Raw genomic sequence first — 144,179 nt, forward strand, 5'->3', positions numbered from 1 at the left:
TCCCTGGTGGAGGCTCTTTGAAAACAGTCTGGAGGTTCCTAAAAAATTAAAAACAGAACTACCCTAGGAGCCAGCAATTGCATTAGTGGGTGTTTACCCAAAGAATATAAAAATACAAATTTGAAGAGATAAATGCACCTCTATGATTATAGTACATTATTTACAGTAGCCAAGGTATGGAAGCAGCCCAAGCATTCATTGATAGATGCATGGATAAAAATATGAATTTTAGGGCACCTGGGTGGCTCAGTCATTAAGAGTCTGCCTTCTGCTCAGGGCGTGATCCCGGAGTCCTGAAATCAAACCCCACATCAGGCTCCTCCACTGGGAGCCTGCTTCTTTCTCTCCCACTCCCCCTGCCTGTGTTCCCTCTCTTGCTGGCTGTCTCTCTCTCTCTGTCAAATAAATAAATAAATAAAATCTTTAAAAAAATATGCACATTGTTCAGCTATTAAAAAGAATGAAATCTTGCCAATTGCAATGACATGGATGGAACTAGAGAGTATAATGTTAAGTACATTAATTCAGGCAGATAAAGACAAATACCATGTGATTTCATTCATATGTGATTTAAGAAACAAAACAAACAAGCAATGAAAAAAGGGAGAGAGAGAGAGAGAGAGAGAGAGAGAGAGAGAGAGAAACCTAGAAACAGACTCCTAACTATAGAGAACAAACTGATGGTTACCAGAGAGGAGGTGGGATGTGTAAAATATGTGATGGGGATTAAGGAATGCACTTGTGATGAGTACAGGGTGATACGGAACTGTTGAATCACTATATTGTAACTTGAAATTAATATAATGCTCTATGTTAACTAACTGGAATTTAAAAATACAAACTCATTTGTTGTGTACCATTACAAAAATAAGAGAAAAAAAAATCTCTGACATGTTTTGTAACTCTTTTGTGTATTGTCTCTTATTTATTTTTCTATGTTTTCATTGGAACATTGAATACATATTTTATACAATTATCTTTTAATTGCTTATACAAGAGCTAATGTAATCTCATTAATAATCTAAATTGTGTGTAAGTTAGAGATTTCTAAAGGTGAATACAAAAAAAAATGGTGAGGGTTGCTTGTTAAAATATAAATTCCTAGACCTATTAGGCAAAACTTTGAATCTAAACTCTGGGAAAGACCCCAAGAATATACATGAAAACACAGTTCCCACCAATGATTTTTTAAAAATTTTTTTCCACCAGTGATTTTTCTATGCGTTAATTTACTTTATTTATATTGCAGTATATATTGAAAATCAGAAAATTTTTAAAAAGTGCCATAAATATATTCCATTTATCATGATGATTTATGCATATAAACCAAAACCCTAAGAAGAGTTTCAAAAGAACTCTAATGTTTAAAAGCAATTGTATCCCCCACATCTGTAGGTTAGATTTTCCTATATTCAATCATGTGCTTTTGAATAATAAAGTTCTGTCAAATTTAAGATTATCATATAAATCTAACTAAACAAATTGCAACAGTAAAAATTACACATATGCACTTTGCATATATTATATGTGTCTACAGTAATTTTTTCTACAACACTAAAAATTATATATACATATATATTATATATATCATATATAAATTAAAAATTTTGCAAGGACAAATAAATCAAACAACAGAAAAAATACAAGTCAAAGAAAATTATCTGTACATAAAAAACAAAATTTTAATGTCAACATATATACATATCAATATCAAAAATCTGTATCATAAAAAACAATATATGCTAAGGATATGAATAGCATATTTATCAAAGAAAATATTTAAAACAGAAATAATCATAAGAAAAGATGATGAATATCTTTCATAATCAGAGAAATTCAAAATAAGGAATTTAAAGTAAAATTCAAATTTTATTTCTCAGGTAGCAAATGAAAGTATTGAGAAACACTGACTTGTCAAAAAATGGGTTTTCTCATACACTAATAGTTAGATTATAAATGAAATAGCTTTAAAGTTTATTAAACAGTATGAACCCTTTGCTTTAGCAATTCTACTTCTAGAAGTCTAAGCCAAAGTAGTACTAATGCGTAATTACAATGATAACATGTTCAAAGCACTTTTTTGTGATGTTGTTTGAATTATTTAAATATGAGGAAAAAAATCGTTCTATAAGGAATGCCTACATATGCATGGTTTATTCATCATATGTGATTTAATTTTTAAAAAGTAAAAATAATGAAATAGGTTCATAAGTACTAATGTGAAATGATGCTTATACTATATGGTTAGGTAAAAAAAGTAAATCATGGAAAATATAAACAAACGCTTCATGCTATTTATGAAAAAATGTATTTGTAACTACATGAGAAAAAAATTGTAGAAGCCTACACATCAAGCTAATAACATTAGTCATATCTAAAGAGCAGAACAAAAGATGAGTGGGTATTTTCACTTTTTATCTTGTATTTTTAAAGTATTAATTAGTAAATACATATTGACAATTTAAAAAAATAAAATTCAACAGAAGAGGAACGAAATAAGTCAACGATAAAATGCTTTTCCTTAAATTCTTGGTAATGCTAGAATGTGATTATCAATGAATTCAATGATCGTAGAGGTTCTTTAAGATGAAATTAGTAAAAGGCTGGACAAAAGGCTCTCTACTGCCCCCTCTGGGAAGTGCAACAAAATCTTACAAAAACATGAGAACAGGGAACAAGGAATAGTTAATTCTTTACACCAGCTTGCCTAACGGGAATTATCAGAGATTAAATAAATAAAGTTGACTTCAAAGTTTAGAGGATATCCAGGATTACAGTAGTCCCCCCTTATCCATCATTTTGTTTCCATTGGTTTCAGTTACCCGTGGTCAACTGTGGTCCTGAAGCAGATAGTCCTCTCTCTGACTTATCAGAAGATCAGTAGTAACCTAATGCTATGTCACTCTTATGTCATTCACCTCACTTCATCTCATCACATAGGCATCTTATCTCACATCATCACAAGAAGAAGAGTGAATACAATACGATAAGATATTTTGGGAGAGACCAAAAGCTAGAGACCTCTTGCACATAACTATTATTACAATATATTGTCAAAATTGTTCTATTTTATTATTGTTGTTGTTTATCTCTTATTGTGCCTAATTTATAAATTAAACTTTATCGTGGGTATGTATGTATAGGAAAATCATAGTATATAAGGGTTTGGCATTATCCATGGTTTCCTGCATCCACTGAAGTTCTTGGAATGCATCCCACACAGATGAGAGGACTACTATATATTTTTACTTTTTTTAAATTTCCCTTGTAATTTCTTACTAATAGTTGAAACCAAATATATCAGCTTCTTCTCTACTATATATATATATATATATATATATTGTTTATTATTTATCTCTACTATATATATGATAGTTTTCTAAATATTATAGATATATAGTTTTTTAAATATATATAGATATATGATTTATAGTTATATATAGATTTATATATAGATTTATAGTTTTCTAAATATATATACATATGTAGTTTTTTAAAATTTAAACTTTGCAATTTAAAAAAGAAGATTTTTAGAAAAAGGAAAAGAATTTTAGAAGTAGAAGAATTTAAAAAAGAAGAAAATATTTACTAAACATCAATTATATGCTAGTCACTCTACCAGGATTTGGGAATGTAGCAGTAAAAAAACAAACAAAAAATACAAAGCCCCTGCTCTCATAGTGCAAGGATAAATTCAATAAACAAATAAAGATGCAAACTCTAATAAGTGTCAAATGTTGATATGTGATATAAAGAAAATAAAGGAAGAGGAATAGGAGTAGCAAGTCTGGACAGTATATGTGCTATTTAAAATAGGATGATCAGAACATGCTTCACTGAGATGAGAATTTTCAGATCCAAAGGAATTGAAGGAGAAAATCTTGCTGATATTTCAGAAAAGGGCAACAATTGCAAAGACCCTAAATCAGGAATGTACTTAGCATTTTTAGGGATAACATGGAGGCAAGTATCACTGGAGGAGAGGAAGCAAGTGGGTTAAGAATGAGAAGTACATCAAATGAGCTCTGTGTGTGTGTGTGTGTGTGTGTGTGTGTGTGTGTGTTATGTGTTGTGGGAAGAGATACAATACATATAGTCCTTTTGGCCAGGGTCAGCAAACTATACCTGGGGACCAGTTATATTAGAATACAGCCATAGCCTTTTGCTTTGCATTGTGTGTGGCTGACTTCACACTATAAAACAAATTGAGTAGTTGCAGCAGAGACCATAGATCCCACAAAGTATAAAATATTACTATCAAGCCCTTTGCTGGCTCCTACTTGAGACAATTGTAAAGACTTTGGCTTTTAGTGTAAGACTGATGAGAAGGCAGATGCTTGATTCCTATTGTATCCATGTCCTGAAGGTCGTGATAACAGTTTTAAATTTACTCTATGTGTGAATAGATGTCTTTGCATATTTTTAATTAGGTCAGTTCTCAAAGAACTATTATAGCTATTTTGTGGAGAATAAATTATAAGAAAGCGGGGTTGGAAGTATAGAAAAGAATTAGATGGTCTAACAGCAATGTAAGTAAGAAATGACACAGGTTTGAAAAAAAAGATGATATTGGAAAGAAGGAAATTATAATAAATTGAAATTACTAATACATTGGGTAGGTGGTGAGAGAAAGTTAAAAACCAAGGATGACTCCTAGGTTTTTAAATTGAGCAATTGGTGATATAGGGAATATTAGGGATAATTCCAAATATTGGAAGAGAGAGAGCATATGTGGCTCTTAGGGATAAAATAACCCTGGGATAGTTCTTAGATCCCAAGTGGATGTGTAAATAAAAATGTATATAGAGATTTAAGAAGGCAGAAATCAATGGGAATATATGGGAGTCTTTCTATAGTGAGAACACAATTTGAAGAGGTTAGATGAGATATCTAGGAAGAAAATGTTGATGGAAAAATAGAGAATTTTTAGATGTGTAGCAGAGGAGCGGAATGAGAGCAAGAGGCCAGTGACTTAGTGTGACAGTCAGGGTCCCCACAGGAAAAAAGATGACAGCATTCAACTTCATGATTACATTCCTGATACTTAACAACAGATGGAATTTGATTTTAATAATATACCACAGATTCTATTCTAACAGTTAGAAAATTGATTTTAGTAATATACCATGGATTCTAAACTGTATTAGGAGGGAAATGAAGACATGATGGATATTGAGAAAGTGGTAGGGATAGTGAATTCTACATACACAAAATGAAATCTTCTCATAATAGAATGCTTATTAGCCATGGCCTAAAGAAATGTGTATTATTCATGGTTGATATTTAACTTTCCTTTATTTATCATAAGGAGAATAACTGTAAATTATTTTAATAATTCCCTGTATTTGTGTGTCATTTTACACTTTAGATGATATTTATACATGTATCAGAAAGCCCCAAAATTAATAAAATAGTAATTGAAGCACATTGATTATTGTCTTAGAGACTTAATAAATGAAAGGTAATCTACCAATAATGTGAGTACCAGCAGAACATATGTCAGATAAATCCTAAGAAGGAAAACAGAACATTTTTTCAAGTAAAAGTTGGCTTAAGTTGTGCTAAAGTTGGGCATTCCTTACTGAAAATTATACTTATTTGTTTTACATTGTAGTCACGTGAGGAAACACTGTGAATAGTGGGTAACTGTCAAAGTCAAATCACTCTTTTCTGCTAATGTAATTCTTTGGAAATTAATAATCTCTTTATAAATTATATGGATGTGATGAGGTAAGAATTGATGTATTTTCTGAAGTACAGTCCTAAGAAGACATGCACTTTTAATTCTCCTTCAAACACCTTGGGGTTTGAACACAATTACTGATCTTAAAATGTTATGTGACAGTGGACAATTTCTGCTTATAGGTAGGATCTTGCTTAAATAGATAGGCTCTGTACTTGAGTAGATATAATTCATATTTTTTAAAGAGGATTATGCATTACTACATATCCTTTACCTAAGTTATAACAAGCTATGACTGTAACAGTAGAAATGGAAATTAAACATTTATTATATTTCAAAGCTTGTCTTATAAATGTTAACACAGAATCAGCAAGTTAACCTCAAATTTAAATATGTACAATCCTGAATAAATGCTTCTCTTACACAAGCACTGGTGCTTTACAATTTACTGAGCTGGTTTGTATGACTGCACACCCAGCTGACACAGCCACTTTACACTTAACTGAGTAGATTCAGAGCCAGAGTAGAGTCACTTTTTATTTTAATGTCACCTATAGCTAAAGTTATGTCAGGGTTTCCATTATAAGCTTCTTTTCAGGGCTTAATATCTTTGTAATAGTTTTAATCATGGACTGAATCCAAATTTCTTTCTGAAGAATATCAAGCAGCATCGCATCAGAAAAAAGGAGGCCAAATATGTAGGGCTAAGGAAACATACCAATATTAGGAAGAACACAGTTTCTGTGGAGCTTATAACTATTTTAGTAATGCAGGTAAACAATAAAAGTACAATTTTTAAAAGTAATCTTTATAGCTAATGTGGGGCTCAAACTCACAATCCTAAGATCAAGAGTCACATGCTCTACCAACTGAACCAGCCAGGTGCTCCTAAAAGTATGATTAAAAAAAAAAAAAGATTTATTTATTTGAGAGAAAGAGGGAAAGAGAACACTAGTGGAAGGAGGGGCAGAGGGAAAGAATTCCAAACAGATTCCACACTAAGCGTGGAGCCCCATGCAGGGCTAGATCCCAGGACCTTGAGATCATGACCTGAGCCGAGATCAAGCGTCGGATGCTTAGCTGACTGCACCACCCAGACGCCCCCTAAAAGTACAATTTTTTGAAAGAAAAAAAAAATGAATGACACTCATAGAGATAGGCTGACAGGAGAGAAGTTTTATGGAAATTTACAGGCAGGATTAGATTCTTTGAACTGGCTCTTTCAACTTTTCAATCAAGGCTATCCATGCTATATTTGTTCAATTCCCCACCCAATGTTTGGATTAATTTGTCTACCAGGAATTGTTATTTGTATATGTCTAGTCCACATACTGAGTTCCGCTCTTGATTTTTCCTCTTTACTCACCAATTCTACACTTAAAATATTACATTTTTTTTAGTGGAAATGTTTTTTTATCAACCATGCAAACTTGCAACACTGAATTTCTCCCCACCTTAGTACTGTGCACCAGAAATGTTTCTATGGAGTATGGTGATTTCTGATGAGAAACAACAAATCCCCAAGTGAGTTTTATCCTTTGTAAGGATGCACATTGGGCACCTTTAGATCATTCACTTGAAGGCTGAGCTTTCTCACTTCTCACATAGTCATTTCTGAGGGATTTTGGTGGACACAGGTTGACTAAACATCATTTGAGTAAGTCTTGTGCATACTACAAAACATTGCTTCATATATCTTCCTGTGTATTACTATGAGAAAACCAATCTTTTTATCTTTGATTTTTCTTTGATATTATTACTTCCTATCTATGACACTATACTAGATGCTTGGAATGGAAAAATTAGATTCAGTGTTCTCTCTTTCAAAAATGGGGAGCACAAAAATCTATTTGAAAGAGTACAGCATAGTGTTTAGGATTCTAAACTTTGCTAATCTGGTTTGAATTTAGACTCTTGCATTTAAAGCTCTGAGACCCTGAGAAAAATCCACTTTCTAATCACCATTTTTCGTCAGGTAATCAGTATTAAATGACAACTATTAAATTTATAGCTCAAAATTGCAAGCATTTATTCAGTACCAGACACTGTCTAAGCATCCTTCATTTAATTCATACAACACATTGGGTGAGTTGTATTGTTATCTTAATTTTATGGTGAGTAAATAAGAATTAGAGATATTAGTTTTTTGGCAATCATGAGTATTGAGTGATGTGACTTGGATTTGTACCTAATAGTCTGGATTCCAACTTCATGCCCTTAACCTCATGCATTACAGTCACCCTTTCTGAGAATTAAGTAAACAATACCTTCAACAAACTTATCCCAATGGTTGGCACACAGGTAGTATTCAATAAATGATAGCTAGATGTAGAATCTTAAATGAATAGAACAGTAGATTATTTGAAAACTAGAAAACAGAAATATCCTATCAAAATATTTCTAAACTAAAGTCTGGACAGATTGTAACTTGGTCAATTTCAAATGAATCTATTATTCAAAATAAAAAATAAGGGAGGTAAGCTTAAAACAATTCACACATTCATTAAATTATCCATCCAAAAGTAATTATCTAGCAACATATATGGATAAGGTTGTCCCCAGATTTGATAGGCATATTAAATAAATGAGACACAGATATTTCCCTCACAAGGTAGGGCCTTAACAAAGACATTTGAGATCATTTGTCATTCTTCAGTTGGCTTATTCAGTTACCAGTCAGTAGGTTAGTCATTCAACAAGTATTTCCCGAGATCCACAAATGTGACTTTCAGATATTTTGCTAGACTCTGTGATACATTAGTGGACAACAAAATAAGATAAATTTATTCTTATGGAAGCAAGAGTCCATAAAATATTTAACCAAGGGAGGGAACTTCTGACATTGTGATTGTTGGGGAGGAAGAGCTTCCTCTACCCTGTGGTCCTTCTAACTGGACTTAGAATCAAATTGAAATGAGACAGATTAACAGAAGAAAATCAAATTTAATAGGCGTATGCACAGGGAATTTACACAGACATGAAATTTCAAAGACAATGAGGCATCATGAAGCTTATATGAGCTAAAGAGAGGGGTAGGGCCACTCTCTGTAGGAGGATACAAAGGAGAGAGAGGCCATTAGCAGGAAGGTGAAAGGAGATGTTTAGAAAAACAAAGGTTGCCATATTATGCAGATGAGTTTCTTAGGTAAAGGAGAGTCTCTGTTAGTAGTTCTTTTCCTGATACAGGCTCTCCTTTTCAATATAAGTTTAGGCAGTTGAGGGGGAGTCAGAGCTCCTTTCCTGCATCTGCTGGGTTTTACTTGTTTTTAACTCAAGATAATCTTTATGCCAAAGTGGTCCATGTTCAGGCAGCCTACCCTTGAACCCTACGTGATTGGAGCCCCAAAATGTCAAGGAGAATAACAACAGAAAAATGACTTATAGAATTGGGCAACTAGAATGTATTTGATAACTTTTGGGAAGCAGTTTCAGATTAACAAGGGGGAAAACTGGATTCCAAGTGGTGAAGAAGTAGCAAATATTAATATACAACTAATTATTCAATACACCTAAACACAAAGTGAAGTTTGTAGCTCTTTTTGGAGTAAAAAAAAAAAATAGGAAGGAATAGAGAATGTACTTGATTATGTTATAGGCCAAAGGAAATGTAATAGCAAGAGAAAATAGAAATACAGATAATGGGTTACATACTCCCATCCCTGAGTGTGTATGTGCATTTTAGTTTGTATTCTTCTAGCAGGAGAGCTTATATCAAGGATTTGAGTGCAGGTAATTTATTTGAGAAACTATCTCAAAAAGCAAAGTGAGGAAACAATAAACTGGGACCAAGAAATAGGAAGACTCAACATCAGAATCTGTTTTTGAGGTCACTTATGTGAGCAATGGAGGCTTTTGATTCTGGGAACCCCTGAGAAGTGTCAGGGATGCTTTCTAGAAATATGCATTTAAGATATGGGAGACTGGAGTATTTCTCTGTTAGATCTAATCCCTCAGTGTTTGTGGAGACTTCTAGGGAATTAACCTCCATACATGTCTTGGCTGTGCTTGCCCTAGCATAACAATTTTTCCTGGTAGGTAGAAGACCTTGAGATAGAATGAAGTTAGTTGCTAACAGTATGAGGCAAGTCTGAGTTCTCACAAGTGCATGCACTGCAGCTGTGGTTGCAATTAGAGGTGCACTGAGGGAAGTCCACAGTTAGAGAAGGCTGGAGTTCACATGAGCAAGTGCTAGCATTTGAGATGGCACTCATGGTGGGAATACATTCTATCGAAATGAAAAGTACAAAAAAGATTTGAGTGTGGAAATCAGGAGAAGCATTGTTACAAAAGGGGTTATGACTTATCAGTGTAGAAAATAAACGATGGAGAACAACAACCTGCTATATACCTAAGATGTTTGATATATTCGGTTCTTACCAACCCTTTGTGTTAGGTATTATTACTCCTATTTTATATTGAGGAAACAGAGGCTAGAGGCTCACCTAGAATGTGAATACAGATCTGCCTATACACAAAGCCTTTACTAATCCTCTTTACTATGTTAATTCCTTTGGATATAAGAATAAGTTTAGGAGCTTCTGGGTAGCTCATTTGGCTAAGCATCTGTCTTCAGCTCAGGTCATGATCTCAGGGTCCTGGGATCAAGCCCCTTGTAGGACTCTCTGCTCAGTGGGGAGTCTGTTCCTCCCTCTCCCTCTGTGCTCTCTGCCTCTGTTCTCTCTCTTGCTCTTTCTCAAATAAATAAGATCTTTTTAAAAAAAGAATAAATTTGTAATTAGGCTGCAACTATACCATTTCTGGGTAGAGAGAATTTGGTAGCATGAAGATAGCAACTGATGTGTTTTTGTTTTAGTACTAGTTCATTTGGAATGTCCAAAGGAGAAGCCAGAACTAAGAGTCACTCCTGAATGTACTTTTTGTAAGGAGGAGACTGTGAGGAGTAGGGTATGGGAGAAATATGCAGGAGGAAGAAAGAGACAGAATATCAAAAGCAAGAGCTAGGGAGACAGGCTGCAGCCAGATATGTGGGCGTGCCAGCTGGAGAAGCAAGGCAGACAGCAGTTCTTAAATATCAATATCAAGAAAAATGTTTTGAGCTACTTAGTTTCCACTGCTGTGAATTAGTCAACAAATATCATTGAGTGATATTATGTTTCTAATGGTGAACTGAATAGAACATTCCTCTCAAACATATTTTCTAGTAAGGAGGAAAAATATAAACAAGTATTTAAATAATACTGTGGTAAGTGACTTGTAGGAAATGTACAACGTGTTATGGTATTTCATGAGGGCTCTTTTCCCATGTGAAGGATTAGTGAAGTAACTCCTGGGTAAATGAATGAATGAACAACTGGGGTGAAAGCCAGGAAACAAGAGATCTAGCAACAGCTCTGGTATTTGTTACTTTTGTGACATAAGTAATCTATTTAATTCTCTCACCTTTTTCTTATCTGAAAAAGTTTTCTTATATGAAAAATTTTGGGGATTATAGTATAAATAAAATTTTAAGACCAAATTAAGAGAAAAATGACTTACAAAATAATAATGTTAAGCAAGAAAAGTTGATTTTTCCTAGCATGGAAGGAGAAATGCATTCAAATCAGCAAACTGAAGCTAAGATTTTATTAAACACAAGGCTTCTGTCAAAATCTGACAGTTATATCATGGACACCTCCTAAGGTGTCACTGGCTTACCAGTCACCCAGAGCAATCATGTCTGATAGGTTTTCTTCAATACTAAGATAGTGTTTGGAATGTTGACCTTATTAAGGAAGAGCAGAAACAGCAAGACAGAAATACAAGACCATAGAAGCAATATTAGTTGTCAGCTGTGTTGTCAGAACTGCTAAGTATAGAATGCTTTAAGATATGGAGCCAAGAACTATGGATTTTCCTTTTAGTGATTTTTAAAAGCATGAAATGCTTTGTTCTCAATCAAAAGAAATATAAAATAATAATGATACAAATTTTTAAAAAGAATAATGAAACCCTGCACATTGTAAAAGTTTTGCCTGTGAAAAAGCCCCTGGAGCATCATACAAGTCAAATGCTGCCAAATTCTATTTCAAGACCAAATTTTCTTCAGCCTCAGGGAATAGCTGTCAAATGTTTACTTGACTAACATTCAGACAAAGCCACAGAGTCGATTGATAACTTTTAACGAAAAAAGTCAGATTAATAAATGCTTGTTGACTTGAGAAAAAAAAAAACCCGGCTATGTCATTGCATTCCAATTTCATATTGTGAAAGGAAAATGGAGAAAGCAAAAGTACATAAATTAATAACAACCCATGCTTTTAGCACTCCAATATATGGCATTCATTCATATCAGGATAGCAATGGACTTAGGTGGGTAAGCTCTCTGTGTATCTTTCTGAAGAAATGAGGTATAGTAATAAATTCTTTAAAGGCAATGTAATTCTATTATTTATGAAAAAATAAGTTTTTTGTCTTTAAACAATCTCTTATGGGAAACTACTTATTTGTATTTTGTTGAGAGTGTGTACACATGTATTCTATCAAAGAATTACAGACAATTATAATACAGTGTGATGAGTAGGATGATTAGATGTATATATGCAGAAACTGTGCATCTGTGAGTCATGCACATTTTCCAAGGGCTCAGTATTAAAGTGTGAATTAATGTAATAACCAGGGAGTTATCATAGGGAACAACATGTACAAAGATTCAGTGGCTTGGGATAGCATGGCATATTTGAGGAATACTAAGTCATTCTGTATCATTGTAACAGTGGTTGCTCTTTGAAGCATTGCAGAAGATAAAGTTGTAAACAATGATAGGCAGAAAATATTAATTGCACATCACTGGAAATTAATTACTCCTAAAATAGATTAGTCTGGTGTGAGATTCTAGCTCATTCTAAGCGTAACAAAAAATGTAGTTTTTTTCCCCTTGATATCTAAATGGGATATGAAAAAAAGGCAAAATGGTTAAAGCAAAAAAAAATAGTATTTCATTCTTAGAATGAATGATGATTCATAAAAAATCATAAAAAATGATTTTTTTCTGTTTGGAGGACATTTTTTTTTTATTATGACATGTTAATCACCATACAATACATCATTAGTTTTTGATGTGGTGTTCCATGACTCATTGTTTGCATATAACACCCAGTGCTCCATGCAATGCATGCCCTCCTTAATACCCTTCACCGGGCTAGCCCATCCTCCCACCCCCGCCCCTCTAAAACCTTCAGTTTGTTTCCCGGAGTCGATAGACTCTCGTGGTTCATTTCCCCCTCTGTTTACCCCCCCTTCATTTTTCCCTTCTTTCTCCTAACGATCTCCCTGCTATTCCTTATATTCCATGATGAGTGAAACTATATGATCATTGTCTTTCTCTGCTTGACTTATTTCACTTAGCATAATCTCCAGTCCCGTCCATGTTGCTGCAAATGTTGGGTAATCATTCTTTCTGGTGGCTGAGTAATATTCCATTGTATATATGGACCACATTTTCTTATCCATTTGTCTGTGAAGGGCATCTCTCCTCTTTCCACAGTCTGGCTATTGTAGACAATGCTATAAAATGATTTTTTAAAAAAGAAAAAAATGAGATAAAGCAGAACAATTGTGAATATGGTATGACAACTCACTGGAAATGGAGGAAAAGCAATGTAATGTTTATATATTGAACATCCAAGAACAAATGACAATAACAATGGCAATCATCACGTTATTCCATATACTACAATGACACAACCGCAAAGAACTTCCCATGGACCGACAGCAAGAAATCTCCAACCTCTGAAATCCACCAGCAGTAATTTTCAAATATTCATCTACATCATTTCCAAAAGAAACCTTAAAAAATGCAGACTTCTAAGCTCCACTTCAGAATGTGTGGACCCGTGATTAAGGAACAGGAAATTTGAGAAATATAAAATAAAACAGAAATCTCTAGATTGCTCTAATGTGATGCCAGATTTGAGTACTTCAGCACTATAACTGTTGTGTTACTCAGGTATATTATTTGGTAGTTCAAATGTATTATTATTTTTATGCATATGAATCTTTGTTGAATCTATTTCATTTTGTTCTAGTAGTTTCTGAATCCATAACATTGCATAATATTATGTCTGACACCTATGAATATGTGTTGGATAAATACATTTATTTACTCAATCTGTTCAAGAATATATGTGTGCTTATAAATATATATGTCAGTGACAGATTTTTTCCTTAGCAATTATTATACTTTTCTCGCCAATATAAATGGCAGCAATATTTTATTGACTCTCCTGATATGTTCTTTTCATTATTTACTGAGTAGTTTTCCATAGCCCAGGCTTCAGAATGTCCACTGGGGTTACTCAAGTATAATAAATCTTTTACCTAGCAACTAATCACTGCCTACTAGCATATATGATCTACTGTAAGGTTCAAAGACAGGTTAATTCCATGCTATTGTTTATATCCAGATCTACATGAAGCAAGCATAACCATATTACACCAAAATGTTAGGTGAAACCAGTTTTTAACCTTCAATAATGTTTATTTATTGTGAGTTAAAGATGATAAAATTAGGCCTTTGGATTACAAAAACTAAGATTTTTTTCTCTATTACTATAATCAGAAATAACTTATCAAGAAGCAATATATTTTTCTGAATAATCCTCTTAATCAAATAAAATGTATTCCAAATTCAATTAAATGCAATGAATTGAATTTAGAAGCTCCTAAATACAAAGTATTATCTTAAATTTAGATTTATATACTTATTTAATTCAACACAACAATAACATGAGATTGATGTTAAGATTTCCATTTTATAAACTATAAAATGGATGCTATAAGAATTTAAGTATCTGGCCCATAGTCACACAGTTATTAGAGCACAGTCAGGATTGGACCTAAATTTGTCCTTTCCACTATATCAATTTCATCCCTTATGTGATACATAAATAGGCCAATCTTTAAGGGAAATCTTAAACTATTTTAAGATTAGATTGTATATGATTGTTATATGATTACATGTAATCTACCTGTAAACTCACCTGACAATATGAAACGCTGGTCTCTAAAAAATAAAGTACAACTAGTCAGACCCAACCCTGGATTTCCAAATCACTTTCCTGTCCAGTTGAGTCCAGAAAGCTGAATTGTACATTTTCCTATACCTGTCTTATACTTATCAAGCTTAGGGAATTAGAGACTGCGAGAAACTCTGGGAAACTCTGGGTTTCCCAAATGCAGTGATTAATTTCTTACTAAAATTTTATAGATTTTTGTAAGATAACTATTTGTTTAATAATACTTAAATAATAATAAAGTGTAATATATTCTTAATAATTTGTTTTCTATCATCAATGCTGGGAAGGTTTTGACTCATTGATATATATGTGTGATTGTTTTTATTCTTCAACACAGGTCAGCACAGAATAAACATTTATGTCATAGTTAAACCCTGTATATATATTTGTGCATATGTGTATATATGTGTGTGTGTGTAATTTGATATTATATTATAAAGCTGATGCCAGATAGATGTCAATATATGTTTGTTTGCCAAAATATATCCTTTGGTTTGGTTTCCTTGACACAAATTTTGATTCAATAGAAAATTCTACCTGTTCTGTCAATAATTTCTATACATGATATGAAATAAATTAAAGTTTTTCTTAATCTTAGGATTTAATATTATAATTAAAATTTCCACATAGTATTCATATAGTACCTTTACTAGCTAATTTCAAAATAATTTCATAAAATATGTTTAAGAAATATTTATTTGAATTTCTCATTTAAAATGTTGACCACCATTTTCTTTTCTTTTTTTAATAATAATTTTTTTTATGTTATGTTAGTCACTATACAGTATATCCTTAGTTTTTGTTGTAATGTTCCATGATTCATTATTTGCGTATAACACCCAGTGCACCATGCAATATGTGCCCTCCTTAATATCCATCATTTTGTATAGGCATGCTAACACAATGATTATATACCATCTTTATTAATTAAATTCACATGACTCAGAACTTTGATTTATATGAAATGTTTCAGTAAGTCTGATATGTGAGTATACATAGAATAATGCACTAAAACTTGAGCTAATAAAGTTGAGTTTTCCTGTTTGTTTATATATTCAAGAATTTTTATCTATCAAAATCAAATTAATTAAAATGTTAAAAGTCAAATTAGTTATCAGCATGAATAAAAAATGATAATTTCCTCTATATGCAATTTTTACATTCATGAAAACATCTCAAAAGCCTTTATGCTGTCTTGATGTTTTGAATTTTCCTTTATTGCAGTTTACTATGCCCTTCACAAAATTGTAATATCAAAACTCATCACAGTTAGAAGCTTAGAATCTCTACCAAAGAGAATCAGAAATATTTGGGCAGGTTTATGTCAACATTTGAAGCAGCATAGAATATTTGTCTTCATAGACCAGAGCAATGACTTTGAATGGACCTGCATATGTCATGCTTTACCCTATTAATGAGGATCATGTGAGGGGAAACTGTCAGCCATATGACATTCCTTTTCTTGTCTTAGTAACTCAAATCCCAAACTAGACACATTGACAGTTTGTTTATTAAACTGACTCTAGTCTCACTGTGCACTCAGTTGTCTGGGATTATATTTTGTTCATCTACAAAGAGTTTCAGTTTAAATTTTTTATATTGAGATGCCTATTGAAGCCTTGAATTTCCATAGTAAGAAATAAGAATTGTTAAATAAGATTCTGCATTTTAACTTCCAGTTATAAAATAAATGAGTCACAAGGATGAAAAGTACGGTATAAGGGATATAGTCAATAATATTGTAATAATGTTGTATTGTTGCAGATGGTAATTATACTTATGGTAGGCATAGCATAAGGTATACAGTTGTCAAATCATTATGCTGTACACTTGAAACTAATATAATGTATGCCAACTTAACTTCAATAAAAAGCATTTTGTAACTGTGGATTATCCATCTAAGTTTTAACTACATAAATAAATTTATGCTGTTGAATGAGTAATTATTATGTGATCAAACAACCTATGATAACCTGGAAAATAATCTTCTCCCTGACTATACAAAACTAACCAAACCTATATAATTAATTTCAAACCAAACACCTTTCTGAATCCATACATACCATTTCAGCTTATACAAATTTCTCCCTACTTTAAACTCTTAAGCATTATGGTATTATTTTATTCTTAATCAAGAAATCACAATATAATAATTTGCAGTGATGACTTTGCAGTGTGTCACATGTAGTTTATTAATGGTCTTATGTCTAGAGATTTTGAAATTTAATTGATGCAAATGATTCTCCAGAGACCATTAGGTTATCTGTAGGATATAAGATTTTAAAATTAGTTTTGTGGTAAAAAATCACAAAAAAGTTTAGTAAGTGTAATCACATGCCAAAATTGATTTTTAATCACTATTATCAGGTGGGTAAGTGTCTTGGGAATAATAGATGCAAATTCAGGATAAACAAAAAGAACACATTCAGAATAAAAAGTAAAACAGACATGTTTAAGTAAGAGCAATGAATTTCTGAAAAAAATTGTTGTAATTATGCTTTAAAGGGTATTCATACATCAATTAGGATTTGGAGAAGATGACTTTTCTTATAAATTATATTACCATATAATAAGGTATGTTCAGTTTGTCCTTTGCGTTGAGACACAGAAAGAGAGAGAGAGAGAGAAAGAGAAAGGACTGACAGACAGTAACATACACAGAGGAAGAGAGCTAGGTTTTAGTGATGTCCTGTGAGCAACGTGAGATAATTTGGAAATAAGAACAAAGCAAGAAAATGTAGTATATATAATTGTTTTGAAAAACCCATGCCCTGGCTAGGAAATAAAACAAAATTTAGTTCTTTGGTTGCAGTTTGGTGTTTATTTATTTCCTTCCTGTGCAGATTTCATCTTTCCTGACAGGATGAAGAGCAACATATTCCATGTGGAATGGGTACACCAGTTATTGCTTCTTCAAGGAGTCTGGAGTGTATATCCTGAGGGTTCTAAGATATCAATTCCTTAGGGAAATGTGCTATGCTCCTTGTTCCTGTCAATAATAGTTATTAATATCTCACATTTTGTTAAGCACCTACTATGCACTAGAAGTTTTATTGGTCATTGAAGTTGCCTAGCTCAAACTTTTGGGAACCAAAAGGCTGGCCCATCTCTGAAAACGCTGTTGATTTCCTTCTATATGGTATTGGCAACAGTGAACTGGAAAAATAGACTCTAAATAATAGTCTATTAAATAATATAAACAAATCGATAAATGTTTCTTGTTTTAAATTGGGACTAGACTACTGATGAAATGGTAGAACTTATCAGAGAATTGGGGCATTTATTAATTATATAACCAATCTAAACACTCTGAGAAATAAGCTAACATGAGCTTTAACTAAAAATGGCCAAGGGCAAATAGATAATTTTTTAAACAAAGTAAGTATGACCCTCAGTCTTTCCCTGTCCACTCTACCTGCAGAGATACAAGCACAGAGGAACAAAAGAGCCAGGTTTATACAGAGCCAATCATTCTATTGATATAAATAAAACATACTCTTCTGAGGAAAATGGAATCACAGTTGAATGTCACAGTTGTAGACAGCTAAGTATACAAATGTTATGGTTAAAATATATTTTACTGAAGAATTCACTATTAAAATGAAGAAATAACCAAAACATCAGTAGGAAATCTGAACAAAAATATAAAAAGAAAATGTCAAGTTTCTTTTTATGTATTTCTAAGCAAAAGAAGTTGCAAGGAAAGAAGTCACAGGGCATACTTTCATTGTTGAGTTCTAGCTGGGCATCTAAACCTATCATCATCTTAAAAAATGGAGACAGAAAGATCAGCTGAAACATAAGTAATTTTCTTACAAGTCAAATACAAGAGCGTAACAGCCCAGGGGTTCTGATTTGAGCTGTAGTATTTCTATTCTGAGGCTTAAGCCAATTTCCAAAATTATTTAGAAAACCAAGTCTCTGATTTCTAATTAAGAGATCTGAAACAGGATGACTAGAAGAATATTTCATTTTGGCAAGAAGTTGTGACATAATGTAATAGTATTATGCAATTTCCTAGGAGAGGTAAATTAAACATTTAAATATGTGACAATTTTATTTTGTTAGCATCCACCCAATAAATTTAATTAAATACTTCAGGTTTATAAACTCAAGAAATATACTTTGTTACATGTGGATTGGGTAAAATAAATATGTGTATATTTAGTTTTTGCTAATTAGATGGTGAATGTCACACAAAAGATTCCAAATTAGCAGTTCAAAGCTGGAGTGGAAACAGCATTTTAATAAGCCCCTGAGTAATTCTGAAGAAGTTGTGCCTAGACCACATTTAAAGAATCATCATTTTGGTGCAACTGGGTGGCTCAGTTGGTTAAGCACCCAGCTCTTGGCTTCAGCTCAGGTCATGATCTCTCAGTTATGACCTCACAGTTGTGAGACAGAGCCCAGAGTCAGGCTTCCCTCTCAGTGTGGAGTCTATCTCAGTTTCTTTCTCCCTCTGTCCCTCCTTGCTCCTGCATTCTCACCGCCTCTCTCAAATAAATAAATGAATGAATAAATAAAATATTTAAAGAATCATTATTTATAGATTTAAAGTTTTTAGACTGAAACTGTTTTTATTTTAACTTTATAAATGCAGAAGTATTTATTTTCTCTTGCAATATTTCCAATACATGCTCATCATATAATGATCAATATTTCACTTTAGATTTATTAATTATTCATTTTCCATTCATTTGTTAAGTAAATATACTTTGAGAATCTACTATATTCCAGGAACAATGATAAGCAGTGAACATTTTGGGATGAGCAAGAGGAGGGTAGTTATTCTTGCAATTGGTAAGAGTAAACAAAGACTTAAGACTAATAAGATAGGGGAAACTGACTGGCTTGGTTGCAAGAGCATGCGATTCAATCTCAGGGTTGTAAGTTTGAGCCCCATGTGGGGTGTAGAATACTTAAAACTAAATTAATTAATTAATTAAAAAAATAGAACAGTAAGATAACAAAGATTAAAATATAATAAAAATAATATCATTCTATATCTCCATTAGAAATCCATAATATTTATTTACAATAGTAAGAGTTAGAAATTAAAAACACAAAATTACTTAAAGTAGCATCAAAATATCTAGTGTCTCTGAATAAATCTAAGAAAATATATGCAAGATATCTATGCAGAAAATAATACGACTCTTTTGACAGATATACCAGCAAACCCAAATACATCGAGATAATATGCTGCTTATGATTTGGAAAACTCAAGATGTCAATTTATACTAAATGGAAACATAGATATATTGCATACCTAGTGAAAATCTCCTTAGAGTGTTTGGAAAGTGGATGAAGAAATCTAACATGCTGATTTTAAAATTAATGAAGGGATACAAAGTTTTGAGTCTGGCCCAAATACTCTGAAGAAGAATAACAAAATGGTAAGAATGCTTTACCAAATGGTAAGATTTATCATACAGTATAGCTGTTAAATAGGGCTATAGTACATCAAGATTAGACAAAACTGAGAGTTGCAATCATGTGACCTACAGGCCAGTCATCACTTTTTGTAAATAAAGTTTCATTAGAACATAGCTATTCTATGCTACACCAACTTGTCACCACAGATTGTATGGCCCGATGCCTAAAATGTTTTCCATTTGGTCTTTTAAGAAACAGTTTGCCAATCCCTGAGCAAGAACAGTGAAGCAAACTAGAAAATACAGAATTATGCACATGTGCATATTTGTACATGACAAAGATATATGTGAAGAGTAGTTGAAAATATGGAGAAAATGACCACGACTTCATGCCATAAATGCATACACACACACACACACACACACACACACACACACACACCCCTCTATATAAATGAAAAGGCATGTAAATTTGATTAAAGTCATTAACTTCAGATATATCACTAAGAAAAGGAAGCCACTTGGTAGAAGATATTTGCCACACATGTAACTGGCAAAGAGATTATTCATAATATTTTTAGAATTGAAATACATTAGTAAGAAAGGTCAGATAACCTAATACAAATTTTTGCAGGAAAAAGAAAAGAGGGAAGGAAAAGAAAAGAAAAAAGGAAAGAGAAAAGGGAAGGAGAGAGAGAGGGAGATTTCTCAAAAGGAAACTAAAAAGTTTTCAGAAAAGAGGATACAGAGTTGGCCAAATATTTTAATCAGGTGGTGAATCTAACTAGTAATTAATGAAATGCACAGTAAAGTCATGAATATATACACACTACAAATCCAAAAGACTAACATTAAAGAATACAAAGTCTAACAATCCCACGTTGGGAAGAATTTGGAGCAATTAGAGTTTACAATGGCAGTAAAAATATAAATAGCACAGAAAATTTATACTTTTATTTTTAAAGCTGAAAACAATAAGAACAGTAAGATCAAACAAGAAGTATTATTTTGTATAGCTGAGAATTCATATACTCTTCATTAGGGAGTTCTACCATAAACATTTATTCTGTGGAAAAATGCTCATTTGCACAAATATATAAGGACAACTATGTTCATAGTATTATTATTCATGACAAATAAAATGAAAGCAACTCAAAATGAAATCAAGAATAAAATGAACAAGTAATGATACATTTATACAAGGGAATATACCAGAGAAACCAAAAATTATAAACTGTACAGTAACTTAGATGAATTTTTAAATATTATACTGAGTGGAAGAAGACAGAAACAAAATTAATAAATATGGAATGATTTCATTTCTATAAAATTTGAAATCAGGTGAAACTACAGTTTAGAGTAGCTACATTGTTGCTTTTGCAAATTTTTTATGCTGCTCATCTGTATTTTTTACACATCCTTTTGGGATATATGTTATGACTTAAAATGTTTAGAAATTAAAATCTTCAGTAGAAAAAATGGCAAAAGGCATCACAGGCAATTCATGGAAGGGGAAATCTGAATGACTATTAAACATATGAAAGAATACTCAACATCAGTAATGATCTGAAAAATTCAAGTGAGAACTAGATATAGTTTTCACACCTGTCAGTTCTGCAAGATTTAAAGTCTGATAATTTATTTATTTTACCAGTGTTGAATATAATATGTGAAAAATATAACTCATTTAAATTGCTGTTGGGAGTATAAGTTGTTAAAATCACTTTGTAGAGAAATTTGACACTCTAACCAATTAAAGTTTTAACATTGTGCATGCTTGGGAGTCCAATAAGTCTGCATTCAGAAATCTACACGAGAAAAACTTTTCCACATGGCAGACAAGGGGAGAATTTTATGAATGTTTACTGAAGGCCTCTTAGCATAGTGAGCAAGTATACAGATAATGTAACCGTCTTTCAGTAGAAGTATGAAAAAATAGATACATATTTATTTATTCAGCAAAATAATGTATTTAAGCCAAAATCAATAAACAAACACCATATATATTGTTATGAATAAATTTCAAAAACCTAATGTGGAATAAAAACGATTTGCAACCTATTTATGTATGGTAGGCAAATTCACCCCTTTTAAGAGCATGGGAGGGAGATTAAATGCAAATTAGTTCCTTTATTTTCTCAATGTGTCAAGAGAGGTGAGTTCAATTCAAAATGAGAAAGGGAAGATGATAGTACTAGAGATTTGTGTATTGGAAGAATAGGTTTGAGATCATCTTCTTGAAAAGCAGAAGAATGAAATCCTTAGGGAAATTAGCGCTTTCTCCACTGGTACTGAGTTCCCATTTGAGGTTTATGGTACAATTAAATGGAACCCAGTTAGCAGGGACCTATGGTTTTCACTAACCATGTTCGGCGACTGATGTGAAGATGCAGAAGAGGTAAAATTTGTGCATTACTGGGGTTTAGAATTTTCTAGACAAGGTGCTGGTGTAGGGAGTGAGGTACAAGAGAGTAAAGAGTTTATGAACGGCATGGTTCTGGTGGGGAGGCATGAAATCTAAGCTGAAAAATAAGAAAAAGAAAACAGAAGGGGTTGACAAATGGAATAACTGGATTTGTTTATGGGACAGAAAAATAGGTACAGTGCTTGCACTCATGTAAAGGAGCAGAGAAAATATTAAATTTGGTGAAAGAATTGAATGCACGAAGTTAGGATTTCAGAGATGATGTAGTAATTGATAATGAAAATGTCTACCACATGAGAGATAAGTAAAGTGGAATTAAGAAGTAGATTATTGAAAGTGTAGATGCCAAAGACCTAGGAGGCCAGGGAATTGAATCAATCCTTAATATAAATTTAGACCATGTCAAGAATAATAACAAAAATGGTGATATAAGTGAAGATGGTAAACTAGGTGAGAGAATGAGGAAAATTCAAGAATGAAGAGGAGCAATGAGGTGACTGTGTGGCTCAGTCAGCTGAGCATCCCACTCTTGATTTCAGCTCAGGTCATGATCTCAGGGTCGTGAGACTGGGCCCTGTGTAGGGCTCAGGCACTGCGCTCAGTGTGGAGTCTGCTTGTCACTCTCCTTCTGCTTCTCTTCCTCTTCTCTCTCTCGCTCTCTCATTCTCTCTCTCTCTCTCTTTCTCTTGAATAAATAAATAAAATCTTTAAAAAAAAAGAATGACGAGGAGTGAGAAATGTTAGTAGATGCCAACGTCAAAGACAGCTAGGAGATAGTAAAGACTAATGGCATAACTTGAAAGAATTCTTGGTTTTTGAGATATAACATATAATCTGTATACTGAAATGAGATACAAGGAGGTATACCATCTTCAGACCTTGGAGTATGGAGTATGGCATACATGGAGTATGGCAGCTTACATTTTGAAGGCTGCATTGGCTGTCACATCTTCAGGAAAATAAGGCGGTAACAGGGGAGTTCAGAGAAGGGTTTGAAGCTGGGTGGGAGGTGGGGCTGCAGTTGACAAAAGGTGTTACAAGGAGAACAGTGGTAAGGTTTGGAAGTAAGGGAATGAGGAAAATTGGGTCACTAGGGAATTTACAGAGCCATCTGGGGATGAGATTCAGTGGTGAGAAATTTACCGAAGGTTTAGACTTGCTAGGAATAGGAGGTATACAGAGGTAGTTCATGATGAGATTTTCTTGAATTTTCCACAGGTAAGATAAATCATCAGTTCAAATTAAAGCTTCTCTCACATGTTCTTTTTTGATTAATACCAGTGTTATATAAAAGTTTGAGATATGAAAATATGTAATATACTTACAAAATAAAGTTGGTGGAATCAGAATACTTTTTATGTTCCTTAAAATAATTTAATATTTGTAAGAAATATAATCAAATTACAAACTGCCAATCTTCTTCTGTTTTTATGTTAAACGTAAACACTTGAATTTATAGAATTAAATTATTTTGCTTCATTTTATACACTTTTATTTTTGCTACAAAATTTAACTTTTATTTTATTTTATTATTGATTTATTTTTATTATGGTAAGAATATATAACACAAGATCTACCCTTTTAAAAAACTTTTATGGTACAATATAGTTTTGTTAACTATGGACGCAAGTTGTACAGCAGGTCTCTAAACCTTATTCGTTGTGCATAAATGAAACTTTATACCCATTGAAAAACTCTCCATATCTCCTTCCCCCCAAGCCCTGAACACCACCTTTTTAATCTGTTTCCATGAATTTGACTACTTCAGATAACTCATATAAATAGAATCATGCAACATGACTGGCTTATTCCATTTAGAATAATGTCTTTCAGGTTCATCCAGATTTTTGCATATGATAGTTTTTCCTTCTAAAATTTAAAGTTTAAGATTATTTGGTAATGTCTTAAGAGACTTTCAATTTACCCAAGACAAAATGATTATTTTCAAAGGCTATTTATCTTAAAGTCAGACTGAGATTATACTCTATGTTCTTCCATTTAATGATACAATCCTTTTAAAATTACTAAATCTGTTTTTTCATTAATAAAATGAGACCATATAATTATTAGGATTAAATGAGTCATGCAGAATCCCTGGTCCCACTTGGTGCTCAAAATGTTAGTCCATGTGAAGTTCCTGGAAGTTAAACAGGTGGTATCTAATTAGGGTAGAATAAAGAGAACCATTTAAGCTTATTTAATGTGAGAACCAGGCTTATACTATTGAAAGCAATCTCCACTTGATTCTGAAAAAATATATATGTATAGATATGTATTCATTTAGAAGTCACATTATACTTTTTCAGTTTCTACTTAATAAACTATTAAATGTCTCAGATAAGGAAAAGATTAAAGGAAATTTTAAATAATAAGTAGGACAAATGCTATATTCCTAGCAATAAATAAAGAACTCTTAGTGAAAAAAGATGCTATCCACTTCAGTGGAAAAATTCCCAAGTAGGCACACTTGATAACTCAAGGAAGCTGGCCTGTAAGTGGTTTTACCTGATTTAGATGATATAGGAGCCTAAGGGAGGGAGAAGTGTTACTAATTTTTGAAGAGTCTGAAGAAGGAGGGAGGAGATTGAGACTGCATTGTACTTCAAAAGCTTAGTAAAATGTTACCATTCTTTTCACCCTTAAACTCTTGAAGAAAGTTACAAACTCATAAAACTTTGCTGTAAAATGCCATTTTGTGAGTAAAGTAGGAAAAAGATGAGTGTATGGAGTGTATGGCAGAAAAGAATCAGTATTTGTTTTTTCTAGAGTAGAGACAAGGGTCAGAAGAATGGAAGGGAAGCTCTAAATTAAAGTAAGTTCACCCAAACCTCAAAAGGCCAGAGGTCTGATAATGGGTTGGTGGGAGTACACTAAATCCCTTTTCTGTCTCAAACAGAGAGCTCTTTGCATGATTGCGCTACCCTCCTTTCTTCTACTCAACTGTCCTTTTGAGGACTCTTACAGTTGTTATTTTTTACTTCTGTTAGTAATTGTAAACACTAATTTCCTGTAGGCATGTTTTCTCTACTGTATCAGGAGCTGACCTGTATAACCTGTCTCTAGGGAATCACTGAAGCTTGTAATTCCTTTCAATGTGTTCCTCATAATAAGACAATATCTTGCAACCATTCCTAATCCACCTGCACAGATTACCTGCCTCTGGGAGTAGCTATTTATTCATTTTTTTTAATTCACAAAAGCATTTTATAAGTTTCTTCTTATAAAGTACATAAATGATGAACTTAAAGCTGCATTCTGACCAACTTTATTGGACACTAGGGAGCTGATAAGAATTAAAATAACATATGTATGTCATGCTTTACCACCAAAATTTTTATTCATTTATTTCATCTTATTTTATTTTTGCAATAATCCTGTTGTTTAGAGATGTATTTTTATTTTCATTTTGCAGGTGAAAAGAAGAGCTTCAAGATGAAGTGGGCCTGCTCAAGATGGCAGAACTACTGAGACTGCAGAACTCCATGAGTTCTCATGTGTAGTGTTCCCAAAGCCAGAGTTCTGTATACAGTACAGTGAGTTCTCTCTCTGTACAGCAATTACCAATACGTAAAATTTGGTGATCATTTCTCTTAACTGGCCAGGCTTAATTAATCTCCTATTGTTTTACTGTTCTTTTTTTAAAGAAATAATTAATTAGAGAAATAATGCCAGAGCAAAATGATGTTTATTTTTTCTTACGTACAGAGTGTACCAGTGACTTTTTTAAAGCAATTTTAGGTTTAAAATCATCTGATTATCTGGTCCTATTCTGCATATTTGAGGAAGACAAGATGAAGATGTAAACAAACGACAATTCTAAAACAAACTCTAAAATGTGAGTATTTGACTTTTGGTTATTTTGAACAGCAATTAATTTGCAAAGGAAAATCTGTTCATGAACCAAATAGTGCTTGATTTATGAACAAAAATCCTCAAGTAAAAGATAACAGAATATAACTCTAGGAACCAAGAATTCAAAAAGAATAGTATTGTTTAGGCTTCGTTTGGCCAAACATAATATTTATTCATATTTCTATTAGGCTATAGAAAATCAATGTTTTAAACTTTGTTAAGAATACATTGTCTAATATTTTACTTATGCTAAGAGCAAATTTTTTTGGAGCAAATCTAGTAAGATGTAAACCATTTCAGGGCACCTGGTTGTTTTAGTCAGTTAAGCAACTGACTCTTGATTCTGGCTTAGGTCATGACCTCATGGTCGTGGGATTGAGCCCTGCATCGGGCTCTGCATTCAGCAAGGAGTCAGTTTGAGATTCTCTTTCTCTCTCTCCCTCTGCCCCTCCCCCCACAATCTTCCTATTTCTCTCTAAAATAAATAAGTAAAAATCTTAATAAAAAAAGATGTAAACATCTCTGAACTCCTAATTGCAAAACTTTGGATATGACACATTAATATTTCTAATTATTCTTACTTTAGACTGAAGACAATAATACTGTCTACCTTATAATATCATCATGAGTCGTGAATGAGTCAATGGATGTAGTGCTGAACACAGTGAATGTGACATGGCTTATGCTAAATAAATCCTGCTCCTTCTCCTCCTCCATCTCTCTCTTGTTTTCCTTCTTTCATAAAAAATAATTTGCATTGAACTTCCTTTCCCCTTGTGTTCAGAATCATTATTTGAAAGGATTTCTTAGCTCTCAGTTCTTTGTCTAAATAACTTTTTGAAAATAATCTTCTGAGAAGGAAAATATAACTTATCATCTCAATGTCTGTCCATCACTGAATTTATTAAAATTAAAGGGTGATATCTTTTCCACACTAACTCAAACACCAGTCAATAAAGAGGAGTACAGTGATACAGATTTCTGCCTTAAAATGCAACTTTGCGGAGACTATTCAGATGTGTCCTCACTGGAATCTGTATTTGATGATATTTCTAAAAGTAGAATTTCAAAACTGTTCACCCTGATTTTTTCATGTGAAAGTTATTATTCCATTAAAGATTTGTCATATGTGATTTTCTATCTCTTCAATATCAAAATCATTTTGCAACATTATGAAAGCTCAAAATATATTTTTCCCTAGTCAATCTGCAAATGGTATTTGTGTGCAAACAATCTTGGATATCTTGCCATCACCATCTGAGGTCTGCAACCTTAGTATTACTTAATCCTATTCTCAAATAATATGAAAATATCAATTCTATTTCTGATAAATGTATGAATAATTTAAGTCAGCATAATAAATTTCCATTTACATTTTACAATGTTGTTAAATTCTAAAAATTACAAGTTTATATATTAATTTTGATCTTTTTGACTATTAGTGTTTGCCATGCTATTCATCTTTTTTAGATAACGATAAAGTTCGTGGAAATAGCTATATTAAATCATCTGCGTGGCTTGACTATTGAAGGCATAGTTTGATTTACTGACCATATAGAAATCCAAAAACTCAGTTTTTTCTATGTTCTTAACTTAAAAATAATACATTTGTTCAGGGGCACCTGGGTGGTGCAATGATTAAGCGTCTGCCTTCGGCTCAGGGCGTGACCCCGGCATTAAGGTATCGAGCCCCACATCAGGCTCCTCCGCTATGAGCCTGCTTCTTCCTCTCCCACTCCCCCTGCTTGTGTTCCCTCTCTCGCTGGCTGTCTCTGTCAAATAAATAAATAAATAAATCTTTAAAAAAATACATTTGTTCAAATAATTTGCATGAAACAAATATCTGATATGTACCGAATTCAAATGTTTTATCCAGATGACTTAAAAACTGCATCATATGTGACTCTTACAATTGATCTTTCATCTTTATTCAATAACTAAGTTAGTGGTGTAGTTTCATTATTTTCCAAATCAAAGAACATTTTTACCTTAAAAATAACTTTTCCTTTGCAAAATTTACACTTAGAAAGTGTCATATAGTTGTTGGGTCAACCTCTTCTCCAGCAACTGTACTGTAAATCAGAAAATAATAAAGTTAATCACCTGTCACTGTTACAAATGTTTCACTTCTAAAAATGATATGTGAAATACCTTAGTAATAATAATTTTTAGTTCTTTCATTTGTTCCGAAGGCTATTTGGAGAAATTACATAGATGGAGTTAGATCTCTTTTAAAAAGCTGTCTAAGAACTTTAATTCTAAATCTTAATGAATATTTCTTTGATATGATCAGAGATATGATCAAATATTTATTCTAAGTGATAATTATGACAATGAACTTCATTTTCATAAATATTGGAAATTATATGTCAATTATATACCAACATACTAGTGACTTGTCTATTATCTAGAAAATCTAACATCACCATGCACTAAAATATCATGCAGTCTTTTTTTAAAAAGATTTTTTTTATTTATTTGAGAGAGAGAACACAGAGTGAGAGAGAGAGGGAGAAGCAGACTCTACACTGTGCAGGGAGCCCAATGTAGGGCTTGATCTCAGGACCCTGAGATCATGACCTGAGCTGAAGGCAAATGCTTAACTGACTAAGAAACTCAGGTGACCCTACCATGCAGTCTTTAAATTCATGTTTTCAAAGATAATTTGATGATATGTAAAATTTTCATGACATAGTTTAAAGTATAAAAGTAATGAAAAGATGCATATACATGCATAGATTATTATATGGCTGTGTGTGTGTGTGTGTGTGTGTGTGTGTGTGACATAAGAGAGAGAGAAAGCTGTCAAAATTAGGGTACAGAGTTACTTTCTTGGGGTTTATTAAGAGGTGCCACTTTGATTCAGTACCCCCAATATCAACTCATCCTTTTGTGGAAAACAAACACTAGATAGAGAGGGTTAAAGAATTGGTGATAAATGTAAGTGGAGACAGCAAAAATAGACAATTGGCTTCACTTTCTTTGGTTGAGCATCCTGTGAAGTACAGGAGAAAGAATAAGGGCATTATATCAGCCTAGAGAAGCTTGTTCTCCATTTTACTGGCTGAACAGGGATGAACTAAGGGTTTCCTGTGTGTTAACTGAATATCCTAAAAAGTATCTGGATTTGAACAACCTAAGCTTACCCCAGTAGCAAAGATTTATGAAATGTGGACCTATGAGCAGCTGTTAAAAGTAGTTGGAGAACGTCAGGAAGAAGCCAGATCACCCACATTAGGGAAATGTGGAGAGCAAAAGGTTTTTTCATGGCCTTCTGAAGCTAATCCTTCAGAAGGATATCTAATCATATCCTTTTAACAGTCCCTATTGATTTTGAGCCTTTCTTTGATTTCTGGCATGAAAAGAGGTTCCCAGTTCACCTTTGTAAATTTCCTGCATCGGTCTTGGAATTAGTAATTTTTTTTTCAGGAAGTCCTACTGACTTTGATCTGAACTTACTTAGAATCCAAGACCAAGAGCAAAGGTGTAAGGTATCTTAGGCTGTTCAGATTGTTATACTGAAACTACCATAGACTAAGTGGCATAAAAAGGACAGAAATTTATCTCTTATAGTTCTGGAGGCTGGGAGGTGCAAGATCAAAGTGCCAGCAGATTCTGTGTCTGGTGAGGCTCCACCAGATACAGGTTCATAGATGGCCATCATGGTTCACAGATGGCCATCTTCTCCCTGTAACCTCACATGCAGAAGGAACAAGGTGTCTCTCTGGGACCTGTTTTATATCTTACTCTTTCCAGCAAAGCTAGGCATGATTATTTATTATGTATATAAAACATATTAATTGCATTATATGTTATTATATATAAATTATGAGTTTATACTGAAACCTTAGATCCCTTTCCAGTACCACATGATTCTTCCCTTATAACCCCCTATTGCACTTTTGTATTCCCTTCTCCCACACTGGGAATTCTGGCTGCCAATGACTAATTAAAGTTTAATATTTTTTTGTAGTTCTTTTAAATTTTTATAGTCAGTGTCTATATTTACTTGGATTAGTAAAAATTATTTGGATTAACTTTACTTCTTCCTTAGTGGATATGTTAATAATGTGATATATTGCTGTATTAATATATTTCTTTTTAGAAGTCAAAAACATAAGAAAAGGTATACTTTAAAAAGTGGCACTCACTCATGTAACTGATACTACTCATCTTCTCTAGGCAACCAAATTAATGGTGTATGCTTATCTTTATTTCCTTTTTTTTTCTTTTTCTACAAAAGTAAGCAGAATTTCCCTCTTCTTCCCTAAAATATGGCATGTATCGTTTGTTTTTGTTTTTTTTTTTTTTGTTTTTTTAATAGGCTTTATTTTTTAGAGCAGCTTTAGGTTGAAAGCAAAATTGAGTGGAAAGTACAGAGTTCCTATGTGTCTTCTGGCCCCACAAATCTCCCCTACTATCAGCATCCTGGACCAGAGTGGTACATTGTTGCAGTTGATGAAACTACAGATACATCATTTTCACCTTCAATCCATAGATTACATTAGTGTTCACTCTTAATGTTACACATTCTGTGGGTTTTGACAACTATATAAAATGATATATATCCACTATTATAGTATCACAGAGTAGTTTCACTACCCTAAGAATTCTCTGTCCTCTGCCTATTATCCCTCCATCCCATTAACCCCTGAAAACTACTGATCTTTTCATTGTCCCCATAGTTTTGGCTTTGCTTCTCCAGATTGTCATCTATAGTCACATAGTAGCATTTTTAGATGGCTTCATTCACTTAGTAATAAACATTTAAGTTTTTTCCATGTTTTTTATTCTACGTATTTTTTATGGCTTGTTAGAATTTTTTTTAATCACTGAATGATATTCCATTGTCTGGACACACTACAATTTCTTTATCCATTCATCTACTGAAAGACATCTTGGTTATTTCCAAGTTTGGTAATTATGGACAAAGCTGCTATAAACCCAAGTGCATGTTTTTATGCAGATATACTTTGTCTATTATTTTAGGCAATTACCTAAGGGAATGATTGCTGGATCATATAGTAAGAGTATGTTTACTTTTGTAAGTCTTCCAAAGTGGTAGTACCATTTTGTATTCCCATCAACAATGAGTGTTTCTATTCCTCTTCATTTTGCTTTCTTACTTGGCAATATATTCTATAATCACTCCATATTAGCTTTTAGAGATTCTTTTCTTATTTATTTTTACAGGTCCATAACATTTCAGTGTATGAGTGCACATAGCTTATGTCTATTTAACCAATGTAGTGTGTGTGTTAGTGTGTTTGTGTATGTTATGTGTGTAAGTACTTCACAAAGTAGGCAAAATTAATTCCAGGGAAGTAGATAAGTGAAGATGTTTATCTTAATATAGGATGAAACTGTTCATGACTCAAATGCCACCTGAATCAAAAGTTGTTCCAAGGAAGTTTGCATATATCCATCATGCACTGACTCTCCACTACCTCTTCTCCTGATATAATATCTGTAAGACTTGATTGATATTTTTTATTCCATTTCAGTCTCCATCAGACTTTTTCATTCTAAATAACTTATAGTTTTCCATATATGGTCAAACAGTGACATGTCTGTAGATTATTCTGTTTCACTGAAATTATGTTGTTATTTTCCTTCTTGTTGTTAGTTGCAGAGACTCAGATCTTTCTACTGATTTACAGTTACTCGATGGCAAACAATCTGCCGTCCTGTACTTGTTTGCACATACTGCATTATATCTGTGACTTGGGACCCTTAGTAGTTAGGTTCATTTTTTCCCGCTTAATTTTCTCCATATCTCTCTTTTTCCTAAGTAAATGGAAGATTATTTATAATTTTAATCAGAAAAAATTTCAATTGTATTTGAGTGCTCTCTGTTACTTACAGGTACATTTATCTTTATGAACTGTTAAAGGTGAATGGAAAGGTAACTTAAATATCTTTTTTTTTTTCTGAACAAGGTTTTGTTTTGTTTTGTCTGGTCCCAATTGGTGTTGTTTCAAGTATTATGCTATGGGGAACTATGCACATGATAGCCACTGCTCTGAAGTTAAATAATGTGGAAAACAATCAACAATGTTATTTGTATGTATGGTATGTTGGGCAGGGTGAAATACCAAAATACAGAAGTCTTCCTCCCTTCTTCCCTCCCTTCCCTCCTTCTTTCCTACCTTCCCTTAGTTTTTCTGTCTCCCATATATTTATTCTTTAAGTGTTTATTCCTCAAATATATACTATTCACAAGGCACTGTGCAAGATGTCTCAATTAGGTAATTCTTTTATGGATTTTAAACATCCATGTTAGATCATATTTTCAACATCGAATGAAAGACGTTTATCGTGTTGTGTTCCTTAAATGGATTTCAACTGAGAATATAACAAATCATATTATAATATCTATCTCAATGAATTTACAGACTTGAAACTATAATGGAACTTTTATTTGGCATTATAACGTAAAAGAGTACATGAATTATTAGCCTAAATTTTTATATATACATACGTCATACAAAATATGGAAATTTTACCTGAGAGGAAATTTACTATATAATGAAAATGTATTTCCTCAAATCAAGTTTAGTGAATCAAGCCCAAGGCTTCTTGCTTCAATTTTCATTTATTTTCCTTATTGTTGCCATTCACAGCAGGAAAAAAAATGTCCCATAAGCACAGGACCATTAAGTAAAAACCATTTCATTGAAAAACCTGTCCTTAAAAAGGATTATCTGATCTACAATTTGGGATTCTGCATGTTGTTAGATAATTAAGGTCCAAATCTCAGTAAGCAACTTTTTTCTAAACGCATATAGGAATATAAAAACGTAAATAACGACGAAACAACAACAACAACAACAGAGAATATCATGATTCAGAAAAACAGTACAATGAGGACTGAATAGTCTCCTGACCAACAACATGATTGTTTTGCCAAAACATGATTGTTTTTCTCTAGGGAAAATCACTTCAAATTGTCAAAGATCTATCACCAAAAAATAAATTATTTATTTTTGCCAAACATGATTGTTTTTCTCTAGGGAAAATCACTTCAAATTGTCAAAGATCTATCACCAAAAAATAAATTATTTATTTCATGCATTTATTATTATAATATATGCATTTAATACCCAAGCTGTGCAGACTGAGTTAATTGATATGATGTGTGCATACTGGGTCCCTCTTCACAAAAACAAGTGTGATTTTTTTCTATCAATTGCCTATACGTGTAGTGCATCATCTCAGATCAAGGATAATAAATATGGCAGTAGTAGATTATTAGCCTGCAACAGTAACAGGACAATCATCAGAGTCCTCCTAAATTGCATAAGACAAAAGGATAGTGTGATGTAGTATATCAAACTGTATTTGTAACCAGACTGAATTGGGTTTAACATCTTGCTCTTCATATTACTGTCTCTCTACCCTGGGCCATCTATATAATTTCTCTCCAATCTAATTTCTTTTAAATGTAATATAGAAATAAACACATCCACATTGCAAAAATTAATTAGACAATGATTAGCGTTTCAAATTCTGGTGACACTGGTGTCATATGTTCATAGCTGCCATCACTAATCTCAGCCACCTCACCTTTCTCTATTTTCATTAATAAATACCAAACCTTTCCAATTTCTATTTATGTCCCTTTTATTTTTATAATTTGAAGTTTTTAGCCTATCTTACATATAGATTTGAAAGTGTCTCACATTCTATGTTTTTCATTTTTTTATTTATTTGTACCTATAACCTAGCTTCACTTAGGATTGAATACGAAGTGGGTATAGGTGATGATAAGTAGATCAAACCTAATTATACTTGCATACTTAATTTATCCAATAGCAAATTTCAAAAAATATATAATTTGATCCTCAAAGTGATTCTCACCATCACCGCCATGATCCACTGACACTTAATTCGCACACTAATCTAAAACTCTAATTCTAGCTGTTTTTCCTTTTGCGGAATATTCTCAACAGCATTGTAAATTTTGAGTTCCTGTACTATTCTTTCATTTGGGGTATGTCTTCAGAGATTCAGTCAGTTTGTAAATATTCCCATATAATCTTAATTTATATCAATCAAATAATCTGTGGGTAGTCCAACACTGTAAGTATATATTTGGAACTATTTCTTGCTTACCTTCAATGTATTATGTATGGTGCTGGATGATACAGTCCCTTAATGGAGATGATATGGCAAGGGCTCAATTATCAAGTCAAAATCTTAACTACATAGATTCCAGTATCTTTTAATCTGAAACATGATGCTAATAGTTAATCAAGGAAGAGAGAAAGTGGCCTAGAGATCCCCTACACTTTTGAGGAAATAGAACATTATGCAACTCTAAAAGAAGATAGAGCCCAAATTGTATTTTGTCTTCATTGCTTTCTAAGTCTTTTCAGTGTCTAATTTTAACAAAGTTATATGAGTGTATTTATGGTCAGTTATTTCTGCAAGGATTTTAATGAACAAAGCTCCTCTATTTCACTTTTTTTTGTTTTTGTTTTCCATTTCACTCTCACCAGAGGTGAATACTTTTAATGTCTTTTAGGCAATTATTTTGGTATTTACATATATGCCCCTGAAAACACAAACTTATGTTTCTTCCTTAGACTTTTTGGTTTAAGGCATGAATTACTTGCTCCTAGTATGGAACAAACATGTTTCCATAGACACACCCTTCCCCCAACCTCACTCACCACACATGCATACTTTCCCCATTCACTTATCCTTGAAACATGGTTGTGCTGTAATTTTGGCTTGACTAACATTTGTTGTTTAATTTGCTATAACTGAATTGTATTTACATCTAAGCCATTTAGTTAACTATAACTAACCTTTCTTTCTACACCACTTTTTGTTTCTTGGAAGCTAGTCATTTGTATGATTTTCATTAACTTTGTTTTCCATGTAGTTTGCATTAAAAAAAGAAGAAAGAAGAAAGAAAGAAAGAAAGAAAGAAAGAAAGAAAGAAAGAAAGAAAGAAAGAAAGAAAAGAAAGAAAGAAAGAAAAAAGAAAGAAAGAAAGAAGAAAAAGAAAGATATCAACAAAAAAATCCTCAGTTATCTAAATATGCCCTTGAAGTTTGGACATATCATGTGTCTCACCAACTAATATTCCTACGAAAGTCCTCTCTGGAGACTATAATCCCACTCCAAACAGATTTGTTGGCCTTCTCCATCTGTTGCACATGGATCCTTCTAAAGGGTTCCTTTACCCCCTCTTTGTTTTTGAGTCTCCTGTGTCTGCGTATTCTGTTTCTCTTGATTTTCTCACTTGTTGGTAAATTACATCCTCCAATAATCTTTTATTATTTTCTTGTTCTTTTTAGATATGGTATATATTAAAATGACTTTACTGTCACATATGTTTGGGCCAGAAATAGAATTTTAGTTTGTATATCTTTTCTTCAGAATTTTGAAGGAATTAACTCACAAAATTATATTTCCAATTTTGTCATGAAAATGTAGTTCTTATTACTGAGCTACTTTATGTAGGTTTGTCATATGCCCCACTTTGCTGGGTAGTCTCCTTTTATACATGTTTTTACAGCATAATTATTAATAGTACCCTACTTCATATCAAAGAGGCCTGTATCATTTAATAAATTATATGGTTACTCTGTTTATATGTAACCTTTTGTTGGTCTGCAATGTTTTAATTCTTCTCTTTATTCCATGTGTTCTGTAATTTTGTGATTATATAATCTGTTTTCATTCATAACTCCAAGTGTTATTTGGGAAAGGAAACAGGCATCAAAGTGCAGGAGGTCCAGAGAACCCCCCTCAAATCAATAAAAACAGGTCAACACCCTGGCATAAATAGTGAAACTTACAAATCTCAGAGACAAAGAGAAAGTCCTTAAATCAGCTCAGGACAAGAGGTGTGTAAAATACAAGGGTAGAAACATTAGATTGGCAGCAGACCTATCCACAGAGACTTGGCACACCAAAAAGGATTGGAATGATATATACAGAGTGCAAAATGAGAAAAATAAGCAGCCAAGAATACTTTATCTAACTAGTATGTCATTCAAAATAGAAGGAGTGATAATAAACTTCCAGGACAAACAGAAACTTAAAGAATTTGTGATCACCAAACCAGCCCTACAAAAAATATTAAAAGGGATCCTCTAAGCAAAGAGAGAGCCCAAAAGTAACATAGACCAGAAAGGAACAGAGACAATCTACAGAAACAAGGACTTTACAGGCAATACAATGGCACTGAATTCTTATCTTTCATAATTACTCTGAATGTAAATTGGCTAAATGCCCCAATCAAAGACACAAGGTATCAGATTGGATAAAAAACAAAGACCCATCAATATGCTGTCTGCAAGATACTCATTTTAGACCCAAAGACACCTCCAGATAGAAAGTGAGGGGATAGAGAACCATATATCATGCTAATGGACCTCAAAAGAAAGCTGGGGTGGCAATCCTTATATCAGACAAATTAGATTTTAAAACAAAGTCTGTAATAAGAGTTAAGGAAGGACACTGTATCATAATTAAAGGGTCTATCCAACAAGAAGATCTAACAATTGTAAATATTTATGCCCTTAACATGGAAATAGCCAAATACATAAGCCAATTAATAACAAAATCAAAGAAACACATCAATAATAATAAAATAATAGTAGGGGATTTTAACACCACCCTCACTGCAACGGATAGATCATCTAAGCAGAAGATCAACATGGAAATAAGGGCTTAGAATAACACATTGGATCTAATGGACTTCAGAGATATATACAGAACAATGCATCCTAAAGCAACAAAATACACATTCCTCTTGAGTGCACATGGAACATTCTCCAGAATAGATCACGTAGTATAGGTCACAAATCAGGTCTCAAACAGTACCAAAAGAATGGGATTATTCCCTACATATTTTTGGACCACAATGCTTTGAAACTGGAACTCAATCAAAAGAGGAAAGTTGGAAAGAACTCAAATGTATGGAAGCTAAAGAGCATCCTACTAAAGAATGAATGGGTCATTACAGAAGAATTTCATGAAGAAAAAATTCATGGAAACAAATGAAAATGAAAACACAACTGTTCAAAACCTTTGGGATGTATCAAAGGTGGTCCTAAAAGGGAAGTATACAGCACTACAAGCCTCTCTCAAAAAAACAAGAAAGTTCTCAAACACACCACCTAACCTTACACCTAAAGGAGCTGGAGAAATAATAGCAAATAAAGCTTAAACCCAGCAGAAGACAAGAAATAATAAATATTAGAGCAGAAGTCAATGTAATACAAACCAAAAGAATAGTAGAACAGATCAATGAAACTAGGATCTAGTTCCTCGAAAGAATTAATAAGATTGATAAACTCCTGGCCAGACTTATCAAGAAGAAAAGAGAGAGGACCCAAATAAATAAAATCATGAATGAAAGAAGAGAGATTATAACCAACACCAAGGAAATACAAACAATTATAAGAACATATTATGAGCAACTATATGCCAACAAATTAGGCAATCTGGAAGAAACTGATTCATTCCTAGAAACGTATGTATAAACTACCAAAACTGAAACAGGAAGAAATAGAAAACCTGAGCAGACCCATAACCAGCAAGGAAATTGAAGCAGTAATCAAAAATCTCCCAACAAACAAGAGCCCTGTGTAGCATGGCTTCCCAGGGGATTCTATCAAACATTTAAGGAAGAATTAATACCTATTCTTCTGAAGCTGTTTCAAAATATAGAAATGGATGAAAACCTTCCAAGCTCTTTCTATGAGGCCAGCATTACCTTGATCCCAAAACCAGACAAAGACCCCACCCAAAAGGAGAATTACAGACCAATATCCCTGATGAACATGGATGCTGAAATACTCACCAAGATACTAGCCAATAGGATCCAACAGTACATTAAAAGGATTATTCACCACAACCAAGTGGGATTTATTCCTGGGATGCAAGGTTGGTTCAACCTCTGCAAATCAATCAATGTGATACAATACATAAACAAAAGAAAGGACAAGAACCATATGATCCTCTCAATAGATGCAGAAAAGTATTTGACAAAGTACAGCATTCTTTCTTGATTAAAACTCTTCACAGTGTAGGGATAGAGGGAACACACCTCAATATCATAAAAACTCTCTTTGTAAAGCCCATAGCAAATATCATTCCCAATGGGGAAAACTGAAAGCTTTTCCCCTAAGGTCAGGAACATGACAGGGATGTCCATTATCACCACTGCTGTTCAACGTAGTACTAGAAGTCCTAGCCTCTGCAATCAGACAACAAAAAGAAATAAAAGGCATCTGAATCAGCAAAGAAGAAGTCAAACTCTCTCTCTTTGCAGATGACATGGTACTTTATGTGGAAAACCCAAAAGACTCCACCCCAAAATTGCTAGAACTCATAGAGGAATTCAGGAACATGGAAAGATATAAAATCAATGCACAGAAGTCAGTTGCAATGCTATACACTAACAATGAGACAGAAAAAATACAAACTAAGGAGTCAATCCCATGTACAATTGCACCCAAAACCATAAGATACCTAGGAATAAACCTGACTGAAGAGGCAAATGATCTGTATTCAGAAAACTATAGAACACTCATGAAAGAAATTGAGGAAGACACAAAGAAATGGAAAAATGTTCCATGGTAATGGATTGGGAGAACAAATATTGTTAAAAATGTCTATGCTATCTAAAACAATGTACACATTCAATGCAATCCCTATCAAAATATCATCAAACAATCCTAAAATTTGTATGGAACCAGAAAAGACCCCAAATAGCCAAAGGAATGTTGAAAAAGAAAACCAAAACTGGTAGAATCAAAATTCTTGGGCTTCAAACTCTATTACAAAGCTGTAATCATCAAGACAGCATTGTACTGGCATAAAAACAGACACATGGATCAATGGGACAGAATAGAAGACCCAGAAATGGACCCTCAACTCTATGGTCAACTAAACTTCACCAAAACAGGAAAGAATAGCCAATGGAAAAAAGACAGTCTCTTCAACAAATGGCGTTGGGAATATTGGACAGCCACATGAAGAATGAAACTGGATCATATTCTTACACCATACACCAAAATAGACTCAAAATGAATGAAAGATCTAAATGTGAGACAGGAATCCATCAAATCTTAGAGGAGAATACAGGCAGCAACCTCTGTGACCCTGGCCACAGCAACTTCTTGCTAGATACGTCTCCAAAGGCAAGGGAAACAAAGGCAAAAATGAACTACTGGGACTTCATCAAGATAAAAAGCTTTTGCATAACAAAAGAAACAGTCGACAAAACCAAAAGACAAGTGACAGAATGGGAGAAGATATTTGGAACTGACATATCAGATAAAGGTCTAATATCCAGAATCTACAAAGAACTTCTCAAACTTAGCACCCAAAAAAACAAATAATCCAGTCAAGAAATGGGCAGGAGACATGAACAGACATTTCTCCAAAGAAGACGTCCAAATGGCCAACAGACACATGAAAAAAATGCTCAACATCACTCAGCATCAGGGAAATACAAATCAAAACTCCAATGAGATATTGCCTCACACCACTCAGAGTGGGTAAAATTAACAAGTCAGGAAATGACAAATGTTGGTGAGGATGCAGAGAAAAGGGAACCCTCCTACACTGTTGGTGGGAAAACAAGCTGGTGCAGCCAGTCTGGAAAACAGTATGGAGGGTCCTCCAAAAGTTAAAAATAGAGTTACACTATGATCCAGCAATTGCACTACTGGGTATTTACCCCAAAGATTCAAACGTGGTGACCTGAAGGGATACCTGCACCCCAATGTTTATAGCAGCAATGTCCATAATAGCCAAACTATGGAAAGAGCCCAGATGTCCATGGACAAATGAATTGATAAAGAAGATGTGGTGTGTGTGTGTGTGTGTGTGTGTGTGTGTGTGTGTGTGTATAAAATGTGTGTGTGTGTGTGTATACACACATAATGCAATATTACACAGTCACCAAAAAAATAAAATCTAGCCGTTTGCAATGGCATGGATGGAACTAGAGGGTATTATGCTAAGTGAAATAAGTCAAGCAGAGAAACACAATTATCAAATGATCTCACTGTTATGTGGAATTTAAGAAACAAAACAGAAGATCATAGGGGAAGGGAGGAAAAAATAAAACAAGAGGAAACCAGAGAGGGAAATAAACCATAATAGATTCTTAACTATAGGATATAAACTTAGGTTTGCTGGGGGGGAGAGAGTGGGGAGGAATGAGGTAATTGGGTGAAGGACATTAAGGAGGGCATGTAATGTAATGAGCACTGGGTATTATATAAGACCGATGAATCATAGGACTGTACCTCTGAAATCAATAATACAATGTATGTTAAGAAATTAAATTTTTAAAAAATGTTTTAAAAGATTTAGTGTTATTTCTTATCTGAGTCTAAATTTAATCTTAAATACACATTTTAATGACAGTTAAAAATCGAATCTTCATGATTCCTAGTAAATTCAGTTAATTTAATGTTTTCTTAGTTGAAAGGTTATTACAATTCTTGTTTCCTTTCTCATCTTTGGTACATAAAGATCTGTGAATTATTACAATTGCTAGGACTCTAAACCTGGAAACTATTAGTGCCACATTTCTGGCACTATCATCTGCACAGGAGAGTGGTATACTAGTTTCACTTGCTGAAACTACATGGGTAAACCCTATATAGAACTTACAACTTACTGATTTTAACTTACGCTCATATAGGATATCGTAGAATCCCTGTATTGTTGATAAATTTCCCAGTTGTTATCTGCAAACTAAGCACAGAATTTATCTGATCTCAGATTCCCATATCTACCTGGGCTTCTAATTATTTTACTGTTGTCCAACTTCTCTAGCCCAGAATTTAAATTCCAGTTAGTCAACATAAAACACAATACTAGTTTCTGTTGTAGAATTTAATAATTCATCACTCACATACAATACCTGGTGCTCATCACAAGTGCCCTCGTTAATAGCCATCACCTATTTAACCCACCCCCCATCAACCTCCCCTCCTGTAACCATCAGTTTCTTATCTATAGTTAAGAGTCTGTTTCTTGGTTTGCCACTCTTTTCTCCCCCTCTTCTCATCTGTTTTGTTTCTTAAATTCCACATATGAATGAAATCATATGGTATTTGTCTTTAACTTATTTCACTTCACAGAATACTCTCTACCTCCATCCATGTCATTGCAAATGGCAAGATTTCATTTTTTATGGCTGAGTAATACTCCATTATGTATGCTATATATTCTATATCATTTATATATCATAGGTTAATATAATATATAATATAGTTATATTTATACATATATATGTTGTACACACACACACACACACATACGTAGATACCACAACTTCTTTATCCATTCATTGGTCAATGGATATTTGGGCTCTTTACATATTTTGGTTATTTCTGACAATGCTGCTGTAACATTGGGTGCATGTGTCCTTTCAAATCAGTATTTCTACATCTTTTGGATAAATACCTAATAGTGCAATTTCTGAATCATAGGGTAGTTCTATTTTTAACTTTTTGAGGAATCTTCATACTGTTTTCCACAGTGGCTGCTTCAATTTGCATTCCCACCAACAGTGCGAGAGGGTTCCCCTTTCTCCATGTCCTTCACAACACCTGTTATTTCCTGTGTTGTTAATTTTAGCCATTCTGACTGGTGTGAGTTGATACCTCATTGTAGTTTTGCGTTTTTATTCCCTAATAATGAGTGATATTGAGCATCTTTTCATGTGTCTGTTAGTCATCTGTATTTCTCCTTGGGAAAATATCTCTTCATCTGCCTATTTTTTAACTTGCTCTTTATCAGATATGTCATTTGCAATAACTTCTTTCATTCCATAGATTGCCTTTTAATTTTGTTGATTGTTTCCTTCACTGAGAAGAAGCTATTTATTTTTATGAAGTCCCAATAGTTTATTTTTGGTTTTGTTTCCCTTGCCTCAGGAGACATATCTAGTAAGAAGTTGCTACAGTCGATGTTAAAGAGGTTACTGCTTGCATTGTCCTCAAGGATTTTGATAGTTTCCTGTATCACATTTACATCTTTCATCCATTTTGAATATATTTTTGTTTATGGTGTAAGAAATTGGCCCAGTTTCATTCTTCTGCCAGTAGCTGTACAATTTTCCCAATACCATTTGTTGAAGAGACTGTCTTTTTTCCATTTCATATTCTTTCCTTCTTTGTTAAAGATTAATTGGCCATAGAGTTGTGGGTTCATTTCTGGGTTTTCTATACTGTTCTATTGATCTATGTGCCAGTACCATACTGTCTTGATCACTACAGGTCTGTAATATAACTTGAAACCAGAATTGTGATGCCTCCAACTTTTTTCTTTTCTTTTCTTTTCTTTTCTTTTTTCTTTCCTTTTCTTTTCTTTTCTTTTCTTTTCTTTTCTTTTCTTTTCTTTTCTTTTCTTTCTCTTCTCTTCTCTTCTCTTCTTTTCTTTTCTTTTTTCTTTTTCAGGTTGCTTTGGCTGTTTGGGTTTGTATGTGGTTCCATAGAAATTTTAGGATTGTTTGTTCTACTTCTGTCAAAAATGCTGTTGGTATTTTGATAGGCATTGCATTAAATGTGTAGATTGCTTTAGTAATGTAAACATTTTAATATTTGTTCTTCCACTCCAAGATCATGGAATATCTTTCCATTTCTTTGTGTCATTTTCAATTTCTTTCATCCGTGCTTTACAGTTTTCAGAGTAAAGGTCATTTACCTCTTTTGATAGGATTATTCCTAGGTACCTTATGATTTTTGGTACAGTTGTAAATGGGATTGATTCCTTGATTTCTCTTTCTGTTGCCTCATTATTAGTGTACAGAAATTCAACAGATTTCTGTTGATTTTGTATCCTGTGACTACTGAATTTGTATATCAGTTCTAGCAACTTTTCAGTGGAGTCTTTTGGGTTTTTATAAAGAGTTTCATGTCACCTGCAAATAGTGAAAGTTTGTCTTCTTCCTTGATGAAGTGCTATATTAAATAAGGGTGGTGAGAGCAGACATCCCTACTTTGTTCTTGACCATAGAGAAGAAGGTCTGTTTTTTGCCATTGAGGATCATATTAGCTGCGGGTTTTCCCTAGATGGCCTTTATTATGTTGGTGTATGTTCCCTCTAAACCTACTTCATTTTATCATGAATGGATATTGTACTTTGTCAAATGTTTTCCTGCATCTATTGAAAGAATTCTATTGTTCTTATCATTTTTTATTAATGTGGTGTATCACGGTGATTGATTAGTAAATATTGAACCACCCCTGAAACCCAGGCATAAATCCCACTTAATTGTGATGAATGATTTTTTTTGATGTACTGTTGGATTCAATTTTTAGTATTTTATTGAGGATTTTTGCATCCATGTTCATCAGGGATGTTGGCCTGTAATTCTCCTTTTAAGTGTGGTTTTTGGTTTTGGAATCAGGGTAATGCTGACCTCATAAAATAAGTTTAGAAGTTTTCTCCTCTTTTTATCTTGTGGAATAGTTTGAGAAAAATAGGTATTAACTTCTTATAAGCCTGGTAGAATTCCCCTGGGAAGCCATCTGGCCATGGACTCTTGTTTTTTGGGAGACTTTTAATTACTGATTCAATTTCTTTGTTGGTTATTGGTCTGTTAAGTTTTCCTGTTTCAGTTTTGGTAGTTTATATGTTTCTAGGAATTTATCCATTTCTTTCACATCGTCCAATGTGTTGGAATACAGTTTTTCATAACGTTCTTTTATAATTATATTTCTGTGGTGTTGGTTATTATGTCTCCTCTCTCATTTGTGATTTTATTTATTTGGATCCTTTCTCTTTTATTTTTGATACGTCTGGCTAGGGGTTTATCAGTTTAATATTTTTTTTTCAAAGAACTGGCTCCTGGTTTCATTGATCTGTTCTATTGTTCTTTTATTTCTATATCATTTGTTTCTACTCTAATCTTCTTTTTTTCTGCTGGCTTTAGGCTTTGTTTGTTGTTCTTTTTTCTAGCTCCTTTAGATGTAAGGTTTGGTTGTTTACTTGACTTTTTTTGCTTCTTGAAGTAGGCCTGTATTGCTAAATATCTTCCTCTTAGGACAACTTCTGCTTCATCCCAAAAGTTTTGGACCATTGTGTTTTCATTTTCATTTGTTTCCATGTATTTTTTTTTTAATTTTTCCTTGATTCCCTGGTTGATCCAATCACTGTTTAGTATCCTATTGTTTAACCTCCATTTATTTGTGGTCTTTCCAAATTTTTTTCGTGTGGTTGATTTCAAGTTTCATGGTGTTGTAGCCAGAAAATATGCTATGATCTCAGTCTTTTTGTACTTGTTGAGTCCTGATTTGTGACCTAGTATGTGATCTTCTCTGGAGAATGTCCTATGTACACTTGAAAAGAATGTGTATTCTGCTGCTTTAGGATGAAATGTTTTGAATATATCTTTTAAGTCCATCTGGTTCAGTGTGTCATTCAAAGCCATTGTTTCTTTGTTGATTTTCTGTTTAGATCATCTGTCCGTTTCTGTAAGCAGTGTTAAAATCCTCTACTATTGTATTACTATCAATGAGTTATAATGTTTGTTATTAACTGTTATATATATTTGGGTGTTCCCAAGTTGGGAGCACAAATATTTACAATTGTTAGGCCTTCTTGATGGATATACCCCTTTATTATGATGTAGTATCCTTATTCATCTCTTGTTATAGTCTTCAGCATAAATTCTAGTTTGTTTGGTATAAATATTCCTAACCCAGCTTTCTTTTGACATTTACTTGCATGGTAAATATTTCTCCAGCCTTTCATTTTCAATCTACTGATGTCTTTGGGTCTAAAATGATCTCTTATAGGCAACATATAGATGGTTCTTGTTTGTTTTTTGTTTTTGTTTTTGTTTTTTGTTTTTATCCATTTTGACATCCTATGTCTTTCGATTGGAACAATTAGTCCATTTATATTCAGAGTATTGACAGATATGCATTTAGTTCCATTTTATTACTTGTTTTGTCATTGTTTCTGGAAAATTTCTCTGATCCTTTATCTTTGTCGCTTTTGGTCTTCCCACTCAGAAAGTCTCCTTTATATTTCTTGCAAATATAACGACTGGTTTAGTCATTGTGAACTGCTTTAATTTTTGTCTATTTGGGAAACTCTTTATCTCTCCTTCTATTCTGAACGATAGTCTTTCTGGATAGAGTATTCTTGGCTGCAGATTTTTCCCATTCACCATGTTGATTATCATGCCACTCCCTTCTGGCTTGCCAAGCTTCTTTTGAGCGATCTGCCACTAGCCTTATGAGTCTTCCTTTGTAAATTAGGGACTTCTTTTGTTTGCTGTTTTTAGTATTTTTTTCTCTATTGCTATATTTTACAAATTTAATATGTCTTGATGTTGGCCTGTTTTTGTTTACTTTTTGGGAGTTCTCTGCCTCCTGCTTCTGGATGTCTGTTTTCTTCCCCAGATTGGGAAAATTTTAAGCTATCATTTCCTTAAATAAATATTCTGCCCCCTTTCTCTCTCTTCTTCTGGGACTCCTATGATACAAATGTCACTACATTTGATGGAGTCAATGAGTTCCCTAAGTCTATTCTCGTGTTCCATAATTCATCTTTCTCTCTTTTGTTTAGCTTCATTATTTTCCATAATTTTATCTTCTGTATCACTTATTTGTTCTGCTTTTTCCATCCTTATGGTCATTACATCCAGTCTATTTCAAACCTCACTTATTTTTCATTTCTAATTGTTTTTTTAACTCCTTTATCCCTGTGGTAAGGGCCTCCCTGAAGCTTTTAATTCTTTTCTCAAGCCCAGTGAGTATCCTTATGATTATTGTTTTAAATTTGTTTAAATTTAAATTTAAAAGTAACATCAGGCATGTTACATTTATCTGTTTTGATTAGATCTGTGGCTGTGACCTTTTCTTGTTGTTTCATTTGATATGAATTCCTCTATGTTGGCATTTTGTCTGTCTCTGACTTCTTCTGTGTGTTAGAAAAGCCTTGTTGTGGGGCGCCTGGGTGGCACAGCGGTTAAGCATCTGCCTTCGGCTCAGGGCGTGATCCCAGCGTTCTGGGATCGAGCCCCACATCAGGCTCCTCCGCTATGAGCCTGCTTCTTCCTCTCCCACTCCCCCTGCTTGTGTTCCCTCTCTCGCTGGCTGTCTCTATCTCTGTCAAATAAATAAATAAAATCTTTAAAAAAAAAAAAAAAGAAAAGCCTTGTTGTGTTTCCTGTTCCTGAAAGTAATGGCTTTATGTGTCCAGAACCTGGCACTTCAGGGAGTATCTCTGGTGTGTGCTGTGTGTACTCTGCTGCTGTATTTTGGCTGCTCTATCCTTCAGGCCAGTCATCTGCAGAAGCTCTCCTTGCCTGCAATGGGCAATGTTTGGACCTTGGCCAGCATGTGGTGTGTTTTAAGTAGGTATGCTCTGTTCTGCTTCTTAAATGAGACTGGATGCTGCTTCCACTAAAACTGAAGCCTTGCAGAACTCTCTTGTCAGGAGACGTGGTGTGTGGGGGGCATTTCTGCTGATCATCTGAAAGAGGGGCACACTGCACTGGGTCTGATGCACACCAGGCAGAGAAGGGCAGTAGTGGCAGAATGCAGGGGGCTGGGACTTGACGTAAGTAGGTTAGGCAGCCAGTGTTGATGCTGTGCTATTTACTGAAACAGGTTTATGCTGAGAGGTGGGGAAGGGAAATGACTCCATTCAGCTCCTTTGTCCCCAGAGAGGGTTCTCCATGCTTGCTGCTCTCAGGGAAGCACTCCCAGAAGAGTAAATAATCTCCCTGCTTGTGTTCCAGGCATTTTCAAGCTGCAGTTTTCATGTTGTCTGTCTCCAGGTTGCTTGCTTGTCAGGAGTAGTGCTTTGCACTTTGGGCTATATCCCAGCCAAGGCTGCTGACTTTGAAAACTCCAAACTTTAGGGACCTGCTGTGGGAACTGTGATTGTCTTCTAGGGGAGGGTCTTGCTGCACTGAGACTGATGCAGGTTTGCCCGAGAAGGGCAGTCATGCCACAGTTCCAGGGCATGGGACTTGGAGGCTAGGCAGCCAGTGTTCAGGCTAGCCCCTCAGCAGGTGGTTCTGCATCTACACTGAGGGGTAGGGAAGGAAATTGCATCCACCAGCTCTTTTGTCCCCCAAAAGGCATTTCTGTGAATGCTACCTCTCATAGATGTGTTCTTTTTTTTTTTTTTTTAAGATTTTATTTATTTATTTGACAGAGATAGAGACAGCCCGCGAGAGAGGGAACACAAGCAGGGGGAGTGGGAGAGGAAGAAGCAGGCTCACAGCAGAGGAGCCTGATGTGGGGCTCGATCCCATAACGCCGGGATCACGCCCTGAGCCGAAGGCAGACGCTTAACCGCTGTGCCACCCAGGCGCCCCCATAGATGTGTTCTAAGAGTGAACAATCTCTTCTCTATGAGCCTTGGGCATTTTTCAGGTCACACCATCTGCCTCCAGGTTGTTTGCATGCCTTCTATCCAGGAGTAGGACAGTACCTTCAGAGCTCTATCCCAGCCAAGTCTGACCTGTAAAACTCCAGTTGTCCAGCCACTGTGGTTTCAAAAACTCAAGAAAATCAGCCCCTCTTGTTTTCCATACCAAGGGCTTTGACAGTGTTATCCCTGTGAATTCCCTGTGTGCTCCCCTCTCTCTCACCTTTCTCCATGACCAGGGCTCCCTCCCCTCTGCAGCACCCATGATCCATTTGTCCCCCAAACCACATCTCCCCCAAACCACTTCATACTTTCCTTGATGTGGCCTCTTCTCTGTCTCTAGTTGTGGAATTATTATTTTTCTTTTTCTGTTAGTCTTCAGGTCCGTTTCTTGGATATTCAGAATGATTTGACAGTTATCTTGCTGAGTTCCAGGGATAAGACAATCCTAGGGTCTTCCTATTATGTCACCATCTTAGCTTCCTTCCCAGCCCAGACATTTTTATCTACCTAAGAAAAGATAGGAAAGAATATTAAGACAGACCCTTGACTTAGTATGCAATTTTCCTACTATATTATTTAGGTTAAAAGCCAAGTAAACTTGTTTTGTTCCAACTTCCTTCCTTCTTTCTTTAAAGATAGATATATTCATATATCCATACAAAATTATAGCCAACCATGTTTAAGTTTCACTTGTCATACCTAATCAAATAACATAGTAATATACATACAATTGATATAAATTTATTTAAATCATTTTTCACCTAATAAAATATCACTGACAAAGGTATGTCATTAATTATTTTTATTTTCTATTACCATTGGTAATATTGGTATACAAATTGTGTACAAAAATTCTTGTCTAACTTTCCAAGTATTTTGTTGGCATAAATTTCTATATGTAGAGTTACTGGGTTAAAAGTAACGAATACATATGATATTTTCTTACTGAATATAATAAAATGATTTCAAGGTCTCACTAATTTACACTATGAGCAGCTTAAGAGAGTCCCTTTTTAATTACTTCCACACAAAAATTTGTGAGAGTAAAGGAATCTATCTCAACAATTTGAATACTAACCTTATTTCAGAAAATATGTTGCTTAGTCTGGTAGAAACAAATTAAACCAAGTAGAAAGAGGTTGAAAAATATGAACAACACAGAAACCAAGTCCACATGAGTAAGGCAAAATATAGAACAAAATTCAGAACAAGCCACTCTGATCACAATATGACAAATAAATAAACAAACAAATAAATGTAGGTATAATATTTGAGGAGTATTTGCTCATGAGATTTAGGAATAAGGACAGATTTTGGAATGAAGTTGCCTATAGACAATTTGGTAAATTATATTGAATGTGTTTGGTCTAATTGATTTCAAGAAGCTTAATCTTTTCCACCTTAACAATATAATCATGGCAGATGAAATTGATTTTTAATTATCAACAATCCATCTAAATATAGTAGGAGCAGAAACTGTGATTATTTGAGATAGTTTTTAAACATAATGAGGAGATTTTGGAACAAAATGTCAGAAAAAAAGTTTTAAAGTCTCTGAGTGTGTCTTATTACTCCTATTACTTTATTGTTCATCAGTTTAATAAAGAATGATAATAGGTTCTAAGACAGCTATGTCAAAAATTAAATATAAATAGAAATTGATTCCTAAGAATGAGTGTAAACAGGAAGGATCTTATTATGATACAATCCAAAAACTTAGACCCCACAGTAGTAATAAAAATACCCCCCCAAATAATCTGTAACACTATGTACAAAGTATCATCATAAGTGCTTTATATATGATAAGGCCTTTTAATTTTCAAAATACTCTTTAAAGTGTGTGTAATTTCTATACTCATTTTATAGATAATGAAAATAGGGACAAAGAATTAAATAACTTGTCAAAATTTAAAGGTCTGATGAAAATCCCAAAGACCTAGGCTATCTGCTCAAGCAATTCTCTATGCTGACTCAGTATAATGATATTGGTAAAATATATCATTAAACACCTAATAATCTTACAGTTTTATCTATAATTTCCCTGTTAAGTTAGTACATGTATTTCTCACTAAAATAATGACATTTTCTAGTAAAATCTATTGACACAGTCATATTGGAATATGAGTGTGCACAAATATCTGATAGCCCAAACCTTTGTAAGCACATGTTATTTTAACAAATAACATCCATTTTGCCAGAAAACTGACTAAGGACCAGAGGAAATTTCTATCATATGAGTTGTGGAACTCATCTCTGGCCAACACTATGCAATTTTTATTTCATAGAAGAACTTGCAATGATTATGAGGACACATTTAGGAAACTTCACTAGTCTAAAAAAATTATATATATAAACTCTTGTACTGTTATTCAGCTTAACTCCCTTTTTACAAAGATAAACTGCAATTTGCTCATCTTACATGTTGCAAGTTACCACCAGCCAATGAAAGTTAAAGCACATTTAGTCAACTAGTCCCTAGAAATAATAAGAATCTGCAAGGATTTGGGACAAGTTTCTCTAAGATGGAAGCAGGATTGCCTTCATGTAGATTTTTAAGAATTACACTTGCGATGGTGCAGTTGGGCAAAACTTGTCCACAAAAATTTTCCAATTTGTAAACTGAAAGCACCCACAGGAAATATAAATTATATATAGAGAATATTAATATATTAATAAATATTTATTATATGATTAACCATACAAATATATATAATATAATATATATTTTATAATATATATTATACATATAATACATAAAGGAGAGAATGGCTGAAAATAAAGATAGGATTGATTCTTTCATGAAAATATTGTTAAAATACTTCCCCATTGGTCAAATTCTACTAACAAGTAGAGGATAAGATAAGGGAGCTAATAATAGAGAACCAATTTAAAATAGTATTACACTTATGTATTACTCTCTGAAGACTGATTAAGTCATTTATTATTTAGAGATAGGTGAAGAAGAAAGCAATAGTACTTAGTCGGATATTTTCTCTTAAGTTATACTGTTCTAATCAGACCCTAGATTTTCCAAAAAAAAGATCCAACTAGATTAAAAGAGTTGTGCCTGAAAATGTAGAGCTGACTTTCATAAAATAACAGAAACCATTCAGAATAACTTCTACTTCAAATTCTGCTTGGCATGAATAATGTAAGAAGTGATCAGGAGGGTAACACAAAACCAGGTTTTCTCTTCTCTGGTGCTCAAGGCGGGCTGGGTATGTGTAGTTTCAGAAGTAAAGCTATAGGACATCTCAGTAACACCCTTCTTCATACCACTGTTTTCAAAGTTAATCCCAAATACAATGTTTACAAATATTTAATATAATTGAGTTTGAAAGACAAGATTTCTCAAGTTTTGATATTGTGAAAGAAAATTAAAACAACTATGCCATTTACAGAATGTATACCTATTGGCTTTTAGAAGACAAGTCATATAGCATGATGACAATTTTGGCGGTCATATCATACCACTGTCATAAATCAAAATGCACCCTATTAAAACCATTAACAATAAAGAATTAGCCCTAATATTAGCAATTAGTGTTATTTTCATTCATAATTTATTTGCTAATAAAAGAAAAAAATTGCTAAGCATTTATTCATGTAATATATTGAACATCTAAAGTTTTGTTTGTTTGTTTTAATTTGTCTTCCTTGTTAATCAGAAACTAATGTAAGTGTATTACTCCTTGTGCCAGGCAATTTAGATACATTTCCTCACTTAATCCAGAAAACAATCTCACCTGGTAGATATTATCTACATGTTACAGTTGAGGAAAATGAAACATGGAGAGCAATGTACCAAGGGTCAAAGAGTAATAGTAGACAAAGCTATCATGCTGAGTTATAGTAATCTAAATTATAGTCTTTGGTTAAAATAACTATGTTTAATTATTCTACGTATGTGTATATGTTGTGTAAGGTCCTTATACATAAATGATTACCCTTGAATAATTTATTCTTACCCGGTTATGATGCCACAATTGTCTTGACAAATCTTATGTGATATACCTTATATTTATTTCAAATAAAATACCAGATGCTGGGAAGAAATAACTTTTAGATTATCAATTAAGTGTAAACTTCAAATAAAGGCAGGTTAAAGCATTTTTACCTTGATATAATCTTGTAATATGGTACAATCAACATAATTTCTTATTATGGTTTCACCTCAATGTTTTCATGACATGTAAATAGTTTAGCTATCACTCTATGCAGATGTTCATGAATTATTGATCTAGTCTCTGTTTACCAAAATCACTTTGCTCCACTTTTTCCTTAAATGGTATATATTATGTAAAAATACAAAGAACTCAATATTTCATGAATTAGAATGATGATTTTTAAAGTATACCAATCATCAAAAAATATACCAATATTTTTAAAAATATATTCAAGAAATGATCAGTGGCATGAACATTATTGAACTTCTAAAAATATGTATAATAGTCATATTTATTAGGCATATTTTGTGAGTTAAAACAACATAAGAACTATAGACCAAAAGAAGCCTTGCTTACCAAATTAAACAAATTATACTCCAGTTATCAGGTGTGGATTTCTCAGGCATCCCTTCCACTTAATCTTTATATAAACATCTAAGATAGAATGCAATGAATTAATATCTTGAAGATTACCATTTTTTAAAATAAAATAAGCAAGTGTTAAAATTGGACTTCTGTAAAATGTTAACTTTGAGCCTGTGCCATAAATCTATTTTGGGAAGCCAAAAATTGGTTTTCTTCTAAACTATTGTTCCACTTGAAGTGCTCCAGCATATTCAAGTACGAAGGTATGTCTCTAATTTAAAAAGGTATCTATATTTAGATGAATGTGTAATGTTTCATGCAGCTTTTCTATGTAATTCAATTCCTCAGTATGCTGCAAAGTCAGTTTGAAAACCTTTTCTTTTTTTTTTAATAATTTTTTATTATGTTATGTTAGTCACTATACAGTATATCCTTAGTGTTTGATGTAGTGTTCCATTATTCATTATTTGCATATAACACCCAGTGTACCATGCAATACATGCCCTCCTTAATACCCATCACCGGCCTATCCCAGTCCCCACCCCCTCCCTTCTGAAGCCCTCAGTTTGTTTCCCAGAGTCCATAGTCTCTCATGGTTCATTCCGCCTTCTGTTTACCACCCCCCTTCATTCTTCCCTTCCTTCTCCTATTGATCTTCCTGCTATTTCTTATGTTCCATAAACAAGTGAAACCATATGATAATTGTCTTTCTCTGTTTGACTAATTTCACTTAGCATAATCTCCTCCAGTCCCAAAAACCTTCTTTTCTTAATATAACACTAAAGTTTGTTTTCAAACTAAATCTCCTGAAAAGAGAATTTAAGTATCCAGGAGAAGAGAAGAGCACTGATTAGTTGATTGAATAAGGGATAAGTGTGACACACTGTTCTGGTTTATTATTTTTTTTTAGATGAAAAATGTTGAATATGTGATGTTTCAAAGCAATGCCATATACAATCAACAAGTTCTTACCAGCACGTACATTACTTTTCAAAAACATGATGAAGGATCAGAAGTTCCCTCCCATTCACTGAGTTCATAAAAATAACTTCTACATAATAACTCAGTTGGAAAAATCAGGAAGGATTAGGTGTGAGCCTTCAATTTGAAAATCATAAATGATTGAGAAAAGAAGGATGAGGATGCACAGTGGAGGACAAGGAGGTGGACGAAATCATGTAAGGAGAAACTAAATAATATTATAGCTAGTTCCCTTCTTTAAGGAGAGTGTTGTTGCCTTTATGAATACACTGTTTAAGGAACTATCTTTTACTGAGCACCTATTATCCACAATGTAATTTATATAAATTATCATGTTTAATCTTATAACAATGCATTTTTCATAAAGAAGAATTTATTCCAGATTATGGAAACTAAAATAAAAAAAAAACTAAGTCATGTACTCCAGATTATGAAAACCTCCAATCTTCAAAGAAGATTTTCAAAGAGATTAAAAATTATAATAGATGAAAAGATGGAAATTTAGGTCTATACAAAGGAAAAAAGAGTGATGAAAATGGCAAAAACATGAGTAATATAAAATATTTTTCTCATTTTTAATGCAAATGTAATAATGTACCTTGAGTGTAAATATATACGTGGAAATTGCATGATAAGAATTGTACAAAGAGGGGCGCCTGGGTGGCACAGTGGTTAAGCATCTGCCTTCGGCTCAGGGCGTGATCCCGGCGTTATGGGATCGAGCCCCACATCAGGCTCCTCCGCTATGAGCCTGCTTCTTCCTCTCCCACTCCCCCTGCTTGTGTTCCCTCTTTCGCTGGCTGTCTCTATCTCTGTCAAATAAATAAATAAAATCTTAAAAAAAAAAAGAATTGTACAAAGAATGGAAATGAGAAAATTAAGGTATACACTTGCAGGATTTTTACACTATAACTAAAGTAAAATATTATTTAAAAGATTAACTAATAAAGTAAATAAGTATGATGTAAATTATAGAAAAATAATTTTAAAAAGTAGAGCTAATAAAAAAATAATGGTTATAAAATGCAATCGTAATACTCAAAAGAATATAGAAAAACAGGGGAAAAAACAGAAACAGATTAAACAATTAAAAATTAAACAGCAAAATTGAAAATTTGAAAATCATATTGGTAATTATATTAATGTTAAATATTCTGGGCACTCTGATTAAAGCCAAGGATTGTTAAATGGATAGAAATGCAATTCACAGAAAATGTAGACAAAAGTCTTTATGGAAACAGGACTTGATTAATACTATTAACCAACTTAAAGTTCACATTTCTAGAGCTCTCCACCTAATAACAGCAGATTTCATACTGTATTCAAATGCACATGGAATACTCACCAAAGTCAGCTAATTTATTGGCCACAATTTAATACATTCAAATATATTGACTTCTTAAAATCTTAAAGAGGTATGTTCTTTAATCATAAAAGGACTAACTAGGGGCGCCTGGGTGGCACAGCAGTTAAGCCTCTGCCTTCAGCTCAGGGCGTGATCCCGGCGTTATGGGATCGAGCCCCACATCAGGCTCTTCCGCTATGAGCCTGCTTCTTCCTCTCCCACTCCCCCTGCTTGTGTTCCCTCTCTCGCTGGCTGTCTCTATCTCTGTCAAATAAATAAATAAAATTTTTAAAAAAATAAAAATAAAAAAAATAAAATGACTAACTTAGAAATCAATGATGAAATCAACTCCAAAATATGTGAATATTAAATAGCAAACTTAGAAAGGAATCCAAAAACAAAAACAAAAAGAACAATGAAAAGTATATATTTTCAATGTAGGAAAAATGAAAAACAATGAAAAACAATGAAAAAAAATGAAAAATTCAAAATTTATGGGATGCACCCATAAATTTATAGGATGCACCCAAAATTACAGGGCTTAGATGTAAATTACAAATTTGATGATGGAATAGGAAGTCCCAGCCTTCATTTCTTTAGGGTGAGCACTAATCTGACATGACCAATGTTCTTATAAAAAGAGGAGATTAGGAGAAAAAACATACAGACTCATCACGTGAAGACACCAGAAGATGGCCATCTGCGAGACAAGAGAAGAGGTCTTAGAAGAAACCAACCATACCAACAACTTGATCTCAGAGTTCTACTCTCCAGAATTGCTAGAAGATTAATTTCTATTGTTTAAGCCACTGGTATGTGGCAGTTTGTTACGGCAGCATTAGCAAACTAATGCACAAGTCTAAGAAAAACACTCAGCTCTAAAGACCTGATTACGTTGCTTGGCATCTTCATTTCCTTCTGCTTCTTGCTTTCTGCCAATATACCATATACACATTGTTTCTCTCAAAAATGTGGATAATTTTCCATATTGTAATTTTCTTAAATTTGCAGAAAAGATCCTGTTCTAACTACTCAAGCTTTCATTTCTAAACTTCCAAAAAGACAAATAGTTGGGCACTGGGATTAAAAAGTTATGCTGTCTGATTCAAATCTACCTTTGATAATTACACTTCTCAACTTTAGTCTTCAGCTTTTTAAATCTTTAAAATGGAGGTAAGAATAGTGCCTACCTTAAGATATTATAATAATGATTAACTGAGATAGTAATATGAGGCACATAGAACTGTGTATGAAAAAAGAGTAAGCATATAATTTATTGTCAAAGGAAGATCCTTTTCAGGTTGGTAAAAAGTGCTCTCCATAATCATGCCAATACATAGCCATAACCTGGTACTAATTGGGCAAAGGTAAACATAATAAACGTTTAGTGGATATTAGTTGCTTTTATTATTAATAACTGATAAGCAAGGATGTTAAAATAGACATAGTTAATGTCCCTATAGTTTCTATAGTTCTTGGCACAGCTGTAGGTTTCATTCACTTTCATATAATTTCATGACTCCTTTCACCCATTTTGTAACATGACCATGTTCATTTTGAGTTTTCAATAAGATTCTTAAGATCTTAAAAAGGTATGTTCTTTAACCAGAAAAGGACTAACTAACTTAGAAATCAATGATGAAATCAACTCTGAAACATGTGGATATTGAATAGCAAAGTTAGAAAGGAATCCAAACAAAAACAAAAACAAAAGAACAATGGAAAATATATATTTTCAATGTAAGAAAAATGGAAAACAAATTCAAAATGGTGCGGTGCTTTTTTTGAGTATAGCTTCTCTAAAAGTTTAAATTAAACTGCATAACAAAACTCACATGGCACAAATGAGATATAATCATATGTACAAGGATAAAAGTCTGATCTCCATGACATGATCAAAGACTTAGCAGATTCTTCTCTCTAAAGGATGTAAAATTAGGTATACACTTGTTTGGCAGTGAGTATTTGGCCTATGCAGATATGTTGATTCAGGGTTGACGTGCAAGATGAGCCTTGTGCACACAGAGGGGCTCATACATTAGTATCTGTGTCTTAGGCTGTTTTCTCAAACCTGACAATTAGCTGCATTTTACTTGAATGGTTTAACTTGTGTGATTTGCTTCATCTTTCAGCCCAAGAATTCCTAAACCAGTCAGATGAAAACTATTTTGACAATAAACAACTATTACTAGCATATACTAAGAATAGACATGTATACTGTAAAGGAAAATTTAATATCTCAACCTAGACAGGCTTAGCTACTACAATATATAAGGCTGGTTGCACATAAAACTGGCAATAAACCCTTGGTGGACCAAGTGTTCTTTGTTTGTTTCTTTGTTTCTTTTTGATATGCTACTTTAACATTTTATGCATCCCCACACAAACCTTCCCATCTTAAAAAAGAGAAGGAAGGAAGGAAGGAAGGAAGGAAGGAAGGAAGGAAGGAAGGAAGGAAGGAAGGAAGGAAGGAAGGAGAAAGAAAGAGAAAGAAAGAAAGAAAGAAAGAAAGAAAGAAAGAAAGAAAGAAAGAAAGAAAAGAAAGAAAAGAAAGAAAGAAAGAAAGAAAGAAAGGAAGGAAGGAAGGAAGGAAGGAAGGAAGGAAGAAAGAAAGAAAGAAAGAAAGAAAGAAAGAAAGAAAGAAAGAAAGAAAGAAAGAAAGAAAAAGACAGACTTTGTCAGGCTTTCCAACTAAACATAAGAAGTGATGCATCTTAAGATACTTTTAGGATTTACATAAAGGCATGATAAATGAACAAAGAATTAACAATTCACCTTACTCTGTAGTCATTACATTAATGGTTTGTGGATAAGAAAACCTTCAAATTCAAGAATACTATGCCTCAATGTTTAGACAGTTTATACTTGCCATAGCTGACATAAATGTACATAAATAATGTTTTTTGACAGATTTGAATTTGCTTCAAAATTATCTGTCAGGAGGTTGGAATAGGTCAGGTTAAAAAAATATTTATTCTTAAAACAACCACTCATACCAAAATTAGACTCTGTTGTTTTCAATGTTAGTGTCTGGAAAAAAAATGAACCTATAAGATCTTTACTATATTTGCAAGTAATAACCACACAATTTAATCTCGCTTAAGTAGCCTTACTCTTAATTTTTTTCATAGGCACAGGATGTGTCTGCTTAGAAATTGCAATCTCAGGCCTCCGAAAAACAGTATTTCATGCTGTGAGGTCTCTATTTTATGTGACTGTGTTTGACGTTTCCTAAAATTCAGATCTAGGAAAATAGTTTCAGAAACACACACACACACACACACACACACACACACACACACACACACACACACAGTTCATTTGGGAAATAGTTTACCTCTTTCAGAATATCTTTAAAAGAGCTCTTCTCTCTAGCTTTGAATGTCTATGTTAATAATTATTACCCTTATGTTGTACAATGTTTTTTATCTTTAAAACTCCAAAGCCATGTGATCATGTAATTTGTATCATTTGAATCAGTATGTTATAAAAAATCTGGTACAAATGACTTCTAATAAAAGTTGTGTATAATAATGGATGATAATAGATAGCTGATCCAAAGATTTCTGCTATCCCAACACTTCACTTGTTTCTTGCGAACTCTTCCTGGTACTTTTCTAAAACTGCCATTTGTGGTGAAGAGACATGATGATTGATGGATGGTAGTATCAGACATCTTGCTTATTCTTCATTCCTCCTTTTCAAACTGCTGACAACTAACGTAGTAATCATATACTCAGGCAGTTTGAAGATAGGGAGGTGGGTGTTTCCACTATCTTCCCAAATTTCCACTTTCCTCATTCCCCATAACTGGTGTTAGATTGTCTAACTTTAGTGAAAATTTGATGAAAATATTAACTTTAAACATATTTTAAATATTTAAAAAGTCTTCAACAACAATAGCAGTTAATTTCTCAGGAGTTCTAAAGTTCTCTGAAATCTATTATCTCCCTTATTATTTAAAAAGCCAATGTGAACACAGATCAGGTGGTGATACCAGTGTATTTTCCCAACAACCATGTCTTATTTGTATAACATCTGACTCATACTTTACCTTCTGATATCTATGTTTAAAGTGTTTAAGGGCAATCATCTCCTCACAAGTAATAATTAATCCCAGCTATCTTTTATGAGTTTAAACCACTCCGAAATAAAAAAAAAAAACCCTCCAAAGGAAATTGAAATATCAGCTTTTTTAATCTTTAAGTGCTGGGCTGCAGAGCAAACTTGAATCTACACATTCATGCTACATATTGTGAATTTAGGTACCGTATTTACAGATTTCTCACTGGTAGGAACAAATCTTACTCTGGTAATCTTCCTCTAAGCAGGAGAGAGAAGTTTGAATGTTATGGGCAGGCAGTGGCACAGAGAAAAGAAAGAGATAACAACAGCAATGTTTAATACCTTTGTTCTACTCAATAGTGAAAAGTGGGCACATGGATGATGATGAATTCTTAACACGTGATAAATCACTCCTCTTCTGGGGAGATAAAGTGTAAAAGATGGAATAGAGGGCAGAAATGTTATTCCAAGTTTGATTCCTTACAGGCATGGGAATGTCTTCATTGAAATATAAGGAATGGAGAATATAGTTACTTTAAAACTTTGCCATGTATGCTTCTAGGTGATATACCATTGGTTTCCCTTAAATGGTTCACTGATCTTGGAACCCAGACTACCTCTTACATTTGCACATTCTCTCTATTTCGCTGCCCACCATCATCATGTTATTGCCACTTCATTCCCTAACCTTAATTCCATCAAACCCATTGTGGCTGGGGCAGCTAAGTGACTCCATCAAAAGGAGAGGCCATGTGTATATTTGTTTTACTATTTTTAGCATGGACTTCAAGGTCAACTACACAATTTGCATGACCCAGTGCAAAATGGAAATGCAGGGCTCTTTGTTCAAAAAACAGAAAAATAGTGCCATTAAAGGTACTAAAACATAAAGCTTTTTCTTTCTTCTACAGTCTTTCCCTTGACCTGACATACTGTTTTTAATTTGAATTTAATATTGTTCCAAATAAAGAAAAGTTAAAATGTTAAATTATTAATATGAATTTTACCATTCATCTTTATATTGTACATTTCCAGTTTTAAATGCAAATATAAGAGTGTTCAACTAATGTGCAGAATCACCTAATGACACAATTCATATTTTGTAGCTCATCCATGCATATGTATTTTGTTCTTTCAAGAATAATGGAAATATCGCACAAACTAATTCAATTGTTTTTCTTTCACTTCTTAATATATGCATATTCTGCCAACACTTTCTACCTTTGGTTTATTAATGACTAAAGAAGAAACTAAAGGAAAGGGAGCCGTGGGTTGCTTTATCTTTCCCTTTCCTTCCAGGTCATCATTTCCAGTGTAAGTAGTTGGCTAATGAAGGGAAGTAATATGAGTGGAAAAGAATAGAAAAGCATTCCTAGGCCATTTGCATTTCTTAGAATGCTATTGTCTTCTTTCTGCATTCAAAGTAAGTTCTGGTTCAAAAAGAGAGTATGGTCCCTTGGGTTTGTCAGTGTTCGGACTTAATCAGTTATTGATTTAACACATTTACCCTGTAGTTACTTCCAGATTCATTGAACTCCCACACATTATGCAACTACTAGAATCCTGTGTTCATGTGACATGGTGAATGCTACATGCAAATGGAACATCAAGGAATGACAGATAAGCATATGATGCATATCTCTTCTGCTCACAGATAAGCTCTATTGTACCATTGGAAAACCACAAGTTCAAAGATAAAATTAAGAAATTCAAGATTGTGAAAGCACATTACTAAACCAAGTGTGGTCCTGAGTGAGGGACCCTGAGAGACTGCACAGGTGGCACAGTCATTAAAACAAGCAATGGTAGGCTTTCTGGGCTTCTTTCCATTCATTAAGTAATCCCCTTTATACTACGAATATCTTCTTGGCTTCTCAAAACTGAAGTCGCTGTCCCCTACAACAGATACCTGATTATTCCTCTGTCTTCCATGAATCCCCTTTTGTAGTCAATATGACTCCAAACTCCAGAATCACCTTCTATTTATTCCTATTTCTTCTTTGCTTTCATGCCTAACCAGTCAAGAACTGTATTTGTTGGTACACCTTTATTTCTAATATTAGCACACTGTCTCAGAGTAGCTTAAAGAAAAAATGGGATTGTTGGCTCCCGTACCTAGAAAGACATTTTGGGAACTCACAGAATCAAAAGAAAGAGATGAAGAAAACAGGGCCATATAAACTACAATTGTGGTCTTAATATCACCAAGCATCTGCTTCTCCAACTGTGTGTCTCATTTCTTCTCATCCCCACTAACAACCTAAGCCTGAATGAATTTGTATTTATAAATCACTTAGGATGTCTCACGCACAGTAAGTGTTCATTAAAAATATTGTCATTTACTTTTATTATTATCATCATTATTACATCCATGAAGAGTAAGAGGAGGCTTCTGCCATTAACCCCAGTTTGGCCTTTTTGGAAAGAAAGACTTCCATTGCTCAGGTTGGATTGAGGTTGAACACCAAGAAGAAAGAGAAAGAATTGGTATAAAGGAAGAATTTAGATTGTTTGCTTCTCAGAATCACATGGATCAAGATGAAAACACACACCAAAGAAAGAAGTTTCTTTATCCTGAAAAAGGGAGCAAATAAAAAACAACGGCTATGTCAGTTTATTATGTTCCAAATGAATGTTGCCGCAAGCACTTTGTATCTCAATTTTCTCTTCCATTTTACTAATTCAGGAATTTAATCCTTCTTGTAACGTTCTGCAATTATATTTTATTACCCAACCTTCATGATCCCCCTTACAATCCTACCAAATAAAAGTTGTTATATGAATATTCCTGTATGCAGATCTGATTTGATTTCCACATAGCGTAAAACCTAATATGTAAACTCCATACATTTCCTAGTTTTGATTCTAAAGTTTTCCTCAGCCAAAATAATTAGCCTGTAGTTTCACTAAGTCAGAAAAATCCCTTACTCCCCAAATATGCATTGTAGATCCTTGGTTTCTTATCTTTGTTCAAATTGATCTCTCAGCTTCAAGTATAGTGCTTGCAAATATATCTACTTAAATTAGACATCCATGTCATTGCAAATGTCAAGATTTCTGTTCTTTTTTATAACTGAATACTATTCCATTATACATATACCACATATTCTTTCTCCATTCATCTGTGGGTAGGAACTTGTTAAATATACACATTGTTAAAATGTCTATATTGCCCAAAGCAACCTACATGTTTAATGCAACCCCTATCAAAATACCAACACCATTTTCACAGAACAAAACAAACAATCCTGAAATTTGAATGGAACCACAAAAGTCCCCAAATAGCCAAAGTAATCTTGAAAAAGAAGAGCAAAGCTGGAGGCATCACAATTCCAGACTTTAAGTTGTATTACAAATCTGTAGAGATCAAAACAGTACAGTACTGGCACAAAAACAGACATACAGATCAACAGAACAGAATACAAAATCTGGAAAGAAACTCATAGTTATATAGGCCATTAGTCTTCAACAAAGCAAGAAAGAATATCCAATGGGAAAATGATAATCTCTTCTACAAATGATGTTGGGAAAATTAGACAGCAACTGCAAAAGAATGAAACTACACCAAACACAAAAATAAACTCAAAATGGATGGAAGACCTAAACGTGAAACCTGAAACCATAAAAATCCTTGAAGAGAATACAGATAGTGACCTCTATGACATTGGTTGTAGAGACATTTTTTCTAGATATGTCTCCAGAGGCAAGGAAAATAAAAGCAAAAATAAACTATTGGGACTTCATCAATAAAACTAAAAGGCAACCTACAGAATGGGAAAAGATATTTGCAAATAACATATCTGATAGAGGGTTAGTATCCAAAATCTATAATAAACTTATAAAGCTTGATATCCAAAAAACAAATAATACAACTAAAACATGGGCAGAAGACATCAACATTTCTCCAAAGAAGATATACAGATGGCCAAGAGACATGTGAAACACTGCTCAACAACACCCATTATCAGGGAAATGCAAATCAAAACTACCATGAGGTATCTCCTCACACCTGTCAGAATGGTTAAAATCAAAAACAGAGGAAAGAACAAAAGGTGCTGGTGAGGAGAATAAAGAATCCTCTCACACTGTTGGTGGGGATTCAAACTGGTACAGCCCTGTGGAAACAGTATGGAAGTTCCTCAAAAAGTTAAAAATAGAGCAACACTATGATCCAGTAATTGCACTACTGGGTATTTACCCAAAGAAGATAAAAACACTAATTCAAAGAGATACATACACCCTTATATTTATAGCAGCATTATTTTGTAATGGTCAAGATGTGAAAGCAGCCCAATTGTATGTACACACAATGGAATATTACTTGGCCATAAAAATAATTATTTTTTTCCCATTTGAATTTTTTTAAATTTTATTTCATTATGTTGTGTTAGTCACCATACAGTATGTCATCAGTTTTTGATGTAGTGTTCCATGATTCATTGTTTGGGTATAACACACAATGCTCCATGCAGTATGTGCTCTCCTTAATACCCATCACTGGCCAACCCAATCCCCCACCCTTCCCCCCTCTGTAACCCTCAGTTTGTTTCCCATAGTCCATAGTCTATCATGGTTCATCTCCCCCTCTGATTTCTGCCCCCCCCCTTCAGTTTTCCCTTTCTTCTCCTAATGTCCTTCATTCTATTCCTTATGTTCCACATATAAGTGAAACCATATGATAATTGTCTTTCTCTGCTTGACTTATTTCACTTAGCATACTCTCCTCCAGTTCCATCCATGTCAATGCAAATGGTGGGTAATCATTCTTTCTGATGGTTGAGTAATATTCCTCTGTATATATGAACCACAACTTCTTTATCCATTCATCTGTTGAAGGGCATCTTTGTTCCTTCCACAGTTTGGCTATTGTGGACGTTGATGCTATGAACATTGGGGTGCATGTGGCCCTTCTTTTCACTACATCTGTATCTTTGGGGTAAATACCCAGTAGTGCAATTACTGGGTCATAGGGTATCTCTATCTTTAACTTTTTGAGGAAACTCCACACTGTTTTCCAAAGTGGCTGTACTAACTTGCATTCCCACCAAGATTGTAAGAGGGTTCCCCTTTTTCCACATCCTCTCCGACATTTGTTGTTTCCTGACTTGTCAATTTTTGCCATTCTAACTGGTGTAAGGTGGTATCTCAATGTGGTTTTGATTTGAATTTCTCTGATGGCTAATGATGTTGAACATTTTTTCATGTGTCTGTTAGCCATCTGTATGTCTTCATTGGAAAAATGTCTGTTCATATCTTCTGCCCATTTTTTGATTTGATTATTTGTTTGGATGTTGAGTTTGAGAAGTTCTTTATAGATCTTGGATACCAGACCTTTATCTGTAATGTCATTTGCAAATCTGTTCTCCCATTCCGTGGGTAGCCTCTTAGTTTTGTTGACTGTTTCTTTTGCTGTGCAGAAGCTTTTTATCTTGATGAAGTCCCAAAAGTTCAATTTCCCTTTTTTTCCCCTTGTCTTTGGAGACGTGTCTTGAAAGAAGTTGCTGTGGCTGATGTCAAAGAGATTATTACCTATGTTCTCCTCTGTGACTTTGGTGGATTCCTGTCTTACATTGAGGTCTTTCATCCATTTAGAGTTTATCTTTGTGTATGGTGTAAGAGAATGGTTGAGTTTCATTCTTTTGTACATAGCTGTCCAATTTTCCCAGCACCATTTATTGAAGGGACTTTTTTTCCATCAGATATTCTTTCCTGATTTGTCAAAGATTACTTGACCATAGAGTTGAGGGTCCATTTCTGGAGTCTCTATTTTGTTGCCTTGGTTTATGTATCTGCTTTTGTGCCAGTACCATGCTGTCTTGGTGATCACAGCTTTGTAATATAGCTTGAAATCAGGCAATGTGATGCCCCCAGCTTTGTTTTTCTTTTCTCCTTTGTTCCTCGAGGAGTCTCCCTGCAATCCCAGACTCTCGGGGACATGCTCTGAGATGAGTAAATAACTCTCCCTCCTGTATGCCTCAGGCATCTTTCAAACTGCTGCTTCTATGCTGAACTTCCATGAGCTGTTTGTCGTGCTGTCTCTTTAAGGTCAGAGACTCAGCTTTCTAAGGCCCTTGCCATGCTCTTCCAGAGCAAAGCTCCCTGATTTTTAAAACTCTAGGCATTAGTCTTGCTGGTTATAAAAATTCACAAAGTTCAGCCCCTCTCACTCTCTTTCAATGCCAAATGTTTGGGGAATTTGTCTTCCCTGTGATGACTCCGGTGTGACAGTCTTTCTCACCCTTCTCTGCACCCCCAGCTCCCTCCTGACTGTGGAAGTCTAGGGTCCTTTTAGCTCCCCACCATATCTCTGCTTTTCCTACCTCTGATGTGGTCTCTTCTATACCTTTAGTTGTGGAGTTTGTTCTGCCAATCTTTGGGTCCTTTCCTGGGTTATTTATACTGATGTGAGTGTTCTCTAGTTGTATCTATGGGATGAGACAAGCTTAGGGTCTTCCTACTTCACCATCTTCCCAGACTCCCAGTCTACTGTTTATTTTTAAATAGAATATAATTTTTTCTCAATATCTATCCACTTACCCAACTGAACACACACACACATATATATAGAATATATCTTGAATCATGTTCAACAAATATCATAAAATTATCACTGGGTATTGGGATTTTAGCTGATATGTAGGGTTTTTTGCTTATATACTATATGCATGTATCTTTTATATAAAATGATTAATATTTTAGAAGGCATATAAAATATATGAAAATAAATATAGTGACCATGTCACATATACTGACCTAGTCACCATGTCTAATCCATTCTGTTTCTCCTAGAGTAGGCCTTGTGGGCCAAATCCAGCCGGACACCTGATAGTTTTATTGGAAATACACACACACACACACACACACACACACACACACACACACCCATTTATTTATGTATTGTTGGTTTATTGTTTTTCATTGCAATGGTGGAATTGAGTAGTTGTTAAGACCCAAAAAGCCTAAAATATTTACTATCTGGCTTTTTTAGAAAAAAAGTTTGCCAAACTGGTCTTTAGTCTGGTACAATATTTAGCAAGTAGTCAGTGAACTTGAAAGCGATTTGAATAAATCTATATGTATTTATTGAAATTTTATTTTAAACTAGGCTGTGAACATGCTATTTGCTGAAAGTTTATGGAGAAGATTTAAATTTTCTATAGGCTTTGAAATGAGCTTTCTTTATTATCCCATAGGGTTTAGTTTAATACTACTCGGACAAATAAAGTTGGATATGTTTCTTGAATTGAATGCTACACATTATATTTTATAAATTTGTTCTCTTGGTTTTATTTCAAGAAAGATTATGAAACAAGTAGATCTCCAGGAAGAAATAAAAGTTTTGACTATTACATGAGAAATGCATACTGCACAGTTCTCTCACTGAGGCTTAGATCAAAATGGTGAATGTCATTTATTTTGTAGCTAAAATGCCAGCATAAATTAATGTTTATTTCATTCATGAGCAATCAAGATACTCTATAGTAGAAAATGCATAAATCAAAATCACTTCATCTTTCTAAATTATATTGCTGTTGATTATGTTATTTTTAAAATCCAAAAATATCAAAAATTCTCTAAGGAAGAAATAACCAGTATTCCCAACAGTGTTATAAAGTTGGCTAGTAGACTTTGAAAAGGGACCTGCCAAAATCCTGATTGCTATAGCATATAGACTGTAATTCAATTACCATTTTTTAACTATAAAAAATCAGTTCCTGTTTTTCATCATATCTAAAATTTGCATGACAGAGCATAGTGAAGAATCAATTAATGTGTATTCTCTATAATTCCAGGTAAAGATGGGGGACTGAAGGGTAATCACAAATTCTCCTTCCATGAATATTTAACAAAATTGCAATAGAAAAGGAAAAAGGAAAATGAAGCAATAAAACAAGTTAGGGGGAAAAAAAAGAAAGAAAGAAAAAGCTAATTGGGAGGAGAGCAAGATATATAATAAGAAAATGCCAGAAAGGAAAGAAGGGACTAGGAAGAGAGGGAATGAGAAATGCAGGAGGGAAGAAAGAAGGAGGGAGATACTGGTGTGATTGAATTTAAGTCTATGATCTTATTAACTTTATATTCTATTTCTTATTCTTTTTCCTGTGTTTATTAAACTTGATATTTCTGTTTCTGTTTTTCAGTTTTCCATTTTATCATTGTCATTGACATATTACCTATGCATTTTTGCTTTATTTTTTAAAAATTTTCTGAATGATTTGCATATACATCTTTAACTTAATACAGTTTGCTTTGAAAAACTATCATATTGTGTCATGCATAATGTAAGAACTTTATGACAGTATATTTTCATTTCCCACTTTATCCATTGTACTCTTTTGTCATATATTTCACTTCTACATGTATTATAAACTCAATCTTTTTAAAGAATTTTTTACTTTAGTAATTAAAATGACTTTTCAATAAATTTGGAAAGGACTCAAAATGAATGTTTATATTTGCCCATTTACAGTGTTCTTCCTTCATTCTCACAGTTTCCAATTTCTACTTATACTTATTTCCCTTCTACTTATAATTATTCCCTTCAGTCCAAAGAACTGTCTTTAGCGTTTCTAGGAGTGCAGGTTTGCCAGTGATCAATTCTAACAGCTTTTTTGTATCTCTAAGTATCTTAAATTATTTTTCAATTTGTAAATATTTTTCTTTTGTTTGATAAAAAATATTCTGGCCTCTATTTTTCTGGTCAAGATCAGCCACTTTTTAATCTTTATCACTCTCAATGTATAGGGTCCCTACCTGCACTGTTTCTGTTTTGTTTTTTGTTTTTTGTTTTTAATTTTTCTTTATTTTTGATTTTTTAGCATTTTGGTTAAGATTTACATAGGTGGGATTTACTTTGGCTTTATCCTGCTTGGGGTTTGCTGGATTTCTACAGTTAATTGATGTTTATCATATTATGAAAACTATTGGATATTGTTTTAATTAATAAACATTATTTTTAGAGTAGTTTAGATTCACAGCAAAATTGAGCAGAAAGTACAAATATCTTCTGTCCCCAAACATGCACAACCTCCCCAATATTGACATTGTGAACCACAGTGTACATTTTTAAAAATAAATGATGCAATATCATTGATACAACATAATTACCCAAAATCTATAATTTAATTAGGGTTCACTCCTGGTGCTGTACATTCTGCGGGTTTTGACAAATGTATAATAACATGTACCCATTGCCTTCCTCTTCCCAATCATAGCAACCACTCATCTTTTTTTATTGTTCCCATATTTTTTCACTTCCCAGAATGTTATAGTTGGTATCATACAATATGTAACCTTTTCAGATTGGCTTCCTGCATTTAGTAATACACATTTAACTTTTCTCCATGCTCTTTCATAGCTTGATCACTCATTTCTTCTAAGCACTAAATAATATTCCATTGTCTGGATGTACAGCAGTTTACATACCCACTCAACTACTGAAGGATATCTTGGCTACTTCTAGGTTTGGGCAAATATGAATAAAGCAGCTATAAATATTCATATGTGTATTTTTATGTGAACATAAATTTTCAATTCATTTTGGTAAATGCCAAGGAGTACAATTGCTGGGTCATATAGTAAAAAGCATGTTTAGTTTTATAAGGCACTGCTAAACTGTCTTCCAAAGTGGTTATGCCATTTTGCAATTCTACCAGTAATGAATGAGAGTTCTTAATATTCCACATCATCCCCAATATTTGGTTTTCCTAAGTGTTTTGAATTTCAGCCGTTTTATTGAATGTATAGTGGTCTCATTGTTTTAATTTGCAAGTCTCTAATGACATAGGATGATGGACATCTTTTTATATGCCTAGTTTACCATCTCTCTCTCTCTCTCTTTTTCTCACTCTAACTTCTTTGATGAGGTCTCTGTTCACGTCTTTTGTCACACTTTTTTTTAAGATTTTATTTATTTATTTGAGAGAGAGGGTGCACACAAGCAGGGGGAGGCGCAGAGGGAGAAGCAGACTCCCCACTGAGGAGCGAGCTCAATGTGACTCAATCCCATGACTTGAGCTGAAGGCATGTGCTTGACCAACTGGGCCACCCAGGTGCTTCTTGCCCAAACTTTTAATGGTCATTCTCTTATGGATGACTTTTAAACATTCTTTATGTAACAGTCCTTTCTCAGATATTTATTTTCCAAACATTTTCTTATAATCTGTGTCTTCTTATCTCTTGACTTTATCTTTCACAGAGCAAGACTGTAGGTTATCCTATCTTTCATAGATTATGCCTTTCATATTGCACCTAAAAAGTCATTGTCATACCCAAGGTCACCTAGATTTTCTCCTATATTATTTTTTAAGAGTTTCATAGTTTTGGTTTTAACATTTAGTTCTATTATTTATTTTGAGTTAATTTTCATGAATGCTATAAGGTACATGTACAAATTCATTTTTTCACATGTGGATATTTAGTTGTTCCAGCACTATTTGTTGAAAAGATTATCTTTGTTCCATTGTATTGCCTTTGTTCCTTTGTCAAAAAATCATTTGATATATTTATATGAGTCTATATCTCAACCCTCTATTCTACCACATTAATCTATTTATCTATTCTTTTATCAATATCACACTGTCTTGATTACTGTAGCTTTATAGTAAGCCTTGAAGTAAGTTAGGTATGTCATCTTCCAACTTTATTCTTCTCCTTCAATATTGTGTTGGCTATTCTGGGTCTTTTGTCTCTTCATATAAATTTTATAATCTGTTTGTCAATATCCACAAAATAACTTGCTTGGATTTTTATTGGAATTTTATTGAATGTATAAATCAAGTTGAGAGGAACTGATAGTTTGATAACGTTGACTCTTCCTTTCTAGAGCATGGATATATATCCATTTATGTAGCTCTTCTTTGATATCTTTCATCAGAGTTTTGTAATTTTCCTCATGCAGATCTTATACATATTTTGTTAAATTTATACCTAAGCATTTTATTTCTGGTGGTTCTAATGTTAATGGTAGTGTGCTTTAAATTTCAAATTCCCATTGTTCTTTGCTGGTATATATGAAAGTGATTGATTCTTTATATTAACCTTATATCTTGCAATATTAATAATTACTTACTAGTTCTAGGACTATTTTGTCAATTTTTTTCCTTGGATTTTCTTGATAGATAATCATGTCATCTACAAATGAACACAATTTTATTTCTTCCTTCTCAATCTGTACCTTTTGCTTTTTTTCTTTCTTACTGTATTAGGTAGAAGTTGAGTACAATGTTGAAAATCAGTGGTAAGAGGGAACAATTTTTTAAAGATTTTATTTATTCACAGAGAGAGAGAGAGTGAGTGAGCACAAGCAGGGGGAGTGGCAGAGGGAGAGGGAGAAGCAGGCTCCCCACTGAACAAGGAGCCCTATGTGGGGCTAAATACCAGGACCCTGTGATCATGACCTGAGCCGAAGGCAAATGCTTAACCAACTGACTCTTAAAAGGAAATCTTCAAGTGTTTCATTATTAAATATGATGTTAGCTGTAGGTTTTTGTAGATGTTCTTTATCATATTGTAGAAGCCTCTTCCATTCTTAGTTTGCTGAGTTTTTATCATGAATAGAATTTGGATTTTGTCAATTTTTTTTTCTTTTTCTTGATATGATCTCCTCATTGCCTTGCTGTGCTTATGTGATGGATTACATTAATTGATTTTTAAATGTTGAACCAGCCTTGTATACCTAGGATACATTCCACTCTGTCACGGTGTACAATTTTTTTTTTTTACCATTGTTGGATTAGATTTACTAATATTTCATTAAGAATTTCTACATCTCAGTCCATGAAAGATATTGGTCTGTGCTTTTTCTTTCCTGTAATGTCTTTGTCTGGCTTTAGTGTAAGGGTACTGCTAGTCTCATAAAATGAGTTAAATGATATTCTCTCTGCTGCTATCTGTAGAAGAGATAGTATAGAATTGGCATAATTACTTCCTTAAACGTTTGGTAGGATTCACCAGTGAATTCACCTCTGGATCTGGCACTTTTTGTTTTGGAAGTTTATTAATTAGATATAGGCCTATTTACATTCTCGTCACTTTTGTGTGAGTTTTAGCAGATTGTGTCTTTCAAGGAATTGGTCTATTTTATCTAGGTTATCAAATATGTGGGAATAGAGTTTATCTTAATATTCCTTTATTATCATATTAATGACTATAGGATCTGTAGTGATGTTCCCTTTTTTATTTCTGAGATTAGTAATTTGTATCATTTCTCTTTTTTTCTTAGTTACAGTTATAGTTCAGGTTTTCCTACTCAGTCTGTAGTTCTTACAGAGGTTTCCTCTGATCCCAGGCTTTATCTCTCATATATTGTGGATTTTCTTTGTCTGTCTGTCTTTATCTGCCAATTTTGGGAGGCAGCAGTTTGCCCCATAACCTCACTTCTCTGTCCAATTAAGAATAATTGTTAATTTTTCAGCTTGTCCAGTTTTTACTTTTTAGAATGAAGTGGAGACTTCTAAGCTCCTTTCATGCCAGGTGAAAAAAGGGCTATTATTTTTTTTAAATATTCTATCTGCCCTTTTCTGTCACCCCTCCTTCCCAGACTTCAATTACATGCATATTAAATCTCATGATACTGTTACATAGTCTATAAGAGAGTATGAAATATTTCTTTGGTATTAATGATTATCCAAACCTGTTGTCATCACTTACATTTGTCATGGCCATGATTTGTGTGTGTGTGTGTGTGTGTGTGTGGTGTTTTATTATCAAATGGCTTACTTTATTCTTTTTTAGAAATGTTTCTGGTTTAGGGGCACCTGGGTGGCTCAGTCATTAAGCATCTGCCTTCAGCTCAGGGCAATGATCCTGCAGTTCTGGGATCGAGCCCTGCATCAGGCTCCTCTGCTGGGAGCCTGTTTCTTCCTCTCCCACTCCCCCTGCTTGTGTTCCCTCTCTCACGGCCTGTCTCTCTCTCTATCAAAATAAATAAATAATCTTAAAAAAAAAAAGAAATGTTTCTGGTTTGCAGCAAAATAATCATTTCAATTCTTAATCCAATGACCTTTCTTTTACCTTTTTATGTATTAATTAACTCTTGTTGATGATAATAATTTTTAAATTTGTTCCATTTTTGTCATTATGGGGTAATAGATTTTTTACCACAATCCTCAGACCATTCTGATGCAAGTTATTAAACCAGTTCAGGGAACTGTAGGATAAGGACCTTAAGCTGAATAGTTGTGAACAATAATGTAGGATAAGGACCTTAAGCCGAATAGCTGTAAGCAGTAAGGTTTGAAGATTCTGGGCATTAAGTCTACCTTCTCCTAGATAAAAATATGGTTTTCTGGGGCGTTTGGGTGGCTCAGTTGGTTAATTGTCTTCCTTTAGCTTGGTCCTGATCTCCAAGTCCTGGGATCAAGCCCCACATCAGGTTCCCTGCTCAGTGAGAAGTCTGCTTCCACCTCTGCTCTCACCCTGCTCCTGTGCACCCTTTCTCTCTCTCTCTCTCTCTCAAGTAAATAAATCTCAAGAAGAAAAACAACACATGGCTTTCTTGAATTTTTGGCTCAAGAATAATGAGCTAATGGGGCACCTGGGTGGCTTAGTCATTAAGTGTCTGCCTTCAGCTCAGAGCATGATCCCAGGGTCCTGGTATCGAGCCCTGCATCGGGCTCCCTGCTCTGCTGGGAGCCCTTTCTTCCTTTCCCACTCCCCCTGCTTGTGTTCCCTCTCTTGCTGGCTGTCTCTCTCTCTGTCTATTTTATTTAATCTATTTTATTTAATAAATAAAACCATAAAAAAAGAATAATGAGCTGACTAAATGTAGATTTTATTTTGGGGATATCTCTTATAACTTTTTCTGAATATATACATAAGAACAACGTATAAAGGAGATATAGTAAAGCAAGAAAACATACTTGCTAAGTTTGGATGGACCTTCATGTCAATATATATCATTTCAATATATATTTATTTGTTTTTAAGTAAGATAAGCAATGGAGAGCTTTTACGACTTCATCTTTTATATTTTTCTCATTTTCCCATATTAACATTGTTGATCTGAGATGGCAAAAACAAGCAAGCAAACAAACAAAAATACAATTTAATATGTTCTCTCTTTTTATCAAGGTGAATCAGATTTTAGGTATTTTGAAAGTAGCCAATTCACCATCACCCAGTCCCTGTTCCTTCAATCATTCTTGTTTAAAATACGTATTTTATTTACTACCATGGGAAGTTATGATTTATCTGTCTGAGATTCTGATGTCTTTTTATAAAATGATCTTCCTCCGGCTCCAACTTTGTAACTTTGGGTAACATCACTTTTACTGACCCAGATCTAAAACTGGAAAGAAATCCTCTACTGTAAGGGAAGGTTTGTAACCTTAGCACAGAAGAGACTTTTATCAAACTCTAGTAATTCTGTCTACTTGTATAGTCTTATTTAAATTCCATGCCAAAGCACGTGGATAGCTCAGTCAGTTAAGCATCCAACTTGTGATTTCAACTCAGGTCATGATCTCACAGGTGGTAAGATCAAGGCCCTCATTGGGTTCCACACTCAGTGGGGAGTCTGCTTGAGATTCTCTCCTTCACCCCCTGCCCTACTCCCCTCTTGCATGCACACACTCTCTAAAATAAATAAATAAATCTTAAAAAGATAAATTCTTTGTCATAATTGAGGGACATCTTGAAAATTTACTTATTCTATCAGTAGAATTTTAGTGTTTCACAAATCAGATATCTAAAAGTATGTTGAATAACTTAAACATTTTCCTCAGCTCCTAAGCTTGTTATATAAAAATGTTATGGTTATAGCTCTTAATCAAACATAAAATGAAGAGATCAAGAAAATCAACTTTAAAATAATCTTTAAAAACAATAAAATTAACATGAATACTCAGATTTTTAGGTTTTTAAAGACTGTATCTTATATAATTTTATTAATCAATTACATTATACTTCAAATTAGCTTTTTAGCTAAGATTTCAAATAGTGGAAGAAGAAAGAAACTGCATTCCAATGTAAAACCTCTTAAAAGAGAGTCAAAATACAAAGTTATGAACACACACATTTGTAAATAAGCATTACTATCTAGCAACAAGTCTCTGGATTTTTCTGTCAGTACACTTGTTAGCTGCCAAATGGATTGAAGTGATGCTAGTAGGGCCTACCCCACTCTGATCTGCCAGATACTGACAGTTGTAATACTTAAGGTAGATTTTTTTACCTGTAATACCTAGCGATGTTGTGGTTCAATCAGCATCCTCAGAACTCTGGGGGAAAAAATCAAGAAAAAGAAAATGAAAAAAGATTTTTAAAAGGGCACCTGTTTCACTGTGAATAGTGAGTATAAAGGGAAAAAAGGGAGAACTGAAAGCTTGTTTTATCACATGTATGAGCTGCTATAATTAATAAAGAATAGTCTATGAAGTATGCTTTAAAACCTTGTTAACATTGGAGAAGCTTTAAAAACAGATTTAATTATTTCAGGGTAATCGAGGTACAGATGTATTTTCTGTGACTTCTACCTGATTCCAGTTTTAAGTGGTACAAATATTGTACATTTAATGTTAAAAGACAGTCTACAATAATAAAACAAGTAGGCATTGTGGGTGCCCAGCAGTGCTGAGATGTGACAACTCTGTTTTAAGCTTTGGAAACATAATTTGTGGGACAGATGTTTAGATATAATTCTAGTTACAGAAAAAAAAAAGGTTATATGTGTCTCACAAATGGTTTTACTATCTTATATTTAAAAAGGGTCTTTGGATTTATGTGAACTATTTTGTCTCCAGTGAACACATACCATGTGAATTAATAAGTATATCAGTAGTATTAATCCATTAGTACAGTGTATATAAATGTCAGATGTGGTGAGATTTTATCTTATAAGTGTAACCAGGTAAAATAACTCCTGACAGAAAGTAAGAAAGCAAAGAATGTTTGACACGATTACTGATGTTGTATGATTTATGTTAAATGTATATGATTTTAATCAATGAATAAAGCATTAAAAAGTAAAAAAAAATTGGCAAAGTTAGTAAGTTTTGACAAACAATGTTGTCTTACTGTAAATGTGTCACCAATACTGGATGTATTAGAAAGATGAATTTGCACATTTTTATGGTTTTATTATTTTTTACTTGATTATTTTTATTTTGGAACAATAGATAATAATTGAGACATTGCTACTCTTCATTGTTTTTTAAGATTTAATTTATTTATTTTATTTGAGAGAGAGAGAGAGTGGGGGGGGTGCTGAGGGAGAGAATCTAAAGCAGACTCTGTGCTGAGCATTGAGCCTGATGTGGGGCTCAATCTCATGACCTGAGATCATGACCTGAGCCAAAACCAAAAGTCTGATGCTTAACCAACTAAGCCACCCAGGCGCCCCTCTAAGTTTTCTTTTTAGTTCCACTTACATATATTATTATATGTCATGTTATGCTTCAATTCTCCCACTCTTTTCTATATTCATGTTTCTGTGAATCATTTTCTGATACATTGTGCCAAGCATCTTCTGGTTCCGTTGGTGACATTGCAATTATAAACACAAAAGTGGGGCACTTGGGTGGCTCAGTTGGTTAGGCATCTGACACTTGACTTTGACTCAGGTCATGATCTCAGGGTCATGGGATCAAGCCCCACATTGGGCTCTGCACTGAGCATGGAGTTTGCTTGAGATTCTCTCTCTCCCTCTGTTCCTCCTTCCAGTCTCTCTCTTTCTTTCTAAAATAAATAAAATCTCTAAAAAATTATAAACATAGGGATGCCTGGGTGGCTCAGTTGGTTAAGCATCTGTCTTTGGCTCAGGTCATGATCCCAGGGTCCTGCGATCCAGTCCCACATTGGGCTCCTTGCTCAGCGGGGAACCTGCTTCTCCCTCTACCTGCCTCTACCCCTGCTTGTGCTCTCTCTCTCTCTGGCAAATAAATAAAGGAAATCTTTTTTTTTTTTTTTTTTTTTTTTTTTTAAAGATTTTATTTATTTATTCGACAGAGATAGAGACAGCCAGCGAGAGAGGGAACACAAGCAGGGGAAGTGAGAGAGGAAGAAGCAGGCTCATAGCGGAGGAGCCCGATGTGGGGCTCGATCCCAGAACGCCGGGATCACGCCCTGAGCCGAAGGCAGACGCTTAACCGCTGTGCCACCCAGGCGCCCCTAAATAAAGGAAATCTTAAAAAGTAATAAACATAAAATAAAATAAAAAATTATAAACACAAAAGTAAATTCAGGCACTGAAATCTGATAACTATACTTTGTCAAAGAAAATATAGTATACTGGGGATGGGAAAAAATGGACTCAATATCTTTTTAAGTTTTCATTAGAATAAAAATTCTAAATTATACACACCTGTTCACACACATACATATACACACACTAATAGTTCATTGGATCTAAAGAAGGTATTTACAGATCTCAGTCTGAGATACAAAGAATAAATGATATCAGAAACCAAAGTTGTACAACCAAACAAGTATGGAGTGAACTGAAGATTCATCCATTAGGCAAAGATAACTGATTTAGGCTAATGCTATGTCATGAGCATCAATGCCAAAAAATGAGAGCCAAGTTTGTAATAAGAAAAAGTGCATGTGCTGAGATGAAAGGAAGGAAGAAAATAGAAGAAAATGCTGGTTGAAATGAGCTTTCTTTACATTTGTAGATAGTCAAGTCTGGTCTTAAATTTTTTTTTCAAAGTTCTTTTTAAAAATTTTTATTATTAACGTGATGTATTATTCATTTCAAGGGTACAGGTCTGTGATTCATCAGTCTTACACAATACACAGTGCTCCCCACAGCACATACCCTCCCCACTGTACATCACCCAGCCACCTCATCTTTCTGCCCCTTCCCCTCCAGCAACCTTCAGTTTGTTGGCCTTAAATGTTTTTTAATAAAGGTAAACATGCAACTCTAGCTTTTTAGTGTCTTAAATGAGCACTGATAGAAGAAACACATTTAAATACATTTCATCCCCAAATCAAAGTGAAATATTTCAGGTAATTAAATAGTAAATGTTAATAAAATTTACTGATTTTGTAAAAAATTTTTAAAAATCTAAACAGAAATTGATTACTTATTTTCGGCAGGTGGATGGACAGTATTGGGACTCAAGAGGATGGCACCGAGCCAGTCTTATATTCATTTCAGATATGTGCAGCAGATGGCATAGTGGCTACTCCATTTACACTGAAATGATTCCATTATCATTTTGTTTTTCTGGTAGTGGAATAATGTAGAAGGTAATTTTGATAAACACAGGAAAAAATTTTCACAAATTATACACTTGATCAAGATATAAAAGACACAATTAGCTTAGCTACAAGAAACACCAGTTGCTCTTGACCACAATTCTATACTTCCAAATAAAGAAAAAAAAAAAGTTCTTTAAAAAAAAATTTAAAAAAAATACAATTTGGTATAAATAATACTGCAAGCTCTTGTTTAACTCAACATCAGGAAATTATTAATACTTTAGAACAAGTAATAGGAGGTGATTTTATGATAACAAAGGGAAAATTTATATTAAATATGATTTAATATTGAATATGTTAAATATGTGGTTATTTTCATACTAAATTTTTCTACTCCATTTCAATTCAGGTGTTCAGACATGGAAAAGATTTATCATTTCATTTATTTGATTGTTAAATATTTATTGCAAAAATTAGCTAGGATTTACGCACCTAGTAATATAACAGATTCTCTAGTGTTAATGCTGCACAGAGGTCAAATAACAGAAGAGCTGAAACTTTTCTACAGGATTTACAATCCAGCAGTGATTAGTGGTATCATCACAGCAGCATTAGTAAAATAGAGGGAAATAAATGGCGAGGACTAAGGGGTAAAATATGGAAAAGTTGAAACAGTAAATACGGATGTTTTTTCCAGAAATCTTACTGTGACTGAAAAGTTTAAATAAGGTAGTATGCAGAACAGAAGTCAAAGTTAAGTGATAGCTTTTTAAGGGTGAAGAACTTAATTTCAAATATGTTGAATAATATACAATTTTCTGGTTAATATGACATCAGTTATCTAACCAATTTTTTATTTTTGTAACTTGTAATTCCACACTGTGGTTCCTGATTCATAACAGTATACTCAAATGAAGTAATTACCTTTCATTTATAATGGAGATAAGAGGCAGTAAGAGATGTTGGGATTCACATATCATTGAAAATCAAATTTTAGAAAGGGCTCACTTTTAAAGAATTCTGACAAATATTTAAGAAATCATCACCACAAGTTTACTATAAATCTAACGGGCCACATGTTGAGTTCCTTGGTATCTGAGTAAATCTTAAGTATACAAGTAATTCAACACACATATTTTGAGAACAAGGTAAGTCTCAGAAAGGTAGCTACAACATAAAAATATGTCTGGTTGTCACTTATTAATGAGACCAACAATCCCTTATACATGTGTGTCTTTTATGAAATGTTCCACTGAATGCTTTATGCTATTGATTTTTTTGCTTAATACAGACGATTTGGGAATAAGCAAATAAAAGTCCAGGTTGTCTTCAAGTAATCATTTTTCTGGTGCTTGATTCCCTCTGCCACTACATTTTTATTGTGTTTGGGCATTGAGGGTAGAAATAATTAAAAGGATTTTCATTTTCTGTTCTCACTGTGTCTAGAAAGCATCAAATTAATGTACTTTTTAAAATGTTTTCCAAAGTTGATGCTTGTTGAAGAAGCAGGGGAGGGAGGATTTTTATAGGAAGGCTCATTGTATCTGTCATCGAAAAAATGGCAAAGACTCCATTGTTTTGAACATTTGTGGCCCATACTTAAATTAGCAAACACATGCAAGACCATTCAAACTTGAGGAAAAATGCATTATTTGGGATCTTTGCAGAAGTTAATTGAAAGCTTGGCTGGATTAACTACTATCCCACATTTTCATATAGATGAGACCAGGGAAGCTAAGCTGCGTAACCACGGGATTTTTCCCCCCACAGTGCACTGTGTATCTCAACATTCAGTGAATATTTTGGAAAAGTATGTGCTATCGTGGGATTCTAGTGGCAAAGCAAGTATATTTAGTCATCATGTGAGCTTTAACTTTTAACCAAAAAATTATTGTTATCCTTTTATTGTTATTAGTAGTATTACTATTACAGGAAACTCACCCTTATTGGACAATGCTAATACTGACCACTGTGCTAAGTATTTTATTTTGGTGTTTAATTTAATTCTTGTTGCACCAAAATTAACACTTTTGTTTTACTAATGAAGAAACTAAAAAACAAATATGTTAGATAATTTTCTCAAGAAACACAGCTGATACCATGCAGAACAGAGAATAGGATTAATTTTGTCTCAACATCGAGCTTGAGCTCTTACCCCCTGTTGCTTACTGTCTCTGATTGAATGTGGTATAAAATCCAGCCCAGCATGACCTTGTGGATCCCTCCACAGGTAGAAATGCAATGCCATGGTGTGTTGTACATGACAAGGAACATCATTAGCTTATGCTGTTTATACAGGCTAACATAGTTTTGTGTATATCTTAAAATATGTGTGTGTGCACATACAAAGCAGGAGCAGTTTAGTGATTTCTGAGCCATAATTAACAAATATAGGTTAGCCTATATAAAAGGACAAGACTGATGATGAAAAAAGGCAGTGAATTTTAGATTTTAAAAAATAAGATAATTTTGTCCATGGCGACATAGTTTCCTTGAGAAAGTTTTATATAAATGTGGGTGTGTCATGTGTGTGTGTGCACACCACACACACACACACACACACACACACACACACACACATGGCATTGAGACTCTATGTCAAGACCTGGAGCCTAGAGCACAGAAAATAATAGCTATAGAGCTTCCATAGTGAGATGGAAAAAAGAAAAGACTCCTATCCTAGATGAATTTATTTGACATCTTATATGAAAGTCTACATTCCTAGTTGTCAGTCCGTATGTCACAGGAAAAAAAATTCAGTAAGGAATTAAAATACTCCTAGTAACACCAAATGAAGCAGCTTAATAGAATATTTTGCTCTGACCTGTCACCTGCTTATATTTGACAGCTGTGGCAATCTCTTTGGGCTAGTAAAGAAACTATTCTTGTCTTTAGTCTTTATTCCTTCTCTCCTTCCTTTTGTGGTTGTGGTAGAGGGTGGAATAATTATACTTAAATTTGTTATGTAGCATTGGTGTAAAAACTGTAAGCAAATAAATTATTAAGTGATAAAATTAGCGATTTTGTTTGGGTGTCTTCAGACATAAAGATTCAAGTAAAACGGCTTTACTTGATACATGAAGGAAAACTCAGGGGAGTGGAAAATGAGACAAAAAAGAAAAGGCAACATAAAATGTGTATTATCAAGCCAGATACCACTGTGGGCACCTGGAGCTTAATTGTGCTGGAAACCTCATGCACTGAAACATAAAGCACTTGGCTGAGATTTATTTTACCTGTAGCATGAAGGAAATGAGGAATTTATACAACAACTTTCTTCAGTTATTGGTTGAAGATTGCTGGGGGTGGGGCACAGTGGTCTTAATAAAGCAGTGTGTGTGCTCTTTCCTTAGGGAAGATTTGCTCTGCAGAAGGCAAGGATGCTTGCAGACAAATGTCTTTATGAATTTTGTTAAACAAAGCTTAAAATCATTGGAGAGATTATAATTGATGTTCTGAGCACATGGTAAAGCAGATCTAGCAGTCAAGACAAAGTCTTTAAACAAAAGCTAGAGCTACAAGTTAGAAATTAGGTTGCTAATCGGTTGCTAAATACTGAAGTGGCAAGGACTAGGGGATATGGGACAGGGTACCAAGAGCAACTGATAGTACTTATGTTAAAATTTCATATGCAAAAATTATTTAAAGGGTAGGTTTTTTTTTTAATTAAAAGGTGTAATATATGCTAAGAATGTAGAATTTAGAAGGTGATCAATTACTTTAGTTTCCTTCATCACTTTTTTTCCCCCTTCGGTAACTCTGCCCTTATGAATTTTTTGCTAATTGATTTGGGATTCCTCAAATCCTTAGGTTTCTCAGTGTCTAACATAAATAAAGCCAATTTCTGAGCACTTGAACAGCTGATAACTCATTTAAAGTCCTATAGTAATTAGAAAGTTATATCTTTTCTTTTGTAAAGTTCCCATTCTCCTGCATTTCAGATTCAAATTTAAACATTAATATATCAAGAAGGTGTAGAAAAGATTCAATTATGGCACCTACGATTGCATTAAGAAAAAAAATGCATTTAAATTGGTAAGGAAGAAGTAACATTTTTACTATTTGCAGATAACATGTCACTATGTATAAAAACCCTAAAGACTCCACCAAAAACTACTAGAACTGATAAATGAATTCAGTAAAGTCACAGGATACAAAATTAATATACAGAAATCTGTTGCATTTGTATACACTAATAATGAAATAGCAAAAAGACAAATTAAGAAAACAATCTCATTTCCACCAAAAAGAATAAAATACCTCAGAATAAACTTAACCAAGGAGGTGAAAGGCCTGTGCCCTGAAAATTATAAAACACTGATGAAAGAGGGGTGCTTGGGTGGCTCAGTCAGTTAAGCATCTGCCTTCAGCTCAGATCATGATCCTGGAGTCCCAGATCAAACCCTGCATCAGGCTCCCTGTTCAGCGGAAAGTCTGCTTCTCCCTCTGCCCCTCACCCCACTCTCATGCCCTCTTTCAATCTCTCTCAAATAAATAAATAAAATCTTAAACAACAACAACAGCAACAACAACAAAAGGAATTGATGAAAGAAATTAAAGATGACACAGAAACATGGAAAGACATTTCATGCTCATGGATCAGAAAAACAAATATTGTTAAAATTTCCATATCACCCAAAGCAATCTACAGATTTAATGTGATCCCTATCAAAATACCAACAAAATTTTTCACAAAACTAGAATAATCCTAAATTTGCATGAAACCATAAAGACCCCAAAGAGCCCAAGCAATATTTAAAAAGAAGAAAAAAGGTGGAGGTATCACACTCCTAGATTTCAGGTTATACCACAAAGCTGTAGTAATAAAAATAATTTAGTACTGCCATAAAAATAGATACATTCGTCACTAGAACAGAATAGAGACCCCAGAAGTAAACCCATGCTTATATGGTTAACTAATCTATGGCACAGGAGACAAGAATACACAAATGGGGAAAAGATATTCTCTTCAACAAATGGTTCTGGGAAAACTGCACAGCTACATGCTAATTAATAAAACTGGACCACTTTCTTATACCATACACAAAAATAAACCCAAAAGGGATTAAAGACCTAAATGTGAAACTTGAAGCCATAAATTCCTAGAAGAAAACATAGGCAGTAATTTCTTTGACATAAGCTATAGAAGCATTTTCCTATATATGTCTCCTAAGACAAGGGAAACAAAAGCAAAATTAAACAATTGGGATTACATCAAAATAAAAAGCTTCTTCACAGTGAAGGAAACAATCAACAAAACTAAAATGCAACCTATGAAATGGGAAAAGATATTTGCAAATGACATATCCAAAAAGGGTTAGTATCCAAAATATATAAAGAACTTATACAACTCAACACCTGAAAAACAAACAATCCAATTAAAAAACGGGCAGAAGACATAGACATTTCTCCAAAGAAGATAAACAGATGGCCAACAGACACATGAAAAGACGCTCAACATCATTCATCATCAGGGAAATGAAAATCAAAACTACAATGCCATATTACCTCACACCAGTCAGAATGGTTAAAATAAAAGACACAGGAAAAAGCAAGTATTGGTGAGGATGTGGAGAAAAGGAACCCTCTTGCACTGTTGGTGGTAATGTAAACTGGTACAGCCAGTGTGGAAAACAGTATGGCAGTTCCTCAAAACATTAAAATAGAACTACCATATAACCCAGTAATTCCACTGCAGGATATTTACCCAAAGAATATGAAAACACAAATTCAAAAAGATATATGCACCCCTATGTTTATTGCAGCATTATTTACAAGAGCCAAAATATGGGAGCAGCCCAAGTGTCCATTGATAGATGAATGGATAAAGAAGTGCTGTGTGTGTGTCTATTATATTGTATATGTATATTATATTGTTATATATTATTATTATTATATTATAATATATAATATTAAAATAGAATATTACTCAGCCATATAAAAAAATTAAATCTTGCCATTTGCAATGACATGGCTGGGTCTAGAAAGTATAATGAAGCAAAATAAGACAGTCAGAGAAAGACAAATACCATATGACTTCACTTATATGTGGAATTTAAGAAACAAAACAAAAGAGACAAGTCAAAAAAACAACTCTTAACAAACTGATGGTTACCAGAGAGGTGGTGGGGGGATGGGTGCAATAGGTGAAGGAGATGGAGAGTACACTTATCTTAATGGACATTGAGTAATCTATAGAATTGTTGAATCTGTGGAATCTATAAAATTGTTGAATGTTGTGCACCTGAAACTCATATAACGCTGTATGTTAACTATACTGGATTTAAAATTTAATTTCTAAAAATTAGAAGAAAAAAAGCATGATTCAATTATGGTAACTATGATTGCAGTAGAAAAAAGTCCAGATAGCCTATTTTTGAAATTAAGAATATTTAATATCCATAATATTCTTGCTTCTACTTCTTTCCTTAAAATTTTTATTATGAAATGTACTGCATGCCAGAAAACATGGTGTAGTGTCTGGAAGATCAGTGAGCACCTTCACAGTTTACTGTATCTTTACAGCTTATGGAAAAAAGTGAAAGAATGTTATTGGGAATGCAATTGCTCAAGCATTGATCAACCTAGGACATATAACCTCTTTGTCTTTGACCCCAGATCAAATTATTATGAAGGTCAGAGTATTTATGTGATAAAATATTGCTTGATGGTTGGTCTCTAGTGACAATTATGATGCAGTCCAGCCATTATCCTTTCTGCTTAGATAGTGAATGTACGTTATATTCTGTGTTTAAAAGGCTATTTGGTGGGACAAGTGACCTTTCTAACTGGGCTATTTGCTAGTCAAAACTCTTTTCATGATAACAAAATATACCATGATGATATTTTCGTACAAATATATTTTTTATTTCTTTATCTATTTGTCTTCTGACGAAAAAATACCCAGTCTAATCTGTGTAGCTATTTCTGTGTTTCCGTCTGTGTATGTGTGTCTAAATCTTCTGTCATAGAGCTGCATTCAGAATAAGACATCAGAAATTTTTAGATATACTTATAAGAGATGCTCTGTTCTTCTGTGCTAGGTGCTTTGCTACCGAAATATGGATATGAAAAAAAAGTGTTATAATTCTCATATAGGACAATGAATAGAAAACCTAGAGGACAAATTCCAACATGACCTAGGAAAAAAGGAAAGGTTAACAGGTGATTTGGGTATATTCCTGTTACTGGATTCCTTCATCTTATTCTGCACTACTGGGAGCTTAAACTGTGTAGACAAACTAGAAATGCCAGAATTTTAATTTCTTTTTTAGGAGAAAGTAAAAGTCTAGAATTGAAACCAAAACTGGCATAGATTCCAGCCAAACAGCGACATAGATCCAAGGGGAAAGTTCAGTGTTTTGTTTATAGTACTTACATATTCAGTGATTTTCATATGTAGAAAAATGTCCTCTTTGTGATAAAATCACCTCAGAGTACAAGTACGGATTAATCGTGTTTAATTAAATGTTTTATTTCAATTTACTTCAATAACCCATGTTTAATAAAGCCAACTTTAAAATGTTTGAGTGTAAGCCAGAAAATCGGAGCTCCACAAACTGGATGGGCATGAAGTGAGGCAGCCAGTAACTAGGCCCTTTCGTAACAATGTGGGTCAGAAATGACTACATTTCCAGCCCAGTGCCCTCTTCATATAGTGTAAGCACTTAGAAATCAAATGGATGAATGATAGAACATTTTTGTTTTGTTTTTAATTTGCCAACTTTTTTCTGTTAGTTTATCTTACAATTTGTTAGAAAATACCATTTAATTTTCAAATTTTTACATTATATACCTCAATAAATGTAGCCATTTAAATCATTTAAACTGCACTTTCGCTACTTATGAGTGTTTCCACACATGACAGAAAAGGAGTGATTATGAAGATAATTTGAAGTCATAGAGAAGATAGATTCATGAGAAAAAGGCAGGAAGTAATTAGGTAGAATAGCTTCAAGGGCAGATTTTGAAGCTGACCTCCCTTGTGGCCCTGGAGGTTTATCTATTCATTTCTCTAAATAAATATATACATCTCTATATATGCATATATACATATGTATATAAGAATATATACATCTCTATATATGCATATATACATACGTATATAAGAATATATACATCTCTACATATGTATCTGTATGTTTATATATCTTCATTAGAACACACTGAGATATGAGAGAATTGCTTTTTTTTCCCCCTCCAAGTATTTTTCTGATTATCTCTTCCATATTTAGGCAAGTTCCTTATTTGTGCTTTCTTAAACTAGTGTCTTGTTTGTGCCTTGGGGAAGATTTATGTCTTGGCAGAAGGCATAGGTGCCTGTAGGCACTTGTCTTTCTGGCTTTGGTTTACAAATGTTTAAAGCCATTAAAGAGATTATAATTTGATCTGAGTCCAAAAATCTAGGAAAGTAGATTTTGAGAAACAGAGAAAAAAATGACTATAAAGAAGAATAATTTATGCCCAATTAAAATACTCCCATGGAACAAAGATAGAATATTTTAGGAGTAGGACATGCAGGTAAGACTCTAAGATTTAAGATTCCCAGCAACATCAAAAAAATCTGATGCCCCACTTAGGACACAAAAGCAACAGAGCTGGTGGACTTGATGGGGCTGTGTTGCCCAAAACAACAAGTTTCTTAGCAGTTTAATCTGATCATCAATGATACAGGAATGGAAAAGAGCAAAGAGGCAGTTCAAATATTGACTGAAGTTAAATGCTCTGTATGTATGCATATATAGAGGCTTAAAGAGTAAAATTTAATTATGCAGAATTTTATTTCTGTTCTGTCCTAATCATCTATTTCTTTCTCTCCAATGTATCATAACCAGCTGCATACAAACATTTATCTACCATTTTAAAATTCCTTCCTTCCTTTCTTCCAAGCTTTTCAGCTATTTCCCTATTCCCTTCCATAAATTATTTCCTAAAAAAAAAAAAATCTCCACTTTCTTCATATCCTATCTTCTTTTTGCTTTCTGAATTCTTCATTTCATTCACTCACTTTCCACATGGCAACTCAACAGGGGTCTTTTTGATGACAAATGAAATTTCCAATTCTCTCTTTTCATCTGAACAGATGTCTGAACACCATTCCACACATTTAACCATCGTTCCTTCTTGAAATACATTTCTTTATTGGCTTTTGTAATGTCAAATGCTCCTGTTTTTTGTTTTCATTTTTTTTTACTTCACGCCTTCTCAAATTCCTCAGTTATCTCTTCCTTTTTTGACCAAATCTTGTAATTATTTTAATTACTCTTGTACTTTCTTCACTTTTTCCTCTGTTTTTTGACTGATAGTTCTATGAAGATGTTCTAGTTAATAGCTATTACTTTCTAGTAAAATAATAATTCCCTGGGTTGTAAGATAATGCTGCCATCTGATCTCTTCAGGTTTATCTTACCCTTTAAACAATATATAAAAAAAGGGTGTTCCTTTATTGGCTGGAGTGATTGAGCTTGATTATGGAGGGAAAACAGAATTGGAGAGAGAGAGAGCGTTCAGCCTAGGCTTAGAGAATTCTCAGAGTACCTCCTTAAAACTCTGCTATTCCAGGATAAATTATAAAAAAAATCCTATAACAACCTTATAAGGCAGGATTGGTTACAGCTCAGACCTTCAGATCTTTTCAGAATAAAAGATAGGATCACTCCACTAAGACAAGTATCCCAGGGCTCCTGGGTGGCTGGCTCAGTCAGTTAAAGTTGGGACTCTTGATTTCTACTCAGGTCATGATCTCTGGGTCATAGAATTGAGCCCTGCATGGGACTCCACCCTTAGTGCTAAGTCTGCTGGAGATTCTCTCTCTCCCTCTGCCCCTCCCCCCCATTCACAGGTGCACGCGGCGCTCTCTCTCTCTTTCCCAAATAAATCAATAAATCTTAAAAAGAAAAGAAAGGGAAGGGAAGGATAAGGGAAGGGAAGGATAGGGGAGGGAAAAGGAGGGGAGGATAGGGGAGGGGAGGGGAGGGGAGGAGAGGAGAGGAGCGGAGAGGAGAGGAGAGGAGAGGAGAGGAGAGGAGAGGAGAGGAAAGGAAAAAAGGAAAGGAAAGGAAACGAAGGGAAGGGAAGGGAAGGGAAGGGAAGGGAAGGGAAGGGAAGGGAAGGGAAGGGAAGGGAAGGGAAGGGAAGGAAAAGAGTACCCTGACCAGCAGAAGAATTGGCTGACAGCACAGGGAATACTGGGTTGGGTAGTGAAAGAAAAGTTCCAACTACAGCCCTATATTCAGATGCAGGTATGACTGCTATAACAACTATACATTGAACTATACATTCCCCCTCATCTTCTTTCCCTAATATTTTATATAAGATGTTGTAGTGTTGGTTATGCCCATAATTTTTTTTAAGTTAAAGGATCTCAAGTGAAACTGTGACTAATCCAGTGATGGAATTAATATCACTTAGATATATATGACTTACAGACCATTGCAGTCCCCTTTTAAGAGAGAAAATGCACAGTCATGCTTATTTATTCAAAGGATAGTAGAATTATGTTGGGGAAAGATACAATGTTGCTTTCCTCAAATTAAATTTGAATAATATGTAACAAACTGTATCCATTTTTAAGAAATATACAATCCATTTTTAGGAAATATACAATTTGATCCATTTTCACAGTTGTATAAACCCATGAAACTATAATCATATACCCTCAAACCAATATTTTTAAAAGCTTAATGACAACCAAAATATTTTCATTCCCATTTGAAGTCCATTTCTTCCTCTGCCCGCAGCCTGAGACAACCATTGATTTATTTTTTGTTGGTATACTTTAGTTTTTTCTAGAATCTTATATAAGTTTAATCGTTTAATATGTAATTTGTGTGTCTAGCTTTTTTTCCCAGTATAATAATTTCAAGATTTATCCATGTTACTGTACCTGTAGTTTCTAGTTTTGATTCTAAGTAGGATTCCATCTTCTGGATATACCATAATTTGTTTATCTACTGACTTATTGTTGGGCATTTGAGTTGTTTCCTAATTTTAGCCATTGTGAATAAAGTTGCTATCGATGTTTTTAATGGTTCTTTTCTTTTTAAAGATTTTATTTATTTATTCGACAGAGACAGAGACAGCCAGCGAGAGAGGGAATACAAGCAGGGGGAGTGGGAGAGGAAGAAGCAGGCTCATAGCGGAGGAGCCTGATGTGGGGCTCGATCCCATAATGCCGGGGTTACGCCCTGAGCCGAAGGCAGATGCTTAACCGCTGTGCCACCCAGGAGCCCCTGTTTTTAATGATTCTTTATACAGACATGTTTTGATTTCTTTTGGTAAGTTCCCAGGGGCAAATATCTCTATTATATGGTAGATTTATGTTAAACTTCTGAAGCAATTGCCAACCAGTTTTCTAAAGTGACTATCATTTTGTATTCCCACCATCATTGCATGAGTGTTCCAGTTGTTCCATATTCACATCAACAATTGGTAGAGTCGGATATTTTTTATTTTTTTATTTTTGTCTCTTTTTGTCTTTTTTCATCTTTCTTCTTCTTTGCTCTTTTTTTTTCTTTTTTGCTTTTTTAATGCATGTGAAGTTGTATCTCATTGTGGTTTTGTGACTTTAATTCATTTTCTTCTCATGACTGAAGATGTCCATGTTTTCCATGCGTTAATAGCCATTTCTATATCTTTTATAATAAAGTATTTGTTCAAATTTTATGTCCATTTTGGTATTGCGGTGTTTTTGTTCTTATTATTGAGCTGTTAGTGTTCTTTATGTTTTCAAGATACTACTTCTTTGTCACATACATATATTGTGAATATTTTACCACTTTTGGTGGCTTCCATATTTGTTTTCTTAATAGTATCTTGAACAATAACAATTTTTTACTTTTATGAAATCAATTTATCATATTTTTTTCTTTTATGCTTAGGGATTTTTGTGTCCTAAGGGCACAAAATATTTGCCTATTCCAAGACTGCCAACATATTTTCTCATGCTTTCTTTTAGAAGTTTAATAGTTTTACCTTTTATTTTTAGATCTCTGATCTATTTTGATTTACATTTTGTTTATGATGTGGGTTATAGTTTGATATTTATGTTTATTTCCATATGCATATCTAGTGTTTCTAGCAATTTTGCGGGGGAAAAAATCTCCTTTCCTCATTGAAATCTTTTGAAACCTTTGTCAAAAGTAATTGACTAAATATGTGTGGGCATTTTTCTGGATTCTGTACTGTGTTTCAATAATGAATATGCTTGTCTTTTTGCCATTACCTTTCATAGTTGTTCCAGTTTTAAAGTAATTATTCAAATTCAGTAGTTTAAGCTCTCAAACAATGTTTTTCTTCTTTAAGATCACTTTGGTTATTCTTAATCATTTACATTTCAATATAAATTTTAGAATCAACTTATCAGTTTCTATTTAAGAATAAAATACACCGGAATTTTGGCTGAGATTGCACTGAATTTCCACATCAATTTAAAATAAGTGACATCTTTATAATATTGAGTCCTTCTAATCCAAAAATATAATGTGTATCTCCATTTCTTTAGGTATATTTTACATTTCTCTCACCAATACTCTGCAGTTTTCAGTGATAAAATCTGATACATGCTTTGTTAAATTTATTTCTAAATATTTTGTTGTTTTTAAAAATGTTATTTGGATGATAATTTTTTAAATTTTGTCTTCTAATTGGTTGCTGCTGGTATACGAATACAGTTGTTATTTTTATGTTAACATGTATCCTGTAACCTTGCTAGATACATTTTTTTTATTGCAGAAGTTATTTTGTAAATTCCCGAGAATTTTCCTCTAAGATAATTATGCCATATGCAAATAAAAACACTTACTTGGGGGTGTATATCCTTTGTACTCTGTGTACCCTTTATTTTTATCTTGCCTTATTGACATGGCAAAAGCCTCCAGAAAGATGTGCAATACATGTGGTAAAATCAGGCATCTTTGCATTGTTTATACTGGTGTATGTGTGTGTGTATACACACACACACACACACACACACACACACACATATATATGTATGTATATAAAATAAAATACATGGATCTGAATTACCCAAAGCAGTAGACTGTAACACATATCATAAGTTGAACTTCAGTACCATCCCAGACCTTCTAAGCATTTCTCTATACCTCAGGGGTAGAAAGCCTGATAAAGGAATTTTTCAGACTTTCATATCAGCAGAAAATTTGGCTGTAACTCCCTGGTGAGGGACATAGGCAAAATTCAAAAGGCAATGTTATGCACTGTATGTTTCTGCACAACTGGTCCCCAAATTCTTATGTTGAAATCCTAACCTGAAATGTGATGGTACTTGGAGATGAAACCTTTGGGGGCTAATTAGGATTAGAGGAGGTCATGAAGGTGGGGCCCTCATTATGGAATTATTGACCTTATAAGAAGAGATAGAGACTGATTTCTCCCTCTCTCTCTTTCTCTCTCTCTCTGTCATGTAAAGACACAGAGAGGAGATGACTATCTGCAAGCCAGAAGAGGTTCTCACTGGGAACTGAGTCAGCCAGCATCTTGATCTTGGACTTCCCGGCTTCTAGAACACTGAGAAGTAAATGCCTGTCACTTAAATTACCCCATTGCTAGCATTTTGTTATAGCAGTCCAAGCAGAGAGAAGTAGGGAAAACATTATTTACTGGGAGTTACTGTGGTAGGTAGCTGAATGACTATCTTTCAGCAGCTCCAAAACAACTTGAAAATCATCTCACATCAAAAACTAGTGATGTACTGTATGGTGACTAACATAACATAATGAAAATTTTTTATTAAAAAAAAATCACATCCTTTGGGCTCCAAGCAGCTAGATCCTTCTGGCAGCATCCCTGAGTTTTCTAAATTATCAGATTTCCTTCCTGAAACCTGCTTTGCTCTCCTTTGCTCTCTCAGCCTTCTTATTGATTACTTAAGTTTCTATTTACCCATATTAAATCACTTCTTACTTAAAATAGCTATGGGATTTAAATTTTCCTTACTCATTAATACACTTCTACACATAAAGGTATTTGGAAGTTTATTGTCTTGCATCAAGCACACAGCTTCCCTAAGTGATGTATTTGGTCCAGTGATGAGGAGGAGACATAAGTCACTTCAACACTTGACATGTGTTGCACCTTGAGTATTCCTTGTTAAATAGAATTTATCTTTTTATTTGACTTTGTAGGAGAAGGCTGGGGGAGAGAGAGGCATTTCTGGGCTTCTATCATTCATCAATACATTGTTTCTATATGAAAAAATAGCTAATTTACAAATTAACTTAAAAATAAAAAACTTACAAATTACTTTTTCAGAAGCTGTTTTGCTAAAATTGAAATAGTCTTTTTAATTACTACATAACCCTTTTTTAATAGACTAAATGATATATTCATTACGGATAGTTAACTGAACACTATTCCAAGTTAGTCTTTCAGGTACTCTTAATTCTCCATTTCCTGTCATATTATTTTGCCTGAATTCGTTCTAATTATGGTATTGTTCATCCTTCCAAAACTTAATTGGATTGGATTTTTATTCTACACACACACACACACACACACACACACACACACACACTGTTGATAGTAATTAATGTTTTCTCATGAATCAACTGGGAGTTCAGAAGATAGCCCAGTTGAATGAGCTTCAAAAGGACCTCACTCAAGAAGTCTTCCTTCAGGGAGTGAGGCATCCGCAGTGTATTCCAGAGAAAACATAACTAAGAGAGGATACATATCTGTATTGATAACAATAAAATACAGACATAGATAATACATGATAGATAGATGATAGATAGGTAGATTAGATAGATGATAGGTAGATTGATAGATGATAGATAGATAGATAATAAACAGGTAGGTAGGTAGATCAATGTTGATATAGATATATAGATAATCTCTTATAAGGAATTGACTCACATTATTATGGAGGCTTGGAAACTCCCAAGATCCTCAGGGTGATGTGCATCAAAAGCTAGAGACCCAGAAACCGTATGGCATAGCTCCAACATGAATCCAAAGGTCTGAGAAACAGGAATGCTGGTTGTATAATTCTAGTCTAAAGGCTAACAGGCACAAAACTCAGGAAAACTAGTTGTTTCAGTTCCAGTTTGAAGCCAGAAAAAAGTAAAAGTCCTAGTTCAAGATCCAAAAGACAGGAATGATTATTTCGTACTTGGGAGGAAGGTTTTTGTTATCTTCAGGTCTTCAACTGGTTGTATGAGGCCCACCCACATTAAGGAGGACAATATGCTTTACTTAGTCTACTGATTCAAATGTTAATCTCATTCAAAATCACCCTCACTGAATCACTAATGTTTGACCAAGTATCTCTTCACCCCACAGCCCAATCAAGTTGAGAAAATTAACAATCACGCATAGATAAAAATTTACTCCTGGGTGTGGACTCTGACTGGTAAAAAAGTAGGGCATGAAGAGAGGCCAGTCACAATGTGCTTCATATTCTTCAGGTCAGAGAGATCTCTCAGGAAAGCCTAAAACATGCAATAAGTAAAAGAGCAAGCATTTAGACATCTAGCATATTCAGAGGGCACCAACACTAAATCGTAAGTTTAGAGTCAATTAAGATTGTTCTTATTCCTGAATGCCATCTCCTAAAGTTGTGTAAGAACCAGATGTAGTGCTGTTCTGTTAATAATTTCTGATATGATTGTGACCCAGGTTAAAAGGGAGTAGAGGCTTTAAATCAGAGAGGGAAAGGAAATGTTACTAGTGGGATGGATTTGTGTTTTAATCACTGAATAATCAGCCAGTTGAATCAAAGAATGAATCTCAGAACTGTAAAAAGTCCATTATCTTTTGATTTGTACCCAAATAACCCAACTTATTTAATAAGCATGGTATATGTTCTTTTTTTCTCCTACTATATGCTTCTTAATTACAAAATCGGTGACATCTATATGTTCATCTTGCAATAGATTAATTATCTTACATATTAGAAATATAAAAGCCTAAGTATAAGATGAAATTTATAAAAGACTAATAAAAAGAATAATCATGTCAACTTTTGCTGCTACAAGGTTCTCCTATCACCCTTAAGGATACATTCACCTCAGTAGATAAATTATCTCATAGCTTGCCCTTCTCTATCTCTGTTACTAATGCCACATGATGATATCCAAGGCTGAACTACCTCGTATTGACTCTGTCTCTATAAGAATTCTCTTCATTATCCTTTACTGAATACCAGGCATTTATCAGGGCGTTAGAGATACAAAATTAATTCCTGATTTTAAAAAATGGACATATGAGAGTTAGCTGTATAAAGAAATAATTATATTAGAGACTGATTACAGGGATCAAATAAAGCCTAATTACTTATTAAATATCACAATATAGTATGAGTGCTGTTACAGTTACTAGCACTACATAACAAACCTCTCCAAAACTCAGTGGCTTAAAATATTTATTTAGTGGATAAGTATGCAATCTGAGAGGGAATTGTTGATGGCAGTTCTCTTGTCTTTACTCACTATTAGCTAGGGGCTAGAATCTTCTGTGATCCAGGAACACTCAACCAGTTGGGGACTGGATCAATTGGAGCTGCTCATACATCTCCCTCTCAAGACCACAGGACCCTCCAGCACGGCCACTTAAGCAAAGGCAAACTTCTTACTTAGAGTGGCAAGATTGTGAGTACATGGTGATGCATGTCACCAGTGAGAGCCCTGTGAAAGCGGTATTGCCTTTTATAACCCTGTCATGCAGTGCCACTATTACTGTAATTCAGCTGTCTGGGTAGAAATTATAGACATCACCTCACAATGGAAGAGTGTTAATGTCACATTGTAAGAATATGCAGACTGGAATTTTACATTTGGAAAATGCAAAAAATGACAGGTGCACAGAGAAGGCAGAACTATTTCAGGACTGGAGAAGTCAAGAAAGTCTTCCAGCAGTGGGAGACCACTCAGTTTCCCTGCCCTCTAGTCTCTCTCTCTGTCCACAAATTCATTCTTCACATTGCCTCTTAAATTATCTAAAATGCAAACTGGATGCCATCCCAATGGATGGCCTAACACGAAGCACTTGTTTTCAAATTTCAAGAACCTATATCAGCATTGTTATATAGAACTTACTGTCCATTACAGTAGCTGCTAGCCACATGTGGATACTGAGGATTTAAAATGTGATTATTGCAACTGGAGAACTGAATATCTAATTTTATTTATTACAAATTAATTTTAATTTAATTCACATAGTCACATGAGGCCAATAGTTGGGGAAGGTCATTGAAAAGATGTGACCAACAGTTGACCTGTGAGCTGATCCTGGCACTCAGAGGTCCCACACCCCTCCCTGTCCTTGGTGTGGATCCTGCTTGTCTTGCCCCACTCCCAGAAGCAGCTCCAAGGATATGGCCTTGAGGCAGGGCTGTGGTGTTGAGAACACCTGCACAGTATACAGACTAAATCCAGTTATAGCCTCTTTATAAACTTTTAAGATTTGGCAGGTGGGTTCAAGGATACATTTGTCTTGCTGCCTCCCAAGACAAGCCTCATGTGTAACTTCTCTTTGCTTATTAAAACTGCCACCTGCCAGCCTGGAGTTGCTTGCCTCTTTGGTCTCTCCCTGTCCTGGTTTCATACACCCAGGAAGTTCCTGAACCAATAACAATGGAGTAACATTTTGAGTAACACAGGCACTCTGAGATAAACTCCAAAGTCCTTAAAGTTATCTTTTTTAAATCCTGTAACATCAAGGTGCTGTGTTATCACACTCTTTTAAAGGAAAGAAAACTGAAGTTAAACAGAAATAATTTCTATTTAAGATGGTACATTATGCATTGTAATCTGACATTGCTATTTTAACCTAAGATAATGCAAGTTTTGAGAATTATATAGAACATTCAGTGCCAATTAGAAGAACCACTTTTACTGGGACCTGCTTTAAAACTGGCATTCTTTTTTATAAGGTGACATTTTAAAACCTCATATACTCCAAGAGGTTGACCAACCATGAAGAAAAAAAATCAAGGTTGTCCTCTAATCCTCTGTGCACTATTGCTGATTTCTAAATGCTGTTAATTTAATGTCACCCCTGCAAGACTTTATAAGTGATTACATTGTTCAGAGTCTACAGGTTTTGCATAACTTATTAGACCTGTGCAGTTGGTCTTAGGGGCAATGCAATTTTAAGCATTGTTAGTTCTCTTTAGATTACTTCCCCCGAACAAGGTAGTGAAATAGTCCCTTTACAGACCTTTAACAATATGGTGATTTACAGATCCTTTCTATGAAGCAAATATAACTCGAATTTTTCTTGAAAGAAATACAGGTGGCCAAATATTTTTGACAGAATGCTAAAATTTCATATATATTTTGTGAGTTCTAACATATACATAAGAAAGATAACAACATTTATTATGCCACTTTAATGAAAATGAAGATACTCAGTTGATAAAAAAGGTCATATATTAAGAATGGGCTGGAAGAGATCCGAGTATTCCCTTATACAGAGAGATATATTCTATTTTCTGGTCCATATAATCTGATCCAAACATTAGTCATCTTATTTTCAACTCACGATTTCCTTTTACATTTTCTAGATGAGAAATGAAACTTGGCAGGCAAGATGAAAAGGAGCAATTAAGATTCTGTTTATTCCATAAGTTTTAGTTCACAGTTCCTGCTGATTAGCAAAGAGCAATGTTTGAAAGGTTGACTGTTATTTTGATGTTTGTTTGCTACACTTAAGAATAACTTTTCCCCATGTGTAGCTAACCAGTGAATGCAAAGCATGCATTTTCTGGCAAGGATCATAAATTTGAATATCCAAATCTAAATTCCCCTACCTCTTTTTTTTTTTTAACTGAGAATTTCCCTATACAAGAGATAGTGATACACCTGTGGAGGTCAGGCCACAACGTTAGCGCAATGGGTCTTCCAAATTCCAGACTGACTAGCGCACACAGCTGCAAGGTAGAGCATAGAGGGAACCAGAGTGTCCTGGCAGCTGATGATGTTGATGTCTGGGACTGGATATTGGCTTTTACTGTTATAACCAGCTTAAGGAGACAAGAAATAGAAAAAACAAGTGAGATACATTCTAGGTAGATGAAGTTGTGGACTACATGTTATTTGATTTTGTTCATGAAACTGAGGAAATACTGTATTACATGACATAAGTAAATTTTTGGTTCAACTCTGCCATCAACTCAGTGATTTAGTCTAATTAAAGTCAGTTCACCTTGAGCCTTCTGACCAGTAAAGAGGGAAAAAATATCGATGCCTAAATTATTGGCTTGCCTCAAGAAATAAATGGGTAATGCAAGTGAAATCACTTGTTAACTCTAAATGAGTGTGTCTCAAACTTGAGTAAGTACCAGGATCACCTGGAGAAGTTGTTGGAGCAGTGTTTTAAGCCATTGTACTAACATAAACACTGCCAACAACTTCAATTGACATCCTTGTATAATAAGAAAATTAAGTGCCCTCCCCACCCAGGATTCAGTAATCATTTTTTTCATTAAGAATAAAAAAATCAGGGACACCTGTGTTTGCTCAGATGGTTAAGCATCTGCCTTCTGCTCAGGTCATGATCTCAGGGGTCCTGGGATTGAGCCCTGCATTGGGCTGTCTGCTCAGTGGGGAGTCTGCTTCTCCCTCTCCCTCTGTGATCTCTCGCTCACACTCTCTCTCAAATAAATAAATAAATAGAATCTTTTAAAAAAGAATTTAAAAAATCATAGATTTTATAAACATATTTCGTTTTTGTTCTAAATTGGGTCACCTACAAGCAATGCTTTATAGTATCAATACAGGTAGTTACATAACCATTCAATGTCACCTGATTAAAAATAATGATTTAAGTTTCCATTATATAGTCCTTAGTTATTAAATATGGAAACAATTGTTTTTTTCTCTAAGCAGTCTCAGGAAATAACTGAATGATATGCTTCTAGACTTTGAAAGAAATCATAGAAGTAGGTTTTGTAGTGTTTCCCCAAAATTCATATTCACCCTGAATCTGAGAATGTGACCATATTTGGAAATAGAGTCTTTGCAGATGTAAATAAGAATTGAAATATGATCATACTAGATTATAGTGGGTGCTAAACCCTTGTAAGGAAATGTCCTTATAAGAGAATAAAAGGACACAGACAAAAAGAAGACGATAGATAGAGTGTCTGCAGGCCTAGAGATGTCAGGGACTACTGGCAATCATCAAATCTAGAAGCGAGGCGAGGGACAGCTTACCATAGTGCTTTCCAAAGGAACCAAACCCGCCAGCAACTTGATTTTGGATTTCTTGTCTATTGAAGCGTGAGAAAATAAATTTCTGTTGTTTTAAGGCCAAGCTTTGTAGTAATTATTTCCAATAGCCTTAGAAAACTAACACATCACTGTAGGTATAAAAGTAGACATGCAAGAACTTTAAAGTATTTAGCCTCTATTTTATTTTGTTATCAAGTATTTTATTACACGCAGAGACTCTCAACAATATTTCTGAATCCCATTGAAAATAGTGCTTTCACTGGTGATGATCTGATCCCTGAAAGACCTCCTACTTCCTGGATTCGATTTTCTCTGATTTAATGGCTTCTTCTAACTCTTTGGTTGACTCATTTTCCACTTTGACCATTTGGTTCTTATACTATCCGCTTTGCCACTACTCTTCCCACAACAAGGTTATGCTTGCATTTTCTTTCTTTCTTCCTCTCCCATGCTAAGCACAGACAGGGCTTTTTATCTCAAATAGCTTGCACTAGTGCTGAGTAACACTTGTGGGTTTCTGTCTCTGCCCAAGCTTGAAAACAAATCTGCATGCAGATTTCAGGAGGCTGAGTAGTTTCTTAAAAAACAACTCACCAACAAAACTACATATACTCTACACACGGGCATGCACATGTGTGTATTTCCTACATTCTGAAAAACAGTTTTTTCAGTATGTCTGCTTTAACTTTACTGTTATGGTCTTCTGCTTTTCAAAGGTCCAATGAGAAATCAGGTTCTTAGCACAGCTGCTACACCAGCAAGAGAAAAAAAAAGAGATGGCTTAAACATATGCTAATCAACATGGTGCTGGTTCAATTTGGGCTACAAAATAGCCAATATTACAATGCTCAACTGCTCTGCTAAATAGCAATTGCTGAACATTTTAAGGGCATATCAAAACTGTCCTTCCTGGTGGACTGGCAATACAGAGTCCCATCTGCATCCATCAGAAATGTGCGATTTACACTATTTTAATTAGTTTATAAATAATTCATAAAACAATATGCCTGCTTACCAAGACCTGAGAACTGAATTCCTACAGCTTTAGATTTACCATTTGCTTTTTCCCTCATAATTTTTTTCATCCCTTTAAGGAATGAGTGACTATTTAAAGAAAGTAGTTTATTCCTGTTTTGATCTTCATTTAACTTTGTGATATTGAATCAGAGCAATTAATGTACTAATATTTTTCTGAACTGGTTATAGAAAACAAATAAGGTTTATCAGAGAAGCATTGATATAGCATGGGCTGCATCATGTTACCTGGGCATATTCAGACCATTGTTCCAATGTTTAACCAACTTCCCATCCCAATTTATTTAATTAGTAGTACATGCATTCATTCTGCTCTTTAACAAAAGTCTCTATGTAAGGTCTTGCCAGAGCTCTGAATATGATTAACTTATGGCACTCAAGTTGCCTCTATTCTACTACAGAAATTGCAAAATGTTTGTGAGTTAAATACCACAGATCTGTTTGTTTTACCTGAACAGTGTTTTTGTTAGTGTTTTTAACTTGCATTATGATTGTTTTTCAAAATTAACAATGGAAAGTTTTCACATAATAATTTACAATTATGCCTTCTGTTGATAAAATATCCTTGACCCTTAGGCTAGATCTAAGTTCCTGTTGATTCATCAAATGTGCATTGGTGTTTTGCTCATAGTATTACCTTTGAGTGTAATTACTATTACCTTCAAGAATAATTGGGGAAAAGTACATTTGTGATGAATTTGTAATGTTTCAACTTGGCTAGGTTGAATCTTATTTCCCCAAATTATCTTCCCTATATTTTCCAGCTCAGGCAGTCTACAAGAGAGATTACTGTGGGAGATTTGGAGCTCCAAAGGGAAGCAATGGCCAATTTGTAGCTCCCCTGTGAATCAGCAGCTGGGTACAATTGCTCTACCTTCCCTGGATCCTCTTTCAGTTCTCCAACTCCTGGGCCAGGTGTGTTTAGGTTTGTGACAAAGTGTCCCAGCTTCTACAGGATACCCTCATTACCAAGGTCAGAGGCAGCAAGCTCTTACACAAATTTCAGTCCTTCTTTGTGAACTCCAGCTTATATTTATAGGTTCCTGTTTGCCCTTACTCTTCCCACTTTACATTAATTTTCCCTTCCTTATGTCTTGCTCTATGGACCTCAAGCTTTAGCATCAGGTCTGAAGACAGCAACCTTACAAAGACTGGTTAATGAGCTCTTACAATTGAGTAAGGTTAAGTCCCTTAATAAATGTTTGTATGCGTATACATACACACACACACACACACACACACACACACACATACACATATGATATGTATAAGATAGTTTATTTGAGATACTGAAATAAGATATTTAGAAGATACCAAGAAACTTCAATGGTCTATCCAATTGCTACTCAAATTTGTTCTGTGAAAACTGCCAACAGTCCATGAACTATTACTCATCCTTATTGAAATAATATGATGTGTTTATTTTAACAATAACACCTTGAAATTTTGAAAGCTTTTATCTACCTTTACATTTTGTTTTCTTACAAAACACTTGTACTTTACAAATGTATCAGGCTGCAATAGATTGAGAAGTAAGCAAACAAATTGGTTTATCAACACAGATAGTGTGGCAAGCACTGATCAAAGTGGCTTGTACTTAGCCCTTCTAGGCATATGAAGCTGTTAACCCTTCTCTAGTAGTAAAGATACAGTGTATAATAAATCATGATAAAAGAAGGCATCATGTAAGAAATGCCATCAGAGTGGTAGAGGTCTCTTTGTTTTGACTGATAATAGGATACTTCATGGAAGAGTTAAGGTTTGAGTTTGGTGCCTTAAACAGGTGGCTATAACAACTGAGTATCTTTCTCAGCATTTAATTTCAAATATAATATGTTTTCCAGTTAGGGTGGTCATTTCTTTGCATATAGTTTCTTCTGTGTTTATCCTGAATATATGAATTATTTTCATAAATTATGGAGTATAGTTCAGCTTTATTACAGAGCTCCCCCAGTGTAAGTCTATGAAACGATGATACTAAGTCAGCTATAAACAGAATGGCAATGAATATTTACCTCTATAGCCAGTTCTATTTCCACAATAGTAGCTGTGTAAATGATAACAGTTATAAAGCCATGTTCAGGGTCAAAGACATGTCTGCCATTGGTATAGGAGGAAGGAGTTGTAGTACATATGTTTAGTATTTTCTTTCTCTGATATCCAGTCTCTGCATTGTAGAAAAATCTACAACTCTTTTGACTGCCTAGCTCCCAGAATTCTTTTGAAAATTTATAAACAAGTTTGTTGCATTCTCTGTAAACCACCTGTTTTCAGTATCCATATCCAGCAAGCAAAAGCTGACTGGTCAAAAAAATAGATCATGATCTATGGCTATTTTATCATTTGAGATCCAAAAGGCTTATCCAGATGATCTCTTGAACTTCTTTGCATCTGTAAATTCAGTGATTGATTGTTTTAATCAGTCATTCTTTCTAAAGTACTTGTGGTTAGTCTACAGCTACATACATAGAGATTTCTATTCATGAGATTATAGACAAGTTAAGACAAAGGTGTGACCCTATTGTATATTTTAATACAATCCAAAGCTGTTTAGATGTTGTTGAGTTAAGCAATTGTTTAGAATTTGGAAAAGCTAAGATCATATTAAAAATTTTAATGGAATATGCCACTTAGTGAAATGTCATGGTCATTAGCTGCTTTGCTCAGTGCAACATTTTTTTTTTTTTTAGCTCTCCCTTCTCCACTTCATGGAAATGCCTATCATATAGATTGGGCCTCTCTTCGACAGGAGTGGACATATAACTAAAGCTGGGCTTTAGTTCATGCTCCAGGAAAATTTGCTGGAATGATAAAAAATAGGGGAAAAACATTTTATTTTCTATATGATGTCTGGCTTTGATGACAGCGTATTCTTGCATATATATTGGAATATATATATTCCAGTTAGGGTGGTCATTTCTTTGCATATAGTTTCTTCTATATGCAAGTTTTTGTTCCAATATATATGCCTATATGCATTCCAATATATATGCCTACGTACATTCCAATATATATGCCTATATACATTCATATACATACATTCATCTATATAATATAAAAAAAGCCAGGAGAGAAGAATCCTGAGCCAAGAAAGAGGAAAGACAATTTTCTTTGAACCTGTGGATTTAGCCTCCATCTTCAAAAAGCAATTAGAAGGGCAGTATCACACGGGGAGTAATAAGTTTCACCTGGTATTCCATGAAGTAATTTAAATTAGGAGCTGCCCTAACTTTGACCACTGTCTGCAAGGATTACCTTACTTATTATCATTCTAACATGATTTACCTGCCCCATACCAAAGACCACACCTTGAAATTGACTTCTTCATTAACAAAAAGGTCAGCTTCAAGGTTCATTGTTTTTTTTTTTTGTTTGTTTGTTTGTTTTGAAGTTGATGCTGCCTGTGTAATGTCCTTACTTATTGGCTGACCTTGACTCACAGCCTTCTACAATCTCTACAACATGTTACTTTCCTATCTCTTAATTCCTCTTCCTCTACTACCCTCTGGGATCTGTGCCTAGAGCAACTTTTATGTACATAGATTTGATTTTATGCTCCTGGTTATGCTTGTTCATGTTGTGTTTGTAATTTAAACTGCCTATGGGCTCAGTATGACATGTACACTTTTCTAGGCAGGAAATCTCTGTTCTTTTGTAAAGCAAGCCTTACGGTCCATCATGGTGGGAAACCGCCCTGCTAAGAAAATAATAATCTAATATCTGAACTTTATTTGGTTAGCTCTGTTCTTGCCACTGCACTTGCATCATCCTTATTTCAAAAAACATATGTTCTGATTAGCTGTCTCATTCTGACAAAACAAGCAATAGCAGTGATACTGGATTAACACCCCTGAATTGTCCATAAATAATAAAAAATCAAATGAGAATTAATTGGATGGTCAGTTTCTATGAGGAATAATATAGGTCAGTTTTTTCAAAGCCATTTGGCACGTGAGCATTTGAAATCTCCTCGACCTTCCTGTTGCTGCAATTTAACTTTACTATGGCTAAGACTTTTAGACCAGCTGGCGTGATAATTCAGATTAAGGTCTTTGGAGTAACTAATCTTTCTTGATTTGAGGAAACTTTAGTCACTTCCTTTTAAAGCAAGCTATTAAGCTCATTTCTTTTTTCAGACTCATCATTCACACTCACATAGACACCCAAATAACTTTCCCACACACATATACTATTATATGACTGCTTCATTATGTCATAGATATTCAAAAATATTAATTGCTTAGCTTTTATTCCCAAAGTTTGTCTCTTCTGGGTTTGGGATGAATTTCACAGTGTCTCACAGTGTCAAAATAGGTTTATTGAGGAAATAGAAAATCATCAATGGCAGAGTGAGCATGAAGAAATCCAAAAGCACAAGTCCAGACTATCCCATTATTTCATAGCAAAGGAGTCTGGACCAGGGTATTGCTGGGCCAGCAGTGTGGGTCTGCATTCCAATGGAGGAACTTTGCCTCTTGTTTTACTTCTTTTTTGTAGGTCCAACATAACAATGCAGATTTGTCAATGGTGTAATACATAGACTCTGTATTTCATAGACCAGGTGACTGTAGAAGTTATCTAGAAACTCCAGCTGGCAAGGATGTAGAGACCTTAGGGCCCATAGCGCTTGGCAGTGCCTTCTGCTGATATGGGCATGTGGGTGGGGAATGAGAATCCCCCAGTTTGAAGGGAAGCTGAACTTGAATACAGCATTTCCTCCTGCTGGAAGGGGAAGTCTTCCTCTTGAATGTGTTTGGGCATTACAGATATAACTCCCAAAATCATTCCCAGTTCTGCTTGTTGCTCCACATCTTTCTGGGTAAAGCATTTTATTTAATTATTATGATAATGATTAAAGTGCACACTGAAGCCTCATTGTGCCCTTTTGATAGGTCTTTTCTGTAGCAATGAGCTATAGGTTAGAGTCATGGCATAACAAGGATGTCTTTGATTCTATTAGCAACCACCTTACATAGCGTCCAAGATAAGCTAACATTAAATTGACTACTCATTTTGAATTTTCATTATATAAAAGGATCCAGATATACTAATTTTAATTCATTCTGGGCTTATATCCAGGTTCACAACTGAACTTTCTAGCCAAGTCTAAGTCTCAAAAGCTAACTTTCTATATATATATATATATATATATATATATATATATATATATATATATATATATATAATGTCTGGTATTAATTCATTTACTGTGCATTTACCAGATGCTCTGGATATGTACCTGATATCATGAATGAGAATCAGAAATTAGGAATACACGTATCCTATATTAAATCTGAAAATTCTAAGCAGTCTGAATTTTGGAACACATAAATCTATGTTCTGGTTTCTGCATTTTGAAGGAGATTATTCACATTTTGAAACAGATCAATCACAAAATTGCAGTTAATTTTTGTTTTTATTAAAGTGCCTGTACTTCAATAAAAACTTGATTTTAGAACTGAATGTAAGCTGAAGTACTATTACTGACTAGTAATTTTATGATTCTGGATTTTACCCAAAGCAAGCATATTTCAGTTTAATACAATGTTTGAAGAATTATATTGAGGTTTTGTTTAAAAAGGCTTCCATGAATTTTTATTGTAATACCTGTGACTATGCAAATATAAAGCACTGCCAATATTCAAACGTTCAGCTAGGGGATTAACAGATATAAAATAATAAATTCTGAAAAAAAACATTTCATGTAAGAAAAACCAGACACATCAGAAGGTATGAATAAAACATCAAATAATAGCATGCAACTATTGATTGACAGTCGTAGAAATTTTTATATGTCTGCTGTGAATGAAACTTTTATGATGACATCAGAATATTTTTTCAGATTTCATCTGTAAACATGCTAAGAAATTAATACTATCTGAAAGCTATGTGTAACTACTTAGTTTTTCAGCACGGTGTCAGATATTTGGTGCTAAAAATGTCACTGTATCGTCAGGGTGAATGATATGGAGGGGAGCAGCAGATCCGTTCTGGTCTAAACATTCTCTTTTTCTCTTACTCAAGAGCTAATTTGCTAAAATGTATCCTTTTTTTTTTTTAAAGATTTTATTTATTTATGTGACAGAGAGACAGCCAGCGAGAGAGGGAACACAGCAGGCGAGTGAGAGGAAGAAGCAGGCTCCCAGCGGAGGAGCCCGATGTGGGACTCGATCCCGGAACGCCGGGATCACGCCCTGAGCCAAAGGCAGACGCTTTAACGACTGCGCTACCCAGGCGCCCCAAAATGTATCCTTTTTTTAATAGTTTTTTTTAAAGATTTTATTTATTTAGTTGACAGAGAGAGAGACAGCCAGCAAGAGAGGGAACACAGCAGGGGGAGTGGGAGAGGAAGGAGCAGGCTCCCAGTGGAGGAGCCTGACGTGGGGCTCGATCCCAGAACACCGGGATCACACCCTGAGCTGAAGGCAGGCGCTTAAAGACTGAGCCACCCAGGCGCTCCTAAGATGTATCCTTTTGATATTAGTCTATGAACATAAAGCAACATGTTAGAGATTAATCCTCACATTTGTTATGGAAATTTTGACCATATAATATATAGGTTAGACTCTGTGGGCCATAGCCTCTGTCCCAACTATTCAACTCTGACATTAGAGTGCAAAAATGCCCATAGACCTTTATGTAAATTAATAGGTATGGCTGTATTCCAACAAAAATGTATTTACTCAAACAGGCATCTTTCCTAAGGACTATAGTTTCCTAAGAAATATAGTTTCTTGGTGTAGAAATTGTTTTTGTCAAAAGCACTAGGTAACTACTGGGATATACAGCTCTCCCTGTCCTGATGTGCACAAGGAGTTTAGAGAAGAAATGTGATATTCATCATGAGCTATCAATTGTTTGGTTCTATAATGCTACTAGTATAACCCAGTCCTCAAGTTATAAGTTTGCTATATTTTAGCATTTAATTTTTAAGTTGTTTGTTTCTAGAAGGAGGAATCAGAATAGTTAAAAATATCATGATATATCAACTAGATGAAACATTACTGAGCTAGTATATATTTAATAACAAAGAACTAGGTTAAATGTGGAACTTAAGAAACAAGGCAAAGAATCACAGGGGAAGAGAGGAAAAAATGAAACAAGATGAAACCAGAGAGGGAGTCAAACCATAAGAGATTCTTAATCATAGGAAACAAACTGAGGGTTGCTGGAGGGGAGGAGGGTGGGAGATGGGGTAGTTGGGTGATATCCATTGGGGAGGGTATGTGTTGTAATGAGCACTGAGTATTATATAAGACTGATGAATCACAGACCTGTACCCCTGAAACAAATAATACATTATATGTTAAAAAATTTTATTAATATTTTAAATGTAAAATCAATTACAAAGAACAAAATGTATAACTATGAGAGAGCAAAGGATTGCATCTAGGCAAGTAGGCAAACCCTGTAAAGTGGTAATAAAAATAGAGATGATTATATTTTCTTAAAAATCTTCTCTAATATTATTGTTATATTATATATTAAATAAAATGTTTTAAAATTAAAAATAACTTTATTGCTTAAAACTCAAGGAAATTTTTAATAGAAATTTAATAGAAATGCGCAAACTTTTTCAAGACATGTTATTTTTTAAATTTTTTGTAAAATTTATCTGACAGAGAGAGAGACAGCCAAAGAGGGAACACAAGCAGGGCTTGTGGGAAAGGGAGAAGCAGGTACCCTGCTGAGCAGGGAGCCTGATGCAGGGCTCGATCCCAGGACACTGGAAGCATGACCTGAGCCAAAGGCAGATACTTAATGACTGAACCACCAGGTGCCCCAAGACATGTTATTTTTTGACAGAGGATAAGAGATATAAATTACAAAAGAAGGCTTATGGGTGCCTAGGTGGCTCAGTCGGTTAAGCATCTGACTCTTGATTACAGCTCAGGTCATTATCTCAGGATCCTTGGATAGAGCCCCATGTCAGGCTCTGTGCTCAGCATGAAGTTTGCTTGAGACCCTCTGTCCCTCTCCCTCTGTCCTTGTCCCTGCTCATACTCAACTGTCTCTCTCTCTAAAAATAAATAGATCTTTAATAAAAAAAGGCTTATAAGTATAACAAAACAGGATTACAGATGACTTATTGATACTAAGATATGGCATAGACTATATAGACCAGTACAATTTTGTTTTTGCTTACGAGATTTAGAAATAATTTGAACAACACTCTGTTCTATATATCTATCTTCACTTACAGAGGAACATAAGAGAATTATCTCTGTTCTGTGTTTAGGTCCTACACTAATTCTCTTTGTTTATTAACAGTTTGATGTATCAATAGTTTGTTATGATAAATAAATAATGATAATCAATATTTAGATAGCATATGATGTTCTTTAAACAATCAAGATGCACAGGCTGGAGATGCAGCTCCTATGTGAATCTTTGCTTCCCTCCACACCTGTAGATACTTCTCAATGTGAGTGATTGAGATTTTAAGAAAATTAACCTAGAGTGTATGGGACAAGTGGATTTGTGCAGGAAATACCTATGCATAAGGTGGTCCTAATTCTCTTTTAATAGGAAAGGCATAAAACAATAAAGATATGGCTGAACATCCAATCAATAGAAAAGAGAAGAGAGGGTTATGTGTGTAGCTACTTAAACCAGCACAAGTTTCAGAGAGAAGCAAATGAATTAGGAAATCTATCTTCATTTTCTTGCCAAGTTTAAAATATTTTTAAATCAAAATTCACACATGTTTAGCAGAAAGGAAAACAACTATGAAATATTGGAAATAAGTTAAAATGTTACATTTTTCAATAGTTGAAATGTGGATGTTTGTCTTCCCTCTTATTTTAATAGTGAGCATATGTTCCTAAAAGGGGGGGAGAAACACTTCAGAAACTTCAAAGTGTGACCCTTTATTTTGTTTGTCTTCTGAAACCAGTATATCTATTCATTTGTTCTAGACAAAACAGTTTGAATGATTTTTAAAAATCTACTTTATGTGGAGCAAAAATGCATTAGCATTTATTTGAACATCCTCAATGTTACTTTAAAAATTCCTAGTTGGGATATTGCACTTGGAATTTTGGTAAGGGAATGCACAATAGAAGAATATTTAGATGTATTCCTACTTTTTCAAGTATGCCTCATATCCCTGCTTTTATGCTTTATCCTTTAATACTCTCTCCTTGACACATTCAATTTGGCTTTTCTTGTGCCCACTCAACTGAAACAATAATTCCATTTACCTTTTTTTTTTTTACCATAATCCCAAGGCTAAATATCTTCTCTCTTTTCATTCTTTGCCCTGACTGCTATCACTGTTGTACAGTACATCATGATTCTCTCCTTCAAACAATATAGACAGATAGATGATATATAGATGATAGATGGATAGATAGATAGAGAGATAGATGATAGATAGATGATGATAGATAGATAGATGGATAGATGATAGATGGATAGATAGATAGATAGATAGATAGATAGATAGATAGATGATAGATAGATGATGATGATGATAGATAGATAGATAGATAGATGATAGATAATAGATAGATGATAAATAGATAGATGATAGATAGATGGTAGATAGATGATAGATGATAGATAGATGGTAGATAGATGATAGATGGTAGATAGATGATAGATGATAGGTAGATGGTAGATAGGTAGATAGATAGATAGATAGATAGATAGATAGATAGATAGATGATAGATAGATACAAAGAAAATGACAGTATGGATTAGCTGAGAGATTATCCTCTTCTAAATCACTGCACTGGTTAATTAAATGTCTACAATAGAAGTATTTGGAGAAGTTAGAAGAGCAATCAGAAGTTTTGAAAAATAATTTTCAAAGTAAGATTATTTAGCTTACAAACAATATTTATTTGAAAAATCTATCAATCTGTTTATCTATCTGTCTAATCTTCCATATGTTAAACAATCACTATTGGTGATGTAATAAAAACACACTTGACTTTGGTTTCACATCATTCCTTTAAAATATCTTAAGTTTACTCTGTAGGCTGACTTTGTACTTTGTAGGCATGGAAGACAAAACTGACATTTTACTTTCTGGCCATATCCATGGCCTCCCAAGGCATTTTCATAGCTGAGTACCTTTTTTTTTTTTTAATTTCCTTGATAGAAGCAAATGAATGTCTTATCTGGGTAGTCAGTGTTAACTTCTTGAAATTCACATTTACCACCAGCTTCCTGCTGCTGGGTCTTCTAGCTCTCTAAAAAAGCTTATTATGCAGGACAATGTTTACCCCACTCTACCTCTCTTTCTCTTTCGTGTTCACAGAATATACTCATGTGTCCTTGACTTGAGAACCTTTGGGAGAGCAAATTTATCCTATCAAGAATTAAAGAAGAAACAAAGTTGTCTCCTGGCTCAGCCAGCAAATCAACTAAATTATTACTCTCCCTCTAGATTTTTCCCTTAGAGTAAGACTAGGGTACAGCGTATCCCCTATCTACAGAGACATATCAGTGTGTGGTGATGCTCACTACTGATGTACTCTCTCTAGAATTAAGATGAAGGGGGTAGCTCCCCAGACTTCTGAACCCAAAGGGAGGCAGCTGTGATCCACAGCATCGACTTACTCCAAGGAAGTATCTTTGTATTTTTCTTTATTGCTCCTTTATCTGCCTAAAGTGCTGAGAAGAGCAAGATTCATAAAACAGATTCTCAAAGGGGCACCTGGGTGGTTCAGTTAGTTAAGCATCTGACTCTTGATTTCAGCTCAGGTCATGATCTCAGGGTTGTGAGATTGAATCCAATGTTGGACTCCATGCTCAGTAGGGAGTCTGCTTGAGATTCTCTCCCTCTTCCTCTAGCCCCCCCCCCACTGGTTCTCACTCTCTCTCTCTCTCTGTCAAATAAATAAATAAATAAATCTAAAACAAAACCCAACAGATTCTCCAAGATTTCTTTTGAAAAAATCAGCATATAGGGACCCTTTGTCTTATACTTATTCCAGTATTGGTACCACAGTAAAAATAAGACATAAATAATTCCATTTTCTGTCACACATATAAATAAACCTGTAGAAGAATTTCATCAGATTAAAAGACCTTAAATAGTGGGAAATTATACAAGAAAGTAATGACTGGAAATCTTTTAAAGATTGATCCTGACTGATCGTAATCTGACAAAGATGATTTGTATAGTTTACATATATAAAGTCAGAGAGGACATTACTTTAACCACCATGATTCTACAAAGTGATTTCCATTTTATTGGACATCTCACAATAGTATAACATTACGGTATGGTTAGTATATTATTGAGCTGGTGTGTAAGGAGGGACAGGAAATTAAGAACAGTTGCAAATTAGAGGTCAAGATGTCTTCTCCAAGAACAGAATTACATCTAAAATGACATAAAGATGGATACTGTTATGTTTTCCTTTTTTGAAAAAAAATATTAATTTTCTTTAAGCTCTGAATCCCCTTTACTCCAATGAAAATTTCATGGACTCTTCACCCAGTTTCCCCTAATGGCTATATCTTACATAACTATAGTACCGTAACCAAACTAGGAATACTGGTGTGTGTATCATCTTGTGCCAATTTATCACATATATAAATTTCTGTAACTATCACCAGAATCAAGATACATCACCACAAAGAGCTCCCCTGTGCTACTATTTTATGGGCACAGCCACCCCCTAAGCAGAGTTAACCAGTAATCTGTTTTCTATCTCCATAACTTTGTCATTTGTAAGAATGTTACATAAATAGAATCATACATATATGACATTTTGGGATTAACCTTTTCATTCAACATAGAACCCTTAAATATAGTAGGGTCATGTTTTTTAATTCATTTACCAATGTCTGTCTTTTAATTAGTGTATTTAGTCTATTTATATTTGAGGTAAGTAATGATTTGTTAAGGTTTAAGTCTGGCATTTTATTTACTTTTATTTTCTGTTTTTTGTTACTCTTCCCCCCCCCCTTCTTTTCTGTGTGTTACATAAACATTTTTATTAGAATACTGTTTTGGGTTATAGTATTTTTTGGTCCAACTTTTATATAATATTTTAGTGGTTTCTCCAGGCTTAGCATTTCACAGACATAACTTATCACAGTCTATTGATAGACTTTGGAAAACAACATTTGAGACCCTAATACTAAGTAAAATAAGTCAGACAAAGAAAGACATATATTGTATGTGGAGTCTAAAAAATTGAGTTCATAGAAATGGAGAATAGAATAGTAGTTGCCAGAGGCTGGGGAGTAGAGAAAATGGGGACATGTTATACAAAGGCTATAAATTTCCAGGCATAAGATAATAAGTTCTTGGATCTGCTGTACTGTATAATAACTGTAACTAACAATACTGTGTTATCTATTTGAAAATTAAGGGAGTTAATCTTAAAATTTATTACCACAAAAAGGTAATTGTATTATTTGCATAATTTGTATAATATGTGCATTTGTTTAATAATTTGCATAAATATATAATTACTTATAATTATGTATAGGGGATGGAGTTGTTAACTAACATTATTGTGGTAATCATCTTGCATTATGTACATGTATAAAACCATCTTATTGTACACCTTAAGCTTACCCACATTTTATGCCAATAGTATCTTAATAAAGCTGGAAAAAAGAAGTTCTTCTCTAGGGGCACCTGGGTGGCTCAGTCATTAAGCGTCTGCCTTTGGCTCAGGGTGTGATCCCAGCGTAATGGGTTCGAGCCCCACATCAGGCTCCTCTGCTGGGAGCCTGTTTCTTTCTCTCCCACTCCCTCTGCTTATGTTCCCTCTCTCTCTGGCTGTCTCTCTGTCAAATAAATAAATAAAATCTTTAAAAAAATTCTTTTCTAAGAAGAAAAAAAATCAGCACACTTGAAGATAGAACAATAGTAATTATTTAATCAAAACAACAAAGAGAAAATAGGCCAGAAAAAAAATGAGCAGGATATCAGGGACCTTTGGAACTATAACAAAAGACCTAACATTCACCTTCTTGGAGTCTTAGAAGGAGATAAAATAAGTGGAGGCTGAAAAAAGTTCAAAGAAATAGTTGCCAATAATTTCCCAAATTTTATTTCAGATTCAAGAAGCAGAGTGAATGCTAAACAAGATAAATCCAAAAATAAACTCACAAAGACACATCATAATCAAACTTCTGAAAACTAAAGACAAATAAAAATCTTGTAAGCCATGAGAGATAAATGATATAAAGAAAAAACAATTAAAATGAGTGGATTTCTCATCTGAGGTCAGGAGCCCAGAAGGAAGTGGTACAAAATTTTTCAAATTCTTTTTAATAAACAGCTGTCAACACTGAATTCTATATCCAGCAAGATGGAGAGGAAATAAAGACATTTGCACACAAAGGAAACTAAACGTATGTGTCACAAGTCGATATACTCTAAAAGAATAATTGGGCACCTGCGTGACTCAGTCACCTAAGCGTCTGTCTTCAGCTCAGGTCGTGATGGCGGGGTCCTGGGATCAAGCCCTGCCTCTGGCTCCTTGCTCCACAGGGAGCCTGCTTCTCCCTCTCTCTCTGCCTGCCGCTCCCCTTGCTTGTGCTCTCTCTCTCTGACAGATAAACCTTAAAAAAAAAATAGGAAGGCACAGTAAAATATGGAATCTAAAAACATCACGATGGAAGGAAGAACAATGAAAGGAACAAGAGGCTGTCTTTCTCCTTTTGAGTTTTCTAAATTATGTTTATATATATATAAATTTAATCCATTTTGAGCAAATTTTGGTGAGTGGTATAAGATATATAAATTTAATCCATTTTGAGCAAATTTTGGTGAGTGGTATAAGATAGGGGTCAAATTTCATTGTTTGGCATGTAAATATAGTTTCCCCAACACATTTATTTTATGAGGAGTCTATCCTTTCCCAAATGACTGTTCTTGGATTCCTTGTCAAATACTAGTTACTTTATGTGTGGGTGTTTCAGCTCTTGATAATGTTCCATTAGTCTATGCATCTCTTTTTATGCCAATACCATGTTATTTTGATTATATAACTTTGTAATAAAGTCTAAAATCGGGAATTGTGATGCCTCCAACTTCGTTCTTTCTCAGGATTGCATTGGCTATTTGTGGTCCTTTGTGATTCCATATGAATTTTAAGGTATTTATATTTCTGTGAAAAATGTCATTGGAATTTTGATAGGGATTGCATTAAATCTATAGATGGCTTTGGGTAGTGTGGAAACTTAACAATATCAATTCTTCTGATCCATGAACATGTGATGGCTTTCCATTTATTTGTGTCTTCTAAAATTTTTTTTCATCAATGTTTTGTAATTTTCAGTGTACCAATCTTTTACCTCATTTGTTAAATTTATTCCTAAGTATTTTACTCTTTTTGATGCTATTGTAAATGGGGTTGTTTTCTTTATTTCTTTTTCAGATAGCTCATTGTTAGTGTTCAGAAAGTAACTGATTTCTATGTACTCTTTATATCCTGCAACATTACTGAATTTGTTGGTGAGTTCTAACAGATTTTCAATGTAGGATTTTCTATATAAGAGAATATTATCTTGAAACAGACAATTTTACTTTTCCTTTCTGCTTTGGATGACTGTATTTCTTTTTCTTGCCTAATTTCCCTGGCTATGACTTCTAGTACTATGTTAAAAAGGAGTGGTAAGAGTGGGCATCCTTGTCTTGTCCCTGATCTTAGTGTGGAAGCTTTCAAACTTTCACTATTGAATAAAATGCTAACTGTGTGTTTGTCATCTGTGGCCTTTATTATGCTAAGGTACAAACCTTCTATACCCCATGTCTTGATAATTTTAATTATTATAGGATGTTGCATTTTGTTAAGTGATTTTCTACATCTAATGAGATGATGATATGATTTTTATTTTTTTATTCTATTAATGTGGTATAAAATATTTACTGATATGTGCATGCAGAACTACCAATGCATCTAGGAATAAATTCTATTTGATTATGGCATATGATCTGTTTATTGTAATTTTTAATTTGGTTTGCTAGAATGTTGTTGAGAATTTTTACATCTATAATTATCAGGGGTATTGTTTTCTTTTTTTGCAGTGTCCTCATCTGGCTTTAGTAACAAGGTAATGTTAGCCTTATGAAATAAATTTGGAATTGTTTCCCCCTCATTAATGTTTTGGAACAGTTTGAGAAGGAATGGTGTTAATTTGTTTTTTAAACATTTAGTAGAATTCACTAATGAAACCATTTATTCCTGAGCTTTTCTTGGGTGGGAGGTTTAATCTTCTTACTCATTATTGGTCTTTTTAAATTTTTGGGTTTTTTTGTTTCTTCATGTGTTGGTCCTGGTAGGTTGTGTGTTTCTAGGAATTTATCCATTTCTTTTAGATTATACAATACTGGAGCAAAATCATTCATAGTAATTGCTTATGATTCTTTATATTTCTGAAGTATTAGATGTAGTGTGTCCTCTTTCATTCCTTATTTTATTTCTCTCTTTTTCTCTTTTAGGCAAAGGTTTGACAATTTTGTTTATCTTTTATACTCATTGATTTTTTTTGTTTGTTTGTTTTTGGGTCTCAATTTCATTTAGTTTTGCTTTGATCATTGTTATTTCTTTCCTTCTACAAACTTTGGGTTAGTTCGTTCCTTTAAGTTCCTTAAGGTGTAAATTTAAGTTGTTTACTTGTGATCCTTCTTTTGTTCTTAATGTAGGCATTTATTGGAGTGTATTTAATTTCTGCACATTTGTAAATTTTTCAGTTTTTCTTTTGTTATTATTTTCTAGTTCCATACCACTGAAGTTGCAATAGATACTTGGAATGATTTCAATCTTCTTTAATTTGCTAAGGCTTGTTTGTGACTTATCATATGTTGCATTCTGGAGAATGTTCCATGTGTGCTTGAGAAGAATGGATATTCTAGTGCTGTTGGGTAGACTGTTCTGTTAGCTCCACTTTGTCTAAGATGTAATACAAGTTTAGTGTTTCCTTATTGATTTTCTGTCTGAATGACCTATCTGTTGTTGAAAGTGTGTTATTGAAGTCTCTTACTATTAGTTCTGTGAGTATTTGGTTAATATAGTTAGGTGCTTCATGGCTACATGCATATATATTTCAATTGTTTTATCCTCTTGATGAATTGAACTCTTTAGCATTGTGTAATGACCTTCTTTATCTCTTATTATAGTTTTTGAAATAAAATCTATTTTGTCTGATATAAATATAGGTACTCCAGCTCTCTTTTGTTTTCACTGTCATAGAATATCTTTCCCATCACTTTACTTTGAACCCATGTGTCTCCTCAAAGCTGGTTGGTCTTTTGTAGGTAGTGTATAATTGGGTCTTGATTTTTAATCCATTTAGCCATTTTTATGTTTTTTGATTGAAGAATTTAATCCATTTGCATTTAAAGTAATTATTGATAGTTAGGGATCATCCTATTACTGTTTTCTGGATGTTTTGTTGTTCCTTTGTTCCTTCCTTCCTGCTGTCCCTTTGTGAGTTGATGTTTTTCTGTAGTGGTATGCTTTGATTCCTTGTCTTTATCATTTGTGCATCTGTCTTTCCTACCCTCTTCAATGTTTCTTCTTATTTATGTGCTTCACCCAGGTGCTGTATTCCTCACCTGGAGTCCTTAGCTCTTGTAAAAGTGTTTTTGAGCACAGATGTTCTCACTGGTGCTTATAATGGGAGGAAGAGTGCTAGAAATTCCCATCCTGCCATTTTGCACAGTTCACTGAATTTTTGTTTTTCTATTGTGTTGTTAAGCCTGTTCAGTAAATTTTTATTTCAGTTATTGTATTGTTTTCAGTTTCAAAAAAAAAGTTTTATTTTTCAGTTTTAAAATTTTCATTTGTTTCTTTTTAACATCTTCTTTTTGCTGAGACTTTTTTTTCCATTTATGTCAAGCATGCTTATAATTGACTGTGGAATCTGTTTATGCTATCTGCTTTAAAATCCTATCACAATTCCAATATCTGTTTCATCTCAGTGTTGGCATCTGTTGATTATATTTTTACATTCAGGTTGAGACTTTCTGTGTTTTGGTAGAATAAATGCCTTTTCATTGTTTCCTAAACATTGCAGGTATAGTATTTATTATTATTATTATTTACTTTAGGGAGGAAGGGACAGAGGGAAAGGGAGAGACTCTCAAGCAGACTCTCCACTAAGCATGGAACTGAACACATGGCTCCATCTCACAACCCTGACATCACAAGCTGAGCTGAAATCAACAGTTGGACGCTCAACTGACTGAGCCACACATGTGCCCCTACAGGTATAGTATTAAAAGACAGTGGATCTTATTTATTTATTTGTTTATTTATTTATTTACTTACTTACTTATTTGACAGAGAGACAGAGCACAATCAAGGGAAGTGGGAGAGGGAGAAGCAGGCTCCCACTGAGCAGGAAACCTGACACAGAGCTCGCTCCCAGGACCCTGGGATCATGACCTGAGCTGAAGGCAGATGCTTAGCCAACTGAGCCACCCAGGCACCACTACACTGGATCTTATTTAAAGCTTCTGTTTTAATAGGTCTTCTCTGATAGAGGGCCAATGAAAGTAGGTGTGGAGAGTACTGCCTTGTTACTTCTAGATGAGGGTGAAAGTTCAGGCTCCCTACTAAGCCCCTTTGATTCCACTGGTAGAGGAGGGTTACTTCATTGGATGGATGGAGCTTGCTTTCAGGCTTTCCACCAGGTCTTCATTGATACTTCACTGTTAATACCTTCTCCAGGAGGGAGAGGAACTGCTCGTTACTGCTTCCTAGATGGTCACCACTGACACAATGGATAGGGGGAATACTCATTATCATGACATGATAGTGAAAGTTTCAGCTTCCTACTCAGTCTCCTCTAATACAGGCCATGAAGGAAAAGTGGTGACTTATGGCGGTTGGAGTATAGGATCCCCACTGCTCTCCACTCATACTGCAGGGTGGGGGACCTTGTTACAACTAGACTGGGATGAATGCTTCTGTCTTCTCTAAAACCAACCTGGGGACAGGCTACACAGGGTGACATCTTATAGCCCAGAAAGAGTGGAGTCTAGTGTCTTTATTTGGCTTTGCTGATGGGGATGGGATGGTACCATGAGTATTTTTCATCTTGTTTCCCTGGGGTAAAAGATTATTGTCTAAAATTTCTGCCCTGTGAGGTTGCCTCTGTCCAGGATTCTCTTGGGGCTTTTTTGTTGCTTTTATTCCAATGGCTTTTTCAAGTTGCCATCTTCTTTAGTACCAAGTCTGGGATATATGAGGAAAACAGAAAACCTAGGTGTAGTGCTCAGCTCAGCTTTATGTGTCAACACTTATTCAGTGTAATATTTATCTAGGTGTTGTGGTGAGGGTGTGTGTCTTCTATATGTTATTAAAGTCTATAATCTGTTTGCTTAAAGTAAGGAAGATTATCCTAGATAATCTGGGTGGGCTTGATTTACTCAGCTGGAAGGAGTTAGGATCAAAATTGAAGCTTCTGTAAAAAAAAAAAAAATCTGCCTGTAGATGCAGCTTCAGCTTGTGCCTGACTGTTCTAGTCTGCCTTTCCTGATGGTCTGCCCTATGGACTTTGACCTTACAATCACATAAACCAATTTCTTTCAATAAATATTTTGGTACTAAGTGTTATGCTGCTATAAGAAATGTCTGAAAATATGGAAGTGGCTTATAACTGGATAATAGGTAGGGGCTGGAAGAATTTTAGGAATCATGATATAAAAGGTCTAGATTGCTGTGAAGATACTGTTGGTGGATATATGGATGTTTAGGACTGCTGCTGAGGACTCAGGAGGAAGTAGGGAGCATCCTTACTTCCTTACATCTGTATCGTGTTAGAGAATACATATATCATCATAAACAGAATGTTGGTAGAAATATGAATGTGGAAGGTTCTTCTGATGAGGTCTCAGTCGGAAATGAGGAACATGTTATTAGAAACTAGAGGAAGGGAGATCCTTGTTATGTAGTGGAGAAAACTTAGCTGAATTGAGTCCTATATTTAATTCAGGCTTTTTAAAATCCCACAATGAGCAATCATTTATCTTCCTGTGTGCCTGCATTGGTATTTCAATGCATCACAAATAAACTACAAGTTCTCAGCTTTTAAGCACCTATCCCTGTTCCTACCTGCCATTCTGCCTCCAGAATCCTATAATTTCCTGGCTTGATTTCATGTCAAAAGTGAGAATACTTTCTTATAGATTTGTCTCTTGATTTCCTTCTCCCATGTTTTTTTTTTAAGTTAATTTTCATGCTGTTGTATTTTTTGAATAGACTCCAATTTATCAATCATCTGAAAATCTTTCCTTCCTATTCCAAGAACAGTTTGAATAGATTTCTCTCAGAAGTGCCTCTTTAGACACATTGCATGGATGAATTTAGAAACTTTTGTTTCCGCAGTCATGTTTTATGTCATCCTTCTTAATATTTAGCCTTATAAAGCTTAAATTCAATTTTAAATATATTCTGTGGTTAGATGTTATTATGGGCTGAATTGAGTTCCCCTCTATTATTTATATATTGAAGTCCTAACCCCTAGTACCCAATAATATGACTATATTTGGTGATAGAGCCTTAAAAAGCTAATTATGATAAAATGAGACCATATGGATGGGCCTTACTCCAAAATGGTGTTCTTATAAAAAGAGGAGGTTAGAACACAGACAAATACAGAGGAAGGACAATGTGAAGATATAGAGAGAATATGATGATCTACGAGCGATGGAGAGAGGCTTCAGAAGAAACCATATCTGACAATACCTTGATCTTGGACTTCAATTCTCTAGAATTATGAGAAAATAAATTTCTGTTGTTTAAGTCACCCAACCTGTGATATATGTTAGGGAAATCCTAACAAATACAAATTTTTGTCTGAGTAATGCAACTTAATTTTTTATGAGTTTCCACAAAATGTATTATCTGTTTTCTCTTTTTTTTCTGGGAAAAAGTTTACCTTTATAGAATGGTGATTATCATTATCTGCCTCGATCAGTGAGCTCTGTACTTGGTTCCACGGAAAAGCATATTTATAATACAAGAATATTGATTGTTTCTGATCCCAATTTCATTTGAATTTGTGTTTAGATGGAGACTTCTCAGTTCATTGTTTCTTCCCTTTAAATGATGGAGTTGTTCTTAACCATTAATTGAAGGCTGGGTTCCAAATGGCCAAATCTGAATTATTCAGTGTCATTGATACTGAAGTAAACAAGATGAAAAAATGTAATAGGATCTTTGGAAAAAAATTTTTTTTGATGTCAACAATATTGTCTAAGCAGGTCTGAATTACTCAATATTAGACAAAACATGTCAATGAAGGAACAACATTTTTTTTTAATTTAAAACTTCTGAACTTATACAGAAATATGCAACCACATAATTTAGAAATTATTTTAATTTTAGTGTACATGCAATTTTTTTGTTTTTTTTTAATACCATTTTTCTTTTGAATTAAAGGAGAAAAAAAGGGACAATGGAATTTCTTTGATGCTTAGCTTTTTCTGAAATTCTTTGTCTAGACCTGGGTACAAATTATCTATTGCAGTGTGTGAAATAAGAATGTTTTTCAGGTTTTTGTTTTGGTTTTTGTTTGTTCCTTGCAAAACTTGGGATTATGTTCCAAGAGAAGTGACTACCCTACCAGCATATTGTACTTCTTGCTTTGGTCTCATCACTTCCAGCTTAGTCTTACAACTTTAAGAAGTCTTTAATTTTTTTCAAAACTATCTTCCCATAATTGTCAGAGTAATCTATTTATACCATAACTCTAAAATGTTATTAAGACTTGTCCCCTACTTAGGCCTCTTCAATAATTCACATTGCTTATAATCTTCCTTCTCAAACTCTGCTGAGCTTTCTGTATGTCCCATTCCAAGTCAAACTTCTGTGACTGCTAGCATTATTTCCTCTGTGTTCATCTTTTTCTACTCACCATTCTATGTTTAATTGCCATTCATTTTCTTCTTTTTTACAAATAAGCAAAAAAAAAAAAAATCAAACATCTTTCCATTTTATAATGACCTCTCTTCTCACAACCATTGCCTGTGGGTTAGGGAACTGTCTTCTTTGTTTTTTCCATTCATAACTTTGGTAACTTTAATCATTTGATATTACAAATATCTCTTTCCTTTTCTGTCTCATCTTTACCTTCTTGAAGGTAGTGACCATATTTGATTACTTGTATCTCTACTGCTTAGTCTAATACCTTTACATAGTAGCCACCCAATACATTCATTGAAGTACTTTTTTATTAAAAAATTGTATAGTCTAAAATATACAAACATGCTACCACATTTCTAAAAAAAATCTACGTATATACAATAGAATATTTCACTGTAATAATAGAAACGCTCTTAATTTACTACAGAATATCAATGGACCTATAAGGCAATATTTCATATTTAAAATACACATTCAAATTCTCAAATGTAGGTACTTACGGAGTGAAAGTTGGCAACAGTTTAAAAGAAAATAGCCAAATTTGTAGTTTGTGGCACAAATGTTGAGAAGAAACTATTTCTTGCTCTACATACATAGAGAATTTGAGTTGCTAGACTATCCTTAGTTAGACTGGAACTGGGCCATGGTGTAGGCTAACCATCCTGCTCTCTAGCAAAATGTGTCCTGGGATGCTTAATGACCACAAATGGTCAGGACTTCAGCTTTATGTCTCATTCAATAATATCTCTTGTCTCTTAAGAAACTAAAATGAAGAGTGAGTCATAAGGAAATCAATAGTGTTATATTCAAACAAGGCTATTTAGACCAAAACACATTCCATTTTCTCATTAACCATGGAGCCAAAGCAGGGAGGGGGAAGAATTTGTATTGGTTTGAAATTGCACACAGATGGAACTGTTGCTTCCCATTGCCCAGTGAAGGCTCCAAAGTGCACACAATTAAGTGTATTTTATTAAAACTAACTTTAAAAATGCATGCTGTTTCCTCCCATTTACTTAATAATTGATTAATTACAGCCGCTTTACTTCTCTTAGAGACATTTTTCATATTCATTTGCCCATTACATTTTTGAAGTTTGGTTGGCTTTGGGCATTGTACTTTAACTGAATTTTTAAAAGATTAGAGGAAATTTAATTCCCCTTAAAAATGATAATACATCAATTTTCTAAAATCCTTAGTTGGGAGATATCCATTTATTATTTCTCATTTTTTATGCTTTTCAAAAATGCAAAACAGAGGTCTTACAATTGGAAAGGAAAGGTGGTTGTTTCTATTTCTTCCTGGCACCTTAGGACATACTCTATAATATGAGTCACATATATAATTTTAAGTGTTCTAGTGGCCGCATTAAAAAGTACAAAAGAAGCAGGTACAACTAATTTAGTGCTATATTTAGTGTCTAACTTAGTATATCTAAAATGATATCATTTCAACATGCAATCAATATTAAATATCATTAGTGAGATATTTTACATTTTTTTCTTAGTGAAATATATTTGAAATCTGGTGTGTATTTTATACCACAGCACATTTACATTTTTGCTAGCCTCATTCAAGTGTTCAAAGTAGCTACCATAGTGGATATCATGACTTTACTTGATCTAATACCACAGCGATACAGAATCTCTTTGGAAGCTGCCTTCTTAGATTTCACCATCATCCAAATTTTAAAATCTCTTGAACATTTCCCTCTCTCACCATCACTAACACCACCAAAAACAAATACCATTTTACTTCAAATGTCTGCGAATTGTACAGGATGTGGTAGGTTTATGATCAGTGCTCAGAGAGCAATTGGCATTTGAATTAAACCACATGAAGATAACAACAGGCGATTACCCGTTTTAACAGCTGCTAAGTGGTGTTAATTGCTGGCTGTAGACCACAAGCTGAGCAATTTTCTCTGTATTGTACAAACAGAACAAAGCAAAATAGAAGTTAAAAGAAAAAGTATTATCCTCATTATAATAATGTATAGTACTTGGTAATACAATATATTCTCATAACATGTTATTTATGAATATGACAATGAACAGGTATGAGAGAAATGATAATATCAATAATTGCTCACTTTTATTTTCAAATAATAAATATTAGAAATATTTATACATGCATACAATTAAAAGTGTTCTAAACATTTTGTAAGTTTATAAAACTGTTAATGGATGGAGTTCTTGATGTTTAAATTAATTAGAAGGAGATGTGGTTAAATGTTGAAGGAAGCTGGAGGATATGAAGCATGGCTAAACTAGTTCTATTAGAAACTGTCCAAAAGAAGTGGAATTTATTAGATCATTAGACTATGCTGCCTGAGCTATGTTCTATCAATATTTACTAACATTTCAGCTTTTTAGCTCCTAAAATGATGGCTACAAAAATATTCCATTCCAATCAGTGAGACAGTAAAACAATAAACTGATCACATGGAGAAATTAGAAATGCTCAGTTATTTAAAATAGTAAACATAGTCATTATAATTTATTCTTATGACTGTGTACTGTTTAAATAATGATATAGATTTGATGTGTAATATTTCATGATCTAGTTTAGGGTATAAATTGGTACTATTTTGACAAAATCTACTTACATACAGAATTCCCTTGATTTCTTATGCTGTATAATCATCTGTGATACTTTGACTTTAGGATATGAGTTTATAGGCCTGTATTGTATCACGTACATTTCAGAAGGAGCTAAACGGGTTGTGACTTTTGCCACCTGATACTTGTCAGAACTTCATTTCTCTGCCAGGTCATCTCCTAACTGTAGCCAGTCCATCAAGATGGACTCAATACTGCCCTTGACTTGACTAAATTCTATACATGTATCTTCTCTTCTATATCCCACTGACTTCTCCTTTACTTAGAACATTTACTTTGGAAAACTTGCAATTATAAATTATTTCTCTGCCCCTTTGAAATGTAAATATTCCCCCAACCTCTTGCCAGTTTTACAGTCCAAAGGTATCTTTCTCAGTGACTTAGGAGCCATTTTGAAATACTCATCAAAAAAGATAGGGTCTCTATATGTCATTTTCTACAAACTGATAAAAGCCTAACTTTAGTAAACACCAATTAGCAAATACAGATGGCCTAATTATATTGACCAACCTCTCCAGTTAATATCCTCCAGTTAATTATCCTCTGGTAATTCATCCACTTTTAAACTCTTCCACCTTTTGTTTCAATGGAGTTGAAGTTGAATTCACTCTTTCTACCCTATTGCAGCAGTCTTAATTCCTAGTATAATGGTCTTATATAATATCTTCCTTCCTGTTTAACTCTATCCTGCTTAATTCCATCTGGGACAATTTTTCTTTGACCCTATCAAAAGCCCCACAACTGAAAATAGAGATGGAGACCTTGGAAATTTACATTGTCTAATTAAGCCTTGCACTGATGATATTCTAGAATCATTGTACTTAATCTAGTATTATACAGCTTACAAAGATGTTTTCTTTGTATGGAATTATAGGAGCATGGAGTATGGTATGGAAAGAAATGTCAGCTCGTTGCCATGGTTACTTCAAGGATATGGAAGTGCTGAAGGGAAGAGAGGGTAAAGTTTAACTCCTTTATGCCATCCTTTGTATTTTTTATCCTAAAATTTGTATTTGTTAATCTTGTAAGTAAACATACACACACACACACACACACACACACACACGCACATAAGAGCAAACCTCTCAAAAATAAGAAAAATGCAGATCTGCCCAATAATATCTCTGTGGCTGGTAATTTATTAGTAGAATGGTTGTTATTCATAAATGACAGATTTTTAAAGTGAATTTAGAAAATCATTTTGAAGTTATGAATTGTTGGGGAAATATTCAGCCCAGACATCTCTACAAAGGTGAAGGTGCTAAAAATATTGTTGAATGAACATTAAGCTAAAAGACTGCAAAGGCAAAAAGAAACCTCACCCTTTTATACAGGCAAGCAGATTCAACCCATTCTATGTATTTTAAATGTTCTCAAGAAAAACAATAACTCTCTCTCTCAAGAGGACTTGACACCACTATTTGTCACAGGTAGTTCATCCTAAATTCACTTGGTAACTGAGTGGACCATTTATGCTACTTAATTGGTTTTACGCAAAGGAAAAATAAACTTATATTTATGACAGGAAGTAGTTTTGCAACATGCAGGCAAAAGCCTGCTGAAGCTAGGCTCCTATCCTTGCACAGAAACTGAGAGTCATTATCTTTCTTAGATGTTAACACTCCAAAGCGATACTTCCCAGGTCCTTCAGAAATACATCCCTGCTCATAAACCTGGCAAAAAGGGCTTATTTAGTTTTTGAGAGGATTTACATATATTTCAAAGTGACAGAGAAATAACTTACAAGTTTTCCAAAAGAAAATTCTCAAAGTAAAGGGAGAGCAGGAGAAAGTTTCTTTCCTTATTTTCAACAGGGAAAATTAATTCTCTTCTATTTAATTTGTATTTGTCCTTACAGTATCACTATTCTCCTTAAAATAAACAAACAAAAAAGCAAACAAAAAAGGAAAAACAAAACAAAAACAAAAACAAACAAACAAAAAAACTTTACCAAAAATCTTGACAGTCATCTATGTAGAAATTGAAGGAATTATCCTGACCTAGTTGACTCTTAGGTATCCATGTGACGGAATGCTTATGCCCCCCTCAAATTCGTAAGTTGAAGCCCTAACTCCCAAAGGAATGGTATTAAGAAGTAGGGCCTTTGGGAAGTAATTAGATCATAAGGATGAACCCCTCATGAATGGTCATTGTGCAGTTATAAGAACAGACACTATAAAGCTCATTTTCTCTCCCTCCCTCCCTCTCTTTCTCTCCCTGTCTCTTTCTCTCTCTCTGATATTTAATGATGCAATGAGAAAGTGGCCATCTGCAAACCTCAAAGAGGGCCTTTAGCCAACACTGACTATGCTGGCACATTGATTTTGAACTTCCCAGCCTCTAGAAGAATGAAAAATAGATTTCTATTGTTTAAGCCACACAATCCATAGTATATTTGTTAAAACAGCCCAAACTGACTAAGACGATCAAGTTGGAGATTTTCAGTTACCTGGAACAGAGTTCATGAGACACTCTTCCACTAATCCATGCATTTTTGGTTTAAGTAATATAATTTTCTTTTTCCTCTATTTATTCTATAATAGTTGTTAGGGCATTTTCTAGAAAATAAAACATATATCTATAAGGAAGAAAATAAAAAATAATTTACAATCAAACATTGCTAACATTTTTGGTGTATTTTTCAGTAGTATTTTGTATTCATATACTTTAATAAATCCTAAATCATAGTTTATACATATTTTTTGTTAGGCTTTTAAATGCAGTGTTATATATGTTTAGATGTCTGCAGCTAACTTTAAATTTTTTCCATATAGACAATGATCATATTATCTAAGCTATGCTCTAGGGGCTGTTAATTCCTAAATCAGTAACTCACACTCCAGGAATAGTTGGCATTTTATCAGCAATACCGCACTACAGAAGCTGCTACAATGAGTAATTTAGCTATCTCTATGCCCCATCTGCACCAGCTGCTTTATAAAATGTATGTTAAAACAGGGTGTATATTGGTGAAATTACTTAATTAGCAAAATGAATGTTAGAAATGGTATTGAAGATAGAAAGGATCTGGAATATTGTAGAGACACTTCCTCATCTATGCATTAGTATGGTATAAAAATTTAGGAAGCACCTTGACATGTAATGTTAGGAAGGCTCCCTAGGCCAAATTTCTAAATGGTTAATATGCTGCTTCTTGTTCTGAAAGTGCCTAGTTACATGACCCTGATAGGTGGTTAGATGATACTGTAGCTAAAATATGGCCCCCTTTTGCCTTAGGTGAACCTTTAATAGAGTATGTTTTGAGAATTCTAAAAAAGGCAGAGAAATTATAGAACATTTTGTTTTACTTTTTTTAAAATTGAAACTTGCTTAAAACAAGTCAGCATGTATGGCAGAAAGGGTCAAAGACTTGCTTTATTATAACTTTTTAGTGGGATAATTCTGGAGGAGCAACTACCCCTCACCTAAGTCTACTAAAAATGCCAACTTAACTTAAAATTGTCCAAGACTAAATTGGCTAATGCCAGTTTGGGATATAAGTATCTCTCTTATTGCATTTCTTTACAAACACTATTTTATTGACTGAATCTTTTGTAAAGATATACCACAGTTTACCTAATCAGAATCAATTGATAGGCATTTGGGTGAGAAACTACATAACAAAGAACATCTTCATTCATGAATCTCTGAATTTCCAATTATTTCATTGTGATATAATGTCAAAAGTCATATTACTTCTTCAAAACATGATTGTAGCTTTTCATATAGTGGCAAGTTGTTTTCCAGAAAATATGTGCTAGTTTATAATCCCTCTACTTCTCTGAAAGTTAGAAAGTTACCGCAGTTTTCTCCAAATCATGTTTTATCTTGAATGTAATGGGAAAGTGGAAAAAAGGGAAAACTTCCTGACATTTCAGGACAAACTCTCTTCAACCATTTCTTTCCTCTGTTTCCGTTCTCCATACCTACTGCATACACACTTGGATAAGCAATAGCCTATGGGTAAGGATGGGATTATGGGGGCATCATTTTAAACACTAGTATGATCAAGGAATAAATTCGTATTCCTTCACTCAAGAAAAACCCAAACAAACATCTAGAATATTTTACTTATCTGGAAAGGGCAATAGCTAGAAGAAAATATCAGGGTATTAAATGCACAGAAGCCAAGTTATCAGTCATCCCTGAAGGAAGTAATAAACAGAGTGCACTGAAGGAGAATAGACTGCACCAAAAAAGTGGGTACTTAACCTAAATTGGAAGATTTGGAAAAGATATTCATACATGTTTTATGAATGATACTGTTAATTATTCTTCTTAGAAAAAATTTAAGATTTTATAGCCAACAAAATATTAAAGAGACTTATTTGTGATCATGGATGATTGAGGATAGGGGTAAAAATGAGAGAACTCACCAGAGATGAGGTTGTTTCTCTCTCTCTCTGTGTGTGTGTGTGTGTGTGTGTGTGTGTGTGTGTGTGTGTGCACATTGTTATTTGTGGTGATTTAGGGTTGGGTCCTGTACCGAGAAAAATGGGTCCCCTCTGTGAATTACAACAGCTTTTGGTTATGCTTTCTCTGACATGACTATTGAATTTGTGATGATGTCCCTAAATGGTTAATATAGAACTGGGGATGGGAGCTGAGTATAAAGCATAGAGCTTAATTCCTTTTATCTCCTTTGTACTTTTTTACATCTTACAATTTGTTAATAACTAAAAAATATATATAAATCAGAAAATCTTAAGCCAGAAACTGCATAGTAATTAATATAATTATATAAATGAATAAAAAGAAAGATAAAAGTAAAATAATTGAATAAATGAAAAATTTTAATGATAATTTTTAGCTGAGTTTACATTTTTTGTGATAACTAGCACAGGGTATTTAGAATCACTGTGGTGATTAAAATAAATTCACACCATGAATATCCAAAAATACAACTGATGACTTTCGGCAAGTGGTAGTTGTGCTATTTTTACAAAAGAGTAATTATCAGTTAAGAAAGGTAAAGTCTGAGCCAGTGAGGAAAGTCAAAGGCTGAACTATTATCAATTAATCTGATTAAAAAGCAGAGAATGAAACGGAGCTTTTCAAATTCCCAGTGTATGAGTTAATAATCAATACATTTACCTGTGCGGTGTAAGTTCTTGAGGCCCTTCTTATTCTTATGTGCCAAATAAATTTTATTCCTTTAATTTCAGGTTTGTTTGTTTGTTTCCTGGCAGGTATTGTCTCTCACTCTGAAGAGACTAATGGGAACTGAGTAAATAAGTAATAACACTGTATCACCATTTCCCAAGATACAATATTGCCAATTCTTTTTATTCTTGAACTTAATATGTGGTCTGAAAGAGTTGTTCAAATATGCAAATGTTTGCAGAATGAAGACAATAGACAGGGATAAGAGGAGGAGCTCATTTATATGTAAATGACTTTGTAAAGAAGTAATAGAGCATGTATTTCTCCTTGTTATAAAAAATTTCAGTACTCTGAAAAATAGTCTTGTTACAAGAAATTAAGTTAAGGAAGGGAAAACACAATATCTTAATGGGTGAAGCAATTGTCTGGCTATCTGATATGCATGAAAATCTCTGTGAGACCCAAACACAACCACTTAGACTAACAAGAAGGAATCTGATCAAAGTCTTGCCATCCACAGAATTTTCAGAGCTATCATCTTCCTTCAAGCAACTAAGTAATCAAAGTAATGTTAAACGAGTATATTTTATAAGCCAAACCTGAAAACCATTGCATATATTATCATTATTTATTAGAAAAATGTATCTCTAAAATAGCATAATTCTTGCATTGAAACAGAGTGAACATGCTTGAAGAAATTTTTTAAGTATATATTTTTATTTACAATGAATAAGTTCTTTAGTTAGAAAACTAGAGTAGTTGTAAAACTTTAAAATTTAGGTTTTAAACCTAGTGTTAGAAGGGATGAATGGCATATCATTTGTCTCTATATATTTATATATAGATATCTGTGAAAAATTTGTAACACTTGAATCTTTACCCTGATGCACTCACAAAGAAAACCCTGAGATACATTTTGGGATCATTGTGCTGAGGAAACTAAGTCATAGAAAGGTAAAGCAACTTGGCTAACTACATCTTAAAAGAAGGTATCAGAACTCAGGTTATTTTTTTTTAAATACTAATATATCTTAAATAATATCTCTAAAGATGAAATTTCAAATGTCAAGTGAGAAAAACTAATTATAAAATGTATGACATTATTACTCATTTTCTAAAAGAAAAAGAGTTCATTTTGCACTCATAAGCATCTCACACGGACCCCAATAACTTGCCTACCTTTCTTTGATGGACTTGCAAATGGTGATATCTAAAGTGAAATTATTCCACTAGAAGAGCCCATCCCATTCCTTGCAAAGATTTATTACCTAGAGAGTTTCACAACTTAAAGCATAAATACCTTAAGGGACAAACATACACAACATCAGGATACCTGAAAAGGAATAACCGTCAGACTGGTAGCACTTGTCTCACTACAATCATGGATATTAGAACAAAATGAATTGATGTCTTTACAATTATGATAGAAAAAAAGTGAAACTATAATCCAATGCTCAAGTTTTTCATGAAGTATAAGAGCAAAATAAAGATACTCTCAAGTTTAATACTTATGGACCTACTAAAAAATAACTGAAGAATGTATACTAACCACAGAAGTATTCTCAGAAGGAGGGAAGAATTGGGTACATTTGACACAAATCTCAAGTAGTTGAGTAAGATAAAAAATTGAAGGATGCCAGAAGAAATTAAAAGTGGGTACATTAGGGACCCCTGGGTGGTGCACTTGGTGAAGCAACCAACTCTTGGTTTAGGTTCAGGTCAAGATCTCAGTGTTCTGAGATCCAGCCCTGCCTCAGGTTCTGCACTGAGGGCTGAATCCTGGGCCCTCTCCCTTCCCCTCTGTCCCCTACCCTCCTCCCACCCCACGCATGCTCTCTCTCTCTCAAATAAATAAATAAATCTTAAAAAAATATATCTTTTTTAAAAAGTGGGTGCATTAGATATACAACAAGATTCTCTTCGGGGTTACTGATTTTACAGCATGGTATTATCTCTTCCTGTTGGTACTACAGTGAGAACATCTATAGAAGCATATTTAATACATTTTTTTGGCTTTACTTTGCAACAACTACCTCAGGAAATAGTTACAAATGGATATCCCTACTCCTCATTGCAGATTGCTTAATTGAACCCCTGAGGTAGACCTAAGAACATGCATTTCACTGAGCAGACCAGGATTTAGGGGACCCAGTAAACACTTTAGTTTAGAAATTCTAACATAACAAATAAGGGTCTTAACTAGTATTGCTGAATAAAATGTAAATAATAGAAAATTTGATTACATTAAATATTGAAATAATTAACAAATCTTGGGAAACAAAAAAGCCAGAATATGTGAAAGGAAAGATAAGTAATGTACTGATTTTCATAGTAAGGAGTGATCAGATCCAGCATCTGAAGGGAGATGAATTAGGAAAGACATATTATTTAAAATTATAAAATAAAGTTATACAATATCTACATTTTATTTATAGTAATATCCTTTATTTATTTTGCTGTAATATTTCTGTCTTTTCTCTAGCCTTTTGTTGGGAGTTAATCACTTATGCTATTACTATCCATAAATATTTAAGGAGTTATAAGTCAACACTTAATATTTGGAGAAGATATTAGGACACTTTTCAAGGATTGTGTAACAATTTCTGTACAAAGACTTTGTGAAGGAGACAGCATTAGCCTTCTTGTATCTTTGTTTTCTTCTTAACAACTGTTAGGGAGAACCTTTTGGTCCATCTCTGAGAGTGGTTAGCACATCTTTCTACAATGTCTGAAATCCACTGGAGGCTTCTTAGTTTTCATTAAAGAATACTTACCCAACTCTTTTTTTTTTCTTTTTCAATGAAGACATTTCTAATGCACATCCTGATAAAATAATGTCCTCTATAGGAAGTACTCCACAATGAATTGCAATGTCCACTCTGTGCCACTCAGTGAGCTTGACACACACAGCATATTCATTTCTTCCAAGTGTTTCTCAGATTAGAGGAGCTGATGATGATAATCTTGCTTTGAGGGATGCCATGAGAAATTGCCTTATTAAATCCACATCCACTTGTATGCTCTAATAAGCATTTGTTTCTTATTTATAATTTGTATTGGTTTAGAACATTGTGTGTTATCTGACAGCATCCTTTTAAAGCAGATAATCCAAGTGAAATTTCTAATTGTCCTATTACTAATTCTGAGACTTTTCGTTTATTTTATTTTTCCCTTTTTTAAGTTTGTATTTAAACTCCAGTTAGTTAATATACAATGTAACATTAGTTTAAGGTATAGAATCTAGTGGTTCATCACTTACAAACAATATCCAGTGCTCATAATAATGAGACTTTTTAAAATACCATGGAATCTGTAACATATATAACAGTCTTGAGTTTATAGTTGTGTTTTTTTTTAAGATCTAGTATAACTTGTGGTCATTAATTTTTTTTTAAGATTTTATTTATTTATTTGACAGAGATAGAGACAGCCAGCGAGAGAGGGAACACAAGCAGGGGGAGTGGGAAAGGAAGAAGCAGGCTCACAGCGGAGGAGCCTGACGTGGGACTCCATCCCATAACGCCAGGATCACGCCCTGAGCCGAAGGCAGATGCTTAACCGCTGTGCCACCCAGGCGCCCCTGTGGTCATTAATTTTGAAAAGATAAATATTTGTGTTATACAATTTAGATTAATTCATAGTTTCATTCTAGATCCATTCCTTGTATTTCTACCTTCACTTTTCCCTACTTTTAATTCATTCTTTGCTGTTGAAAGGAAAAATAGTACTTGGCATCAGATCTTTGTAAAGCAAGTAATTACCTCTACCCCTTCCAATCTGTAGGACTGTGGCAAAGCTACTTAACCTATGTAAACATTGCTATCTTCATGTTTACATAAGAGTTAGTAGTAGTGTCCAGATCATAAGGTTTTTGAGAGGACTAAATTATAAACAATGTGAATATGGAAAATAGCATATGGTCTGGCATGTAGCAACTATTAGCCATCATTGCTATTGTAAACGTCCTTAGATATTTTTCTGGATAAGAAATCAGTCTGCCTATTTAGGTGTGTATACACACACACACACACACACACACACACACACATATATATACACATATATATGTGTGTGTGTGTGTGTGTGTGTGTGTAATCTGAACCACAGACATTTTGACCATTGCATAGTCTCTTTACAATTTTACTTCCTATTTTATTTCCATAAATCCAACACAGCCAGTTTTAAGAGAGAACCTGATAGCGGCATCCAGCAGAGAACATATATTCAGGATAATGCTCACAGCTTGCTATAAATGCATGCCTATGCACACAACCTGATGCAACCATAAAAAATGTTTTGCAAAGAAATATAGGAAGTGAAAGGAATAATGGAAAATATAAGTATATTCTAATTGGTTTCTAGGAAAATGGAAAGTTGTGCACGAAATATTATTAAACTGAAGGCTTATGCATATATGTCAAAATGTATTCCATGTTTTCTTCTGAAGTTCAAGTAGCATTCTATTCTTAGAAATTTTATTTATTTAAAGTGTCTCTTTTTCCCATGCAGTTCAGTTAAATCACTTTTAATTTGTGAAAATAAAATACACTCTCTTGGAAAGCATGTTCATACTATTATTTGTTTTAAATAGTTGGTACTATTCCAATTAAAATGAAAAGTCCTCCCCAACCAAAATCCCCTTTTTGTCTTATCACCTTCTTGTGCATTTCTTTTCTCTCTGGCTGCTTATTTTCCTTCCCCTCTTCCCAGCTTTATGTATTTTCTAATGCTTACTAGGAGAACATATATGTGTGCACAGCTGTGCTTTTTAAACTACTTTCTAATCTTTTTTTTTCCCTTCCTAATTTTGTTTATCTTGGAGAAGAAGATAAATAGGCAAAACAAGAAGGGAGGAGTTCATACCCTATGTTATTTCAAATCCTGAAACTTTTCTAGTCTATCAATTCTATACTTCTGACCAAGATCTTTACTTTCCTTATGAGGAAGGGAAAGGGAATAAGCAAACTGCGTTGTCTGCAATATAAGTTCAATAGTCAGGGTCTCAAATAAACAGGGTGCTTTGGGTTTCACTCTTATCCATCTACCACATACTTCATAGAAGTCATCTCACTCAGCATAGTTGAGAGACAATCCATTACCCAGCAAAGATACGGGGTAATTAACAAACATCAACTCCATTGTATCTATGATGTATCTTTAATTTCTACAGTCTACTTCCTCATGGCCATAAAGTCAATGGCAAAATTCCTAGATAGTAATTTATGTTGTTTAGTCTTGAAATTTTTGAGAGAAGTCTGGCACCAACATACTGGCTTGCAGACAAACGGCCATGAGATAAAATACGTTTAGAATTCTTTTAATGCTGTTGGTGACTACCATTTAGAACTCTAAGCAAGATGGCAAAAGGCATCATCCTAAAAATTGCTCTTGAAAGCAGTTTTCTCTTGAAAATACATAAGAATGACTTCTATTAAAATTAAGAAAGAGACATAATTACAAACACTAGCAGCAAAGGATTGAATTCTCTATGTATTTGGGATTTTGAGAGTACATTTCAGATACAGAACTCCAATTCTGAATGAGATTGTGCATTAATGTTTAATAATTTGTTTCATAAACAGTGAAAAAATAATTTCCATAACAGCTTGAGAAAATGATATCTAAACAAGACATTTATTTAATTTCTTTTTCATTTGAAATTTCTTTTCTTTTCTTTTTTTTTAAAGATTTTATTTATTTACTTGACAGAGATAGAGACAGCCAGAGAGAGAAGGAACACAGGCAGGGGGAGTGGGAGAGGAAGAAGCAGGCTCATAGCAGGAGCCTGATGTGGGGCTCGATCCCATAATGCCAGGATCACGCCCTGAGCCAAAGGCAGACGCTTAACCGCTGTGCCACCCAGGCACCCCTGAAATTTATTTTCATTTAGCATATACTCTGTGGCTACTACTATAGAATACGTAAACACTCTTTTCAAATAAGGAACCTAATTAAATTTCAAACACCCATTTTAATATTTATTCTCTAATTCAAACTTCAGCGATATCCTTGAATAAAACCCACATATTAACCTTGATATAAAGATTATTTTAAAGTAGAATACGTGTAATAATAACACCTTACCTATTTCAAAATCAGCTGTATAGATTTCAGCCATCTTTTTGGACCTAGATTGTGATAGATGTAAAGAAAAGGTGTAGACACACTGACAGCTCTACATTTTAACTTAATAGACAAAAATTATAACATAAGGCAAATAAAACTAGAGCCTCTAGTGCAGAGGATTGTGTAAGCCTCTATATTTCAATCAATCATGATAGAGTCCTTGAGATGTGGCATGGAGAATATCATTTCAAAAGTATTTATAAATATTTATTATTTTATTTTTACTTTTTTTAACCCACCACTGATTATAAAGGTCTTGAGGACAGAGAAAATGTCTATCTTATTCTTCCGTGTATCCCTAATACCTAGCAGAGGACTTATATGCTTGATTACTAGATAAAATACAGGAGACCTAGCTAAATGTTGCTTTGGGGCATACTTATACTAAAATATTATCAGTAGTTTATCTGAAATTTAAATTTACCTGGCATTCTGTATTTTATTTGCTAAATTTTCAGTATTTCCTATATACTAAGTAAATAAAAAAATAAGTGTTTTTTACAAAAAATTTCTAATACCCAAAATATTATAATAAAGATGTACATATACTTCATTTTAGAATAATTTCCACTTAAAGTAGTTAATATATGAAGTAATTTGTGTCTGTAAAAATGAGCATTAAGCTATACAGTCCAGATAAACACTTTTTTCTCTAAAGTTAGATTTTTGAGATTTTCCTATGTATTCTCTAAAATATGTTTCCACAAGATTTCTAAACAGTTTGCTTTTTATTTTTTAGATATATGAATAAAAACAAGACAAACCGAGGTGGGAGGGTAAAGAAGCATCACTATTTCCCATCTGTTTATTATTTCAGAGCTTCTTCCTGATAATTGAATATCTGAAGTCATTAGAGACTTAAATCTGTTTATCGTTTCTGTGGGCTCTTGTTCATCGTGAATGGTTTCTTTGTGTTTGGAATTTTTTATTGTACCCCTTGAACATAATCTGACATCAAGGGGCCTGTACTGGGTCTTTCCTCCTCAGAAAATGAATTGCCTTTTTTCACACAAAGTACAGGGACTGCTACTAATCCGGGATTATGCTCCCCTGCATGAAAAAGTTCTTTGCCTTAATGTGAGAATTTCAGGTTCAAGTTCCCTAACTTGCTTGAGTCTTAAGGCTTCGTATCAGGATCACATCTTCATATTTGTAGCCAGGGCAACACTGACTTTTGAGTTTTCTTACTGCTTATGTCCACGTGATCAGTTTTCAATTTCCCATTTTTTCTTATTCTTTGTTAAGTCCAGAGTGTACTAAATTATGTTTGCTGACTACAACCAGGAGCTTTAGAAACACTTGAGAACACCCTGGATGTTGTAGACTGTATGTTTAATCATCTCCCATTGTAAAATATTGCTGGAACTGAGTAGCCCAGTTAATGGATTTTTTTTTATTGAAATGAAAGAGGCAGGGTTTAGTCAGAACTGGAGTTAGCTACAACTTCTGAAAAGCATTAGTTTTCACTATTATTCTGCATAACTCTGAATTAGAAACTTATTGTTATATAGCTAAGAATTTCCCCACAAACTTTTCCTTGTTTTCCACTGAAGGGAAACATCCTCACTTATGTTCTGTTACCAAGATAATATCTCTCCCTCCTTAAATTTTCTAAAGCACTTATCTGTAGCACACTTAGGATATTTAATATAATTAGTCACTTATGTATTGTCCCATAACTACCCATAAATTATAAGTTAAATGAAGGTAAGCAGAGCCTCACTCATCTTTTTAGGTACTTACAACACAAATTCAAACTTAAAAAAAAAAGAAAACTATAACATAAAATTTACCACATAAAATTTTATCTATAACATAAAATTTTGCCTCCTTTCTTTAGTAAGAACCATGGAGTTTCTAATGCTCATGTCAATTTACTGACAAACAATCAGATGGTGCATATATTTGTTTTTTGTTTTTCTAATTCATGCATGATTTTTTTCTTTAGGTCAATTATAAAGTAACTATTTGCAAAAGCAAAAAATTTTGAAATAATTTCCTTGGAAAGGTAAAGGTATGAAACACCCAGATTAAGACATCTCTCCTACCTGTTTTCCTATTAATTAACAATTGCTAGAGAAACTCCTGTGATTATTCTCTTGATACTGTAAGAAAAAAAATCATAAGTTTTTTGAAAATAAGAACAAGCTTATCCTCTCAAAATGTATCCAGAGCCTTGATCTGTCATGGTTCTATATAAATTAGAGCTGTTATTGCGACCTCCAGATGTCAGTATTTCTAAATCATCATTTTAAACTGTTTGGAGGACTGCAATCATGAAGACAATTAATTGAGTGGGGTTGAATGTCTTGGGAGGCCATAAATTCTTCTGGCACTAATACATTTATAACAGAGAAATTGCTTTCTCTTTCTTCCTTTTCTTTTCTATTTTTCCTTCTTACTTTTCTTCCTTTCTTGTCTTCATTCCACCATTGTTTTTCTTTCCTTCCATCTTATATGTTTTTCAGAATTGCTTAGGGAAAGAAGAAAAAAATATATATGGCACAATCAACCCCTTGGAAACTGAAGAAAATTTTACCAGCTTAATGGCAATATTTTTTTCCAATTACATTTGATTTTTGTTTTTAAGTTCAAGCCCTCAAGATGGGGGGATCAAGACCTGAGCTGAGATCGAGTTAGATGCTTAACTGATTGAGCCACCCAAGATCCCCTTAAATTTGATATTTAATATGTTTATTTATTGCTTTCAAAAGTCCCTTGGGGACTGACAGAGGGAGAATCAGATGAGAGACAGAACCATATGATAGGCTCAACTGTAAAAGTTTTTACTCCCCACTAAGTACCCATGAGGGGCTAGGAAACTCTCAATGTTTCTTTAGTGTTGGAGAGGCTCCATGTCTTAATGAATACTCTCTGTGCCCAAATCAGTAAAGGCAGAGTCTGTCACTGAGCACAACCCTGCTTGCAAGTAACTTAGTGTTAACTTCAAAGATACAGAAAATATATATAAACCCAATAAAAGTGTATTGTAGAGACTGAAAAATTGGATCAAGAATATGAAATGTATTGTGATTTAGGGACAGAAGAGGAGAAGAAAATATATTTAATAAATTTTAAAGAAAAGATACAATATTTGTAGGTGAATGCTTAAGTAAGGAAGTTTCTAGGTAGAATAGCAAGGGAAAAGTTTTAAATAAAGTTTCATGATGGGACACCTGGGTGCCACAGTCAGTTTAGCAACGGACTCTTAGTTTCCACTCAGGTGATGATCTCATTGTTGTGAGATTGAACCCCACTGCTTTCAGGCTCACAGAGTCTGCTTAAGTTATCTTCCCCTCTTCTCCCCCACTCACATGCACTGTCTCTCACACACACAAAAAAACACATAAATCTTTAAAATAAAGTTTCATGACAAAAGGAAGCAAGATTATTTAAACAATATAGTATATATTTAGTCAAATATTTAACTTCTCTTCACTCTCTTCAGCTGTGGACTGAAATTTAATAGCATTTATCCCACAGGGTTTATGGATGGAAAGCACTTAGTAAAAGGCATGGGACATAGTGAATGTTTAAAAAATAGTAACTTTTCTTAAGGAAATACAAGAAACAGTGTAAATGTGAAGACTACTTTATAGCTAATTTTGGTTGGACGCTTGTGAATAGATAAAGTTATGAGAGAAAGTACACAACAATAGGTTGAGATGAGAATCTAATTTGAGTACTTCTGGGAAAAGAAAATTAAGTCTTGTGCTTATTAGATTAGGGTGTCTACTTATTATGTTCATTTGCAGTTATATGGTTTTCCTAATATAGTATTTTATAAAACAAATTCTATTTTTTATAGTATTCCATGAAAATTTTTAGAAAAGCTGCATATGTGGTCTCTTACCATAGTAGATATAAATTTGTACATCTCTACTATAGCAAAATTATACTCTTATTATTAAATGACAGACTGGTCATAAAACCAGAACTAATTGTGTAATTGTCATGAGACAAAATACAGGTCATTATTAAGTATGCAGATAAGCTTTAATATTTAAAGGAATAAAGCAAAATACTTCGTTTAAAACTTTACTTGTAGAGTGTTGTGGAAATACTATTTATAGCTTAATTTGATCTCCAGCGACCTTTCAAAACTCATGCTTGCTGAAAAACAAGTGCTCTTTCTAAGTTGTATTTAACTTATTTTATAGCTATTTTTTCATATTTTATATTAGAAGTTACGAACACCTTCCCCACCAATGTCATACATTAAATGTTGTCCACTTTGCAGACACATAGACCCACATATACAGGCTATATAATTCTCAGAATTTTATTGGAAATACCATCGACTTCTCTCCCACTCAATAAAGTATATGAAAAGGTTAATAAATAAAAGGGATTATTTTAGGGAAAACTTTGAGGTCATGACTTCTTTATCTTTGACTATTCCTACTTAACATCTGGTACAGGAAAATTATTTGGACAACAGTGAAGTTAAGTAGAAAACTTTAGTATGGAGAAAAATATTTAAGGCAGACATGAAATTTTATTCCAGTATTTGAATGACAGATGAGAGGACAGAGAAAACTTAGTTTTCTTGTTTGTAACAGCAGATTTATGACCAATAGGTAGAATTGCAGTGATATAGATGGTTTTTATGCTAAGGTAAAGTTTAATAGCAAAGAGAGGGTTCAAAGTTAGCATGATCACTTTAGAACCTAAAGAATGTGAGTCTCTGTCATTTTCTATCTTTGCCTATTTCTTAGTCTCAGAAATTGCTACTCTTATACCAATAAAACAACAACTACAACAACAAAAAACAATCGCTATAATATAAACCAACTATCCATAGATATCTATACAACTCTACACCATACACTAAAAAAATAAACATTCTTTCTTTGAAGATTTATTTATTTATTTGAGAGAGAGAGAGCATGACCTGGGGGAGGGGGAGGGAGAGAAGCAGACTCCCTGTGGAGCAGGGAGCCCAATGCAGGGCTCAATCTCAGGACCCCGGGATCATGACCTGAGCTGAAGGCAGACACTTAACCGACTAAGCCACCCAGGTGCCCCTAGAATAGATATTTTTAATAAGAGTACACACTACATTCATAAGAATAGACCACATAATAGGCCATAAACCAAACCTCAATAAATTTCAAAATAATTGCAACAATACCAAGTATGTCCTCTGACCATAATGGAATAAACTTAGAAACAGAAAACAGAAAGACATCTGTGAAACTCACAAATATGTGGAATTCAAATGATATACTTTAAATAACCCATGGGTCAAAGAAGTCAAAGAAGAAATTAGTACATATTTCAAGACAATGAATACGAAGACACTCATATCAAAATGTCTGGATGCAGCTAAAGCAGTGCTTAGAGATAAAATGATTATAAAAGAGTATTACACACAACTACACACAATTGTCTTTTTGATAATTGTCATTCTAACAGGTATGGGATGATAGCTCATTGTGGTTTTGATGTGCATATCTGTGATTATTAATGATATAGAGGATTTTTTCATGTACTTGTTGGCCATCTGTATGTCTTCTTCAGAAAAATGTCTATTAATAGCTTCTGCCCATTTTTTAATCAGATTGGGGTTTTTCACTATTGAGTTGTATGAGTTTTTTAAAATATATTTTGGATATTAGCCTCTTATCAGATAAATGATGTGCAAGTATTTTCTTTTATTTAGTAGGTTGCATTTTCATTTTCTTGATGGTTTACTTTGCTGTACAGAAGCTCTTTAGGTTGATGTAGTCCCACTTGTTATTTTGCTTTTGTCACTTTTGTTTTTGTCAAATTTAAAACATTATTACAAAGACCTTTGTCAAGGAGATTACCACCTATATTTTCTTCAGGAGCTTTATGGTTTCAGGTCTTGTGTTCATTTTGAGTTATTTTTTGTGCGTGGTGTAAGACAGTGGTCCAGAGATTTGATTTTTGATGAGATTTTATCAAAGCAATTCAATGGGGGAAAATCTTTTCAACAAATAGCTCTAGGACAACTGGATATCTACATGCCAAAGAATGATATTGGAACTTTATCCCACACCACATGCAAAAAGTAACTCAAAATGGATCTAAATATAAGAGAAAAAAATACACAAATCCTAGAAGAAAATATGTGAAAAAAAAATCCTTCCAACCTTGGGTTAGGCAAAAATTTCTTAAATATGGTGTCAAAAGCACAAGTGACAAAAAATAATAATTTGGGCTTGATAAATTAAAAATATATGTACTTCTATGGATACATTCTATGGATACTATGGATTATCAAAAAGTCAGCTAATAACAAATGTTGGCAAGGATTTGGAGAAATTGGAACCCTTATACATTGCTGGTAGGAATGTAAAATGGTACATCTACTTTGGAAAATTGTCCAGCATCTCTACAAAATGCTAAATATAGCATTATTAAATGATCCAAAATTCAACATTTAGGTGTATCTAAGAGAAGTGGAAATATACATTCACACAGAAACTATACATGGACATTCATTATGGCATTATTTATAACAGCCAAGAGTGAAAACAATTCAAATATCAAGTAATGAATAGCTAAATGAAATATGGTATGCCCATACAATGGAATATGATATGGAAATGAAAAGAAACAAAGTACTCTTGTATGTTACAACATGCATAAATCTTAAAAATATTATGCTACATAAAAGAAATGAGTTATGAAAGGCCGTGTATCCTGTGATTCCATTTATATAAAATGCCCGGAATAGGCATATCTATATATAGAGAAAGTAAATTAGTTATTTCCTAGGACTGAAGCTGGGGGCAGAGAGAGAGTGATTAGGGAGAAATGGAAAGGGGCAGCTCATAGATACATACTTTTTTGGCATGATGAACTGGTTTTAAAATTAAATATGGTGATGCCTGCAGAAGCCTGTGAATATACTATATCCATTGAGTGTTATACTTTATGTTAATTGTGTGATAAGTGAATGATATCTCAATGTTGTTACACTAAAAAAAAATACTTATATCTTTTTCAACATACATTGTTCCTTTACTTTATATACTTTAATGTTTTTTATTTCCTAAACTTATTATTTGATTAACTCTCTCTCTCCCTCTCTCTCTCTCTCTCTCTCTCTCTCTATATATATATATATATATATATGTGTGTGTGTGTGTGTGTGTGTGTGTATTTGGAGAAAGAGAGAGAGAAAGAGAGAGGGAGAGAGAATGAGTGGGGGAGGGGCAGAGGGCAAGGGAGAGAAAGAATCTTAAGCAGGCTCCACATCCAGTGTGAATTCCAATGCAGGGCTCAATCTCATGACTCTGAGATCATGACCTGAGTCAAAATCAGGAGACACCTAGGCACCCTTCAATAAAATTTACTGAATGCATGCTGTGGTCAGGCATTGATATAGCTATTTGGCCCATAGGAGTGAACAACTGAAGCAAAATTACAGTCATAAAATTACATTTTAGTGAGACAAATAAACCATAAACTAGGTAAGTAGTAGAACTATTATGCTAGATAAATTACCTAAGGAGAAAAAAAATAAATTAGAGAAGGAGGAATTATTCAGGCACAAAATTTTAGATGGTATGGCCAGAGAAGTTCTCATTGAGAAGACATCTTTTGATTGAAGACAGGAAGGAAATGAGGGAGAGAATCCTGGATCAGAGAGAAGAGAAAAATAGGAAACAGCCAGGGTGAAAACTACATCTTCTAGAGACTATTAAAAGCACATTGAAGCTGTAGCATAGTGAAAAAGGGCAAAGAAATAGTTGATGAATTTAGGAAGAAAATTTTGAAAAAAATTATGTAGAGCTTTTTGCATTATGAAAGTTTTAGACATTTTTTTTTCTGGTTAAAATAAGAAAATGCTAGTAGTATTCATTATAAAAGGTATACCCTGTAAATTATATTTTAAAATAATTGATCTCATTTTCATTTTAAGTGCCCTCTGTAGTGGGGTAGAGTAAGCAAGACACCAGTTATGAGTGTTTTTTTTGCAGTAATAGTGGCAAAAGATAATGATCCCAGACTGAGGTTATGATAGGAAACCTATCACATAGAATACAGTGTGAATGGTGGCCCCTGGAATTGTGCCACATGAAGGCTTTGGTTAATGCAGTTGGTGTGAAAGAGTCAATTTCAAGATATATTTTGAATTTAGAAATGACAAGATTTATTGTTAGATTGCCTATGGAGGGGTTTGCAAGAGAGTAAAAAGCATAAACTATGATTTTAGGTCTTCACTCTGAGCTCCTAAAGTAATGGAGTTGTCATTTCTGAAATAGGGAAGATTGTAGAAGAGCCACATGTGTGTACAGAATATTATGAGCTCAGTTTTGTGCAAGCTAAGTTTAAGATGTCTATTAGACATCCAAATGGAGTTGTTTTTGCAATTGATGTATGACATTTAGGGCAGAAGTCTGGTCTGGAGATATAAATTTTTGAGATATCAGAGCCATGCTATTTCAAGCCAGAATGAGAACATACTGTGTTTTTTTTTTTTTTGTTTTTTTACTTCTTTCTCAATTCATCACCTCCTCTATTAGACTTTCTCTATGCCTCCAAGCTGTGTTAGGTGCCCCTTCTGTGCACTTTCTTAGTGAACAACATGGTACATTCCAATGTCATAGCATTTTAATATGCTAAATGTTGAGTGGGGAGAATCCCCATCACATTATGATACTTCAGGGTGGATTTTATTTCTGTATTGCTTTTCACAGAATAAAGTATTTATAAATATGTATATAACTGATAAATGGAAGAATTTTAAAGTAATATACAAGATCGGGGATAAAAGGATGACTCTAAAAAATAAGTTTGTAATTAGTATAATGGTTTTCCTTATGAGATTATGAAAATGTCAGGGCATCATCAAGGGGGCTCAGCCAGTTAAGGATCCTACTCGATTTCTGCTCAGGTCATGATCTCAGCGTCATGAGATGGAGCCTCAAGTTGGGATCTATGCTGGGTGTGGAGCCTGCTTAAGATTCTCTCTCCCTCTCCCTCAGCCCCTCCCCCCTCACTCGCACTCTTTCTCTCTCAAAAAAAATTTTTTTTAAAGATTATGAAGATCTCATCACTGAAAGTATCCAAGTAAAATGTAAAAGATGCAATTTCCATTGAATATCTTGTGAAGGGGACCTTGTGCATGATGATCAGGACCTCTGAGAACTCCATCAATTCTAGTATCTTCACTTCCATGAATCCAATACATTTATTAGTGGAGTAAAGAAATAAATGAATAATACAAATGTAGGAAGACACACTAAACAAAAGGTGTTGATGGTTAAGGTGTCACCTGCATATTCAGCCATCTTTCTATGAAAAGGCATCAATAAAATGTTATTCATGGCAATTTCATCAAGTTTGAGGTTCCTTTTCTCAGCAAAATCCTCAAGGATTTAAAGATGCTTAAATACAGAGAGTTCACAAAAGACTTGATACTGTGTGAATTTATAGTGAGAAATGAAACTGTCAAGTATACAAGATCCTCGAATATGTCTGAACAGTACTCTCTGTAGACAAGCCACATGGAAAATAAACGTAGCAAAATGGCATCTTGTTGAAAAGAACAAAAAGTCATCATAAGAAGAGATATAGGATTATCATTTGAATATTTCAAGGGTCCTTCAAGTGTTTAAGGTCCTAATGGCCAGTCTTCTCTAGAGGATAAATTTTCTCTCAGCACTCTCTCATTTAGAGTTGCTATTAAATTTGCTTCTGTGGCTGTTGACTTTCTGTGCTCTATTTCTTACTGACTGTACTCTAACTTTAAAAATATGTATAATAACTTTTAGTCTTGCTCTTCTTATGTAATATTCCTTTTGACGTGTCTTTTTTATAAAAGTCTCTGCCTGATAAATGGTGAGCTGACTTTACAGTTTAATTTTTAGGGAAGAATGAGTTGAAGCAAGAGGTTTGCTGTTCATTCATATTCTTAACCAAAAAGGTACTCCTGGAGACAAGAACACAAGGCAGGTGACCATATCTATTCTCTTTTTCTGCTGGACCTCTACATAAAGAGACCTCTGAAATGTCTTCAGCAGCTGTACTGGCTAAAGATATTCTATAATAAACAGAGCCCAGAGTCTAAAGAGGCATGGCTGCCTGGAGAATGTCACCAAAGCTGTACAAGGAGATGTTTTATAAGTTAAATGTTTCTGCTTATGTGAGAATATCTGTAAACCCCACCCAACGTCTTCATTTATCTGGGCCAGAGGTGCACCTGGGAAGTCATTCTTAATAAATTTCTGTTGCTTCTGAGTTTCTGATTTCCTGTATCTTTGAAATTACTTAGTAAAGTTTGTTACTGGGTAAGATCTCTGATCTGTGTGAGACTGATTTGACAAACCAATCCTATGAATTAGATCAAATGATCTAATCCCAATCCCTTATGTCTAAGACCTGGGGGAGAGGAAAGGAGAATCATTTCATTATCCCTGCTATGTAACACCCATTTCATACCTGTACAGAGTTTTTAAATGTATATGCAATTCAATAATGGAGGGAAAACACTAATTCTATGACTAATGCAAAAAAGTTTAAATAAATCTAAATAGTCCCACTTGATAATGTGATGTAGAGAGTATTTCGATCCTTATGGAACTAAACATACTATTTCCAGTAATATCCATTCTTTGAAATCCTGTATGCTTTCAGTGCCAGCTCAGTAATATTTATAAGGATATGATCCTATTTACCTCTGACGGAATGCATTACAAAACTATATGGCACTTAAATTTATTTGTGGAATAAAAGCTCATATACCCTCCTTAATTTACAGCACAGAAATCAAGACATCTGTAAGTCAGGTACATTGTCCAGGATAACAACTACTAGCACCAGGGACAGAACTGTATCCCAGATGTCTGACTTTCCTTTTACTATTATCTGCACTATACCAAAATATGATGCACTAAATTCATGTTTGAAAATCTCATACTTGTGAAGAGTAGGTCTATTAGGAAAAATATGAAAGATACAAAAGATTTTTCTAGTATTTTTTGCTTTCATTTTCTTCTTTCTTTCTTTCTTTCTTTCTTTCTTTCTTTCTTTTTCTTTCTTTCTTTCTTTCTTTCTTTCTTTCTTTCTTTCTTTCTTTCTCTCTCTCTCTCTCTCTTTCTTTCTTTCCTTCTTTCTTTCTTTCTTTCTTTCTTTCTTTCTTTCTTTCTTCTTTCTTTCCATTCTTTCTTTTTAGAAACGGTGTTTTGTTGATTCTGTCACCCTTCTAGGTATGTTACTATGTGATTTGTATCTAGAAACCATAATAAATTTTGTCTGTTTCCTAAGTCTAAGTGATTTTTCTAAAATGGTGTAATTAATTTGTAAGAGGATATCAGCCAAAGTTTACAATTTGAAATTGCAATTCACACACTTGTTAAAATACAATATATGCCATAAAAGTAAAAGTGTTAATAGCAAGAAAAGCAATTGAAATCTAACACATAAATAAACTACATCTATATCATTAGGTAAATTATAATTAATGAGGT

General features: G+C 34.0%; 1 long non-coding RNA gene across 3 annotated transcripts; it reads right to left on the reverse strand.

Annotated features, from left to right (window-relative positions):
- Window positions 1-12,919: 12,919 nt before the first annotated feature.
- On the reverse strand, window positions 12,920-92,017 carry LOC123787869 (uncharacterized). 3 transcript variants are annotated; one of them, XR_015726957.1, is made up of 6 exons: window positions 91,678-92,017; window positions 73,832-73,877; window positions 52,257-52,334; window positions 48,042-48,240; window positions 28,338-28,421; window positions 19,917-23,202 (listed from the first exon to the last, which is right to left on the reverse strand). It is a non-coding gene; the product is annotated as an uncharacterized LOC123787869 (long non-coding RNA). The 3 variants fall into 3 exon arrangements; XR_015726958.1 differs by lacking the exons at window positions 19,917-23,202; window positions 28,338-28,421 and adding an exon at window positions 12,920-13,186; XR_015726959.1 differs by lacking the exon at window positions 28,338-28,421.
- Between the last annotated feature and the right edge of the window lie 52,162 nt (window positions 92,018-144,179).

This window comes from Ursus americanus, chromosome 16 (assembly GCF_024610735.1).
Source record: "Ursus americanus isolate L20-20 chromosome 16, mUrsAme1.1.p, whole genome shotgun sequence".
Lineage (NCBI taxonomy): Eukaryota > Metazoa > Chordata > Mammalia > Carnivora > Ursidae > Ursus > Ursus americanus.